General features: G+C 41.6%; 2 protein-coding genes and 1 pseudogene across 3 annotated transcripts; 2 read left to right on the top strand and 1 right to left on the bottom strand.

Moving 5' to 3' along the window:
- Window positions 1-1,741: 1,741 nt before the first annotated feature.
- On the top strand, window positions 1,742-20,554 carry MSH6 (mutS homolog 6). Of its 2 annotated transcripts, XM_040993693.1 has the most exons (10): window positions 1,771-2,094; window positions 11,347-11,543; window positions 13,431-13,600; window positions 14,580-17,118; window positions 18,390-18,655; window positions 19,203-19,320; window positions 19,519-19,608; window positions 19,840-19,994; window positions 20,090-20,289; window positions 20,388-20,554. In XM_040993693.1, the coding sequence occupies exons 1-10, from the start codon at window positions 1,835-1,837 to the stop codon at window positions 20,467-20,469; spliced, it is 4,077 nt and encodes a 1,358-aa protein (XP_040849627.1). In that variant the 5' UTR covers window positions 1,771-1,834; the 3' UTR covers window positions 20,470-20,554. The 2 variants fall into 2 exon arrangements, with proteins under 2 accessions (XP_040849629.1, XP_040849627.1); XM_040993695.1 differs by lacking the exons at window positions 11,347-11,543; window positions 13,431-13,600 and having other exon boundaries at window positions 1,742-2,065.
- FBXO11 (F-box protein 11) lies at window positions 20,521-114,693 on the bottom strand. Its single transcript, XM_040993696.1, has 23 exons — window positions 114,346-114,693; window positions 38,920-39,047; window positions 38,698-38,779; window positions 38,142-38,286; window positions 36,733-36,862; window positions 36,042-36,125; window positions 35,830-35,962; window positions 33,777-33,883; window positions 33,583-33,694; window positions 33,400-33,506; window positions 33,180-33,317; window positions 28,521-28,738; window positions 27,773-27,858; window positions 27,123-27,217; window positions 25,923-26,045; window positions 25,753-25,838; window positions 25,115-25,191; window positions 24,679-24,822; window positions 23,104-23,214; window positions 22,623-22,730; window positions 22,250-22,358; window positions 21,938-22,036; window positions 20,521-21,852 (listed from the first exon to the last, which is right to left on the bottom strand). The coding sequence occupies exons 1-23, from the start codon at window positions 114,566-114,568 to the stop codon at window positions 21,723-21,725; spliced, it is 2,775 nt and encodes a 924-aa protein (XP_040849630.1). The 5' UTR covers window positions 114,569-114,693; the 3' UTR covers window positions 20,521-21,722.
- LOC121165332 lies at window positions 39,479-57,541 on the top strand (annotated as a pseudogene).
- Window positions 114,694-144,179: the final 29,486 nt, after the last annotated feature.

Genomic DNA, 144,179 nt, shown 5'->3' on the forward strand with positions numbered 1-144,179 from the left:
TCTGTAGAGCTAAACCAACACTATCATATTGTGCTAAACCAAAAAGAATCACTTCTTTAAACTTGAAAAACTTTGGCTGCTTCATACAGTTCCACACACCACAGGTGGCTGTCAGGATTAAGATCAATGAAAGTCTAGTTGAAGGTTGTCAAGCATTTCTGCTAACTGGACTAGGCCCAGCTTGCGTATAGTATTTAAATCCCTACTCCACCACTTCCTTGCCATGTGTACTTGGCCAAGTTACCTGACTTCCTGTACCTCAATTTCTTCATCTAAGTGGTGGGGGTATCTTCCATTCTGGAAGGTAAAGACTCTGGGTGAATTCACTTGCTATCAAGTTTGGACCCGAGACTGTGTGCAACTTTTATGAGCCCCACTTAGTGTAAACAGCATGGGAATTTTTGCTTTTTTTTTTTTTTAAAGATGTATTCGTTTTTATTTGAATGGTAGGTTTTACAGTGACAGAAGGTGAGACAGAGAGAGGTCTTCTACCTGCTAGTTACTGATGCCCCAACGGCTGGAGCTGAGCTGATCCAGAGCTGGGAACCAGGAGCTTCTTTCCGGTCTCCCACATGAGTGCAGGGGCCCAAGCACTTAACCTGTCCTCTGCTGCTTTCCCAGGGAGCTGAATCAGAAGCGCAGCAGCTGGGACTGGAACTGGCACCCATATGGGATGTCAACCCCACAGGTAGAGAATCAGCCTAAGCCACCAGTCATATCAAGACTTCCCTAGAATGGGAGGGGGGGTCACTTAACATTACCTGGGAGGGATGAGACCACCCCTCTGTGGCAGAATACAGTCCCCAAAGCACTGAACTACCTGTATCTTGCATAGGGTCTTTTCATAAGCGCAGCCGTTCAGTTCTGGTAGGTTTCCCAGGTGCTGTATTCTAAATTTACGCTCTGGGAGGAGGGGCCAAGGCATTGGCAGTCTCCCATAATCTTTCAAGAATCTGAATAGGAACTTAGTAATCACACTCTTTTATCTTGCTAAAATGTGTCTCCTGTGAATGGGGCTTCAGACCCGCCTCCCGGCTAAGGGCCTGGCAAAACTGAAGAAGACGGCCCAGGTACTTGGCTACCTGCCACCACGTGGTAGGCTTCTGACTCCGGAGTTTTGGCCATTTGGGGAATGAAAAGCACACGCAGGATCTCTCAATTTCGCGGGAGAAAAAAAACCCCTAAACCCACTATCGGACACACCTGGGCTATACCTGAGAGGTTATTGAGAATGAAATCACTTAATCCGGCATGTAAAAACGCTTGACAAAGAAAAGCTTCGCATAGCTGCAGGTTTTTAAAAATAATTATGCAAAGGGCCTCGCCCTCAGCGTTCCGCAAGTGTTTACAAAGTGCTAACCGCCGTTTCCCCCGCCCCGTCCCTAGGCGACCGCCCCTCGAACGCTAGGGCTTTCCGCCAGGACCCCTTCCGGGCCGAGTGCGGGTGCCCCGCAGGGCGCGCAGGCCACCGTGCCCACGCGGGCAGCGCCCCGGTGCCCGCCCGCTTCCGTTCCGGAGAGGGAGGGCTTTCCGGGGCCCAGAGCCCGGCCGGCGCGAGCGCCTCGGGGCCGCCGCGGGGGCCGAGCAGGCAGCGCGAGGGAAGCTGCGGGCTCCGCGGGCCGCCGGACGCAGCTGTGCGCGCCCCGGGGCGGGGCCTGGCGCGCCGGCCGCCCGCGCGCGCCGAGCCGCCTGCTGATTGGGCCCCGGAGCCCGGGGCTTCCGGCGGCGCGCGCCTCCCCCCAGGTTTCCCGCCAGCAGGAGCCGCGCGCTGGACGCGGTGCTCGCAGGCAGGCTCTCCCTCCGAGCGGACGGTTGGGCCTCGCCGAGCGCCGCTATGTCGCGGCAGAGCACCCTGTTCAGCTTCTTCCCCAAGTCTCCGGGGCTGAGCAAGCCCCCGGCCAGGGCCTCACGCGAAGGCGGCGATGCCCGGCCAGGCGCGGGGGCCTCCGCTTCTCCCGGCGGCGACGCGGCCTCGAGCGAGGCTGGAGGGCCCGGGCGCAGGCCCGCGGCGGACTCTGCCGCGCCACCGAGGACGAGAAGCTTCAACGGAGGACTCCGGAGGGCGGCTGCGGCGCCCGCGGCTGCGCCTGTCAGGTAGCAGCTGGGGTCAGGCCCGGGGCTGGGAGGAAGCGGGAGTTGAGAGAGAGCTTTTGTATTTCTCTGGTGGCGGAGGCTGTAGAGGAGAGCGGGCTGTGCAGGGGGAGAGCTCGGGCTCTCGGGGCCGCGTCGCGTTGTGGCGCCGTGGGGGCTGAGGAGACGCGTCCCGCCAGGTGCGGGGCCGGGCGGGGGAAGGGCAGGTGCGCGCCGCGGGGTGCTGGGGGTCCCCGGGGGCCACTTCCTGTCCCGAGCGTGGCTGCCCACCTGGGCCGCCGCAGTTTCCCCGCGGACTGGTGCGGGTTCGGCGGGGGTCCCTGGGCTGGGGGAGGGAAACGTTCGAGAAGCCATGGAGAGGGGGTGGGGATGGGGGTGTGTCGCGGGGCCGATGGGGCGGGGCGGGGTGTAGGCTTTGTTGTTGTGCGTCCGGGGAGGAGCGGAAAGTTCTGGGGGTCCGCTTGAGTTGGCCCGAGTGTGCGCCGCCCCAGTCTGAAACTAGAATCCTGGCTTTAGTGCGCGCGTGTCGCTGGGGGTGGGATGGGGGGGACGTTGGTGGCGGGGTCGTGTCACTGCCGTGAGTGAGTCCGCGGGCAAGGAGGGCACCATAGTTGGTTGTTTCCCCGGGCGCTGAGAGAAACTCCTACAAGGTCCTGAAGCGGCCGGTGTGGACGTGACGCCGGGACGCCTGGGACGCCTGGGGCGCAGGGCTCCTCTCGGTTCTGGGCACTTTGGACGCTCTTTGGGAGCTTGGCTGGTCTTTGGGCAGCGGCGACATTTTGAAAAATTCATTTTCACGGCATTCATCGGCTAGTTTGAGACACAAAGTGTTAATGGTGGACGGTTGAATGGTTGAGGTGAAAATGCATTCGAGATCAGAGAGCTAGGTTAGTGGTTTTGAGTAATCGATTTTGTGTGTATGGAGTGTAAGGTGTCCCGCGGGAATTCTCAGATAATTTTTTTTTTTTAAGAAGTGTGAGACTAGTAACAGGGTGGCTGTCATTTAAGAGAATCTTATAGTTGTGATTTAGTAGAACTCGTTTATGGGCAACAGCCAGTTTCGCAGTAACACCCTGGGGTAATGCCAAACGCAGGCTGTGTTAATGAATGGATTTTCCTTGCACTCAAAGTAGATGGTGCATTTGTGGTAAGGTTACACTTCACATGCATACTGAATAGCATTGTTTTTTGAAGTCTGAGTCTATGAGAGTTGGAAACAAAAGAAAACAAAACAAAACATGATCTCCAGTGAGAAGCTGGATACTAGGTTTTTAAAGGTAGGTCATTGAACTGATGTTCATGGTCCCTGCTCTGCTGGACACAGTCCGGGTCACTGTGGGTGCAGCAGTGACAAGAGGCAGTGCTGCAGCTAAGGTGAGCAGGCGCCGGGCTTTGTGCCGTACAAGATGCCAGTCTGCTGAGCTCTCAGTTCTTGTATCCCACTGAGAACAAAAGTCTGCACCCAGGGAGCCAAATCCTGCTGTGGGAATGAGGAAAGCCAGGGGCTTCTCACTCCCCCCCCCCGCTGCTGCAATACTCAGACAGTTGAACTTGCTTGGAAGTCTTTAAAAGGCTTTTAAAAGGCTGGGCCAGGCACGGCAGCTTAGCAGCTAAAGCCCTCCCTTTGCATGTGCTGCGATCCCATACGGGTTCCTGGCAGCTCCACTTCCATCCGGCTCTCTGCTTGTGGCCCGGAAAAGCAGTTGAAGACGGCACAAAGCCTTGGGACTCTGCACCCGTGTGGGGGACCTGGAGGGATTCCTGGCTCAGCTCAGCTTTGCCCTTTGCAGGCACTTGGGGAGTGAATCATCAGACAGAAGATCTTCCTCTCTGTTTCTCCTCCTCTCTGTGTATCTGACTTTCTAATAAAAGTAAATTAAAAAAAAGTGTTCAGCGTTTGATGAACAGTCATCTTCTGGTGAACAGGAGTTACTGGTTGGAGTCTAGTCTGTCCATCTTTTTATTTATGTTTCTTGGACAGACTTACAGAGGGAAGGAGTGACAAAGATCTCTGCTGATTCACTCCCCAGCTGGCTGTAATGGCCAGAGTGGAGCAGTTCCGAAGCCAGGAAACAGCTGCTGCTTCTGGGTCTCCCACGCAGGTATAGGGTCCTAGGACTTAGGCAGTTGGGACCTGGAGCAGCCAGGACATGAACCGGTGTCGGGATGATATGCTGGTGTTTGGAGGTGGAAGATTAGCCAGTTGAACAGCTGTGCTGGCCCCTAGCCTTTCCATTCTTATAATGTGTTTACAAATGTTTGTTTATACTTACTTGAAAGGCAAAATGACAGAGAAGTCCTCTATCTGCTGGTTCACTCCTCAGCGCTTCCCGGGAGCCTGGGTCTCTGCATGGCTGGTGGCGGCCCACAGGTACCCCCTGTACCACAGCGCCCTCTTTAGTTTGGCCATCTTTATGGTTAATGGTTTTGTAGGTTTCATCAGGAAGTCCACTGTGGAATTTCTGTTTTGGAAACATCTCTGGCTGAAGTGCTTGTGGAGGAGACTGCTTGGGGCGATTTGGTAATGGCAGGAAAGCTTGGGAAGGTGTTGCAGTAATGAGGAGGCTCCAGAGGCATTTGAGGGGGGGCACACAGTAAGCCGATTTGGTGGTGTGTAGAATGGTCAGGTGAGGGCAGGGAAAGGAGCCAGAATGATATGAGCTTCAAGTCAATGGCTCAGAAAAGTAGAGGCCATCCAGAGAGGGTACTTCAGAAGGCAGTGGGACATGTGTACTCTGTAGAAAGAGACTTGGGTGGGGATTGCAGACCTGGTTTTCGCCTAAATAGAGTGACAGTAGCTCCGTGTTTTCGTAAACACTTGATTTATTGGAATGGCAGAGAGCTCCCCGCTGCTGGTGCCTGCAGTGGATTTGAGGAGGGGTGAAAGTGGACGCTTGGAGGCAGGTTCCCCTCGGGGTGGGCATCTAGGGGGAGCTGAGGGTGGGGCTTGGGTGCTCTGATGGAGCTGCCACACAGGCTCCCCGTGGTTAAATGCACCCTGTGTGGTAGCCCGGGTCAGCTGCTCGGCTGTTAGCAGGCCTGCGAGCTGTGGGCGAGACTTCTGATCATCTCACTGTGACTGTGCACAAACCTTGGCTGCTGTCCCATATCTGTCCCATGTCAGTGAGGTCACTCTTACCTCTGTTGATGACAGGTGCTAGAGAAGTCTCTTGTGACAAATGTCTTAGACTCTCAATAAAAGATTTATTTACTTATTTGAAACTCAACTTTAGAGACACAGGGAGAGACAGAGAACCTCTATCCGCTTTTTCACTTTCCAAAATGGCCCCAGCAGCCAGATCTGGGCCCATCCGAAACCAGGAGGTCTGATCCTCTTATGTGTCTCCCTTATGGGCGCAGGGGCCCAAGCACTCAGACCGTGCTTGACTGCTTTCCCAGCACAGGAAGGAACTGGATCAGAAGTGGAGCAGCCAGGGCTCTGAGCAGCAGCCATATGGGTTGTTAGTGCTTCTGCCTGCCACATCACCAGCCCTTACTGGTATACTTAAATTGTGTATACACATGCACATACACTCATATATATATTTTTTTAAGGCAGTTATGGAGAAGAGGGAGAGTGAAATCTTCTGGTTTACTCCCCGGTGGCCAGGGCTGGAGCCACGAGTCTGGTGCTCCTCCTGTGACTGGCAGGAACCCAAGGTCTTGGGCTGATCTGCTGCCTTCCCAGGAGCATTAGCAGGGCACTGGATTTGAAAGCTAAGGCCGACCTGGTCCCAGGCTTACTACACACCAAACTATAGTATCGCCCCTGGGATATTCTTTTTTTTTTTAAAGATTTTATTTTTATTATTTTTTTATTGGAAAGGTGGATATATAGAGAGGAGAGACAGAGAGGAAGATCTTCCGTCCGATGATTCACTCCCCAAGTGAGCCGCAACGGGCCGATACTATGCCGATCCGAAGCCAGGAGCCTCTTCCGGGCCTCCCACGCGGGTGCAGGGTCCCAAAGCTTTGGGCCGTCCTCGACTGCTTTCCCAGGCCACAGGCAGGGAGCTGGAAGGGAAGCGGGGCTGCCGGGATTAGAACCAGTGCCCATATGGGATCCCGGGCGTGCAAGGCGAGGACTTAACCACTTGCGCCACCGCGCCGGGCCCGGGATATTCTTTTTTATTCACCATTTTTTTAAAGCTTTACTTCTTCCACGTGTATTGGATGACACAGAGATATCTTCCATCGCTGCTGATAATGCTTCCCAAATAGATGGCTTCAGTGCTCAGGGCTGGGCCTGGCCAAACAGGAACCTGGCACTCCATCCAGTTCTCTGACATGGGTGTGTCAGGGACCATCTTCCACTGCTATCCCAGGCATCTTAACTCTAGCAGGGAACTGGATGGCTTCACAAGCCACAGCTTAACTCACTGTGCCACAGTGCTGGCACACAGATTTTTGTGGAGCAAATCTAAATCTCTTCACATCTGTGACTGTTAAGCCTTATTTGAGAAAGCAAACATGATGTAATTTAAAACAACAATTAAAAGAAAGAAGGGAGATAGCCCTATCTTCCATCCAGTGATTGGCTCCCCAAGTGGCTGCAACAGCCCTGCTGGGGGTCGGTCTGGAGCTTCATCTGTGTCTCCCGTGTGGGTTCAGGAGCCTAAGCACTTGATTGGTGTCTTATGCTTTCCCAGGTGATCAGCAGGGAACTGGTTCCACAGTGGGGTAGCTGGGACTCAAACCAGTGCTGATGGCTTAACACAGTACACCATTATGCCAGCCCCTGACTTACTCTAGTTAAATGGAAGCTTTTACGTCGTTTTGACTGTCAGCTTTTCCTCTTACCCTTTTTCCCACTGGTTTTAAAAATCCCAAGAATACCATATATTTGAGATGGATTGTTTAGAACTTTGTAATTACTTGCAAAGCATGATTAAATTTCATTTCTTTCTATAAAAAAATTCCAATATTTTGGTATTCCAGCTTGGTTTATTTGCTAGATGGAGCAACGAGGAGCTGGGGAGAGTTCTTCCATCTGCTGGTTGACTCCCTAGTTGGCCACAACAGTCAGCTCTGGTCCAGGCCAATGCTGGGTGCCGTGAATGCCATTCTGTCCCACAGCAGGGCGGCAGGGGTGGGAGGCAAGCTCCTTCTACCTTTGCAGGTGTGTGGGTAGGAAGCTTGATGGGAAGTGCAGTAGCTGCATTTCCAAGAGCATCCGTGTTGTAGGAAAATGCAAATATTTGCATAGGTTAAAATGTTACTTTTATTAACATTTTTGAAAATGTCACAAGTGTTGGATGCATTTTTTCTAAAAAACCCTTAAAAATGAAAGTTGACACTTTAAAAATATTAGATGTGAAAATTTTCCTTAAATGGAGTTAAGAAAAACTTTATTGAGGAATATGAAAAATATCTAGCTTTATTACATACTACAGTTGATAACCTGCTGAAATCTCTTTCTGGCTCAGAAGCCACTATTTCTTGGGCTAGGATTTTTAAAGAGCGCGTTTTTTTTCTGTTCTTTTTATTTTTGAAATTTATCATACAGTTTGTATAGTCTGGGAATCCCTTAAAGAGCACATTTTATCTTCAAGCTCTTTACCGTTGAGGGAGCTGTGTGTTACTAATCCTTCCAGTTGGCATTTAGAGCCTGCTTGCCCTTTCTCCTCTCCTGTTCCCCACTCAATTCTCCTGCCAGTGTTGGGCCACTCCTAGAATGGCCACAGCTGCCAGGCCTGGCCCAGTCCTGAACTCCAGCCAGCTCTCACATGTGGGTGGCAGGATCAGAAACCAGAATAACCAGGACCTAAACTGACATGTTGACATGGGATGTGGACATTCTGAGCAGCAGCTTAACCTCCTGGACCACAAAGGCTGCCCCAACCAGCTATTTTTTAGTGGCATTTTATTTTATTTTTTAAAGATTTATTTTTATTGCAAAATCAGATATATAGAAAGGAAGAGAGATAGAAATATCTTCCATCCGATGATTCACTCCCCAAGTGAGCGCAACGGCTGGTGCTGTGCCGGTTGGAAGACAGGAGCCCAGATCCTCCTCCAGGTCTCCCACGCGGGTGCAAGATCCCAAGGCTTTGGGCCTTCCTCGACTGTTTTCCTAAGCCACAGGCAGGGAGCTAGATGGGAGTGGAGCTGCCAGGATTGGAACTGGCACCCATATGGGATCCTGGCGTGTTCAAGGCGAGGACTTTAGCTGCTAGGCCACTCCGCTGGCCCTCCCTCCCCCTTTTTTTAATATTTGAATGGCAATCTAATGGATTCCCCATGTTCCCACAACCACCAGGCCTGGTCCAGGATGAAGCCAGCACCAGCCTAGAGCTTGTTGGCAGGGACTCAGGTACCTGAGCTACCGCCTGCATCTTCCTAAGATGGACATTGGCAGGAAGTTGGGTTCTAAAGCTGAGCCCAGGTCCGCTGACTGGAGTTTTGTGTGTCCTAAGCCACATCTTAACCACTGCACAAAATGGCCACCCCCATTTTTGAGGTCCTGAGACTCTGAATACTATGTAAAGCCTTTTCTACTATATTGGTATGAGTTTTGAGATAACCTTGGAAGTCTCAAAGTTTTTCCTCTGGGATAAAACTGGGATAACATATATGCCAAAATCAGTGGGAGGAGGGAAAGTCCTAGAGCCTTTGAACTGTACCATAAATAAAGAAACAAAACTACTCTCAAAGATTAAAAATGTTTTATACCAAAAATATATACCAGAGTATTGCTGTCATACTAAGATTATAAGCTGAAATTAAAAATGTTTTCCCTTACCTGTTTTTTTTTTTTTTTTAAGATTTATTTACTTTTGGGCCCAACTCAGTGGCCTAGCTGTTAAAAGTCCTTGCCTTGAATGCGCCAGGATTCCATATGGGTGCCAGTTCTAATCCCAGCAGCCCCACTTCCCATCCAACTCCCTGCTTGTGGCCTGGGAAAGCAGTCAAGGACAGTCCAGTGCTTTGAGATCCTGCATCAGTGTGGGAGATTTGGAGGAGGTTCCTGGCTCCTGGCTCTGGCTTGGCACAGCACTGGCCGTTGTGCTCACTTGGAGTGTAAGTCATCAGACGGAAGATCTTTATATCTCTCTTCCTCTTTATATATCTGACTTTTCGATCAAAATAAATAAATCTTTAAAGCATTTTTATTTACTTTTATTGGTTCACTCCCCAAGTGATTGCAACGGCTGGAGCTGAGCCAATCCAAAGCAGGAGAGAGAAGTTTTTTTGAGTAGCTGAGGGCTCTAGTGAAGGGGCAAGCCTGCAGATGCTTTGTGGAGATGTTTGAGGTTTGACTCTTGGTTGATTTAGCATGAACCTGAGGCAGTGTTTGTCACCTGTGTAGGTCATCATCAACTTCTGTTGAGAGAATGTAGGGAGCTGTGAAGGCCCTTAAAACAGCACAGTCAGAAATCATGATGCTGCTTGCGTTTCCCTATCTTAAGATTTCTATAATCAATGTTTTAAGTTTTTATTTATTTTTTTAAAGATTTGTTTATTTTTATTGTAAAGGTAGAGAGAGGAGAGACAGAGAAGATAATCTTCCACCTAATGATTTACTCCCCAAGTGGCTGCAATGGCCGGTGCTACGCCAATCCGAAGCCAGGATCCAGGAACTCTTCCATATCTCCCACACGGGTGCAAGGTCCCAAGGCATTGGGCCGTCCCGGGCTGCCTTCCTAGGCCACAAGCAGGGAGCTGGATGGGAAGTAGAGCTGCCGGGATTAGAACAGGCACCCATATGGAATCCCGGGCGCATTCAAGGCAAGGATTATAGCCACTAGGCCACCGCACTGGATCCTTAAGTTTTATTTTTCCTTTGAAAAATGAAATTCATTTGAGAGCAGAGTGAGCAAGCTCCTACATAATGGTTAACTCCCCTAAAGCGTACAGTGACACGAGGCCTGAGCCTGGGTGGAAGCTGAGGCACGGGAGATCTCAGATGGTGTTAAACATAATTTGTAGTAACCAGTCTCTTTGGAGCTTGAGCCAGGAGCCCAAGGCACTATGGAATGTGGTTAAGTGAGTTTTAATTCCTAAGCCAAACACCCTGCTAAGCGCTCCTGTCTTATGGTTTGTGATTCAGGCTAAATCAGGTGACTTTCATTAACTAAATGCTGTTCAAAAATATAACCAAAAAGATTTTGTGATGTGCTGAATTTTGTAGTGGTTCCACAGAAACATAAAGGAGGGCCCAGTGTGGTAGCTAGTGTCTAAATCTTCACCTTGCATGTGCCAGGATCCCGTATGGGTGCTGGTTGTATCCTAGCTACTCCTCCTCCCATCTAGCTCCCTGACTTAGGTGGTGGATCTGGAAGAGGTTCCTGGCTTTGGATCGGCTCAGCTCCAGCCGTTGCAATCCTTTGGGGAGTGAACCAACAAGTGAGAGATCTTTGTCTCTCTTCTCTGTAAAATTGTTTTTCCAATAAAAAATTTTTTAAGGACAAGAAAATCTTGGTTTTTATTTTTAAAACCAAGGATCTGGGCACATACAAAGCGAGGACCTCAGCCACAAGATACTGGCTCCAGGACTGAAATCTTGGTACTTAATACTTGGCCAGGATTATCAGCTCTCTGGCTTTTCCATCCCGAGGGGTGTGCTGTTAGCTAGCTTCTCCCCCGTGGGGCTGAGTGAGTGAAGACAGAATTGTTGTTTTGATTTTGGTCATGCATATACTGCCCATGCACTCATTTGTGCCTTGAGCTTTCTCGTAAAACTCGCTTGGGAGCAAAGAGGATAGCAGGGTTCTATGTAGTTTTGTAGTGCTTGCCACACATCATGGTTTAACAGGAAGCAAGTTCCAGGCACAGGCTAATGGGTTAGCTAATTAGTGTAATTATGTAATCAGGATATTTTAATGCCACAGGTTAGCCTGCTTCAGAAAATCTAGAAAATTCAGAAAAGTTGAAATCATGAAAAAGCCATGATTTCAGCTTTTCACACTAAAAAAACCAAACTTTTTAGTGTACTACCATCTGTAGTTACAGGCACAGCTCCCTGTGATTCGGAGAGTACGTACTACTAGCGTGTGCCTTTCTCCTGGCACCAGAGGCCTACTGCAGTGCCAAGTCTTGGAGATTCAGAGACATGGTTTTTCACTTTACTTCCATCTGTGTCTTGCGAGTTAAGTATTGTATTAGCTGGCTTAATTTTAGAATTTGTGTTTGAATAGTTGCTCTAGATTTTGCAGGTAAGTGGTACCTTCCTTGGAATTGGATTTGCAGGTAATGGCCTTTAAAATAACCTTATACCAAATATTAACCAAATTATGTATTTCTTTTTGACAATAGTTGTGACTTTTCACCTGGTGACTTGGTTTGGGCCAAGATGGAGGGCTACCCCTGGTGGCCTTGTCTGGTGTACAACCACCCCTTTGATGGAACATTCATCCGCCAGAAGGGGAAATCGGTTCGTATCCATGTACAGTTTTTTGATGACACCCCAACAAGAGGCTGGGTTACCAAGAGGCTATTAAAGCCGTACACAGGTAAGAGGGTTATGGGTGGCATGATTGCAGTGGACGGGGTGATGGGTGATAGATCCCAAACAGTGAGTTGGAATGTATTTTGCCACAATAAATGACAAGAGTGGAAAGTGTGAAAGATTTTTGGGCATGGGAATAAAGCATAGCTTAGGAGAAGCGTGTAGCTGGTCTTCAATTTATTTTGTGGGATGGAGTTTTTCTGTTTGATTTCTTTTGAGTGGCTTAGAGTGAAATTATGTCTTTATGGGGAGAAAAGTCATCTCATGACTGGCATTAATTACCAGAGTACGAAGTTCAGGATTAGAAGGCTGGAGTTTTAAACTGTCTCCATGTTGAAGGAACCAAATGATAGTGTAAACAATAGTGTTCAGGATACTCAGCGTGCAGATGAGCGACAGTGTCTGGGAGTTGGAGACCGCATTGCCTGGCCTCCAAACTCCTCCATCACAGCCCTCAGCAGTTCCTTAGAATAGTCTCTTCAGTGACCTGAGACAGTAGCGCTAACAGGGGCAACATCTCTTCAATGAGGCAGGAGCTGTAAAAAAGGGTTTGTGTTGAGACCCTTTCTTAACATTATGCTTCCAAGAAAAACTGACTACACCTTTACATGAAACTAGTTTCCTCCTAAAGATAAGTGCAAGTGAAGTGAGAAACAGAGCGCAATAATCAGGTTCAGACTTTGTGTTCAAAATATTTCTTTCAGAATCCAGTTTTAAGGGGCTCATGCTGTAGTGTAATAGGCTAAGCCTCTGCCGGCAGTACCAGCATCCCATATAGGTGTGTGTCAGTTTGCTGGGGCTGCTCCATTTCCAGTCCAGCTCCCGGCCTGGGACAGTAGCAGGTGGCAGCCCAAGTCCTTGATCCCTGCACCAAGTGGAAGACCCTGGAAAAGCTCCTGACTTCAGGTTGGCTCAGCTCTGACCACTGCAAACACTGGGGAGTGAATCAGTGGAATAAAAATGTGTCTTGGTGATTAGCCTTTAATAAAAACAGTAAAATACAGTTTTAAAGTGTCTCTGTGTTCAAGTTAGAGCTCAAATTTCATTAAAATAAGCGACAGTTCAACACACTAAGCAAGAAGATAAGGAACAGAGCTCTCCCAGTCTAATGGGGTATGACTGAACTCTTTGCCATGTGCGTAATTGGCCTATTTCTCCCCAGACACAAATATGGAAACCATATTTGGAAAAGAACTTGAATTGGTCGAAAAGCAAAAGATTAAAAACATTGCCGTGTTTATATTCCAAAAAAATGGAATGGCCTACATATCTATGCTGTAATCACAGCTTAATGTGTCTTACAGCTGCATCCCCTGCACCAGCTAGCCAGTGGTAAAATTGTTCTGGATATATTTGATCCAATCTCTGCTTTACAAGTAAATCTAAAACAAGAATGCAACAAAAAGGCCTTCTTTTTTCACCCATGCCTCTCTGCTTATTTGTTGCAAGATTTATTTGGAAGGCAGAATTAAGGGAAGTGGCGGGGTGGGTGGGGATGGGAGGAAGAATCTCCTAGCTCGCTCCCAGTTACTTGCACTGGGCCAGGCAGGAACCAGGAAACTCCCATCTTGGTGTCCCACATGGATGGCAGGGCCCAAAGATGGGCCATTATTTGTTGCTTTCCTATGTGCTTTAGCAGAGAGCTGGATCAGAAGTGGAGTAACTGGAACTAATTGGGATGCTGGCATCAGCAAATAGTGGTTCTGTGCACTTAGCCACAACTCTGGTCTGTGTGTACTGGTTTGGGTAACCCAACAGGTAACCATGGGAGTTAAACTTGGTAATTTCAGGTTCATTGGTAGCCTCTCCTTGATTGTTGTCATTCTTTTGGGCAAGTGCTACAGGTTGAGCCAAAGATCCAACAAGATCTTGTTTATGAATCTATTTCTAGGTTCAAAATCAAAGGACGCCCAGAAGGGAGGTCATTTTTATAGTTCAAAGCCTGAAATATTAAGAGCAATGCAACACGCAGATGAAGCCCTGAATAAAGACAAAAATAAGAGGCTTGAGTTGGCTGTGTGTGATGAGCCCTCAGAGCCGGAAGAGGAAGAAGAGATGGAGGTGGGACACTGCTGTTTTTGCCATTAGGACTGGGGGAAGGGAAGGGAGAGACTGGTATTTTCTTGTTACATATCTGTTAGGTGTAAGACGCACACATGTACGCACCTGCATTCCAGGGATTGTCGTTTATTTAAAAGATACACAGCTAGCACCTCCCCACTTGTTCACAAGCCTGCTTGGAGGACGAGGCTCTGCAGGTAGCAGTGCCATTTTGGAAAGCAGCAGTCAGCCAGGAACAGTCTGGTTGTGGTCATGGAATCAGGTAGTAGTCCTTCATAGAAGGGTGGACCCAGGTCCTGGGTGGCAAGTATCTAGGTTGATGCTTTTCATTTTAATAATTTTTGTTGCATCCTGCATTAATAAAAAGTAAATAACTACAAAATACAACTTGGACTTCAGATGGCAACCATCGTTGATAATTAGTTCACTTAAAGTAGATAAGAGGTTAAGAGGTATGGTCTCTAGTTCAGGAAATTAAAGTACCCTATCCCACAAGAGATTGTTTAGCTAAAGCTTGATGTTTTATTCCTTATACATGAAATAAGGAATAAGATAAGTTAAATATGATGGGTGTTTTCATCTTAATATTTAGGGTTGTGGTTAGGGGCTGTGGCATTAATTGGAGGTTGAAAACTTGCTGTTAACTATGAACAACATTTAGCTTGCTACTTAAACACTTCAGCTATAGCTGGTCTTTAGAGAAGCGAGCACTAGCACCATTATAGATGGCTTATTTTTTTTTACCCTAAGTGTATAAAATGGTAAATCTCAAAGTATGTCCACTCTTGTACTTGTGACCTGGTGACAGTACTGAACTCACTTGAACAGCAATCTCTGAACCTGTGTGACACTTCTTGATTGTTAGGCAAATCTGAAATTGGTTTCTTGTGGAAGCTTATGAAGTTGGAGGTGGAGAGTCCCAGCACAATTTTCCAAAATGTGCCAGCCATTTTCCAAATATATTTTCCTTGCCTGGCAGGTAGCTGCAGCTAACACATCAGAGAAGAGTGAAGAAGATAATGTAATTGAGAGTGAAGAGGAAATGCAGCCTAAGGTGCAAGGATCTAGGCGAAGCAGCCGCCAAATAAAGAAACGAAGGGTCATTTCAGACTCTGAGAGTGATGCTGGTGGCTCTGATGTGGAATTCAAGCCAGACGCTAAGGAGGAAGGGAGCAGTGATGAAATCAGCAGCGGGGGGTGTGACAGTGAAAGTGAAGGCCTGGACGGTCCCATCAAAGCTGCACCCAAGCGAAAGAGAATGGCGACGGGCAATGGGTCTCTTAAAAGGAAAAGTTCAAAGAAAGAAGTATTGTCAACCACCAAGCGAGCATCTGGCATTGCAGCAGAAACCAAGAGCACTCTTAGTGCTTTTTCTGCTCAGAATTGCGAATCCCAGTCCCAGGCTAGCGGAGCAGCTGATGACAGTGGTCGGCCTGCTACCTGGTACCATGAAACTTTAGAATGGCTTAAAAAGGAGAAGAGACGAGACGCGTACAGGAGACGGCCTGACCACCCTGACTTTGATGCATCCACACTTCATGTGCCTGAAGATTTCCTTAATTCCTGTACTCCTGGCATGAGGAAGTGGTGGCAGATTAAGGCTCAGAACTTTGATCTTGTCATCTTTTATAAGGTGGGGAAGTTTTATGAACTGTATCATATGGATGCTCTTATTGGTGTGAATGAACTTGGGCTGGTATTCATGAAAGGCAACTGGGCCCATTCTGGCTTTCCCGAAATTGCATTTGGCCGTTATTCAGATTCCCTGGTGCAGAAGGGATATAAAGTAGCACGAGTTGAACAGACTGAAACCCCAGAAATGATGGAAGCAAGATGCCGAAAGATGGCACACATATCTAAGCATGATAAAGTGGTCAGGAGGGAGATCTGTAGAATCATCACCAAGGGTACACAGACGTACAGTGTGCTGGAAGGTGATCCTTCTGAAAACTACAGTAAGTATCTTCTTAGTCTGAAGGAAAAAGAAGCAGATTCTTCTGGCCACACTCGTGTGTTCGGTGTGTGCTTCGTTGATGCTTCATTGGGAAAGTTTTTCCTAGGTCAGTTTTCAGATGATCGCCATTGTTCCAGACTGAGGACTCTAGTGGCACACTATCCTCCAGTACAGGTCTTGTTTGAGAAAGGAAATCTCTCCATGGAAACTAAGTCAGTCCTGAAGGGTTCATTATCCTCTTCTCTTCAGGAAGCTCTCATCCCAGGCTCCCAATTTTGGGATGCAGGCAAAACCCTGAGGACTCTCCTTGAAGAAGGGTATTTTACAGAAAAGGTAAACGCGGACAGCGGGGTGATGCTACCCCAGGTGCTTAAGGGCATGACCTCAGAGTCTGATTCCATTGGGCTCACACCAGGAGAGAACAGTGAGTTGGCCCTCTCCGCTCTTGGTGGTTGTGTCTTTTACCTCAAAAAATGCCTTATTGATCAGGAGCTCTTATCAATGTGTAATTTTGAAGAATATATTCCTTTAGACTCTAATGTGGTCAGTACTGCCAGACCTGGTGCTATCTTTCAGCCCAGTCAGCGGATGGTGCTAGACGCAGTGACCTTAAACAACTTGGAGATTTTTCTGAACGGGACAAATGGCTCTACTGAAGGGACCCTGTTAGAGAGGATCGATTCTTGCTGTACTCCCTTTGGTAAGCGGCTCCTCAAGCACTGGCTTTGTGCCCCACTCTGTAACCCTAACGCTATCAGTGATCGTCTAGATGCCATAGAAGACCTCATGGCTGTGCCTGAGAAAGTCTCCGAAGTTGTAGACCTTTTGAAAAAGCTCCCAGATCTTGAAAGGCTGCTGAGTAAAATCCATAATGTCGGCTCTCCTCTGAAGAGCCAGAACCACCCAGACAGCAGGGCCATAATGTATGAAGAAACGACTTACAGCAAAAAGAAGATCATTGATTTCCTTTCTGCTCTGGAAGGATTTAAAGTCATGTGTAAAATCATAGAGATTATGGAAGATGCTGTCAGTGACTTTAAGTCTAACCTCCTGAAGCAGGTCATTACTCTGCAGACCAAAAATCCTGCAGCCCGCTTTCCTGATTTGACTGCAGAGCTGCACCGATGGGACACAGCTTTTGACCACGACAAAGCACGCAAGACTGGGCTGATTACTCCTAAAGCAGGCTTTGACAGTGACTATGACCAAGCTCTTGCGGACATAAAAGAAAATGAACAGAGCCTCCTGGAATACTTGGAGAAGCAGCGCAGTCGAATTGGTTGTAGGACTATAGTGTACTGGGGGATCGGCAGGAATCGTTATCAGCTGGAAATCCCAGAGAACTTCACTACACGTAACCTGCCAGAAGAATATGAATTGAAATCTACCAAGAAGGGCTGTAAACGATACTGGACCAAAACTATTGAGAAGAAGTTGGCCAGTCTGATCAATGCTGAAGAACGGAGAGATGTATCCTTAAAGGACTGCATGCGGCGACTCTTCCATAACTTTGATAAAAACTACAAGGACTGGCATTCTGCCGTAGAGTGCATCGCAGTGTTGGGTAAGACTTTGTTGATTCCTAAGTGACAAGTTGCACTAAGGGGGCTTTCAAAATAGTCCATGGATTAATGCACATTCATGCATATTTCCTGCCACTCAGCAGAATGGCTAAATGCTTAAAATTACGAGTAGCCCTCCTGCCTTCAGGTTTGGGTAACTGAACAGAAAAGACTGATAGAGGGTCTTGAGGGAAACTTTCCCCCCCCTTTATTTTTGACAGTCTTTACATAGATGATTAGGACACAAAGGGTTAAGGGCTACAGGAAAATGGGTAAAGTGAAAGCTTTATTTTTAGATCCAATTTCCTTTTTAATTGAACTTAGTGATTTAAAAAAACAGTTTGAAAACCAGAGAGGAGAGCGGTGACCGTGGTCTTCCAGCCTCTGGTTCATTCCCCAAATGGCCACAATGACCAGAGCTGAGACCTTAATCTGGGTCTGCCTGGGGGGCGCAAGGGCCCAAGGAGTCGGGACCATCTTCCATCGTTATCCCAAACATGTTAGCAGGGAGCTGGAACCTGAACCAGTGCCCATATAGGATGCCACTATGGCAAGTGGAATCCTAGCCCAGTGGCCCCAGATTTACTTTTTATTCTGTGTGTGTGTGCGCACTGTAAAAGATGGATCTTCCTCATGTTAGGCAAAGTTATTATACTTTGTTCCCCTGAGTTATTTTAAATGCCCTGATTTATGCATATAGATGATGCTAACCTTTTCAAAAAGCTCCCTTGCTGTTTTGCACTTGTTTATGTCCCATGAATAATTTCTTTGATGAATACTGCCATCTAGATTGGGTTTTCAAAATGGTTATTAGCTTTTTAATATACCGTGACAGAATCACAGGGTTTCATCCAGAGACAGGTAGTTTAGCTCTGTGTTGTATGTTGTTGTGGGTTGTCATACATTGGTTCAATGTCTAGATTTCTCATGTGGTCACAACAGCCTGATTTCTTGACCGCTTACTGCATCCTCCCAGGGTCTGCCGTAGCGGGGAGCTGGGAGCTGGTGTTGAACCTAGTCATATCTGCACTGTCAGGCCTGTTTCCTCCCAGTAGTCTTCCAGTCCTGATATTGGAGGCTCTATGACCTTTGAGGGGAGAGAGATCTTTGGGTCAAAATCAAAGTCACTTAAGTAAGTTTTTATGTGTTGGGCATTTTTGGATGAATGTTAACCATGGTGTCAACTGTTAGGTGACAATATGTGGTACTACGTTGACTATAGCATACTGCCTGTGAAGGAACAGCAAATTAACTCTTGTTGCCTCTCTAACAGATGTCTTAGTGTGCCTGGCTAACTATAGTCGAGGGGGTGATGGCCCCATGTGCCGCCCAGTAATTCTGTTGCCAGGAGAAGACACTCTTCCCTTCTTAGAGCTCAAAGGATCACGCCACCCCTGCATTACCAAGACATTTTTTGGAGACGACTTTATTCCTAATAACATTCTGATAGGCTGTGAGGAAGATGAGGAAAATCACAAAGCCTATTGTGTGCTTGTTACTGGACCAAATATGGGCGGCAAGTCTACCCTCATGAGACAGGTAACTGATTCTCACTTTGTAAACACTGCAATGTTACATAAAATGAAGTCTCTGGTGTACTAGAAGAAGTGCCTTGTGTTATAAAAGTGGTAGCTCTTGATGAGTGTCAAGCCAGGAGGTACTTTGACTTGACAATTCAGGAGTATAACAATAAGAGCTGTATGAAATCATGTTTGTGGGAATCTTTTTAGGCTGATGGCCAACTTCCTCAGATGAAACTTGGGAAGTGCTTTTAGGGGGAACATGATGTGGCTTTTTGATTTATCTGGGGCTGGTTGCTTGCCCTGCTCTCCTGCACTGTTTGCCACTCATTTGCCACTGAGAACACATCAAAAAAATTCAGTGGATGTATCCTTTGAAATGAATTAATTTGATCCAAAAAGTGAAGGAGAAAGCAGTTTTGAAGAGCTCCCAGGTTAATTCCACTCTGTGGCTTGGGTTAGAAAGCAGGCTCGAGTGCTGTATCTCTCAAGGGTTTTTTAAGTTTGTTGTCTATAGGTATTTTTAATACCAATCATAAAAAGACCTTTTCCTCCCTCATTCACAGGCTGGCCTATTAGCTGTAATGGCCCAGATGGGTTGTTATGTACCTGCTGAAGTGTGTAGGCTCACACCAATTGATAGAGTGTTTACTAGACTTGGTGCCTCAGATAGAATAATGTCAGGTGAGTTTACTTTTTCCACCAAGGGATTTAATGATCTGCCTCTTAAATTTGACTTTAGTGCTTCAGCTGCAGTTTAAGAATCTCAGATTCTTGTCACTTATGTAGCTTGTGCTAAAACTCAAACCTGAAATTGGGATCTTGCTAGGTTTATTATTAACATGACCATGTATTTGATTTTTGTGACTTTTTTTTTAAAAGGTGAAAGCACATTTTTTGTTGAACTGAGTGAGACGGCCAGCATACTTAAGCATGCAACAGCACATTCTCTGGTTCTTGTAGACGAATTAGGTAAGACATTTAAAACATTATGTGAAGCACAAGAGGGCCTTTACTCTTACCTGAGTGAGATCAGAAGGGATCACTTTTTAAAATAACTTTAACTCCACTTTACACCCCAAGGACTGCTTGGATGGATCTGTTCATAGAATCCTGATTCTCTAAGCTTGTTTTGAACCTCCTGCACAGCCTTTTTGATGTTACAAGGCAGATCGTATAACATGCAATGTTCAACTTTCACAGGAAGAGGTACTGCAACCTTTGATGGGACAGCAATAGCAAATGCAGTTGTTAAAGAACTTGCTGAAACTATTAAGTGTCGGACTTTGTTTTCTACTCACTATCATTCATTAGTAGAAGATTATTCTCAAAATGACGCTGTGCGTCTAGGACATATGGTATGTAGAAATAGTTTGTAATCAAAAATTTGGTTTTTGAGACAAAATGGGCACATGAATAGAATAGCTAATTAAGCTTTGTTTTTGTTTTTAAGGCATGCATGGTAGAAAATGAGTGTGAAGACCCCAGTCAGGAGACTATTACCTTTCTCTATAAATTCATTAAGGGAGCTTGTCCTAAGAGTTATGGCTTTAATGCAGCAAGGCTTGCAAATCTTCCAGAGGAGGTCATTCAAAAGGGACATAGAAAAGCAAGAGAATTTGAGAAAATGACTCAGTCACTACGGTTATTTAGGTAATTATGCATTCAGCAGACTGCTAATGGTTGGGAGGAAGTAAAGGGGTGGGGGATGGCCAAAAGTATAAACTAAAAAAATTTTTTTTTAATTTAAGGGAAATTTACCTGGCTACTGAGAGGCCAACTGTAGATGCTGAATCTCTCCGTAAGTTGCTGACTTTGACTAAAGAATTATAGGCTACAACTGGAAACTTTGACTTTTGACGAAGTTGGTAAATTCACACAACATTATGATCTAATAAACTTTATTTTTTAAAAATGACCATTTTTCCATTTTCTTTCTAGGAAATTAAACCCTTTTAATTCTTATCTACCTTCTACATAATGGTTATTGAATACTCCACAATATATTAAGTCTAGATGTTATGGTACATGCATACACTTTCAGGCTGTTTATACCCACTGTCACCAATACACATAAATGGGGGGAGGGGTTATGAAACTGTATAGGGCTGTATATATATACTTGTCTCAGCTTAATGCAGGAAATTGTGAATTTCCAGCAGTTTTGTCTAAACTGTTCAAAAAAAAACTATGAACAGAGCTCCAATACAGGACTGTTTTGAGGAGACTTTCTAAAGTGTACTTTAAAACATAGTAGTTTTTTACCTTTCACAAAACTGAGTTACAAGAATACTTTTGTTTTACAGTGCATCCCTTCCTAGGAAGTCTCATTAAAACACTCACTTTTTCTAAAGGGCAGGGTGATTTTGAATGCTGCACAGGGTAGGAAAGGAAATAATAGTCTTAACTTTTTCTTAAAGGATACCAGAAACATTGCTGGATATAATTTAAGATTAGTGTTTTCTCTTTCATAGAAAGAACGTACATACTGGGACATGAGTACAGTTACAGCAAGTCTAGGTGTGCTAACAAAACAGGGCACATTCAAGTACAATAAGATTTTGCTTGAAATTAAAAACAAACTACATGAGATTAAAGCATTAAAATCATATTTCTCAATCTGAATACATGTTTTTAAAAAATTCAAAAGAAACGCCAGAAGTGCTAGCTCACATTTTTACCATATTACAAAAGCAATTGGTACCCATGTCCATAAAGGCAGCAACAAAGCTGCTTGTCTATTGGAGATTACTACTGCAAATTGGACTGCATTCAATGCTAGTTGTAAAAACACCAGCTTTTCAGAAGTTGGTATCTGTACAAAATTGCAGCTTATTTTCTTCACTTCTGTCCCTTCAAAAGTCTTTACACCGTAATGCTAAAACACCCAGCTTTGAGATCCTGAGTCAATATATTGCCACTTTCTTTTTGGTAGCTTGAGCTTCATAGTGTCAACTGACCTTGTGTATCCATTTTTTTTAATACAGTCTGTTCCTGTAGCATGGGCAAATATTTTAAATCTTCTTCCAAAAATGTTTTAAGTTATGATGTTAGAATGGCAGGACTTTTTTCTTTAGGGAAGGAATTCAGTTGTGCTGCAATGTATTAGATTCTATAGGTGGAGCAGAGTCATATAGTGTATCTGTATCATGTGTAGGCTCACCAGCTAATGTACAAGGGTTAGACAGTGTTCCAGCACCACAGTCACAGAAAAACCTAAAGCAAAAATGAAAACCCAAAAATTAGGATAAAGCGAAGGGGAAAATAGTTGAGTAACATAGCAAGCAAGTGTGCTACATACCTATCATGTCTAATAAATTCTACATCATGTCCCTGATGGCACTTCTTAATGCAGTTCACACATATGGCATTTCGATCTGTGGTGTTACACGTATGACATCTGAAAAGCAAAACCTTAGGTTACTTTTCTCAAACACGTCATTAATTAAATATTGTTTAAAATCCCATTGTTTGGTATCTAATTTCTGGGCTTGACTTAGAGGGGAGCTGTTACACCCTATCAAACAATGAGTACACAGATCCTAGCGTGGCTCATTTTAGTTTATGCTTGCACCCTTCCCCTTCTCAAGACTCAAATAATTTAGAAAAATACCTGTAGAAATCATGCATGGGATAGCTGGTGTAACTTGATATTTTATATAAACATTGGCCTCTACTAACAGCCTTTTCTATGGCATCTTGATTGTTCATTATTTTGTTATCTGCAATAAAAGAAAAATGAATAAATGATCCATGACAACACAAAACTGAAGATTATTTTCAAGAGCTTTTAAATGATGCTAACCAATGAGGTAATTTTTAAAGGTCAGCTAATAGATGCAGCAACAGTTCAGAGAAACTTTACATCTTGGATTCTTTCCAAATCTCTAACTGCTGCTAGCTTGCAGTGTGACAGAAGGAATCCAGCAGTAGCTCCTGATTGTTTTCATGGTATATTGCATGTATCTATAGGCAGAATAACATACCTTTCATTGTCACATTAACACCAGATGCTAAAAATAAGCCTCCAAACCGGTTGTTAAAAATCTGATTGCCTTCTAGTGTTGCAGTTGCATGATTTGTAATTTCAATACCTGAAGTGAAATTTTACAAGTAAGTACAAGCATCACTTTATACATACATACTGTTCACTGAAAGACTAAAAAATAACTCCTCTGCAGCTGCTTTCTACATTCACTCACAGCACTACACAGCTAATTTTTATTAATGGCATCTTTAAATCTATGCCGACTTACTTGAAGTATGTATATATTTGGTTATAACCATCGTTTGTGTGTGTGCATATGTGCTCCTAGTAGCAATACAACTTATTCCAATTAAGAGTTCTTGGGTTTGGCTCAGGGTGGATAAATCCAGAAGCTGGCTTCTATTAATGAATGGGGTCATAGCAAAAAGCAAACTGCACATGTATAAACAAGCCACAGGCAAGGAAAGGAAAGTACAAACCTGCAGCAAATCCATCAAATATTCTGTTTTTCCTTAAGACTGGATGACTATTAGTGCTGATGAGAACGCCTGCTTGAGCATTCCTGAAAATATCATTTTCTTCAAGGAGACCTATAATAAAATATTTCCTTAGATTAAGCCTAATGCATGTGACAAATATTAGCCTTTCTTGGTTCATATTTAATACATTTTCTTTTTGAGATGTACAATAGTTAGAATGTTAAAAGATATTTTCTCCAAAATAACCTGTAAGAATGTACTAACCCATAAACGAAGCTTACTAGCAGGGTCGAAATCCAAGGTAACTTATTCCTAGTACCCAGTACCCAGTACCCAGTACATGGCTCATTCTCAATGAATATCAATGTCCCTTTGCTTAATATCAACTGTTTCTGGAAGATATTCAGTTAGCCTTCATCTTCTGTTATATTAACCTGGACTAAAGTTGACTTTGTCTTTTATACAGTTTCCTAGTTCTGTTTGGCTGAACACCAACTATGGATATCCTATATTCCTTTTTCTGGTAAAAAGTGCAAGCTAATCCAGAATGTTTAATACTGGATTTAACTTTCCCCTTCAACCCTCCTGCTTAATCAGTGACCTAGTCCCGATCTATACCTTTCCTAACATATGTGTCCCCACCTTTTTCCACCTGCATGCTATTTATTTCAGGCACTATTGGTTGCCTCTCAAACTCCGTACTGCATGTAGAGAAACCCCATTTCCCAGCTTCAACTGCGTATCTCCTTACCTTACTGAGTCACTCTGAGTTTATAGGCATACTGCTTTTTTGATTCACCTTTTAGCACATTAGTAGAAGAAATAAAAGAGTACAAAACTTAAGCTAGGAACAGCCTGCTCACTCACCATCTTCTGTTTACCATGAATGCCCACATGAAGTCCAGCCCAACGATGATTTTATTACACAAACCTCTTACATACAACCATTCTGTGTTGTACAGTGTCATATGTGGCCCAAACTCCTATCAGATGCCACTTTAGAAATAGTCTTTCATTGATGGGATCATCACTGCTCACTGAATTTTAGACAGTGCTGGGTAATTTACTTGGGAAGTGATGGGTTTGCATTTACCATTCTCCAGTCCATAAACAGCATGGATTTGTAAGGGTACTGTGGAACTTTTGCCTCAATGCCAGAGTTGACCTGGATTAGATACCTATCCAGGCACACCTTGTCTTCATTAATTTCAGTGTCCAATGAACAGTTGTAAGCAGTTACGAAAGCAATACTCACTGGTATGACAAGCATTTACAAACCAATTAATTTGCACACCTAGTTCTATGAAGTTTATTGTAAACATGTCACTATTCTGAAAAAAAGGTCAAGAGAGGATATGAACAAATTTGCTATCTTAAAGGCCTCAACTAGCAAAGTCAAGATGGCTACAAAACAACTACTGTGAACATTCATCTCCTTTTAAGCACTTAGCTGTTGAACCATGAAAATTAATCTGTAATGTAATTTCTATTAGTTGACAGTGTCACTGATCATTAAAGATATGGAAGAATAACGGAGAACTGGGTTTTTCACTAATGCAAAATTAACAACAATACCTCGACCCCCATTAAATATACAGATGCCACCATCTCTTCCATCATGGATTTTGTTTCTTCTTAGTGTAGGATTACTATCTGTTTTAATCCAGACTCCAGCCATTGCATTGTCAAATATTTCATTGTCTTCTATACAGCCTAGACCTATAAGTGCAAAAATTTAGGATTATTTTTTGAAAAACAGATAGATTAGCTGCTGGTTCATTCCCAAGAGGCCAGAATTCCATCCAGGGCGCCCTCCCAGGTAGCAGGGGCACAAGAATTTGGCATCTCCTGCTGCCTCCCAGGATGCATTAGCTGAATCAAGAGCAGCTGGGCCTTTGTGGCCTGGGAGTCACAAAGGATAGCCTAATCCACAGTGCCACTGTGCCCTCCCCTCACGGTAACTACAGGACAAATCTATTCATAGAGGGGGATGATAAAAACCCTGACTTACCAGAATTATAAACTAGAATTCCACCGTTCTGTCCTCCCCAGATTTTGTTGCGCCTAATTTTGGGGTTACTTCCAGTCCTATGGAAAATGGAAATCCACATTACAGTACTCACACTACCCAATACAATAAAGTTCAGAGAAATTCAGTTGCTTCACCATGCATGCGCTTTCCCCCAAAGTACACTTCACTACAGATGATGCTGTTACAGTCACCAAATACATTAAGTAAGCTGGGGGGGGGGGATTAAATGCTTATTTTGATAGAAACTCCCTATTAAATAGAAAATGAAGATTGACGTATATGATAATTAGGACTAATTTCAAAAGGGATATAAAAACTACAAATTACATAGAACCAGCACAAAGACAGATGCTTTGATTTTACTCTGCACCAACTACACATGCAATATTTTTAAATAGACTCGCCAGTTGAGTTCAAAGGGGTGGACTGGCAGCCAATAATGCTCAATGGGTTGCACAACAGTAGAGCTGAATTCTTATACTTCTTTGCTCACCTATACCAACAAAAGCTACACTCTGACAACTGAAGCCCAGAGTGTGCTGGAAGCAATATGGCAATTTCTTCCCTCTACTCTACATTTCCCTTCCCCCAAAGAAAGCCTAATGTGGAAACTTTACCTTATCTGAACACCAGAATACATATGATTATAGATGTCATTGTCCTCTAGCACTCCATGTCCATTATCATAAAAATAAACACCAACCTAAAATTTAAAGAAGATTGATTTTTTTGGGTGACAAGTGTTAAACAGTAATATTGCCCATGCTAGAGTCCACGCTAATCCTACCTGCTTGCCACTGTGTATACGGTTTCTTCTCAGTACTGGAGTGCTTCCAGTTGTCACCCAGACTCCAGCCAAAGTATTACTATAAACTTCATTCTCTTCTATCACACCTTGTCCTTTTTCATGCTAAATAAGAAGTTACATTGGTTATGATACAGCCATATCTTGCATAAGTAAAACCAAATAATTTAGTTACTCTCCCTTAAAGATTTACTTATTCCAAAGAGAATAGATCCACCCCAGATACCTGTAACTGAGTTTAGCCAGCTAAGAGCTTGACCTAGGTCTCACATGTGGGCTAATCTCACCCAGGCCCAGGAGGGAGCTGGCCTGGAAGTAGAGCAGCCTGGACTCAAATCTGCCCCCAAAAAGATTGCCAGCTTTACCTGCTACACTATGGTCCCTTGTCTTACTGTCTTAAGTTTTAAAACGGTCTTAATCTTGTTTTCTACTTTGCAATCTGCCAGAGTGCAAGCATTGTTTTCTGTAGGAAAATCTATTTCATCCTAAGATGTATAACAAACTGAAAATCTCTCATTTAATCTTTCCTGGAATAATCACTTCAAAATTAGTATGCTCTTTAAAAATAAAAATTAGTACTTTCTATCAATATTCTTCATAAGATTTTTATGTAAAAATTTTATTATTTTATTATATTTATTATTTTATTATTTATTTTATTATTTTATTATTATTTTTATTATTTTGAATCAGTTCTACAGTTTCAGATACCACCATGCTAACTACACAGTGCTAATTCACAGGTTTCAATTATAAATATAACTGTTTAAACAAGAATTGCAATTAGAAATTCCCTTTTTCAGAAGAAAAATATTAGTACTTTCAGTGACAAGATTTGATTTAATGCTTTTATAGAATTTCAGAGATTCAGAAACCACATTAACAGAAATCTAACAAATATAACATTTCAATCGGTTCTGAGAAATTATATCGCCTATGTTTTCAATTTAATCAACTCCTGATGAAATGTTACAGATATATACCATCGCTATAAAATTGGAAGTCATATAAATCTAGGCAGGGAGAATAAGAGTCTTATTTTACAGTTTAAATATATAAACAGTTAACAAAAAATTCATATTCAAAAGTTGAGTATATCGTATCAAAAGTTAGATGTGCTTCCCCAAATTCTTTCCCACAATTTTGATGCATGAGTTTCCCAAACTATGCTCATGAACTTACCACATAAATCCCACCATGTTGGCCATCATGAATTTTGTTATGCCGAACAATGGGACAACTGTTTGTCCTAATCTGAATTCCTGCTAATGCATTACCTATTTAAAAATAAAAGTTAACAATGTCAACACTTAGAGCCTAGTTGAATTTGATAAGAGTTCTGCATTAGTTAGTGGAATCCTATTCCGTGACTTCTTGTAAGCTCTTCATGCTTGACCAGTAAGTAGGGGGAGTTGCAGTCTCTCACAGGGTTGTTGTGAACATACAGACTTAATTCAGGTACAGTGATGTGCAAAGTACATGGCTCTCAGGTTTAGTCAGAAGAGAAAGCCCAGGAACATCAGTATGTAGCACACAGACACTAAAAAATTGTCACTAAATTAATTCATTTACACATAGTGGAAAATGAGTGCGACCCCAAACTTTCACACAAATTCTATGCAATGAATTTATAATACACTTTATGTATTATTTGAGACTAAGATATTGTTTTATCCCCGGTACCTGATATTACATACAGTATCTAGAGTACAGTTGATACTCAGTGAATTTAAGTACTAGAGAATACTCATTGAGATAGTTTCACAATGGCCATTTTGCTAATATAATGAAAACAGGCCAATCTGTTCTATAAAACAAAATCAGACACTTACCATAAATGTCATTTCCTTCAATAAGGCCTCGTCCATCTCCAAAGATGTAAACTCCTCCTTGATTTCCATTAAATATAGAATTTCCCCTAAATGATGTGAAATGACAGGAAGTGTATAACCATCTATCCAGTAGTTGTTTTATAGAAGCAATCGCTTCCTGCAACTTTGACATTGCTTATGATCACATGACAAATTTTAATTTCTACTGGTTCAGCTAATTTCTCAACTGCAAATTCTCTTTTAGCTCTAACACCTAAAGCTTAGGAGTGAAACAGATTCCTTAAAAATTATTTTCAAAACAGTCAATGTTTTTTTAATGCCCCTAAGAAATATTTGAGTATTAGCAAGGCAAATCCCACAATTATTTGATAAAATTGGTGAAAAAAACTTTGACAAGTAACTCATGCTTTCTGATTAAATAACAGTTCTGTCCAAAGATCTTTAAGAGTACTTTGTTGCTAAAACTAAGCAAAACAACAACAACAAAAAAGAACACTCAGGTTCCAAAGGAAACTCACACCATTTGCAGCTGCTAATAAAATACGGTGACTGGCTTAAAAAAAAAAAAGTAATAAAGAACAAACCAAAACCAGGAAATAAGTGTGTAGTGATACCACTAGAAAAACTTGTTTCAGAATATTAAGATGCCTAGGAAAAACTTTTATGTCAATGCTACCTCAGCTTCTTGACTTTTCTTATTAAACAAATCCTTAAGAACAAATTACCAGCAATACTTTTATGAAAATACCTTATTGTTGGGTCACTATTTGAGGTAATCCATACACCTGCAAAGTTGTTTGCATAGATTTTATTCTCTATAAATTGCCCTCTTCCTTTTTCATGGACATATATCCCTCCAGTCTGCCCATGGTGAATTTCACATCGAACCACAGTGGGATTAGCATAGGCTTTTACTTCAAAGCCTGCTATCCTATTCCTGTGTATGTTGCAACTTTCAAAGTAACCCTGTAAAATACAGAAATTATTCTGTAAATGAGTAAGAATGCAAAACAGATACACACTAAATGCCAAGTGATAAATATGCAAAGAAACATTTCAATGTTCAATTGAAAACTATACAAACCTTCTCAATTAGTCTCATGAGTATAATCAAAAGTAGGAAGGGAAAAAGGGAAAATATATTCAATGACTGAAATTAAAAGATAGCATTTAACACAAATTTAGAGTGATGGTACTATGGTGTCATGGGTTAAGACCCTGTGTGCACCAAATGGTCAATGACTCAAGTCCAGATTTCTTTATTTCTGATCTAGCACCTCCCTGTCAAAGTGCTTGAAAACTCACAGAAAAATATCTCAAAATGCTTGAGCCACTGCCACCCATGTGGGAGACTGGAAAAAAGTTTCTGACATCTAGCTTGGCCTGCCCCAGCCTGGCCATTACGGCCATTTGAGGAGTGAATGAGCAGATGGGAGATCCTTTTCTCTGTAAGAAAGTGAGCTGAAAGTTCCAACAGGGGCCAGCATTGTGGCACAGCAAGTGAAGCTGCTATCTTGGACACCAGCATCCCAATATGGGTACTGGTTCCTGTCCCAGCTGCTCCACTTCTGATCCATTCAGCTTTCTGCTAATGTATCTGGAAAAGCACTGAAAGATGGCCCAAGCACTTGGTCTCAGGCCACTCACCTAGGACACCCAGATGGGAGTTCCAGGCTCCTGGCTTCAGATAGCCCCAGTATGGCCATTGTGACCATTTAGAGAATGAAACAGTGGACAGATTTCTCTCTCCCCAACTCAGTAGCTCTATCTTTTAGGCAATTAAATAAACTCTTTATCTTGAAAAGTTTCAACAAATCAACTTATAAAAAATGTTGTAACAACATATTCAGAAACTGACAGAGCAACTTAAAAATATTCATCATAGGGGCCTGGTGTGACAGCCCAGTGGCTAAAGTCCTCGCCTTGAACGCGCCGGGATCTCAAATGGGGGCCATTTTATACCTCAGCGGTTCCACTTTCCATCCAGCTTCCTGCCTGTGGCCTGAGAAGGCAGTTGAGGATGGCCCAAAGCCTTGGGACCATGCATCTACATGGGAGGCCAGGAGGAAGTTCTGGGCTCCTGGCTTCGGATCAGCTCAGCTCTGGCCGATGCGGCCACTTGGGGAGTGAATCAGAAGACAAAAGAGCTTCCTGTCTCTCCTCCTGTACAATAAAAATAAATCTTTATACTCCCTAACTATAATCTAGTAAACACTTGCCAAACACTGAAATATGGAAGAGGAACAGGAAAATGCATGGAGTTAGCACAGGCTGCTTTTCAACTTCAGTGAAGTATCCTTTTTCCAACACCTTGTAAGCCTACTCAACTATCTCCTATTTAATGTGATAAGTTCTAGTGGCATGGATGAACCACAGGGAGGAATGCAGACCCTGTCTTCCACAATGACATTATTATTAATTTTTGTTTATAGCTTTTTAAAAAAGATTTTTAAAAAAATTGTAAGATATAGATAGAGGAGGACCTATCTCCTAGCTCCTGGCTCCTGGCTTTGGTGTGGCCCAGCTTCAGCCAGTGTGAACATTTGGGGAATAAATGAGCATACTGCAGATCTCTCTCTCCTACTTCTCTCTTCAAACCTGCCTTTCAAATAAAATGGTAAGAAGAGGGCCCAGGTCCTTGGGCCCCTGCACCTGCATGGGAGACCTCGAAGAAGCGGCTGGCTCCTGCCTCTGGACAGGCCCAGCTCTGGTCATTGTGGCCATTTGGGGAGTGAAAATACAAGATGGAAGATCTTTCCTTCTTTGTCTAAACCTGCCTTTGAAATAAATAAATCTTAAAAAATTTGAAGCCATAATACCCATAAAGCTTTTTCTTTTTAAAAGTGTTGGAAAAAAAAGTTGAGATGACAAAATCTACTGAGATTGGGTCAAAATTTAAATACTTACAGTACAACTGAAGAAATGACTAATGGTGTGTAAATATATACCCATCTCTGTAGGGATGGTAGTGCTTTGATCTTTTTCAAAAGACTATGAAAAGTAAGGTGGGGATAGGTTGAAATATAAAATACATTCCTCATTTTCCACAGGTAGAGTTCATGCTTTATTCTAAAGTTCAAATATCCAGTGAACAATGAAAACTCTACGAAGAATGTTTAGACATAATTTTCAACATTTTAAAAAATGAACTAGAGTAGAAAATCCTTTATAATTCTTATGAATAAAGGCATGTAAATTCTTACTATGCTCTAGATAAGGAAAAGGAGAATTCCAGAAAAGTCTTGAATATAATTAAGCTGAAGAGCTGTACAGAAGATAGTTCAAATATTTACATTATTCATCGAAGCTCTACAGAAAACAAAACCTCAGGACAGACGCTATCCTACCAAATATGAGCTCCAAGACAAAGTCAAGTCAGAGGAAAACTTGGAATGGAGGACTATTCTAAGTTTTTAAGAACTGTGTCCTAATACTAAATAACAGTCTGGTAGGCCCAAGATACACTTCATTTCTATCCTTTCCTTACAAATTCGTAATATCTTACAAATGCTCAGTTGTGGCACAGTAGGTATAGCTTCTGTGAGGCCAGCATTCCAATGCATGTGCTGATTTGACCCTGAGCTGCTCCACTTCCGGTCCAGTTCCCTGCAAATGCACCTGAGAAAGCAGTGGAAGATGGCTCAAGTGCTAGGGTCCCTGCTACTACATGGGAGACCTGGGAAAAGCTCCGGGCACTTGGTTTTAGCCTGACATAGCTCCAGCTATTGTGGCAATTTGGTGAGTGAAGAAGCAGTGGAGAAAAGTCTCTCTGCTTTTCACATAAATGAATAAATCTTTTAAAAAATGAAACTGAAGAACACTCTGGCTAATATTATCTTGGTACTTCAAATAATTTCTGAGTTAAAATATGTATAAACATGAAGTTTCAACTACATTTAGCTCTGTGAGAGGCTGGCAAAAATAGGTAATGAAATACAACATAGTAGAGTTTCATTACAAAATAGGAGTTCCATTTAGGAACGACAGCTAGGGTGGCTGTTGTGGCACTCCCTAGAGCCAGGACTGTGCCAGTTTGAGTCAGGAGCTTCTTTCAGGTCTCCCATGTGGGCATATAGGTCATTTTCTGTCCTCTCCCCGTCTTCCCCTCCCTGCCACCTGCAGGAAAAAAACAATCCAGGAAGCTGGGTTTCAATTGAAGCAGTCAGGACCTGAATCAGAGTCCATTTGTGATGCTGGCATCATAGGCAGCAGCTTTACCTATTACACAACACTGGTCCCAGAACTCCCAGAACTGATATTTTATTATCACCGTTTTCCATTAAAATTCTACCACTTGGGCCCGGTGCAGTGGCGCAGTGGTTAAGGTCCTCGCCTTGCACGCCCGGGATCCCATATGGGCGCCGGTTCTAATCCCGGCAACCCCACTTCCCGTCCAGCTCCCTGCCTGTGGCCCGGGAAAGCAGTTGAGGACGGCCCAGGGCTTTGGGACCCTGCACCTGCATGGGAGACCCGGGAGAGGCTCCTGGCTTTGGATTGGCATAGCATCGGCCGTTGCACTCACTTGGGCAGTGAATCATTGGACGGAAGATCTTCCTCTCTGTCTCTCCTCTCTGTATATCCGCCTTTCCAATAAAAAAATAATAAAAATAAATCTTTAAAAAAATAATAGATCTTAAAAAAAAAAATTCTACCACTTGAAGAAATTGAAGAGGAATAAAATGGTGGCCTACTTAATAATGAGACTACTGCCTCTCAAAGTGATTTCTACAACTGGCACTAGAGTCACTCACAGTAACCTAGGTCCTGTGCTTGGAAATTCTCATTTATTGTATCTGGGATGGAAACAAGATTTTTGTAATAGAAATTACATCTTATTCCCAAAGATCACATCAATTCTCCAAGGACTCTAGCATCTCTACCAAGATATTTGTCATGCACAAATTAAAAAAATTTTTTTTTACATTATTTAACTTGAAAGAGTTACAGCAATGGAGGAAGGAAAGGTGAGACAGATATCTTCCATCCACCGGTTCACTCAGCAAATGGTCATTAGCAGCCAGAGCTGGGCTAATTCAAAGCTAGGACCTAGGAGCTTCCTCCCGGTCTACCTTGTGGGTGCAGGGGCCGAAGGCTTTTGTGCTATTCTTTACTGCTTTCCCAGGCCATTAGTAGGAAGCTAGATAGGAAGCAGAGCAGCCAGGCCTTGAACTAGTACCACATAGGATACCAGTGCTAGAGACAGAAGATTAGCTTGCTATGCCATTGTGCCAGCCCTTCATTCATGCTTTTAAAATGAATATTGCCTGTTGACTCCAAAATATAGTATCTAAATTGCTTTTAAACCCACATTCTTCAATTCAGATAATACAGTGATAAGAAGATGCTGAAACACATGTGCACCTGAACTGATATAAAGTCAACTTTACTATGAATACAGTGTTCTTACCATGCCATGATCAAATGTGAACACACCAACATCACGTCCATGATGAATATGATTTCGTCTAATGATTGGGTTTCCATGATTTTTAACCCAAATCCCTGCTAACGCATTGTTGGAAATTTCATTATCTTCATATATTCCCTACAATAATCAATCAAGAAATAAACATTTGTAGATCTTTTAAAAAATACTTAACAAAAAGAGAAACAAAATTTAACAGTACCTGTGCATGATCTGTTATGTAAAGTCCAACATTTTCACAGTCACTGATATTGCAGTGCTTGATAGTGGGACATGCTCCTTGACCACTAACACATACGGCGGAACCAACTGAAAAGAAAAATATTTGTTAAAAATCCTTTTAAACAACACAGTGACTCAATTCTATTACAAAAGTGCAACTAACCTGTACATGTACTTCGAATGATACAGTGATCAATAATAGGGCTACAATTTACTGTAATCTCTAAGCAGTGATGGGCATTGTGGTGTTGAGCAGATTTGTCATCAGGGTTAAACTGAAACACAGAAATTTTATTTGCAATAACCATTGCCTTAATCATTTTCAAACTGCAAATTTTAAATTTTAAAATTTCTTACCCTTATTGTCATATATCCAACATAAGCATCTTCAGAGCCTTCCATAAAAACAAAGGTTGAATCTCTAGTGTTTTCAATTATAACTTTGTCTGCTACTTTTCCTGGTGCTGTTGAAAAGATGTTTTAAAGTCCATTATTTTAATTCCACTTCAATAAACACTTTCATAAGAGGGAAACTTTTTAAAAACTTAAGTACACATGAGTTGTAAAGCTATTATTCATTTTATTGGTCATCGATGTTTAAATTAGCTCACAGTAGCAATCCTTTAATGAGGATACAATGTGATTATTAATATATTCAAATCTATACTTTTATGCAGAGTTCAACTGTAAGCAGTTTCTTGTATAAACAAAATCACCATCATGAGTAGCTCCAGAAAAAGCAATTTAGTTCCAACAGTGGTCTCAATCAATTTACCTAGTAAAATCACTAGAGTAAAAAGTTTCTTCAACTCTCTCCCCTTCCCTTTTACTTTACCAACTCTACTTTCAATTGGAGCTAAAGCTTTAGATTGACATATAATATAGACATAAGATTTGATCCTAAGATGATGATGGTTCAGATTTGAAAACCTTCAGGCTGAAAAGTCATCAACATCAATTTGTCTCCCACTCTTATTTGAGGGATAAGCAAGGGACACAGAAGAGGCAGTAAGCACAAATTTCATGTAAATATTAATCACTAGCTATCTTATAACGGTCTATGTAGTGTATGAACAAAAAACCAGAGTCTAAATAATAAAAAGCAGCTTTGAAAAACAAAGTATCCAAAACATTTTAATTCTTTTAAAATAGAAACTTATCACCTTTAGTTTCAAATAAAGGATAAAATAAGCAACTTTTAACATTTTTTTAAAGGATTTATTTTTTATTTCTATTTGAAAGCTAGAGTTACAGAGAGGAGAGACACAGAAAGATCTTCCATCCACTGGTTCACTCTCAAATGGTCATTAATAACCAAAGCTGAGTTGATCCGAAGCTAAGAGCCAGCAGCAGGGGGCCTAAAGACTTGAGCCATCCTCTTCTGATTTCCCAGGTCATCAGGCAGGTCATAATCAGAGTTGAATTGGAAGTAGAACAGCCAGGACATGAACCTGTGCTTATATGGGATGCTGGCAACACGGGAGGAGGCTTAGCTTACTATACCACGACACTGGCCCCAGCAATTTTCTTTTCAATCTTTTTTTTTTTTTAATGGAAAGGCAGATATACAGAGGGGAGGAGACACAGGAAGATCTTCCCTCCCCAAGTGGCCACAATGGCTGGAACTGAGCCAATCTGAAGCCAGGAGTCTGGAGCCTCTTCCGGTCTTCCACATACATGGGTGCAGAGTCCCAAGGCTTTGGGCTGTCCTCGACTGCTTTCCCAGGCCACAACCGGGGAACTGGATGGGAAGCAGGGCCACCAGGATTAGAACCAGCATCCATATGGGATCCTGGCATGTTTAAGGTGAGGACTTTAGCCGCTAGGCTACCATGCCCGGCCTACAATTTTTAGTATCTTCAACGCAACGGAAGGAAAGTAATGCTTCCAAGAAATATATACATGGGGCCAGTGCTGCAGCATATCATATTAGGCATATCATATCACATCCGATGCAGACATGCCAAATGAGTACTAGTTTGAGTTCTAACTACATAATTTCTGATCCAGCTCCCCGCTAATTCACTTGGATAAGTAGTAGAAGATGGCCCACGTACTCAGGTCTCTGTCACTCACATGGGAGACCCAGATGGAATGGCTCCTGGATCCAGCCTGGCAAAAAGCCTGGCCACTGCAGTGATTTGGGAGTGAACCAGCAGATGGAAGCTATCTCCTCCCTCTCTCTGTCTGCCTTTCAAATAAACAAGTAACCCTAAAATACATACATATATAAATAAGCTTCCATTTCCTTCATACAAAATATGTACAACAGTTTCATTCCCAGTCTTTCCTATGATATTTAGACACTATAATTCAACTGGATTTTATGCTACAAGCACTTTAAGAAACCATTATGTAATTCAAATAATATAGAGTGCTAAAATTTTAATGATAGTGCATTTCCAAATACCTGCACCGATCATGGTGATTGGAGATTCAATATATATCCATTCATCAGTATATATTCCAGAATGAACAAAGATAAGTCCATCAAAATGAGCTTCTTGTACCCCACCAAGGGCATCTTCAATTGTATCATAGTACTGTGGGGAGGGAAAAAAGTGTCAGTACAGAACTGAAAAATTATCATTTCTAAGTCATAAAAATACAAATAAAACATACCAACATATTCTCTCTTCCTTTATATCTTGCAGGGTTACTGTAGAAATGTTCAGCAAATCCTGGCTTTACATGTGCACCTTTATACTACAATGTTAAAAGAAAATGGAATTATTAATGTAAACAAAACAGCACTAAATGAGCAATGTTTATTAGGTATGAAGCATAATTCTCAACTACTCCAAGTAATTCTCTATCACAGACCATAAAATGTAAACATCTAGAAAAAGCTGTGACTCAGTCACTATCCAGGAAAAAGTCAGGCTTCTGAATCTCAGGATTGCCCTGTGCAGTGTACATGTACTGTAGGGCTGGATCCCTGCCTGCAGCCCACCACACAGAACAAGGGGCCTCACCTTCCCACATGATCATCAAATTTATTTCCAGATGTTGCCAAAAATCATCCCCAGGTGAGAACAACTCATATGGAACAACATGAACATTAACTAAACGTGGAATTTTAAAACAATTACTGAAAAATAAGTTAAGTAGAAGTTCAGAGAGACCCATTAATATCACAGTTGCTCACAGACGACTGACATCTCCTGGAGTGAGTAAGTTAACATTATCAGTAGTGAAAAGAACATTTACCAGTGGGAAAAAATATATTAGTACCCTTTAATATCTAATTTTGAGATTAAAAAGACATTTAGCCACAAATATATAAATCACTACTTTGTATTACACTTCATACCAATTGCTGGAAACTTTCTTTCCAAGGATTTGGGTGTTCATATTCCTCTGGATTAATTTGGTAGAATTTACCAGGTTCAGGATGCATCATAGGGCGAGTATATTCAAATACTTCCATGTATAATCGTTTCCTGAAGGGAAAAACAGGGATTAGTTCCTCTGTAAAAAAATTCCTTCGGATTAGTTAAATTTTAATAAACTGTAACAATCTGAGGGCACCAAAACACTAGTAACAATGAGCAAAAATCTTAACAAAACACAGTTTTTGGCTAGGACAATGTAACTGCATGTGAAAATTACTCCACCCCAAAAATCAGTCAACTAAGTCATCCCTACTGCTACAGGGTACTTCAAAAAGTTCTTGAAAAAAATTAATTTTCTGAGGATTCCTCATATACATTACACACATTTTAAAATTTAAATTTTAAATGGTTTCAATAAAATACTTGGACCTTAATTTTTCCTACATCTCCTCTTTATTCCCCTGGCATCCTAGCAGGAACCATCAAATTCTAGAACTGGAGTAACAGTAAATATTTCACACACTGAAAAATGCTTTCATAATATTTTTATTCTTCATCGTCAATGTATACTTTTTCTTTTTAATTAAGGCATATAATTTTTCCTTCATAAAAGTAATGTATATACCTTGCAAAATACAAAAAGGCACACAAGGCCTGCATTGTGGCATAGTGACTGGTGTGCCATATAAAAGTCTTTGTTCAAGTCCTGTCTGCTCTGTGTCCAGTCCAGCTTTCAAATAATGTACATGGGAAGGCAGTGATGACAATCCAAGGGCTTGGTCCTCACCACTCACCCCTGGTTGCTAGTGGCTCTCTGGAGAGTGACCCAGAAGAGGAAAGATATTTATCTCTGTCTCTTTGAAATGAATGAATAAATAAATCTATTGTTGCTCTTACAAACAAATCTTAAAATAGCTCCACTTTCATTCCTGCTTATGGCCTAGGAAAGCTACAGAGGATGGCTCAAGTCCTTGGGGGTTTCCCATAATCAGCTGCTACTTACCAATAAATACCCAAAAAGTACTTTCACTCCCCAAATGGCTGCAATGGCCGGAGCAGAGCCGATCCAAAGCCAGGAGTCAGAAGTCTCCCTTGGGTCTCCCACACAGGTGCAGGGTTCTAAGGCTTTGAGCCATCTTCGACTGCTTTCCCAGGGCCCAAGCAGGGAGCTCGATGGGAAGTGGGGCTGCCAGGACAAGAACCGGTGGCCATATAGGATCCCAGCGTGTGCCAGGTGAGGATCTAAGCCTCTAGGCTATCGTGCTTGGCCCTTGTTTCAACTATTTAACTGTAACTATCAGTGCACACTTCAGGTCCCTTCTATATTTGCCTTTTTGGGTAAGCACATAACATATCTCAAGACAATAGGAAATAAGTTACCACTCACCACAAAATTGGATCATTAGCAAGTTCACTGAAACGTTTACATACACAAGCTGCTCTACAAAGATCCTGTTCCAGCAAATAAGAGAAGATTTTTAGAACCACTTCATCTGGTAATTTCTCCTGAAGATACTGTTCAGCAGGTGCTGCTACAAAGAGATCAATAAAAAGAATATAAGGAATCTACCCATCACACTAGCCACAACATTCTCAGTATTCCAAGCAGTTTTCATTTTCTCTAACAAACTGTTTTCTTTAATGACAACCATTTATTAAGCATTTGGCTTTCACAGATGGTATACATTTATTTGCATTCATCCTAACTAAAGTATTCTTTCTTTTAGACACAAACCATCTCAAAAACTGGTTATAACAAGTAGATAAGTATCTTTATATAACAATAGGTCAATGAGGTAAACGTTAAGCTTAATAGTGTGTGTTCCTTAATAATCACACTTTCTCAATTGAAATATAATGTTCATTTAGCTTTCTTGGTATTTAAAAAACAACAAACAATTACATCATGTTACTCTATCCCTCAGTTTCCCCATAGGAAATACCTGACAGATCTTGGGATTTTCCAGACACTCTGGCACGTTTTGCTCGATGGCCAAAGTTCTCGGTAGCTGAAGTTGAGGCACCCTTAAAAAACAAAAACAAAGTGAAAATTAATTAAACAAGTAATTTTATCACACATTCATTAGTTCTAAAAAAATAACACTCCCTTCTTTGTTACTATTTGAAAATTCACTACAAAAGAAATGCAATTATATTTAACTTACTTCCATACTGTTCTTTGTAGGACACGCTGTTCTTTTCGGCAAAAGAGTTTTTCTACGAAGTTGGTATGGACTATTTTGTGCACCAGGACCTGATTCTTCTGCAACCATATCTGCAGGCACATCATCATCTGTTATAAACAAAAGTAATAAAAGAAATGACATCCATTTTTTTAAAAAGGCCCTATGGTTAGTCAATTTATTTTACAAGTTCAAATTTGAAAGAAGTAGGTATAACTTTTATATGAAATTCTAGTAAACTAGATAATCACCAAGTAAATTTGGAAGATATTTTTAAAAACGAGGAAGATGTCCATTTGATTAGTGGATTGAGAAGGAAACTGGCACCATTACATGCTTAAAATCAAAATGAACTGGGGAACACAATCTGGGAAGCAGTGTCTTAGGTCAAAGGTCCGGTAGTGTTTACAAAGAGGGACTGCTCAGAGTCCAGGGCATTGAGACACCAACCAGGACAAAAAGGGTTGTCCACGAAGAGTCTTCATGGCCTTTAATGGGCATTCAGAGAGCAGAGAGGAAAGAGGATGGCACGGGAGTAGGAATGGCTGATAGGCAAGACTATATACGACAGAGGAAAAGGTAAGTAGAGCAATGGAAAACAGATGTCTAGCAGAGAGAAAAAGCCAGACTAGATCTTTCCTTAGGGTTTAGGAGATACTAGTGTGAAGTCTTGGTTCCCACACAAATACAGAGGTACATGTTTGATACCGCATATGATCCATAGCTCTACCCTCTACCATAGTCTAGGAACAGTCATATTTGAAAACCAGTGAAAGTTGTCCATGATAGATATTAAGGTCCCTCCAAAAACAACAACAACAACAACAAAAAGGGTCAATTTTTAGGGCAACACAAGATGAGCCTGAAATATCTTGTGACAGAAAACAAGAAAGTGCTCAAAGGTTTAGTGATAGCAAGTCAAAAGCATATAAGAAGTTAAATGTGAAGGGGTTAACACAACAAAAAATTATACTGGTGCATGAAAATTAATACTAAAGGGAAAAATTAATATTAAAGCAACTATAACCCAGAGATTGGCACCCCATATAAAAAAACATCAAAATAAGAAATAAAAGGGTAGAGGAGGGAGGAATTCCTGTATCTACAAAACTATATCATGGTAAACAATAATAATAAAAGAAACTAAGAAATAAAAACAAAGTTGCCACCCTGCTTCCCATCCTGTTCCCTCTTTGCTTGTGGCCAGGGAAAGCAGTTGAGGATGGCCTAAAACCTGGGGACCCTGTGCCCGTGTGGGAGACTCGGAGGAGGCTCCTGGTTCCTGGTTTTGGACTGGTGCAGCTCCGGCTGTTGCGGCCTTTTGGGGAGTGAATCATCAAATGGAAGATCTTCTGCTCTGTCTCTCCTCCTCTCTGTATAGCTGACTTTACAATATAAATAAATATTTTTAAATGAGATTAAAGTAACTCCTTACAAAATATACCAAAGCAGAAGGAATGGAACAACTCTATATTGAAAATAACATCACTACAAAGTGAACATCACCAACAGGACAAAGTGAAACTGTGTGCCACCTGATGGCATAAAATAGCACAGTGCTTCCTGAACAAAGAGGCAAAAACCTGAATTAAGAATTTAAAAAATAATCAACATTTAAACTGGTTTTAAAAAAATAAATGATCTACAAATGTCATAATTGTCAAAATCACAAGTCAAGACAAGTATTCTAGACTCAAGGCTGCTATTTCTGACTGAAAGAGACTGAAACAACTAAATGTAAGAGTAAAGAATGTGATTTGGAATTAGATCATATTACAAAAAGTATGCTCGCAGGACAATGACTGAAAACTTGGATGGAATATAAAGATTGGGAGATCATAATCTATCGCTGTTAACTTCATGATTTTTTTTTAAACTTCTTTTAGCTCTTCATTAAAAAAAAAAAACCTTTATTTTATTTTAATGCAAAGTCAGATATACAGAGAAGATCTCTCCAAGTGACTACAATGGCTGGTGTTGCGCCAATCTGAAGCCAGGAACCAGGAACTTCCTCCAGGTCTCCCACGTGGGTGCAGGGTCCCAAAGCTTTGTGCCATCCTTGACTGCTTTCCCAGGCAACAAACAGGGAGCTGGATGGGAAGTGGAGCTGCCAGGACTAGAACTGACGTCTATATGGGATCCCGGCGCGTTCAAGACGAGGACTTTAGCTGCTAGGCCACCACGCTGGGCACAACTTTATGATTTTAACAGTTACACAATATGGATATACAGAATCTTCTTGCTTACAGGAAAAAAATTATTAAGTATACCACAGCAAGAGGCTGGCTACTTAATTCTTGCAGTCAGCAGGGTGGGGAGTGGTGGTGGTGGGAGTCAGTGTGGGTACTGGAGCACAACAAGAGCCAAGTTACCCTCTTGGGATGAGCCAGTCAGTTTCCAGCTAATGTGCTGGGAAGTAAGCAATGGTTCAAGTACTTGAGTCATATAAGAGACCAGGATGAGGGTCCTGATTCCTGGCTTCAGCTTGGCCTAGCCCCAGCTGTTGCAAGCATTTAGACAGTGAACCAGTAGTTGAAGATGATTCTGTTCTTTTCTTTTTCTCACATTCTCAACCCCCATCTCCCTTTTCCAATAAATAATCTTTTAAAAATTATTTTATTGATTTGAAAAGGAGAGTCCACAGAAAGAAAAAACCAGAGACACTCAGAGAGATCTTCTATCTGCTGGCTTACTTTCCAGGTGGCTGCAATGGCTGGAGCTGGGCCAAGTGAAAGTCAGGAGCTTCACCTGGATTTTACATGTAGGTGGCAGGGGCCCAACCAATATGGAAAAGATCAAGAATCAACAGAAAATTGGATTAAGAACATAGACAGCTCATAACTAATAAGGAAAGAATATTTATCTTATTTATCCATTTTCAAAAACAATGGGCTAGTTATCATTATCATGTCTCGATGTAACTTCCACAGGGGCCAGCCCTGAGGTATATTAGGATAAGCTCTTGCCTTTGGCACTGGCATCTCCACTGGCTGCTCCATTTTGATCCAGCCGCTTGCTCCTTTGTTCACAGACTGGGAAAATAATGGAGGGATGGCCCGAGTCCTTGGGCCCCTGCATCCACGCGGGAGACCTGGAGGAAATCCCTGGCTCCTGGATTAATATTGACAAATACACTGTTTTACTCTTCAGATGGCCAGACATTTGCAACTGGCTCAGGCTGTAGCTAGAAGCCAGGAGCCTCATTTGAATCTCACACATGGGTGGCAGGGACCCAAACACTTAAGGAATCTTTTCTTGCTTTTCCCAGGCTGTTACCAGCAAGCTGAACTAGGAACCATCACATCAACTTTTGGAGAATTTTTTTTAGGGTGGGGGTGTGTGTCACATTTACTTTGAAGGCAGAGTTTCTCTAACAAAATCTTCCATCAGCTAGCTCACTCCTCAAAGGAACGAGCTAGGACTGGGCCAGCTGAAGCTACAAGTTTCACCTAAATATTCCATGTAGGTGCATGTTCCCAAGCCCTTGCACCACCTTCTGCTGCTTCCCCAGATGCACTGTCAGGGAGCTTGATGGGAGCAGAAGAGTGTGACCGAAACTAGAACCTTTAACTACTGAAGTCAAAGTGAACTATGATGATCTTACATCCTACTTTACCTACTTCACAGAAAAAATAATTACACCGGAATTGCTTCAACTTCTTCCTATTTCCAAATCCACACACTTATTTCATGCACATCAATTACTTTTGTTCCCTGTTGAAATTACAGAGAATTCCTAAGACATTTTTGGCTCACATGCAGCACACAGCAAAACTATTTGTTACATAAGCAAATGAACAATGAAGAAAGCCAAAAATCCATGGTAGCTGTCAAACTGGCTCCAATTCAAGAACCATGAAATTAGGTTACAGCTAATAATTTTATGCCAGCAAATGCAAAAACAAGATCTCAAAATAATTTCTTACAAAGTTTAATCATACAGCTTTCACCTTAATTTTAGAATATACCAACAATTCAATGCCAAACGATAACCTACAAAAGTAATAACACTAAAATTCTCCATTTTTACCACAACTTGGAGAAATTTAATTAGAAAAACTTTCTAGATCAAATAGATCCAACAAAAGAAAATGAGATTCATATATGCACTTTTAAGTTTTCCACATAAGATGGTGAAATTAACTGAATACTTTATCCCATTCTAAAAAATTAAGTCATGGCAAAAAATTGGCACAGTAGTTAAGGCATTTTAAAAAAAATTTCTAAAATTTTTATTTAAAAGAGTTGCAGAGAGAGAAGGAAAGATAAAAAGGGTTTCCCATATGGGTGCAGTGCCAAAGATTTTGGGCCATCCTCTGCTGCATTCCCAGACCATTAGTAGGGAGCTGGATGGGAAGTATTGTGGCCTAGCATGCTACACAACACTACTTAAGGCTGCCCCCATGAGTTTGGAGTCTAGCCCCAGTTGTTATAGGCCATCTGGATAATGAACCAATAATGGGAGATTTTTGTCTATTTTAAATAAGTAAAAACAAAAACTTTTGAAAATAGATTGCTTCAATATACTAATATAAAATTATGGCCAAGATATTTACATTCTTTTTTCAGATCAAATCTTTAAAACCAGTATGTATTTTAACACAACATGCCTTGATACTAGCCGTATTTCAAATGCTCAACAACCACAGGGCACCAAACATTAGCCTAATTATATAGTGCAGATGTGCACATATCCTATTCATTAAGCTTTTAAAATTTCTTTTAAAAGATAAAAATTTAGTACCACAGCATTTAAAAGGATGCAATATACACAGAAATGAAATATCAAACTTTATAATTTCTAGATTTTACTGCAGATCATACAAATATAGTAGAAATGTTCATTACTAACAGGAACCACAGAAATAAAGGCTTTAATAAAATAAACACGCTACTTTGAACAAGTACCTTTTAATTCTTAGATATTAAACAGTACTGAAAATTTCTATTATGATTCCATTCTAACAACAGCAGAATAACACACATTTTACACACCTTTATAGCTACCTAGTAGATTTGCAAAGACTGACTGGCTGAGGTTTAGAGTCCACATCCATTAGGTTATAAACTAACCTAAAGTTAGAGTAGTTAATGAAATCTAGTCTATAGAATTGCTCCCCCACAAATATCACACATATTCTAAACTACTTACCCATAGTCACAGATCAGATTGGAAACTTAGGCCAATCTGTGCTACTAACAACTGTGTGTTTAGAAACAGCTCGCGGCTTCACAGTGTAAAGAACCACACTTGACAACTGTTTCTAACACAGTTGGGAACTACCACAACTTTTCTGCAACTACTAAAAAAACAAAACAAAAACCAGAAAAACAGCAAAAAACAAACCATGCAAATAAACTGACGAAGACAAAACCTTAAACACTTTCTAATGTAAAGAGCTGTTTTTTTAGAAACTTTACTTGGTAAAATAAGATTGATACAAGAAATTTTAAAGTTTGTTGGAAACAGATTTACCAAAGATTTCAGTGCAAAAATTTTTTGAAATCCATAGTTTTCATAATATATATTTCTGTCAATTTGTTGAAAAGGTGAACTTCTTAGATTCTTCACAGAGGGTTCACATGGTAGCCTAGTGGCTAAAGTTCTTGCCTTGCATGCGCCAGGATCCCATATGGGCACTGGTTCATGTTCAGGCTGCTCCACTTCCCATCCAGCTTCCTGCTTGTGTTTGGTTGAGGATGGCCCAAAGCCCCGGGACCCTAAGTTCATGTGAGAGAGAGGGAAGAAGCTCCTGGCTTCAGATCAGCTCAGCGTTGGCTGTTGTGGCCATTGGGGAGTGAAGCAACGGAGGGAAGATCTTTTTGTCTCTCCTTCTCTCTGTGGATCTACCTTTCCAACAACAACAAAAAATACATCTTAAATTTTAAAACTTTGTTTGGCAGGTATTAATACTTTCGTCTACCCAGTTATTATAAACACACACTTCTGTTGCATTTTTACTGCCACATAAATTACTATTAAAGATTACCAAAGAAAATACATATATTCAGTTTGACTATATAAAGAAAATTTTCAGAAACTAAATTTTTGAACCTACAGTAACTAATGAAAACTCTTATTTATTCTATTTTATTTTTTTAAATCTTAGGACACTCATAGACAAGCTACCAAAATAAAGCGATATATGACACTGTTTTAACAGGGGCAAGCAGAAAGAACCATGGGAACATACAAGAGCAGCAAATTTTTTTTAAAGATTTATTTATTTTTACTGGAAAGGCAGATCAGATTACAGAGAGAAGAGATCTTGCATCCTCAGGTTCACTTTCTAAATGATCACAACAGCCAGAGCTGAGATGATCCAAAGCCAGGAGCCAGGAGATTCTTTCAGGTCTCCCACATGGGTGCAGGGGTCCAAGGACTTGAGAGATGGTGGAGCAAAGAAGTAATCCCTATACCTACAAAACTGTATCATGGAAAATAATAACAAAGACTGCTGGAAATTGTAAGTACTAGTGGTGGGAAACTACTGAGAAAACAGTGACTGAACTGAAAGATGAAGATGGTCATAAAATAATGGTAATAAAAATGGAAGTGACAAATGGATTTGAAATAATTTACAAGGTACAATTCTTTCTTTTTTATTTTAATTTTTGAAGTTTTTTTTATTGGAAAGTCAGATATACACAAAGAGAGACATAGAGGAAAGATCTTCTGCCTGATGGTTCACTCCCCAAGTGGCCACAACGGCCAGAGCTGAGCCGATCTGAAGCCAGGGACTGCTAGGATTAGAACCGGCATCCATATAGCATCCTGGAGCATTCAAGGTGAGGACTTTAGCTGTTAGGCCATTGTGCCAGCCCACAAGGTACAATTCTTCTTCTTTTTTTAAATTAATTACATTATGTGACACAGCTTCATAGGCTCTGTGATTTCCCCACAACCCCTCCCTTTCCCCTCCCCCCATGGTGGATTCCTCCACCTTTCTGTAGTATTACAGATCAAATTCAATCGAGTCTTTCATTGCAATCATATACCAAGCAAAGCATCTCATTGACCAGATACATTCAACAGTTTCTTGGGGAGACCATCTCTGGTCAATAAAAAGCCCAAACTTAACATCATCAACAATTTACAACATTATGGAATTAACTGTCATGGTATTGAGTAAACAATATGCTAAAAAAAAAATGCAAGTTCTTAACCACATCCTGTGACTACTTGACATTTTGATTTTAGATTATATATAACCAGCTTCTATACACCTTAAAATGGCTATAGGGTATTATTCAGCTGTCTCATGTCTACTTTCATTCTAGTATTTAGCAGTCCATAGCGCTGAGGCTTAAGTCTGCTGAATCTGGCTGATTACTAAAACTGGCTTATAACTCAAGCAAGGCTTATATCAACAGTTGAGGTGTAGAACTATTTTAGGAGGGCTGTGCAGAGAATTCTTCCATTCTCCAGTGAGGAGTATCTAACCTCTGTGTCCTACCTAGTAAGGTATATGTGAATCCACGCTGTTTCCTGTCTGGTTCTAAGCTTTCCTTATAGTTCTCTGTGTATTCTGTGTTTGCTTGTTTGTTTTTGGGGAGGGGGGTCTGGAGCGACCCTGATGGTCATTGCCAGAGAGGATGGGGATCCAAAGTTGGAACTAAGTAAGGACCAGAGAAAGTTCCTCTCCTAAGTCCCGAAGGAAGTTTGCTGTTCTTCTGCGTCTATGGACCGCTCAGGGCTCCTAGCTGTTGTTCCGATGACCTTGGGTCCTGTGAGGAAGGATTTGGGCTTCTTCCATCCCATGTGGTAGATCCCAACGGCGGTGGGTGACTTCAGAGTCCTTGGCCTCCAAAGGCACTCCAATTCCCAGTGGTCTCTTTGACAGTTGGAATTTAGTCCTTGGTGCCTGTACTGTTAGTCCTTCCTGGAGATCCAGGGGTCTTTAGAGTTGGGATACAAGCCCCTTCCTGTCCACCTGCTCCACTCTGCGGTCCCCCCACTCTGCCCATATGACCTCCTGTTAAGAGGTTGTCAGGATAGCTCTTGACTCTCCCTATATGTCTTTGTAGTTTTATTATTGTCTAATGCTGATTCGAGTCTGTTGTCTATGAGTTACCTGTTTTGTTCCTGATAGGTTATACTTCATGTCATCCTCACATACTCTAAGGAGATGGAAGACTTCTCTGCCCTTCCGCCCCCATTACCAAGTAGCATAGGGTCCTAAAATTATAACATGCTCTACAATTCTTTGATGTAGGTCATACAGTCTGACTCACATTGGCTGTTGGTTCATTGGTTACATCACAATATCACTGCATTTGATACAGGCTATCTGGGGTTGAAATAATATTACAAGGTACATTTTTTTAAAAAAGATTTATTTATTTATTGGAAAGTCAGATATACAGAGAGGAGAGACAGAGAGGAAGATCATCTGTCCAATGATTCACTCCCCAAGTAAGCGCAATGGTCGATGCTATGCTGGTCCTATTTGAAGCCAGGATCCAGGAACGTCTTCCGGGTCTCCCACATGGGTGCAGGATCCCAAGGCTTTGGGCCGTCCTGGACTGCTTTCCCAGGCCACAAGCAGGGAGCTGGATGGGAAGTGGAGCTGCCGGGATTAGAACCGGCGCCCATATGGGATCCCGGGCGCGTTCAAGACAAGGACTTTAGCCGCTAAGCCACGCCTCTGGGCCCACAAGGTGCAATTCTTAACACCTCATGATGACTGAAAATGGATTTAGGTAAAGAGACTGGAGGGCCCAGCGCACTAGCCCAGCAGCTCACAACCTCACTTTGGGCCCAGCACGACTGTGTAGTGGTTAAAATCCTCCCCTTGAACACCAGGGATGCCATATGGGCGCTGGTTCTTATCCCGGGGGCCCTGCTTCCCATCGGCTTTCTGCCTGTGGCTGGGAAAGCAGTCGAGGATGGCCCAAAGCTTTGGGACTCTGCACCCATGCGCGAGACCTGGAAAAAGCTCCTGGCTCCTGGCTTTGGATCAGCTCAGCTCCAGCCATTACGGTAACTCAGGGAGTGAATCCTCGGACAGAAGATCTTCCTCTCCGTCTCTCCTCCTCTCTGTATATCTATCTGCCTTTCCAATAAAAACAAAACTTAAAAAAGAGAGAGAGAGAGACTGGAGCTCAATACTTCAATCTGGTAATACTAATCTGGGTAAACTAAAAAATGGTCGTGTCGTACCAAAGTAGACTTTTGGAGGCTGAGAGAGAAAAAGAGGGAAAAAAAATAAAATGAGCTAAAGTTTAAATTTTGAGTTTGGAAGCACCTATAGGATATTCAAATGAAGATGCTCAGCATCAACCAAAACATATTGATCTCAGATTCCAGATAATCACTTGTGTTGAAAATCAAGAATTAGAATTTTATCACTCTGAAAACATACCATAGCAGAGTCAGGAAGCATAGATTAGCTATTATCACATATTCAACTCTTCTACTTCAAAAACTTTTTTTTAAAAAGATTTATTTACTTTTATTACAAAGTCAGATACACAGAGAGGAGGAGAGACAGAAAGGAAGATCTTCTGTCTGATGATTCACTCCCCAAGCAGCCACAATGCTGGAGGTGAGCCGATCCGAAGTCAGGAGCCAAGAGCTCTTCTGGGTCTTCCACGTGGGTGCAGGGTCCCAAGGCTTTGGGCCGTCCTGGACTGCCTTCCCAGGCCACAAGCAGAGCTGGATGGGAAGCGGAGCTGCCGGGATTAGAACCGGCGCCCAAATGGGATCCCGGTGTGTTCAAGGCGAGGACTTTAGCCACTAGGCCACTGTGCTGGGCCCAAAACTTTTTTTTTTTGAAAAGCAGAAATCAGAAACAAAGACAGAGTCAAAGAGAGAGCTATCTTTTACTCAATAATTCACTCCCAAATGACTACAACAACCAAGAACTGGGCCAGATGGAAACCAGAGGCTTCATGTGGGTATCCCACATGGGACAGGGTTCCAGGCACTAGGGTCATCTTCAGCTGCTTTCAGGACACAACAAATGAAATAGCCAGGACTTGAACCTGGGTCCACATAGCATGCTGGTAACACAGATCTTCTATAATGCCAACTTGGCTATCCAACTCATTCTGGACCAGTCAAGCTCTGGCTGTTGTGGCCATTTGGGGACTGAACCAATGATTGGCAGACTTCCAGCTCTGCCTTTCAAAAAGTCATATAATGTAAAGTGGACTGTCTTTTTCAAAATTAAAGCAAGTGAGAGAAAGTGAACACCCCCACATACATCAGTTCATCACTCACATGTCAGCAATGACTAGGACTGGGCAAGGCTATCACATAGGGCGAGTAACTCTCTCATGAGGGTGGCAGGAACTCGATTATCCAAGCCACCAACTGCTGCTTCCCATTCTTGCATTAGTAGAAATCCAAAGCAGGATCCAGGGATGAGCACAAAATCCAAGTACTGTTATGACACACTAATGTTTAAAGCTTATCTTATTTGAAAGGATGAGATTAAAGGAGGTAAGGAGAGGTAAAGGAGGTAAAGGGAAAGTGGAAGAGACAGGATATCTTCCACCTACGGTTCACTCGCCAAATCCCCAGAACAGCTGGGGTTGGGTCAGCTTAAGCCAGAACTCCACCTTGGTCCTCCACATGGGAGGCAGAGGCCCAGGTACTTGAGCCAAGACCTGCCGACTCCCACAGCACACAGTATCAGGAAGCTGTAGCGAGAAGCAGAGCCAGGACCTGCATCCAGATGCTCCTGGATGTGGGTACGCCAGGAAGCAACTTAATACCTTGCACCACAATGCTTGCCCTACAACACAGGTGTCTTATTAAGTCATACTATCTTTTCATGCCAATATTATCGGCCTTACATGTACAATAGGCTTGAGGGTTCCAAAACTTTGAAATTCCTTAACCTTAGTTCGATGAAAATTAAAGAGGGAGCAGATGTTTAATCTACCAGTTAAGACATATTCCCACATGAAAGTTACTGGGCTACAGCTGTGGATGTGTGAAGAGTGGAGTGGGAGCATGTGAGTGCTTTCTGAATCTCTCTGCTTTTCAAATAAATAAATGAAAAATATTTGCAAAGAATCAATGTCCTCCAGGAAATAGCTTAGTTTCACTTTCATGTTTCCAGTTTCACTTCTTCCAAGATACTCTCTCAAAATGCTTCCAAAAAAGTATAGAACTGATACAGGCACATACCTAGCAAGGACAGGGTTTAGATCACCAGCCCCTCCCTTCAGTCCTACCTGTATTACACACAACTCCCCATGTTGGTGCTGTAATGGTTGCTGCCTGTGTCCTTGTGATGAAATGTAACTAATTACAACAATAACAAAATTACCACTACTGACACTACTAATCAAGCACCTGATGCTGACACTTCCAAAACTTCTAAAAAGCAGCGAAACAAGTGGCACTCAAATCCCAATCCCTATGACTAATCAATTAAATCATGTTCCAAACACCCCCATACAAAGGGATAATGCTGGACTCTGCTGGGTACAGCTCATTTTCCATTCCTTCAAGAGGTTACTTTCGTTTTGCCAACAATACCTCTTACTCCTCTGTTAGCTTTTACCTACACTTTGTCCTCAAATAATTTCCTAGGCTGGAGACAAGAACCTAGACTTGGCCACTGGATATCACAATAGCTACCTGTTAAATGGAATGTTAAAAAAAACCCTCTATTTTAGGGCCTAGCACAGTAGTCTAGTGGGTAAAGTCCTCGCCCTGCATGTGCCAGGATCCCATAATGGCACTGGTTTTAATCCAGTGGCCCCACTTCCCATCCAGCTCCCTGCTTGTGGCCTGGGAAAGCAGTGGAGGATGGCCCAAAGCCTTGGGACCCTGCATCCATGTGGGAGACCTGGAAGAGGCTCCTAGCTCCTGGTCTTGGACTGGTGCATCTCCGGCCATTGCAGCCTCTTGGGGAGTGAAACAAAGGATAGATGATCTCTCTTTTTCTCTGTGTATGTGACTTTCCAATAAAAAATTTTTTAAAAATCTTAAAAAAAAGCCTCCTTTCATATTTCTTCCTCCAGTTTTATATTTTCTCAATTTCTGAGGGGTGATAATTTAAAAAATATATTTCACTTCCACTTTGTGAAATACGAAAAAAAGTCATATATATACATATGAAATAGGAGATCAGATTGGAAAAAAATTTATAGAAATACATTTTAAATATTGTAAAGTTCAAGCCAAATTTAACTGGAAAACAATCAACTCAAAAGTAGCATTACACTTGGGGCTGGCACTGGTTCATATCCCAGTTGCTCCAATTTCAACCCATCTCCCTAATATGCCTGAGAAACACAGTGGAGGACGGCTCAAGTCCCTGCACTCCTGCACACATGCGGAAGGCCTGGAAGATGATCCTGGCTCTTAGCGTCAGATTGGCTCAACCTTGGTTGTTGCAGCCATTTGGAGAGTGAACCAACAGACAGATCTCTCTTTCGCTCCTTCTCTCTAAAACTCTATCTTCAAATAAAATAAATCTTAAAAAGAAATCTAGTGTTACACTTACGCAGATGTAAGTATGACAATAGTATCAAATGCATTATTAAAGATTACAGTAACCTTGGCCCCGTATTAGCAATGTCATTTAACTGAAGGGTAAACTAAGAGATAAATCATCAACTAAATTGTTATTGTCCATCTATTTGCTAGTCATTCAGAATATAAAGATCAGCTACTCAGAGTGTAAGGGAGTAAGACATATAAAGTAAGCAACACAAGTAAGCGTACTAAGGAAGCAAAGTATTACAGAAGGATAAGAAATGACACGTCACAAGGACAGACACAAACCACAATTTATCCTGTCGCATGAAAAAATTTTCTTAAAGATTTATTTTTATTTGAAAGTCAGATATACAGAGAGGAGGAGAGACAGAGGAAGATCTTCCATCTATCAATCTATATCCCAAGTGGCCGCAACAGCTGGAGCTGAGCCAATCAGAAGCCAGGAACAATTTCTGGTCTCCCAGGTGGATGCAGGGTCCCAAGGCCTTGAGCCATCCTAACTGCCTCCCCAGGCCACAAGCAGGACGCTGGATGGGAAGTGGGGCCACTGGGATTAGAACTGGCACCCATATGCAAGGTGAGGTCCCTAGCTACTAGGCTATTGCACCAAGACCTGTCACACGAAATTTAGAGTTTCAGAAATGATTTTCACTGGCTCAGCTTTTTGAAGAAGGAATAGTCAAGATCAGAAAAGTATGTCAAAATGAGAATAACGCTGCCTTTTCAGGCACAAGCAGGGAGCTAGAAGGGACGTGGAGCCTTGGGGATTAGAAATGGCAACCAATGGGATCCTGGTGTGTGCGAGGACCCTTAGCTGCTAGGCTACCGCACTGGGCCCTGGTAAAGACTTCTTAGAAAACTTGCCAAAAGCATAGGCAATCAAAGCCAAAATAAACAAACGGGTCTACATCAAGCTAAGAAGCTTCTGTACAGCAAAGGAAACAATCAACAAAGGGAGCAGCAATCCACAAAATGGGAGAAAATCTTTGCACAGTACACAATGTAAAGGAGACTAATATTCAGGATTTACAAAGAGCTTCAAAAACTCAATAACAAAGCAAACAACCCTGTTAAGAAATGAACAAAATGAGCAGGCACTTTTCTTTTCTTTTTTTTTTATTGAAAAGGCGGATACACAGAGAGGAGGAGAGATGCCGAGGAAGATCTTCCGTCCAATGATTCACTCCCCAAGTGACCGCCATGGTCGGTGCTGTGCCGATCTGAAGCCAGGAGCTTCTTCTGGGTCTCCCACATAGGTGCAGGATCCCAGGACTTTGGGCTGTCCTTGACTGCTTTCCCAGGCCACATACAGGGAGCTGGATGGGAAGCAGGGCTGCTGAGATTAGAATTGGCGCCCATATGGCATCCCTTGCATGTTCAAGGTGAGGACTTAACCATTACGCTATTGTGCCGGGCCCAGCAGGCATTTTTCAAAAGAACAAATTCAAATAGCTAACAGAAATATGAAAAAAAAAATGCTCAGGCTTCTTAGCTATTAGAAAAATACAAATAAACACCACACTGAAATTTTATCTAACTCGAGGGTGACTGGTCTACATTCACAAATCTATTTACAACACCTGCTGGCGTGGATGTGGGGGAAAAGGTACCCTACTCTTTCACTGTTAGTGGGAGTGTACACTAGTACAACCACTATGCAAGTCAGTAAAGAGAGCTCTAAGACAATTAAAAATTGATACACAGTATGACCCAGCTAATCCACTCCTTGGAATATATCCAAATGCAGTGAAATCTATATGTGAGAAAGTGACGACAGTTCAAGACATGGAACAAAATGGCTCCAACTGGAGAGCATTATGCTCAGTTAAATAAACCAATCCGTAAAGGACAAAATCATGTTCTTTCATGATCATGCAAAGTACAGAACAAATAAATACATAGGTGAGCACCTACACACATATATTCTTATAATGGAGGCTAACATACCTATAAGTGAAGATACTTTGCAGAATCCATTTCTACTCCGGAGTAAAGGAAAGACTTCCAGTGAAACAGTTAAACAGACCTCAATAATCTGATGCTAGATTTTCTGCTTTTGTCTATTCCTACAATACCATGGTGCATGTGGGTAGCAGAATGTTGAACTTGAGACTGTTGCTTTACGACTACAATGCTGTAATTAATATGAGTGGTAGGGCAACAATGGGAAGGAAGGGAGGAAAATCCTCATACCTACAAAACTGTACCATGGAAATAAATTAACTTTAAGAAAAGAGTAACTAATCTATAAAAGAATGCCATGGAATGGGACACATACTTCTCGAAAATATTTAATATTAGAAAACGTAAAATCAAAGTCACACTTCCTTGCTTTTTTAAGATTAAAAAAAAAAGATTTATTTTTATTGGAACTGGAGATGTGATACAGAGAGAACAATCTTCAATCTGCTGCTTCACTCCCTAAGGGGCTGAGCCAATGTGAAGTCAGGAGCCTCCTGCGGGTCTCCCACATGCGGCACGGTCCCAAGGCCGTGAGCTGTCCTCTGCGTCCCTTGGCCACAAGTGGGGAGCAGGATGCAAAGTAGAACAGCCATGACACAAACACACTCTTATGGGATCCTGGCACATGCCAGGTGAGAATTTAGCTACTTGACTACTGCACTGGGCCCAAGATTTATTCATTTTTAAAATCAGAGTTATAGAGACATGAGAGTCACAAATTGTGCACCTGCTGGTCACTCATCACATGGATGCAAATGCCAGCACTTGGTCAGGCCACAAGCAGGGGATAGGACTTTCAACCAAGTGTTCCACATGGATGTCAAGAACTAAACACCTGGACCATCTTCCATTACTTTTCCCAAACCATTATAAGGAAGCTGAATTGAAGTAGAACCAAGATACAAGCCAGTGCCCATATGAAATGCAGGCAGCAGAGTGTTGGCTTCATCATAGGTGGCAGCTTTACCTACACCATGGTGCCATTCCCAAAGTCACACTTTTCACATGGTATCTTGTTCAAAGTATGCACAAATCAACTGGGTTTTCTGTTTTGAGGTGAAAAGCAAGTGAGTGAGCTTCCATCCACTAGTTACTCTCCAATTTTATGTGATGGCCAAGGCTGGGACAGGTCAAACATTGGGAACTAGGAACTGAGCAAGTCTTCTGTGGGTGGGAACAGTCCTAACCACTTGAGCCTTCACCTGGTACCTCCAAGCGCCTGCATTAATCAAAACTAAGACTCCTATCCAGATATGTGGGAGTTCTTAACCAATCTGTTAAACACCTGCCCCATGAGTTAACATTTTATACAAAAACACCACAGCCTGTACAGGAGAGAAAGGTTTTCCATCCACTGGTTCACTCCCCAAATGGCTGTAGAGGACAGAGCCGAGCCCACCTGAAGCTGGGAGTCAGGAGATCGTTTCAAATCTCCCACATGGATATAGAAGCCCAATCACTGGGACTATCTTCTTTTCCAGGCCATCAACAGCGAGCTGTATCCATAGTGAAGCAGCTGGGACTCATGCTTATGCTGTAGGTGGAGTCCTAGCCAGTGCCAGCCCCATCACCAACAATGTTTAAGAAGATTCTGGACCTGGCGCAGTAGCCTAGAGGCTAAAGTCCTGCCTTAAGTGTGCCAGGATCATATCCTAAGCTGGCCCACTTTCCTTCCAGTTCCTGCTTGTGGCCTGGGAAAACAATCAAGGAAGGTCCACTGCATTGGGACCCTGTACCTGTGTGGGAGACCCAGAAGAAGCTCTTGGCTCCTGGCTTCAGATCAGCTCAGTTCTGGCTGTTGTAGTTGCTTAGGAAGTGAACCAGCAGATAGAAGGCCTTTCTCTGTCTCTCCTTCTTTCTCTCTGTAAATGACTTTCCAATAATATAAAAAAACAAACAAATAAACAAAACTTTAAAAAAAGGAATATTCTGAGTCAATGCTGTGGTGCAGAAGGTTAAGCTGCTTGTCTGGTTGGCACCCCATATAGGCACCAGTTAGTTCTATGCTCCTGCCTGGTCCAGCTCCCTGCTAATGTGCCTAGTGAAGCAGTAGCAGATGACCCCAGTCACTGAACTCCTGTTTCCTCATCGGGATCAGAAAAAAGCTCCTGGCTTCCGCCTAATTGCTGCAGACATTTGATGAATGGAACAATGAAAGGAAGATTTCTTCTCTTTTTCATGCTAACTTTGGCTTTCACGTAAGCAACTGAATGAAAATACTTTTTTCTGGTTCTTTTTCCCCCATATAAATTATATAATTCGAAACTTTGTGTATTGCTTTCTATCTTGCTTTTTGATTTTCACTATGTCATGAATATGAAATGACAACACACATTCAGAAATTTTCTAATGAAACATGGTTTACACAATGGCTACAGCCATACAAATGTACCTTGATTTATTTAAATGGCCCTTTGTCACTAAACTTCATTTAAGGTTTTTGAAGTTGGCTTTCCTTGTGAACTCTTTCAATCATGACAAATTTACCTTTAAGAACAGACATGGGGCAGGTGTTATGATATAGGGTGTTGACCTATACATGACCTGCAACTTGTATTGGGGTATTTTGAAGTGGTCCTGCCTCTGCTAATACACCTGGGAGTCAGAAGACAACAGGCCAAGCACTTGAGTCCATGCCATCACAGCGCAAGATGGAGATGGCTTCAACCTGGCTTGATCCTGGCTAAAATAAGCTTTGAGGAGCAAAACAATGCAAGACATTTATCTCTTTCTGTTCTTCTGCCTTTCAAGGTAAGTAAAATGGTTTTGGCCCATGCCATTCAGAATTAAATAACATGATTTATCAAGATAGGACATATAACAACAACTGACATGTATTACAGAACTTGCTATTAAGCAAGAATGATATCATTATGCATTACTTTTAGTGTTAATACTGACCTATACAGCTGATACTGTATTTTACAACTGTGCATATAGAGATTTAGGAGAAACTAATTTTTTAGCAGCCAGCCAGTAAGTGTTAGGGCTAAGAACTGATTCTGGAACTCACAGTGGTGACTTTCGTGCTACATAACAACTCCTACCACCAAGAACAATGACAAAAACATCAGCCACCTAATCAATAACATCCATCTATAGAAATGACAAAACATACCATTTTTATCAATGTAACCATCATTTTACACATTTATCTTTCTACTCATAAAGGAAGATCTAGTTATTACTCTGTTTTGTTACCAAGATTTTTTTTTTTACATATGTGCTTTTATTGCAAAGGACAATTTACAGAAAGGACAGAAAGAGCTTCCAATCACTGGTTCACTTCCTAAGTGACCACAACGGATGGATCTGAGACAATCTGAAACAAGGAGTCAGGAACTTTTCCTGGATCTCCCACATGGGTGCAGGGTCCTAAGGCTTTGGGCCATCCTCCACTGCTTTCCTAGGCTGTAAGCAAGGAGCTGGATGAAGTGGAGCAGCAGGACTCCAATTGACACCCATATAGGATTCCGGCACATACAAGGCCACTGGGCCACCGTACTGGAACCTACTAAGATATGTTTACATAAAGGCTACCTACTTATTAGAACACCCATCTCTCTACTTCACGTTACCATTCAGTATTCTATGTGCTGTCTTTAAATAAAACTTTTGACAACTTTTCCATCTCTAACTCGGTGGCCCCATTGGCCTCCTCTCAGGCCTGATCTTCCCTACAGTCAGCACCCAGTGTCCCATATTCTTAAAGACATGTGACCAAAATCAAAGACAGTCATGAAGTGAAATGGTGCAAAGCAGCAGATAAAATGGGCAGCATCACTATTTCTGTGTGGCATGAGATCAGGGGTCTTATACAACCAAGGGAATATCATTTGGTTAACCAGAAGGAATGCATCCATGTGGAAAAGATGTCTGACACATTATATTGGAAGAGGTGGGGACAAGAAACTGGAAAGCTTTGTAGTTTATTCTGAAGTGTTACATTTCAATGAGGCCAATCCAGATTATTAAGGACAGCAGAACAAAGTAACAGAGTAATTCCATGAAAAATAACAGGGTACAGGTACATTATAACCAGTGGGAAATGGTCTTCAATCTGGTTCTGAGTCCTGAGGATACCATTTTTCATATACTGGTGAATGAACCACCAGTAACCAAATGGTCCTGTCCACAATAAGTAATGGCAGGGACCCTTGGAGAGCCTAGAAGAGATGACTTATGCCAATACTCATGTATGTAGTTTTTTTTTTTTAAATTTAGTTTTGTTGGAAAGGCAGATTTACAGAGAGAAGCAAAAATCTTCCACCTGCCAGTGGTTCACTCCCTAAGTGGCTGTAACAGCCAGAGCAGAACTCAGCCCATCCGAATCCAGGAGCCAGAAGCTTCTGTCTAGTCCCCCACACAGGTGCAGGGTTTTAAGGCTTTGGACCATCCTTTCTTAGGCCACAAAGTAGAGAGCTGGATGGCATGTGGGGCAGTCAGGACATGAACTGTCACCCCTAAGGGTGACAGTCCTGGCACGTGAATGGGTAAGATTAGACAACTGAACCACTCTGTCAGGCCCCTCACATGTAGTTATTAAGCTACATGTTTTACATAAATACTTACTGCACTTTTATTTAACTGTCAAAACTGTTTTTATTGGTTTATTCTTCCATTTTTGGTTTAAGATGTGTGATTTGTTTTTATAGCAAAACTATTAAGCTGCTCAACTACTTTGTAGAATGAAAACAGAAAAGTAGGAATATTCATTTTTAGAGCAAAACCCCATACTCGCTTCATGGGTAAGTTACTTAAGACATCAGTTTTATAGCCTTTGAGTCTATCTTCAGTATAAATTTTGTAATAAAAATAAAGCCAGCCAATGGGCCCAGAGCATGGTAGCTATAGTGGCCAGAGTCCTTGCATTGCATGTACCAGAATCCCATATGGGTGTTAGTTTGTATCCTGGCTGCTCCACTTCCCCTCTAGCTCCCTGCTTGTGGCCTGGGGAAGCAGTCCAGTACAGCCCAAAGCCTTTCCTGTACCTGCATGGGAGACCAGGAAGGGATCCTGACTCCTGTCTTTGGTCATCTCTGGCCATTAACAGCAACTTGGGAAGTGAACCAGCGGATGGAAGATCTTTCTGTCTTTCCTTCTCTCTGTAAATCTGACTTTACAATAAAAAAAAAAAACTTAAATCTGATTCTGAAAGGTGAACACAGAGCATTTCCATTGCTAAGAAGTTTCTAGGGGTTTGTTGGGCTAGGATCACATGTAGAATCACCTCTGGGGCCAAAGCTCCTAAATGCCAAATAATGGACTTAGTCTTTATTCTGTTTTTGCTTTTTCCTGAAGAGGATTCCTTTTGACTATTGTGGCAACATTTTTCAAACAATTTATGAGAAATCATTTTCTGATATAGTGAGATCACTGAACTATTTCTTGCTACATTTAAATTTCTCTCTTTTAAAGATTTATTTATTTTTATTACAAAGTCAGATATACAGAGAGGAGGAGAAACAGAGAAGATCTTCCGTCCAATGATTCACTCCCCAAGTGAGCGCAACCACTTGGTTGCTATGCCAATCTGAAGCCAGGAGCCAGGAACTTCTTCCGGGTCTCCCACATGGGTGCAGGGCCCCAAGGCTTTGGGCCATCCTTGACTGCTTTCCCAGGCCACAAGCACAGAGCTGGATGGGAAGTGGAGCTGCTGGGATTAGAACCAGCACCCATATGGGATCCTGGTGTGTTCAAGACAAGGACTTTAGCTGCTAGGCCACTGAGCCGGGCCCAAAACATGTAAGTTTTAAACTTGAACAGAAAAAAACGTGGGGAAAAGTGACAGATGAGATACATTATCTCCCATCCTCTTTAACATTGCCACTAAGCAAACAAGATATAAATGCCTAAAAAGACAACAGGATGTGGCAGGGAACCAACAATGCATGAGAAATTAACAAATTTCTGGAATTCAGAAAAATAAGGCAATGCTGACTGGTAAAGCAAAGCCAGAGTACTTGCTGCCTAGTAAAGGATAGAAGAGTAGACAGACGAGGGACCTGACAATTTCCCTCCCAACCTGAAAACACTGAGTATAACACAGGACATAAATGATCATGTGGGTCTCAAAAATGACAACATTCATTGTAGGCCAACAAAAGGAAGTCAAGTCTCCACCACTCAACAAATGTGAAGACTGAAGAGCGAAATTTCTAGATATTCAGAGATGTAGTTTATAATCTTTCCTAGAAAACCATTTCAAAATACAGTTCAGTAGAACTACAGACTAAACACACACACAAAAAACAGGTATTTAGCAATTAATGGAGTCATCTCACAAGAGCAACAAAGCAAAGAAATCCCAAGATAACGGGCAAGAAAGTTCAAAGAGTAGCTTGCACTGTGGTGTAGTGGACTAAGCCTCTCCCATACAAGCACCAGTTCTAAGTCCTCACTGCTCCACTTCTAATCCAAACCCCGCTAACGCACCTGGGAAAACAGCATTAAAATGGCTGTGGTGCTTGGGTTCCTGCAGCCACGTGGAAGACCTAGAACAAACTCCTGGTTCCTGGTTTCAGATCAGCCCAACTCTGGCTGTTGTGACCATCTGGAAAGTGACCCAGAGGATGGAAGCTCACTCACACGCTCTCCTTCTCTGTAATTCTGCATTCTCAATAAAAATAAATGTAAAGACAAAAACAAAAACAAAGTCCAAAGAAGCCAGAAAACACTGGAAAAAGACTCCAGAAATGAAGTTCTTGCAGAACGGGATGACAAGGTAGGGGTGACATAAACGACCTTGAAAAAAAACTTAAGAATGATAAAAATAATTTCAAAAATACAGAAAGAATCCATCAGAATAGCAGTTATTTTCAGTGACTTAGAAGAAAGAAATGTAATTCTAGTTCACAGCACCATAGTGGTAGCATCTCTGCATAATTAGGTGAAGGCTTACTATTTTTCAACTTCTACACAACCTACACAAATTACTGAAAAAAAATTTCACTGTTATTAATCATAATGAAAATATAGAACTAAACCATCATAGGGATGAAAAGAAACAAACTGCAATACCCCTGTCATATTACTCAAGGAGAGGAAATTTAAAAATTAAGCATGAAGTGTGTAAAGTAAACATGAAGTAATTAAAATTACATTGCGATTGGGGGGGCAGCACTGAGGTGCAACATACTGGAACACCACTTGTGATGCCAGTATGCCATACTGCAATGCCAGTTCAGGTCCTAGCTGTTCCACTTCACATCTAAACTTCCTGCTAATGTGCACTGGAAAGGCAACAGATGGCAGGCCAAGTGCTTGGCTGCCTGACACTCATTGTGAGACAGCCAGTTCTGGCAATTAATTAAGTTTCTGGGTGTTGCAGCCATTTGATGAGTGAGCTCTCTGTGAGGTCCTTTCAAATAAAACTTCAAAAAACAAAATTTAAAGATACATTGGGATGAGAGGAGTGAAGAAATTGCTGCAAGTAGGTCATCAAAAAAGAAATCGACAATGTTCACTTACAATACAAATACAGTGGGATAAGTTAGGAGGAGCCATAATAGATAATATGTGTAAAAAAATTCATTCACCATACTCAAAAGTTAACCAATCAGGGAACATAAATCTTCACACACAATTCTTGTTATTAGAGAGCGCATTATTTACATTCTTTTATGTCTATTTTTATATATTGCTATACCAAACAGAATCATATCATATAAAGGCAATGGGATCTAATCACTGTATTTGCAGAACGTATTATTTATATAGGAGACAATATGTAACAGTGATAAATATGTAATTACAGGGAGGGCTTTACAGCACAGAGGTGGGGTTTAAGAGTATGACACGGACAGACTCTGACGGGTAAGAAATTGTGCTACATAAAAAGGGGCACACTCTAAGACAGGAGTAAAGTAATAACCAGTCTGATGAAGCTGCTTTACTCACACGCCTTTGTCTTGCGAGTGCACGGAGAAGACAATCTTCAGAATATAAATGTGCAAAAGTGGCAGAGGAAATAGTACACAAATATTCTTTAGACAAGCCTATTTCTTAGCAAAATTACAAGATAGCCATGACAGATGGGAACATATGTACACTTAAAAAAGTCTGTGGTGGGCTGGGTGCAGCAGCCTAGCAGCTAAACCCTCGCCCTGCATGTGCCAGGATCTCATCTTTTTTTAAAAAAAGATTTATTTATTTTTATTGGAAATTCAGATATATAGAGAGAAGATAGAGGAAGATCTTCCACACACTGGACTCGTTGGCTGCAATGGCCAGAGCTGAGCTGAGCTGATCTGAAGCCAAGAGCCAGGAGAAGTCTCCTCCAGGTTTCCCACGCGGGTGCAGGGTCCCAAGGCCTTGGGCTGTCCTCGACTACTGCTTCCCGGGCCACAGGCAGGGAGCTGGATGGGAAATGAGGCTGCCAGGATTAGAAATGGAGTTCATATAGGATCCCAGCAAGTGTCACGGCAAGGGCTTTAGCCACTAGGCCACCATGTTGGGCCTCAAAATAAATAAATAAATCTCTCACACACACACAGTCTGTGGAGAAATGGGTATGAAAGTACAAAACAAAACAAAAACCCCACACACAACAAACAAAAAACCCGCCAAAAACCCACCCTCCCTACTTTTTGATAATACAATTTTTTCGTGAATTTTAAGACCCTAGGAATCATTAACACAGGTACAGACTTTTCTAATTTTTTAACAAAATTATTAAGATTTATTTTACAGACAGAGACGGAAGAGACAAGACAATGAGATTTTCTATCTGGTACTTCACTCCCCAGACAGCTACAATAGCTGGGGATGGGTAGACCAGGAATCTTCACGGATCACCCCCACATAGGTGCCAGGAGCTCAAATATTTCTAGGATAGTAATTCCTTTGTAAGAAGAGCTAAGTTTTGGGCCCGGCGCGGTGGCGCAAGTGGTTAAGTCCTCACCTTGCACGCCCGGGATCCCATATGGGCGCTGGTTCTAATCCCAGCAGCCCCGCTTCCCTTCCAGCCCCCTGCCTGTGGCCCGGGAAAGCAGTTGAGGACGGCCCAAGGCTTTGGGACCCTGCACCTGTGTGGGAGACCCCGAAGAGGCTCCTGGCTTCGGATCGGCATAGCATCGGCCGTTGCGGCTCACTTGGGGAGTGAATCATCGGACGGAAGATCTTCCTCTCTGTTTCTCCTCTCTCTATATCCGCCTTTCCAATAAAAAAATAATAAAAATAAATCTTTAAAATAAAAAAAAGAAGAGCTAAGTTTTTTGTGAAACCTAAAATACTTGGGTCATTTTCCACTGCTTTCCCAGTGCATCAGTAGACTAGATCAGAAGCAGAGCTAACTCTGGCAGTCTGATAAGGGATGCGAGCTGCAGGTGGAAGCTTAAGCTGTTACACCACAATGGTGCCCCAAGGCGGGCACAAATTTTTCAAATTACCATTTTTTTAAAAAAAAATGTGTAAACAGTAAAAAAGGATATATACTGTCCAATGAACTATGGATACAATTTTATTGAATAAACTAAAGAACAGCAGATGGCGCCAAAATATCATTTTAAACATGTTACTGTCTTGGGCCACCAGCAATGATTTATTCAAACTCCAGGGAGAACCTTTTACACCAGAGGAGTGAAACCTAGGAAATTATTACAAATTACCCAAGTTTTCATGTAATACACCCTTAGAATGATGTCAATAACAATGTTCAAAAGCATGACTATGGAATAACATGGGAACATAGTTACATCAGGTGCAAAAACTGCAACAGCTTGCAAGTACTTCAGATGTTTACTAAAAACTTTGCAAAGTTACTATCCTAGAAATAGTACTACCTAACATAACATTAAAGTGACATATTATTTACTTAATAAGTAATGGCATTAATGGTACTGATCAGCAACTGGATAGCAAAGCTAATCCTCACAGAAATTGTCTCCTTTCTTGATTCTAAGATGTGTAAAAGAAATATTATCATAGACATATCCACTGTTCTTAAAATCAAATTTTAGAATAATAAAATGTACAAGTATTAAAACCTGGGGGTTGGGCCCGGCGCGGTGGCGCAGTGGTTAAGGTCCTTGCCTTGCACGCCTGGGATCCCATATGGGCTCCGGTTCTAATCCCGGCAGCCCCTCTTCCCATCCAGCTCCCTGCCTGTGGCCCGGGAAAGCAGTCGAGGACAGCCCAAGGCTTTGGGACCCTGCACCCGTGTGGGAGACCTGGAGGAGGTTCCTGGCTCCTGGCCTCGGACTGGCATAGCATCGGCCATTGCGCTCACTTGGGGAGTGAATCATCGGATGGAAGATCTTCCTCTCTGTCTCTCCTCTCTGTATATCCGCCTTTCCAATAAAAATAAAATAAATCTTTAAAAAAAACACCTGGGGGTTTGGGGAACAATGTATATTGAAGTCAATGGTCCAATTTTATGGTGACATGTGGGCTGACATTAAACTATTTTGCAGTGATTATGGTTAGGGCATAGAGAGGGAAAAGTTTGCAAGATTTAGAAGTAACATGTTTGAGGTATAATACACAAAAGTACACTTTCATGAATTTATAAATGGATGAGATTTGAAAAACTTCCATCCTAATCTCTCATATACATTTTTTAAAGAATTATTTATTTTTATTACAAAGTCAGATATATAGAGAGAAGGAGAGACAGAGAAGATATTCGGTCTGATGATTCACTCCCCAAGTGACCGCAACAGCTGGTGCTGTGCCAAACCAAAGCCAGGATCCAGGAACTTTCAGGTCTCCCACATGGGTGCAGGGTCCCAGGCCACTGGGCTGTCCTGACTGCTTTCCCAGGCCACAAGCAGGGAACTGGATGGGAAGTGGAGCTGCGGGGATTAGAACTGGTGCCCATATGGGATCCTGGAGTGTTCAAGGTGAGGACTTTAGCTGCTAGGCCACCACACAGGGCCCAATCCTTCATATACCTCTAAACAGCTAGAGTTGTAAAACATGATTTATTTGCAGTCTTCAAAGACAGCTGTTTCAGTATAGCTGAGGGTTTATATCCTTCAAGTACCAAAAAGAATGTTAGTTTTAATCACTGACTTACAGTATTTTCAAACTAAATTATTTTCGTTTTAAATGAATATCCTTAAAATGTTAATGTTTTGCATTGTCCTAAGATGATTGTTATAATCATTACTATTTTGCAATATGATGAAACATGAAACTCCATATTTATTAGTAAAAACCTGTTTTCTAGAATAAGTGGCCTATACATTATAATCCTAGAGAGAAGAACAGAGGGGAGGGGAGGGAATTTGTGGGAGGGGGAGAGCCCATCACCAACTAAATTGTATATATATATATATATATATATATATACAAAAAAGAATAAATGTCCTAAACATCCATCTTTAGTTTCTTCCATAGTTTATATAGATTGCGTCTCCATTCTTGCTATCATGTTGTTGTTATCACTGTTTAAGTCTCACGGAGTATCTTTTCTTCCAAGACTCAAATTTGTAAAATATATCTATTTTGTAAAGTAAATGAAAACAGTACTAAACAGGAACTAAAGATATGTTTATAGAACAACATGGGTTTTAAAACTGTTATGCTGCTGTTTTTGTTGCTACTGTTGATTAGTGTTGTTTAAGGTGAATGAGACTTCTGGGCACTTTATTTCAAATAAGGGTGTGTGTGTGTGTGTGTGTGTGTTTAAATCACTGTGCCCTAAATGCTTACTTAACTCATTTGCAAGAAAGCATACAACCAAAGGCTCACCATTATAAACTGGCTTTATTTCAAATGGCTGGCTAATAAATTTAAATGACAATTATGAATACAAGATTTCAATTCTTATCCTTAATTAAGCCCAAGTTTTACACTGGAGACTTAAGGAAGGTTAATAAAAACATCAAACACTTCAAGAGAAATAAGTTAAATCATAAAGTCACACAAGGAGCTGTCACTGTGATGCTAAAAGCCACTGCCTATGATCCCAGCATTTCATGTGAGCACTCTTCAGCCCTGGCTGCTTTACTTCCAATCCAGCTCTGTGCTAATAAACCTAGGAAAGCAGCAGCAGATGATCCAAGTGCAAAGACCGCTGCACCCACATGAGAACCAGAGTTCCTGACTCATGGCTCTGGCCTGGCACAGAGGTCATCATGTTGATTTGGGAACCAAACCAGCAGATGGAAGACGTATGTTTTGAGCACAAGCTCTCTCCTAACCCCCACCAACTTTCTCTCTTTTAAAGATTTACTTATTTTTATTACAAAGTCAGATATACAGAGAGGAGGACAGACAGAGAGGAAGATCTTCCGTCTGATGATTCACTCCCCAAGTGAGCGCAACGGCCAGTGCTGTGCCAATCCGAAGCCAGGAGCCAGGAACCATGTCTCCCACACAGGTGCAGGGTCCCAAAGCACTGGGCCATCCTTGACTGCTTTCCCAGGCCACAAGCAGGGAGCTGGATGGAAAGTGGAGCTGCCGGGATTAGAACTGGCGCCCATATGGGATCCTGGAGTGTTCAAGGTGAGGACTTTAGTTGCTAGGCCATGCTGGTGGGCCCAACTCTCTTTCAAGTAAAGAAGTATTTTTTTCTTTTTTTTTTTTAAAAAGGGAAAGGTCTCTTAGTAACTATGTTCTATTGGAGTAAGGGGGAAACGGCTTATTTAGAGTGTTAAATTGGGAAGACTCTCACCCGTAGGCCTTATAGAGACATCCATCTATCCATCCATACTTTACCTGCCATGGAGCATATACTTTATGTAACTGACTTCACAATATCCGTCCCACCCCATATGAACAGTCTCACCATTGCTAATTCCATATCCCTCAAGGATAAGCAGATACTAGCTCATGTGGCCTAGTTAGAGGGGGCAGCAAAAGAGATCTTTCTTTTCTCTGGGTGGACAACTAGGATAAATAATTGTTGCCTCATTTATGGTAAGCAGTCCATCCTAGTTTCTTAAGGAGATTTAATTTAGTGCCCATGCTGAAAAATTGAAGACAAAGCTACAACTACAGAATGTAAGACAAAATCTCTTGTCATGTCAGATTAGTTTTCTTAATATTTAATGCAGGCTGAGTAAGATTTTTAAGTTATTCCCATTCAAAAGCATCTTACAATCTGGGACAGCTCCACTGCTTGTGATGCAAAACCAGGACGGAAAGTCACTGGGCTACAGAAATAATAACGTAAAATTAAAAAAAAAAATTAGTGAACAAAGTGGACTTTGGTGAACAACTGGCAAGAACAAGTGAAAATTATAATCAGAACACTTGTTGCTGCTGCCACTGCTATAGTCTCATGGAGTATCTTCTTTTCTCTGCCAAATCTGTGAAATAAGTTTGCAAGATATATCTGGCTTTTGAAAGTACAGATAAACTCTAAAGCATAAATTGCCAAGACACATTTTAAATATGCACAATATAATTTTTTTCACTGGACTCTTCTTCAATAGCAATTACCACAGTACCAAGCATATAATCTCTATTTAATAGTTATAATAAACCTAAAACAATTAGCTCAAATCCCAATAATTTCCCCTGTCTTCAAATCGATTCTAATTTAGAAATTTTTGAAAAATTTTCAAATTAGCTCAATATGAAGCAGTCTAAAATTGTGCTTCAAGCTTGGGGGTATCATAGGAAAGCTTAATGAAACTGAACACTACAAACATTTGTAAGGAATAATACTTGGTTCATCTGAGATGTTCCACTTTAAGAACAATACAGAACAGGATTAAATGAAAATATATTTTAATTTCCCAGTGTTTTTAAATAGTTCATTTATATGGCTCTCAAATAACCCAGTTACAGAAAACTTAGGTAAAACCAATCATCATAAAGGTACTAATTTAATATTTTCTAAATCAAGGGTCTATAAATAGCTCCCAATTTGTGAAGTATCTGAGTAAAAGCTCTGAATTCATTTCAAAAGTTTCCACTTCAGTTTTTATTATCTAGTTTTTAGGGCTGTGGTATAAAAATTTTCAAAGGGAGCTGACACAGTAGTTTATCAGGCTAATCCTCCGCCTGAAGCACCAAATCAGTGTTGTTTCATGTCCTGGCTGCCCCACTTCTGCTCCAGCATCCTGATTATGATTCCAAGGAACCAGAGGATACTCCAAGTCCCTGGGCCTCTGCTTCCATGTGGGATTCTTGGAAAAAAGTTCCTGGCCTCCCTTGGCTCAGCCCCAATTGTTGCACCCATTTGGGGTGTGAACTAGGATATCGAAAACCTCTCAGTCTCTCCTTCTCTTTCCAATCTGCCTTTCAAATACAAGGAAATAAATCTTCAAAAGTATTTGTTTTTCAAAGATATTGGAGAATTCTGAAGAAACATGGTATCCTCCATTAGAAAACAGAAACAAATCCCAGGTTTTGCTTGAAATTCCAAAAATGTTAACTTAGAAAGTGAAATCCTTGTTGAAATTTCTAATTCGACTCAAAAGCAGGCAATTAAGTCACATTTACACAGGTATGTAACTTCACTAAAACAGAGAATTGTACTTCCCAAGAAACCCATAAAAACAATGCATAAATATCTCTAATAAACCAATAAAATAGTAATAATAAAAAAATGAGCATTGTGAATTTAATAACAAATAGGAACTTGTCAAGATAAATGAAACGTCAACAGAGATTAGGTAAATTAATTTATTCATTGGGGCAACTGCATGCATATGAATTAGGGTGGACTAACAAGTGATGGACATGAGAACCAAAAATAACTTTAAAGATTCATTATAGGACCTGGTGACATGGCCTAGCAACTAAAAGTCCTCGCCTTGAACAAGCCGGTTCTAATCCCCGCAGCTCCACTTCCCATCCAGCTCTCTGCCTGTGGCCCGGGAAAGCAGTCAAGGACAGCCCAAAGCCTTGGGACCAAAAACCCACACGGGAGACCTGGAGGAGGTTCCTGGTTCCTGGCTTCAGATCGGCATAGCATCGGCCGTTGCGCTCTCTTGGGGAGTGAATCATCGGATGGAAGATATTCTCTGTTTCTCCTCCTCTCTGTATATCTGACTTTTCAATCAAAATAAAATATTTTTTTTTAAAAAAGAGGTTCTTTATAATGTGTTATTTTAATCAACCAGATTCTACTCTCTATGTTAAGATTTCTGTTTTGCCAACAATTTCTTTCTAATATTAATTTATTTTCATCAGAAAGGCAAATTTTATAGAGAAGAGTGAGGTCTTCCATCCACTTGTTCACTTCCCAAGTGGTCGCAACAGCCACAGCAGTGCTGACCTTCTTCCTGAAGCCAGTAACAATGGTGCTTCTTTTGGGTTTCCCATGTGGGTGTAGGGTCTCAAGGCTTTGAGCCATTCTCTACTTCTTTCTCAGGCCACAAGCTAGATCAGAAGCAGAGAAACTGGGGCACAAACGTGCCCATACAGAATGCTGGCATTTGAAGATAGAGAATTAGCCAATGAGCCATTGCACCAGCCCCATGAATAATAATTTTAAAGTCAAATAATAATAATCAAATACTCATCCCAGAGCCTATGGAACTGTGCCATAATACAGATGTTTTAAAAAATCAAATACTTGGGCCCAGTGCAGTGGCTTAAATGCGCCGGGATCCCATACGCACACTGGTTCTAACCCTGGCAGCTCTACTTCCTATCCGGCTCCCGCTCCCTGCTTGTGGCCTGGGAAAGCAGTCGAAGAAGGCCCAAAGCATTGGGACCCTGCACCTGTGTGGGATACCCGGAAGAGCTCCTGGCTACTGGCTTTGGATCGGCCATTGCAGTAACTTGAGGAGTGAATCATCAGATGGAAGATCTTGCTCTCTCTCTCTTCCTCTCTATATCTGACTTTGCAATTAAAAAAAATATATCAAATACTTAATCAGACTTTTCTTCTGTCTATATAAACAAAATGCCTGGGTCCTCTTTAACCTATTTAGAATAAACTTTTCATTTACTGTAAATGAACAAAGTAATCTACAGTTTATCATATTGTATGTGTGTGTATATACATGCTTAGTTGACATGTAGAATCAAGTTGTCATTTCTCAGCCTCTCTCACTATTAAAATGACTATCAGATTACAATTTGTCCAATAGGATTTAAGTAGATGTGTTGGGTCTGATGTCATGGCTCAATTGGCTAATAATATTCCCCCTTCAAGAGCCAGGATCCCGTATGTTTCTGCCAGTTAGTACTCCAGTTTCTCCATTTCCCATCCAACTCCATGCCTGTGGCCTGCGAAAATAGAGTAGGACAATGGCCCAAAGCCTGGGGATCCTGCACCTGTGTGGAAGACCCAGAAGAAGCTCCTGAGAAGTGAACCAGAAAATGGAAGACTGTTCTGTCTCTCCTCCTCTCTGTAAATCTGACCTTCCAAGGCCTGGCACAGTAGCCTAGTTGGTAAACTCACCTTGCATCCACTAGGATCCCATATGGGTGCCAGTTCATATTGTGGCTGCTCTACTTCCCATCCAACAAGAATGGTCCAAAGCTTTGGAACCGTGCACCCATGTGGGAGACACAAAATAAATTCCTGGGTCCTGACTTCGGATCAGCCTGGTTCCAGCCATTATGGCCACCTGGGGAAGTGAACCAATGGACAAAATATCTTCTTTGAAAATCTGTCTCTCCAATAAATATAAAACTTTTTTTAAAGTCTGATTTTCTAATGAAAATAAATAAATCCTAAAAGAAAAACCACAAATGTCTCATTTGATTTTTGGAATATGTTCTAAAATAAGCAAAGATCTTGCTTCATTCTTTCTGCTTCCACTCTGAGCCTTATTAAAGCCCTATGTTTAAGGATAGTGATCTAATAAAACAAAAACCTAGGTCACTAATGACATGGTGGAACATCAGAATTAATCCTAGATGTTCACCATTAATTTTAATACAACCACTGTTGGGGGTTTCTGTTACTCTGACAAATCTAATTTTAATAATCACACAAAATATTCTGTGCATTGGGTAAAAATATTTAAGACGTGTGGAGACTAAGCAGTTATTGGAGACAAAAATCCTTCAAACACCAGTTCTGCTCCTTAGCTAAATGATCCTGGGCAGATGACTTAGCCTCACTGAGCCTCAACTCAAATGTAAAAGGGCAGTGAAAAAACAACTTTTTACAATTAGTATGAGGATTAAACAAAAGGGAAAGGGGAAAAGGAAGTAAAAAGGGAAACAAGTATGAACAATGAGAAGTAAAAAATATCAGCTGGAGTGCTGGTGTGGTAGCTTATTTGGTAAAGTCCGCACCTTGCATGTGCTGGGATCCCATTTGAGAGCGGGCTTATATACCAGCTACTTTATTTCCCCACCAGCTCCCTGCTTGTGCCCTGGGAAAGCAGCATAGGACAGGCCCAAAGCCTTGGGACTCTGCACTCCCATGGAATACCCAGAGGTGGCTCCTGGCTCCTAATCAGCTTATCTCTGGCCACTGCTGCCACTTGGGAAATGAACCAGTGGATGGAAGATCTTTCTGTCTCTTCTTCTCTGTAAATCTGCTTTTCCAACAAAAATAAATAAGCCTTTTAAAAAAGGTTAACAGAATTAGCTGGGAAAGGAAAATCAAAATGTCATTTTAAAAATTCAAATATAGGGTCCACTGTGGTAGCCTAGCAATTGAAGTCCTCGTTTTTTGGCCAGGATCCCCTAAGGGCACTGGTTCTAATCCCAGCAGACCTGCTTCCCATTAGCTCCCTGCTTGTGGCCTGGGAAAGCAGTGGAGGACAGCCCAAAGCCTTGGTTCCCTGCACCTGCATGGGAGACCTGGAAAACACTCAAAGCTCCTGGCTTCAGATCAGCACAACTCTGGCCATTGGGGCTGCTTGGGGAGTGAACTAACACACAGGAGATATTCCTCGCTGTCTCTCCTCCTCTCTCTATATATCTGACTTTCCAATAAAAGTAAATAAATCTTTAAAAATTTCAAATAATGTAAAAAGTGAGATTATTCAAATATGTTTCATCATTACATATGACAAATACCTCTAAATCTACCAAGTTCTCCTCAAAATGTTTAGCTCCATCTCTTACAGGAAAATCTGCCCCTCCACCAAACATACTTTGACAACACAATAAGCTTTAATCATCTTCAACCTACTTTTAAGTGTAAAATGGTATGTTAATTCAAATGTTCTCTGGTATCTGGCATCTTCTGTATACATTCTCAGTTGTGATTTTGAATCACCAAAAAAACAAAACAAAACAAAACAAAACAAAAAAAGCCCCTCAGATGAGGCTTATAACTTAAAACTAAGAATTACCCTAAAATATTTCTAATTGCTCACAGGTTCCAGATTTTGCTTAACACAACCAACTTCCTTTAATTAATTGTTTTAATCTACTGATTTCATTATTTTTTCCTCACTTCATTGGTACAGTGTGGTACTACTCAAGTTAGGCTAAGATACAATATAAGACAGTATTTAATGGTTATTTTCTGTATCAAGATTGGTGAAGGATTCTGCTCTGTAGGAATCATCTTCCTCTGAAGTTAGGTTTATGAGCAACCTCTCTGAAACACAGCTAGTTGAAACAGCAGAAAGAATTCTGAAAGGCCTCATACTAGCAATTCAATCATTTGCCTAAAAACAACAAATTCACTTCCATTCATAACTGTTGGTCAGATATTCATGCTCCATGTTATTAACATTCAGCAAAGAATGTTATTAACATTCAGCAGAAGTCTTTAATGATCAAATGGATAGACCGGTCCACTCTGTGGATACCTGTCAATATTTTCCCGTTGCCACACCTCACAGGTAAAAGATAGCAGTAATAGGTCCATGCTTACAAAAATCATTGACCTTACCATATTCCTCACCTTCCTAAAGCAGCTGTCTCCCCACAGATTTAGTGACAGTGTAAGATATGTGGTAATAGGTTGTAGGGTATTATGGCAAGGTTCTCCAGACTATACACACTCTGAATGATATCCAACTTAGAATGCTGTTTCTTTCACAGCCAAGGATGCACAGGTCCAAAAGTCAAGAGGTGAATGTGAGTGACAGCACTTATCATTTACTGTTAGTCACCCATGACAAACTTTCTACATTTTGTTCTTATAAACTTATGGTCTGCTGGCCCAGACATTTCGTTCCAGAGAAAGGCACAATAACAATTCCACTAAACTTAAAATCAGGAATGTGACTTGGTCATTATTGACTCCTCAGGCCTGTGAATCAAAAGGCAAATAAAGTAGTCACTTTGTTGGCTGGAGTGACTGATCCTCACTAACAAGGAGAAATTCAACTGCTATTCTACAATGGAGGAAAGGAAGATTATTTCTGGAACATGAGATCCTTTAGGGCATGGGTGGGGAATGCCCAGCCCATGAAATCATTTAGTCTGACCCTGCCAAGGCAGCCACAGGTGGGGCACGAAATTCAGTAAATCTATAACAAGTTCAAGCTAACTTTTAAGTTAATATTTTGTTGGTCCACAAATGGTGTTATAAATATCCGAATGGCCCTTGGCAGAAAATAAGTTTCCCAACCTCACTCTTAAAGAGTATCACTTCATTCTGAAAGGTAGAGAAAGGATTAATATGCACACAAAAGCTTTCCCATCTACTGCTGGTTCATTCACTAAATGCCCACAATGGCTGGAGCTGGATGTGGACTGGATACAGAGAAGGGAATTCAACACAGGGCTCCCATGCAAGTAGCTTGAATCCAACTACTAGAGCCACCTCTTAATATCAGACCTGTGATGAAAGCAGAAAACTAAACCTGACACAAAAGCAAGACTAGTAACAATAAGACCCTTCAGGAATAAAGACCCTTGGTTACCCCATAAGGTAAAGAACCAAACTAATGGAGATACATGCTGAAGGCTAAGATAACACAAAATCATGTGATCTGTTACAAAAATGAAAACTGAACTGAATATTTTGGTTGTTAAGAATAAGTGTAGGGCCTAAGCGTGGTGGCCTAGTGCCTAAAGCCCTCATCTTGCATGTGCCAGGATCCCATATGGGCACTGGATTCCAATCCGGGCAGCCCCACTTTCCATTCATCTCCCTGCTTGTGGCCTGGGAAAGCAGTCGCGGACGGCCCAAAGTCCTGAGATGGACCCTGTACCCATGTGGGAGACTCAGAAGAGCTCCTGGTTTCGTATTGGCACAGCTCCGGCCGCTGCGGTCATTTGGGGGGTGGGGTGAATTATCGGACAGAAGATCCTCTCTTTCTCACCTCCTTTCTATATATCCAACTTTCCAATTAAAAATAAGCAAGTCTTAAAAAAAAATATGTGTACATAACAAAAACAAGTGCCTCATTCTTTCTTCTTATGTAACACAAGATAGATTCATATCAAATATTATTTCAGGGCCTGGTCTGGTGGCTTAGTGGCTAAATTGTCTTGCAAGTGCTGGGATCCCAAATGCGTGCCAGTTCGTGCCTCGGTGGCTCCGCTTTGTATTTAGCTCCCTGTTTGTGACCCAAAAAGCCTTAGAACCCTGCACCCACATGGGAGACCCAAGAAGAAGCTCCTGGCTCCAACCACTGCAGCCACCTGGAAAGTAAACCAGCAGGTCAATCTTTTTCTCCATATCTCCTTCTCTCTGTAAACCTGCCTTTCCAAGAAAAATGAACAAATCTTTAAAAGATACTTCAGTATTGCCTACTTCGTATCATAGTACTTCAGCTGTAAGTTATGAAGAAGAGCAAATATCACTCCAGATTTTGCATCCTCTTGTGGCTTTGCGAAAAGGGCCAGTGCATTTTTGGTTTCCAGAACAGCTGTATTGTGTTAGATCGATGCATAACCTTGTCTTTATTTGTGGGCTAAGTATGGTTTTTAAAGGAGAGGCATAAGGGGGTTCAATGCCTTGATTGTTAAATTTTATCTGTTGGGCCCAGCATGGTAGCCTAGTGGCTAATGTCCTCGCCCTGAAAGTGCCAGGATTCCATATGGGTGCCAGTTCTAATCCCAGCAGCCCCACTTCCCATCCAGCTCCCTGCTTGTGGCTGGGAAAGCAGATGAGATAGGCTCAAAGCCTTGGGACCCGGTACCCATGTGGGGGACCTGAAAGTTCCTGGCTCTTGGCTTCAGATTGGCGCAGCACTGCCATTGTGGTCAGTTGGGGCGTGAATCATCAGACGCAAGATCTTCCTCTCTATATATCTGACTTTGCAATAAAAATAAATCTTTTAAAAGATTTTACATCAGTCAACTTCAGCATTTTCCAGATCGGATTAAAATTTAAATTAATGAACTACTGCTTAAACAGATTGCCGTCCATAATACATATCTCATCCAATGAGCTGACTGGCCTTCTATATTTCTCTAGGTGACTTCAGAGTAGATGCATGCCATTTGCCTTCCTGGACCTCAAGCTTGCGGGCCTGCACTGACGATTTTGGACTTTCTAATCTCCATTACTGCGTAACATCAACTCCTTAAATATATAAACTACATATTATAAAAATATACTCACTATTGCTTCTGTTTCTCTGAATTTTTTTTTTTAAAGATTTATTTTTGTTGGAAAGGCAGATATACAAAGAGGGGAGACAGAGAGCAAGATCTTCCATATGATGGCTCACTCCTCAAACAGTCACAACGGCTGGAGCTGAGCTAATCAGAAGCCAGCAGCCAGGAGCTCTTCCTCTTCTCCCACATGGGTGCAGGGTCCCAAAGCATTGGGCTGTCCTCAACTGCTTTCCCAGGCCACAAGCAGGGAGCTGGATGGGAAATGGGGCTGCTCGGATTAGAACCGGAGCCCATATGGGTTCCTGGTGCGTTCAAGGCAAGGACTTTAGCCGCTACACTACTGCGCTGGATTCCAATTTCTCTGAATTCTTATACCATTTTAAATGTATGCTATTGTTGCTACCTTACTCTGTTTCTTTAGACTGTATACTATGTGCACATCTAGAGTTGCTTCTGATTGCTCCCTGACAGTCCATGTGAGTACAAACTATGTCCCTAAAAAAGTAACACTGAGGTTCTAACACCTGATACCCGCAAACACAACCTTTATTTGGACTCAGAGTCTTTGCAGATGAAAGTGAGGTCTTTGGAGGTGGGCCCCAATCCAAAGGATTGGTATTAGGAGAAAAAAGCCATGTGAAGACAGACACATACAGGAAGAATGCATGAGGCAGAGTGAAGTGATGCAGCAGCTAATCAAAATCTAGGTTTAGGTAATGAAGGATTCTATTCACATTCTCAAGGGAACAGGATGCTGTAGCTACCTTGATTTTTCTTGAGAGAAGAATTAGAGGGTAAACTTCTCTCACATACCTGAGAGAGAATTGAGAGAATAAGTCACTGTTGTTTTAAGCTTCCAGTGTGGTACTTTTTTAATGGAAACTCTCAGTAAACTAATTAAATGTGCAGTCACAGGCCTGGAGCGATAGCCTAGTGGCTAAAGTCTTCGCCTTCAATGCGCCAGGATCCCATATGCATGTCAGCTCTAAACCTGGCAGCCCCACTTCCCATTCCCCCAAAGCAGTTGAGGATGGCCCAACAAAGCCTTGGGACCCTACAGTTGTGTGGGAGATCCAGAGGAGGCTTCGGATTGGCTCAGCTCCAGCCGTTGTGGCCGCTTGAGGAGTGAATCAGATAGAAGATCTTCCTCTGTCTCTCCTCCTCTATCTACCTTTCCAATAAAAATAATAAAATCTAAAAACAAAGAAACAAACAAAAAAAAACCCCCAAGTATTCACAAAGTTTACTTGTTTACATTCAGAACATGTAGAACAACTAAAATGCTTTCAACTTTCTGAAACTACAAATAACATTATAATGAATATCCTAAGTTTAAAAAAAAATCCTCTTGGCATCTCTTACAAATACCTTAAAATATATCTAAAAATACAATTACTCCAGAATGGCTAGAGACTATACCTATTACTTGTTGGCACTACCTAGTATAGGGATTTTACAAAGTCCACCAAAAAAAATTTTTTTGCTACGAGGTAAAACCATGGTCCCTCCCCATTAAGTACTGGCTGTTCTTGTTGAATTATTCTTTAGGAACAGGAAGTGACAGCATGCAATTTAGGAGAGAACATGATAAAAAAAAGTACAATAATTTCCTGTTTGCTCTATCAGATCACTTGCTCTATGAGAGGCTAGATGTCAAATGGTCAGAAACCTTACAGATCCACTAAGCCCTCTGGAAAGAGCTGAGCCGATCTGTACATGTTATCCAGCTCCCTGCCAAGGCACCAAGGTGGCAAGAGATGACCCCATTTCCTGGATTTCTGCTGCTCATGTGACTCAGATGGTATACAAGGGCCTTAGCTTCCATCTTGTGGTCTTAGCCACAACCATTGCAGGCACTTGGGGAGTAAACCAGTGGGTGAAAATGTCCCTTTCTTTGACTTTCCTCCTCTGTCATTTTGTTTTTATTTATTTTACATTTTTTAAATTGGAAAGGCAGATATACAGAGAAAAGGAGAGACAGAAAGATCTTCTATGCACAGGTTCACCCCACCAAGTGGCCCCAACAGTAGGACCTGAGTCAATACAAAGCCAGGAGCTTGTATTGGGTCTCCCATACCTGCACAGGGATCCAAAGCCACGGGTCATCTCCACTGCTTTCCCAGGCCACAAGGAGCGAAATGGATGGGAAATGGAGCAGCCAGAACACAAACTGGAACCCTTATGGGATCCTAGCAGATGTAATAAGGATTTAGGCACTAAGCCATCACAATAGGTCGTGTCATTCTGTTTTTTCAAATAAATCTTGAAGGAAAGCAGGATGAAAGAACACCCATAAGACTTTTTGGTATAATTTGGGCTCATGTTGTAAAATATTCCTTCTAATCACTGACTGGACAAAAATATGAATTTTCTTTTTACAACTGCAAATATCTTGTACATTCAATAATTCTTATGTTTGACAAAATTCACATAGGATATGTTCACTTCATATCACCGAAATTTTACTTTACGTAACCAATTTATCACTGAAAAGTAGAGCTACAACATACAACTTTTTGCAATGACGCAATATTTTTGTGCATAGTTCAACACTGTGATGAGTAACTGACTGTCACAATCTCCCTACCTAGCAAGCAGATATATTATAGTTAGTGGTACAAGTGAATGGAATTTTTAAAAAGCAATAATTTTTATTATCTTAATTATATGTGGTGGACCATGATATTAGCTAAGCTATAGAACTAATTTTCTCTCTGCATTTATTTTGATTTGTACATCTCCCAAACACTTTTGTACTTCTTTTGAAAAGAGAAGGCAATATTTGAGCACACTGCATCCTTCTCCAAAGAGATTCTATCATTCTTTCTTTGTTCATCTTTTTTTTTTTTTTTTAGCACAATGTAACTCTAAAGTGAATATAAAATTTCTGGTATTGAGGAACAAAATGTTTCAATACATTGAAAAAGTAGGACCACTAAGATTCCATGATGTACCTCAGAATTAAAAAATGTTTAATGATTTCACAGTGATTGCAAGGTAGAAATTTCTTATTAAATCTTCCTTATTAAATGTTCCCTCTGTTCACTGGAAAAGCTCTAAGAAAGAATAAAAGTACTAAGGTATCTATCATTTTAAGTGGTTAGAAGTGCTTAAAAAATTAAAAATTAAAAACTATTGGAATTGGGCCGATATAATGGTTCAAAGAGCTAATCCTATGCCTGTGTGTCAGTGTCAGTTCCTGTCCTAGCTGCCCCCACCTTCCCATCTAGCTCCCTGCTTGTGGTCTGGAAGAGCAATGGAGGATGGCCCAAAGTCTTAGGACCCTGCACCTGTGTGAGAGACCTGTAAGAAGCTTCTGGATTAGATCGGCTCAGCTCCAGCCACTGCAGCCATTTGGCAAGTGAACCAGTGGACTGAAGATCTTTGTAAATATGTCTTTCCAATTAAAAAAAAAAAATCTTAAAGGTATTCCAACTGACCAGAAGGTATACCAATGGGTTAAGTTTGCTTCATTCTTTTATTTTCTTCTGCTGGGCTGAAAGACATAGATGCTATTCTTTTCGTGGGTGTTCTTAAAAACAAAAGCAGCAGCAACAAAGGCAATGTATCAAACATCTAAATGTTCTAAGAATTTTAATTTTTTTTAAAGATGTTAATTTTTGTTGGAAAGGCCTATACACAGAGAGGAGAGACAGAGAGGAAGATCTTTCACAGGATGGTTCACTCCTCAAATGGCCACAATGCTGGAACTGAGCCAATCTGAAGCCAGGAGCCAGGAGCTCTTCCAGGTCTCCCACACGGGTGCAGGGTCCCAAAGCATTGGGCTGTTCTCGACTGCTTTCCCAGGCCACAAGCAGGGAGCTGGATGGGAAGCGGGGGTGCCAGGATTAGAACTGGCACCCATATGGGATCCCGGCACATTCAAGGCTGCTAGGCTATTGCGCTGGGCCCTCTAAAAATTTTTTTTATTGGCTGTATATGTATTCACTTAACTCCTCCTTACAACACTGTATGAATTATCCATTTCCATTTACAGAAAAAGAAATTTGGGCATGGTAAAGTAAGGTAATTCCTTAATGATACACAGCTAATAAAGAAGCTTGTTGTAAAACCACAAAAAAATCTATTTTTAAAATATACATTGTGACAGAGTGTCTGTGCTCTCCTACTATTGACAAGGCAGGAACACAGCAACTTCCTTGGGGAGACATTCAAAGTGTTATGGTTATGTCACTTTTAAAAGAATTCATGTTAGATTCACGGGAAAATTCTTAGTTGAAACTTGATAGGTCAGGAAAAAAAGGTAATGAAATATTCAAGGTCCAGACAAAAATTGCCAGACAATACTGTATTCACCAAAACTATCCTTCAGAAATAAAGAGAAATGCTTTCCTTGATAAGCAAAACCTGAAGGAATTCACAAACACCAGATCAACCATACATGAAATGCCTAATAGAATCCTTATTAGAAGTGAATTAACTAGGGCTGGCCCTGTGGCTCAACAGGCTAATTCTCTATCTTCAAGTACCCCATATGCCATTGGTTTCTGTTCTAGCTGTTCCATTTCTGATCCAGTTCCCTGCTTACGGTGTGGGAAGGAAATGCAGGCTGGCCCAAGTCCATGGGAGACTCAGAAGAGGTTCCTGGCTCCTAGCTTCAGACTGGCTCATTTTTGGCTGTTGCTGCTATTTGGAGACTGAACCAGCAAATGAAAAATCTTTCCCTCTCTGTCTTTTCTGTGAACTCTGCTTTTCCAATAAATATAGGTAAATCTTAATTTTTAAAAAAAGTGAGGTAACTGCTGTCATGAAAATATAAATTTTAATAGAATACTTAATATGTAATTCATATTTCTGTGTTCTCTAGAATTTGCTGTATATCCAATTAATCAGTACCTATATTAATCAGGACATTAATTCTATAACTTTCTTGTGATCACTAGGTTTTGATATCAGAATTTCATTGCTCTCTTAAAATAAGATGGAAAGTACTTGAATCTTTTCTCCTTTCTCGAAGAGCATATTGCTGAACAATTTCTTCTTAGGTTTTGCGGTAACTTTCACCAGAGAAATTATTTAGCCCTTTAGTTATCTCTGAAGGGATATTTTTAAAATGAGTTTAATTTCTTAAATACATGACAGCATTCAAGATTTTTATTCCCATGTCAGTTTTTAATCTTTCATATAAAACTGCCAGATATTCTTTATGAAAATAATCTCTATTTTAGTGCCACCCGCCCCCCCCCAAAAGAAAGGCAGAATGACACAGAGTCACACAAAGACAGAAAAGATCTTCTAAGTAATGGTTTCCTCCCCAAATGTCTGTAACAGCCAGGGTTGGGCCGGGAAAGAGCTCCAGCCAGACCTTATACACAGGTGGCAAGGATCCAGGCACTTGTGCACAATTATCTGTTGTGGTCCCAAGAAACATTACTAGGAAGCTGTATAAGAAGTGAAATAGTTAAGCTAGAACCAGTACTCCAACATGGAATGTGGGCATTGCAAGTAGAGGCTTAACTCACTGCATCACAGCACCTGCCTTAAAATTGTGAAAGGGAGGGTAAAGCAGTCAGTCAGAGATATATCTGCACTCCCATGTCTACTGCATTACTATTCAAAACAGAATACTTTTCACAAGATAGGAAATTTTTCCAAATGCCTATCAATATTATATTGCTTCTACACAAATAAAATGGGTCCCTCTATCTGCTGAAAGTTTTTGTTCTGATAAATATGCTATCAGCTGAACTGATGCATTGGTGTTGATACTACAACTTTTTTTAAAAAAGAACACTACTGTTACGTTTTGCTATTTCACTACTGAGTGGCTGGAAATAGATTTGATAATTACTCAGCAATGTGTAATTTCAACATGAAAACAAATCAGAGTGGGTATATAGTTATAACTGGTCAGGCACTCACTGACATGTTTTCATCCCAATTAGGAATTCCTGGGTTTTGACCCCAATTCTGTTCTAATTCCAGCTTCCTGCTAATGCACATGTTGAGAGGCAAAAGGGAATGGCACAAGATTTAAGGTCCCTGCCAGGTGATTAGTACTGAGTTCACAGTTTCTGACTTCAACCTGGGCCATCTCCACCTGTTGTAGGCATTTGGGGAGCGAATCAGTGGACAGGAATGATCTGTCTTTCCCGGCCTTTCAAGCAAGTGAAAAAAATTTTTAAAAAGAAAAGTTTAGAGAGAACCAAGATGACAGAAAAGGGTAAGGACACATTTAAACAGACGGAGAATATATTAGCCAGTGTGAAGCAGAGAGGGCACATTCCAGGAAACAGGAGTGGACAGAACAACAGCAGAAGGGTACCTGGATTCTGACAGACACAGGAAAGCAGCAGACACAACGTGTGATGTTGCAGTGACTGCTACCCCAACAGCATTCAGCGAGTTCTGGCACCAGTAGCCAGATTTCCACTAACAACCAGGTGGGAAGGGACTTTCACCGGGAGCTCAGGAGGTGAACCCAAAGAACTGCTCGTCCTGCTGGTCTGTTTGATTTGACCAGTAGCACAGAGCAGCAGGTCCCGTTGCGGTCACTTGGGGAGTGAACCATCAGATGGAAGATGTTCCTTTGTGTCTCCTCCTCTCTCTGTATCTACCTTTCCAACAAAAATAAATCTTTAAAAAAAATAAATAAATAAAGACTGCAGGGACAACAGTGAGCTGTGCATGCGCTGGTCCCACAGGAAAAAAATTCTGACTATGACATTGTACAGGTCAAAATAGGATCGTGTGGCCCTCAGACCTAATGGCCAACAGGGACCGGAAAGATCAGCACTACCAACAACCCAGCTATAAAAGACACCTGGTGTCTCACTAACCCTGGGACTTGCTCTAACTGAAGTGGGAAAAAGGTTGTACAAACACAGGTGCATCTTTAGTTTAGCATGGTATCACAGGAGGTAGAGACTGGTGAGCCAAGAGCTGGGGCTACAGAAAACATGGTGGAAATCTAACATAAGAATCCAGACCTGGAACTTGCTGGAGAGCATGGTACAAGTGACTGCAAAGGGTCCGTGTACCAACTGCAAATAAGTGAAATTGAACCACAGACCTGTGGGTCACAGAGCTTAGAAACCTGCCCCAAGGAGAAGAATCTGATAACCAGAAGTACAATCATCAAGAGCAAAAGAAAAGACAGAGGCACAATGAATATTACTGAAAACTCCCCTGCAAAAAAGCAAAAACCTTTGCCAACTTTAGAGTTAACTGAGGAAGACATTGAGAAAATGGAAGATGCAGAATTCAAAACACTTGTTATAAACACTTGTGATAAAGTTTCTTATCAACAATGAGAAGCAAGCACACAAAAGCAGGAATTCAAGGAATATGTCATACTGGAAATGCATCAAATGAAAGCTGATATATCAGAAATGAAAACTATAGTGGAGCAAACAAAAAGTTCAGTGGAGAGTCTCCAAAATAAAATGAAGGAGGTAGAAGAAAGAATCTCAGAATTGGAAGATACTTGCTGTCACCAGGGGGAAATAAACAAAAAGCTGGAAGCAGAGCTGGATCTGGCCAAAAAAAGTACTCAAGAATTGAAAGACACTATTAAGAGGCCAAGCATAAGAGTTATGGGAGTCCCAGAAGGTGCAGAAAGAGAAGCTGGGTTTTTAAAAATGTATTTAATGAAATAATCAAGGAAAATTTCCCTAATCTGGAGAAAGAATTGGGAAACAAGATCCAGGAGGGACACAGAACTCCCAACAGGCTTGACCAAAAACGATCTTCACCACAACACATGATAATCAAGCTCTCTTCAATCGAACATAGAGAAAAGATGCTTAAATGTGCACGTGAAAAAAATCAATTGACATATAAAGGAATGCCAATTAAACTCACAGGAGACCTCTCATAGGAGACTCTACAGGCAAGAAGAGAATGGAGTGACACATTCCAGATTCTAAAAGAAAAAAATTGTCAGCACAGGGTAACATACCCAGCAAAGCTTTCTTTTGTCTTTGAAAACGAAATAAAATTCTTCCAGAATAAAGAAAACTTAAAAGAATAAGCCTCTTCCAAACCTGCCCTATATAGGATGCTTAAAGATGTTCTCTTGACAGAGAAGAGGAATAGCATCCACCAAAATCAAAGGCAAGCATGAAGAACATCCCAGTAAAATAACAGAAAATTAAATCAATGAACCAGGGCTAAAATGACAGGACCAAATAACCACCTATTTGTATTAATCCTGAATGTAAAGAGCTTAAACTCATCAAACATAATTAGTAAACCACATTAAAAAACAAAATCCACCTATTTGTTACAGGAGACATAGCTCACCAACAAAGATCAGTGGACACTGTATCTCATGGATATTGTTTTTTTTTTTGTTAGGCTCATTTTTTCAAAACACTTTCTTCTAATTAAGTTCTTCAATGATTCATAGATCATACAGTAGCATAATTTTCTACAAGAAGGGTCTTCGTTTTCTTTTTCATTTCTTCAGCAACACATCAGTCATTCAATAGCACGTTATTTAACTTCATGGTGTTGTTAATTTCTTTTTTTCCTTCCTGTTGATTTTGTATTGTGGCTTTTCATTTAAGGGGATGTATAGTAACTGTGCAATGAAGACTATCATATCTAGATGTGAGGATACACTGCAGTATGCATCTCTACTTCCAAAGATGGACTCCCAATGACACTGTTTACTGTATCTTAACAAAAGGATGCTGGACTCTCTGACATTGTCCATGCCGCAATGATGGACATATGACTGTGTATGAAGAACTATATTATAGTAATGATACAGGGAACTCAGTGAGGGGGTATAGTAATTGTGGAGAGGATGAGGGAAATCTCAGGGCCTATGGAACTATATCATGAAATAATAATAATAAAAAGTAAAAAAGTTGAAAAATAAAGTTTAGTTCAGTATGAAAAACTTAACTATATCACTAAATATTATTTCATTACTATTCTGCAATCTTCTAAATTTCTTTTGAATATTTGTATTTGAATCTTTATGCAATTTAAAAAAATGTGTCTTGCTGAATAGATGAGTATCACCAATTCTTTCATTCACTAGGTTCCATGTGCATACCATGTGGGTAATGGATTTCTAGTATTTTCTTTTTATATATATTATTGGCATCTACCTGATTTGCATTCTTGTTAGCTTGGGTGTAAGTTATACACCTTAAAACTATTATTGTTTATATTGCTTAGACTGACACCAATTTCCCCTCTCCTACACAAAATAAACACAGTACAAACAATGCACTATATCCCTGCCCTCTCTACTGTGTAACCAATCATTTCATTCTTAATAAAGGTTTTAAGTCTACTAAGAATAGAGTTAACATGGCACACACACACATTTGTGTGTATACTTGTGTGTTAACCTCACCCTAACAATGATCAATTTGCTACTACTTCTCATTCCAGAAGAAGTTTTAACAATGACGTTGAATGTTTCTTCAAGCCTTTACTGTTTTCTTCCAACTCTGTGAACATGAAATCTATTTAAGATGTATCTTTAACACTCTGATCCACATCCTTTTTCAGTTACTTCCAGACTCAGCCATATTTTCTGGATTCTAAGTATGAATTCTGCACCTTATACCCCAACTGTCTATTAACTGGTCTCTATCCTGCAGGAGATGACCTACCAGCCATATCTGTTTGCTTCCAAAGCAGATTCTAGTACTTCATACTGAATGTTGTGAGATTTTAAATTTTTTATAGATGGCATTTTTCTTTTCTGAATAAAAACTCAGTACTTCTATTTGCTCATTTTCTTATTTTTGTACATCTTTCCAAGTTTATGAGTGCACAAAAACATAAGAAAGTAAGCTATTCAGCCTCAGAAACTTTCTCATTTTTCCCCTCTTGTGGATTCCTAGTTTTCCATTCACGGCATTTTCTATCATTTTTAAAATCAATTCCCTCCTGATAGACCTTTGGGTTTTTCTAACCTTCTTCTATTACAAACCTTGTTACCAAATAATCTGACCATACGTGCAAGTAAGACAAATTTTAGGAAATACAACCTGCTGTGTTAAACAGTAAATACACTTTTACTGTCAAAGATTTGGCCCAACTGCCTTCTACAGTTTATTTCAATTTGTATTCTCAACAGCAATGTATCAGTCCGCTTCTCCCCCAACAGTTCTACAACCAGCAGTGTTGCCCAGCTTTTTCACTTTTGCTTAAGAGTCTTCCTGATCATTTCTCTTTAAAGTGTAATTCATCATAGAAAAAAAACTACAAGTAACCTACATGCCTAACAACAAAGGTTAAATAAATTCATATGGTAGGGATTAAACATATTCAAGAGGAAATAGCAAATTATACATTGTAAATATATTATGCAGTCCTCAAGAACCATTTTCAAAGAGTTTACATGTACATATTAAATATGTTTACAGTGGGAGAAAAAAACGATACATTAAGTAGCATGGGGCAGTATAAAAATGCACATAGAAGATGACTCCTGTAAAACACATAATTTTACATATTTACATATTCCTACATACTATATTATTTCTCTGGCTTGTTGGCTTGTTACTGATTTTTAATTTTTTGTTTTTCTGTATATTAAAAATTTCCTCTACACCTATAATTGATCACGCTTTAGTTTTTTCAAAAGCAGGTAATTACAGTAAACTCAGCAATAATTTCATGTAATAATTTACTCTTCCAAGGAATCTGATTTTTTAAAAAAAGATTATATAGGACTAATTATTGATATAATATAGTATAGCAATTAAAATTTTTCTCAGGTTTAAATCAGACATGGAAATAGTTGTGCAGCTGCTTTTGATAGCTTCTGAAATGAAATTATTTAACCTTCTGTTTACTTATATGATAAATGGGTAAGATACTATTTACTTCATAGAGCTGTGCGAACAGAAAAAATCCTTGTATTTTTAATTGATCTATCAATGTAACTAACAGTACACACTTAAATGCTCTAGAAAATACTTCCTTGTTATTTATAATACATATACAACATTCTACTGTTTACTATAATTACATACACTGATACTAGGTACCTACTAACAATTACAAAGCATCTGAAATGCTCAGGAAATGAAGTGTTTCAGATTTCAAGTTTTTGGATTCTGGATTATTTACATAGACCTTACTGACTTATTATGCCTAACATGAAAATGTGAAACCCTCCAAAACCTAAAACATGATGATACTCAATCTAAATAAAGGAAGCATTTAAGACAGTAAACAAGATGTTTACTATGCAAAATACTATCAAATATTTACAGCTAATTCTTCACTCATTAACATAAATGGGTTTAGCAATAACTGTAAATGACAGCAAGCATCTGAAGCACGAAGACATGAGAACACTTAAAGTGATCACATACTAAACTGTACCAACTCAGGAGTTCAAAACTTTACAACAGAATAAAAAAATCTTAAAAAGCAATGTAAAAGAACAGATGTGGTTCATAATAGTACAGTGAGTAAATGAATCTGTTTAAAAGAAAAATCAAGTGAAAGAGAAACAGCTAGTCAAAGTGCAGAAGGCTTCAAATTCTCAGTTAAAGAATTCAGATTATTTCCCAGGTGGTACAACAAAGCCATGGACATGAAAGAATCTTATTGTAACTGATTGTAATTTGATGTCCTTTTGGCAAAAGATAAACCAATATAAAGGCGAAGAGATGAACAGAGGACAATTACAAAGCAAAAACAACGTTGTCCCAGTAACTCTTCCATGACTCTTCCACGCCCTTTGTCTGCCCTCTTTCTTCCCATTAAGAGGATCCCTCTCCCTGACCCTGACACACACTGATCTCTCCCTTTTCTTCATCTAGGGCACACTCAATTTTCAAGATTCAGTTTAAGTACTCTCTATCTGGGAAGTGTTTCCAAATCCTCTCAGCGCAAAAGTTCAATCTGCTTTCTAAACTATTTCATGTAAAAATATTCATTGTATCTCATAAATTAATGGTAAAATTATAAACTACAGAGCTCTTTAAAATGACAGATTTGACAACCTTTACCAGACACTAAAGTACATATGCTCCCTTCGGGTCCGGCAGCGTGGCCTAGCGGCTAAAGTCCTTGCCTTGAATACGCCGGGATCCCAAATGGGCGCCGGTTCTAATCCCGGCAGCTCCACTTCCCACCCAGCTCCCTGCTTGTGGCCTGGGAAAGCAGTGGAGGACAGCCCAGTGCTTTGGGACCCTGCACCCGTGTGGGAGACCTGGAGGAGGTTCCTGGCTCCTGGCCTCGGACTGGCATAGCATCAGCCATTGCTGTCACTTGGGGAGTGAATCATTGGACGGAAGATCTTCCTCCCTGTCTCTCCTCCTCTCTGTATATCTGACTTTCCAATAAATAAATAAATCTTTTAAAAAAATGCTCCCTTCAAATTCATCAAAATGTAAACATCAAATAATGTTTTGTGAAACTGTGACTGAAACATGTAAAGGTATTTTCGTAAGACTGCTGCAGTTTCATAACAGCAAAAATAGCTTAAATATCAACAGAAGTATATTTAATAAAATATGGTACAGTCATGTGATGGATTATCTACAACTCTCAAAAAGAACAAGGCATACTGATACCTATGTATACTGATGTTCAGGGCACTATAAGTAAAAATAAAACTTAAAACTGACAGATTGATAAATGCAGTGGCTTTAAAAAAATATTTTATTGTTTACTTTAAAGGCAGTTACAGGGTCGGAAAGCAGTGAGGGGACAGACACAGACACAGAGATCTTTAATCTGCTGATTTACTCCCCAAAGTGAGCTGAAATTCTTCCTGGACTCCCACATGGAAGGACCTGGGCAACGCTCTGCTGCTTTCCCAGGTGCACTAGGCAAGCAGCTGGATCGGAAGTGGAACATATGGGTCTCAAACCAGCGCCCACAGAGAATGCCAGCACCATATAGCACCAACCTTCATTATGGTTTCGTTTAATGAAAAACAGTACGTTACATATACATACATTAAAAAACTCAAAAATAACAACTCAACAGGAACGGACTCTGTAGACAGCAAAGTATGATAAAATAGTTGTTTTCCCTCTAAATTTTATCTATCTTGTGTTCTTTCATTCACTTAACAATCAAAGAATTTTCTAGGGTGCCAGGTACTCAATAGCTCTGTCACTGACTTTGTACTTATTATCTCTTTTCCAAGAATAGTCCATATATCATCTACACCCAGGCACAGCAGTATGGTGTTGCAGTGACTGATACTCCAGCATCGCGATCTGAACTCCACCAGCAGCCAGAACTCCACCAGCAACCAGGTGGGAAGGGACTTTCCTTCATGGGCGCTTGGGAAGTGAATCCAAACAAAGAACTGCTCGTCCTGCTGGTCCGTTTGATTTGACCAGGAGCAGAGACAGAGCAGTAAATCTCAGACGGGCAGTGTGAAAACAGAGTGGATTTCATAACCCAGTCGGCCCCCTAGAGCTGAATTGGGCGCCATTTTGCCTAAGGAGGAAAGGGCAAGGGAAAAGACGGAGCATGCTCTGAGCTGGGAGTGAGCTAATTTCTGACTCAGTGATCTGCAATGACATGGCATTCTACGGTTCCACCAGGGGTAGGTCTGGGTAGCCCTCGGATCTGACGGCAAGCAGATCAAGAACTGTAGTGGTGGTACGTCAGGTGCCATTCTGCACACTGCGGCAATAGCTTTGGGACTGCAGGGGGCAACAGTGAACTGCACATGTGCAGAGCTCGCAAGAACTCGCTGAGGTCCCACAGGAAAATAATGCCGACTTTGGCATCATACAGGTCAAAATAGGTCCGTGTGGCACCCAGACCTAACGTCCAACAGGTTCCGACAAGATCAGCACGACCAACAACCTAACTAGATAGGACACCTTGTGTCTCTCTAATCCTGGGACCTGCTCCAACTGGAAGTGGGAGAAAGGTTGTAGAGACAATGGTGCAGCCTCAGCACAGGATCACAGGAGGTGGAGAGCGGTGAGCCAAGAGCTGAGGCTGTGGAGACCACAGTGGATATCTGACATAAGAAGCCAGGCCTGGAACTTGCTGGAGGTTGTGGCACAAGTGCCTGCAAGCAAAAAGTTGTGTACCAACTGCAGTAAGTAAAATCGCATTGTAGAACTGTGGGTGACACAGTTTAGAAACCTGACCCAAGAAGGCTCTGCTAACCAGAAGTACAATGATCAAGAGCAAAAGAAGAGACAAAGGCAAAATGAATATTACTGAAAATTCCCCTGCAAAGAAGCAAAAACCTATGCAAACCTCAGAGTTCACAGAGGAAGACACTGAGAAAATGGGGGACATAGAATCCATAAGACTCATTTTAAAGATTTTGGTCAAAAATAAGCCATGCAAGAGTTCAAAGAATTTAAGGAAGCAGTAAAGCAAATCAAGGCTGATATATCAGAAATTAAGAACACAGTAGAGTAAATTAAAAGTTCAGTGGAGAGTCTCCAAAATAAAATGAAGGAGGTAGAAGAAAGAATCTCAGAATTGGAAGATACTTGCTGTCACCAGGGGGAAATAAACAAAAAGCTGGAAGCAGAGCTGGATCTGGCCAAAAAAAGTACTCAAGAATTGAAAGACACTATTAAGAGGCCAAGCATAAGAGTTATGGGAGTCCCAGAAGGTGCAGAAAGAGAAGCTGGGTTTTTAAAAATGTATTTAATGAAATAATCAAGGAAAATTTCCCTAATCTGGAGAAAGAATTGGGAAACAAGATCCAGGAGGGACACAGAACTCCCAACAGGCTTGACCAAAAACGATCTTCACCACAACACATGATAATCAAGCTCTCTTCAATCGAACATAGAGAAAAGATGCTTAAATGTGCACGTGAAAAAAATCAATTGACATATAAAGGAATGCCAATTAAACTCACAGGAGACCTCTCACAGAAGACTCTACAGGCAAGAAGAGAATGGAGTGACACATTCCAGATTCTAAAAGAAAAAAATTGTCAGCACAGGGTAACATACCCAGCAAAGCTTTCTTTTGTCTTTGAAAACGAAATAAAATTCTTCCAGAATAAAGAAAACTTAAAAGAATAAGCCTCTTCCAAACCTGCCCTACAAATTATACTTCAAGATGTTCTCTTGACAGAGAAGAGGAATAGCGTCCACCAAAATCAAAGGCAAGCATGAAGAACATCCCAGTAAAATAACAGAAAATTAAATCAATGAACAACCCATTCCTAAAATGACAGGACCAAAGTACCACCCATGTATATTTAACTCCAAATGCAAATGGCTTAAGCTCAATCAAACATCATAGATTAGTAGACTGGATTAAAAAATAAAACCCATCTTTTTATTGTCTGTAGGAAACACACTCCTCCAACAAAGATCAGCGGAAACTATATATATCACATGGGTTTTGTTGTTTTCTGTTGGGTTTCATCTCTTCAAAACACTTTCCTTTGATTAAATCCTTCATGGACTCGCATTATTTTCTTCAAGAAGGTTCTTGATTTTCATTTCTTCAGCTACACATTAGTCATTTAATAGCATGTTTTTTAACATTAACTTCATGGTGTTGTTAGTTTCTTTTTTCTCCCTGATGTTGATTTTGTTTTGTGGCTTTTCATCTAAGGTGATGTATAGTAGCTGTGTAATGGAGACTGTCATATCTAGTAACATGTCATTTAACTTCATGGCATTGTAAATTTCTATTTTTCTTTCTATTGTTAATTTATATCATGACTTTCCATTTAAGGGAATGTACAGTAGTTGTGTAATGGACACTAACATCCAGATGTGAAGATGCAGTGTGGTATGCATTTCTGTTTCCAGACAAAGATGGACTTACAATGAAATTGTTTATTATATTTTGACAATAGGATCCTGGACTCTTTGCCATTGTCCATGCCCGCAATGTTGGACATATGACTGAGTATGAGCAACTATATGTTAGTAATGATATAAAGGAACTAGGTGGGGGGGGGAGAATTGGGGATGGGATAAGGGAATATGGAACTGTATCATGAAATGATAGCAATAATAATAAAATGTAAAAAAAGAAAGAAAAAAAAGATAATACTAGAACAGGAATCAAAAACACCATTATCACTGAGAATGGAGAATTTAGAGATGTCACTGAGACTGAGAATTTAGAGATGTCAGGTCTAAGTCCATATTACTTTGAAAAAGCTAATGAACTTTTAGAACTGCGACTATGGATCTTCCTATGTTAAATACTCCAGAATTTTAATTGTTTCTGATTTACTGTCTCTACAAAAGTGAAAAATCTAATATTGATAGTTTCCATCAAAGAAGTATACACTTTTCTCTATATTATATTCTTGTATCAGTCTAAGACAATCCAATAATAAATTTTTCTAGCTATCTTTTGAGGATACAGAAAACAAGTGAGCAACATTTTTTGTTGGATAATTACTTTGAATCATATTAAAGGTTAATTTGTTATCCTTAGGGATTGGCATAGTGATGCAGTGACTAGTGTGACTCCTCTGCAATGCCAGCAGCCCATATGGGCACTGGTTTGATTCTCAGACACTCCACTTCAGACCCAACTCCCTGCTAATGGCCTGTCAAAGCAGAGGAGGATGGCTCAAGTGCTTAGGCCCCTGTACCCATGTGGAAGACTGGGAAGAAGCTCCTGGCTCCTGGCTTTATCCTGGCCCAGCCCTGGCTGCTGCAGGCACCTAAGGGGTGAACCAGTGGATGAGAGATCGATCTCTCTCTCTTATTCTGATTCCTAAATAGATGCGTGCATCCTCTCTGTAGATTTGCCTTTCCAATAAAAATAAAGCTTATAAAAGCACATTTTTTGGGCCAGGCATGGTAGTCTAGTGGCTAAAGTCCTTGCCATGCATTACACCAGGGTACCATACGGGCACTGGTTTTGATCCTGCTGTTCCACTTCCCTTCCAGCTCCCTGCCTGTGAAAGCATAGGAGCATGGCCCAAAGCCTTAGGACGGGAGGCCGTACCATGTGTGACGCCCAGAAGAGGATGCTGGCTCTAGACTGGCTCAGCTCTGGCCATTACAGCCATTTGGGGAGTGAACCAGTAGATGGAAGATCTTTCTCTATGTCTCTCCTCAGCAATTAAAAAAAAAAAAAAGTACCAAAAAGCACATTTCCTTCTTTTAAAAATGACTCAACTGTATGTATTCTTGATTTACCAAGTATTTGAAGCCCTGGATTTTTAAAAAAATATTATTTCTATTATCTTTTTTTAAAGATTTATTTTTATTATTATTAATATTTTTTTAATTGGAAAGGTGGATATACAGAGAGGAGAAACAGAGAGGAAGATCTTCCGTCCGATGATTCACTCCCCAAGCAGCCGCAATGCTGGAGCTGAGCCAATCCGAAGCCAGGAGCCAAGAGCTCTTCTGGGTCTCCCACACGGGTGCAGGGTCCCAAGGCTTTGGGCTGTCCTCGACTATTTTCCCAGGCCACAAGCAGGGAGCTGGATGGAAAGCAGGTTGGCCAGGATTAGACCAGCGCCCATATGGGATCCTGGCGTGTTCAAGGCAAGGACTTTAATCAATAGGCTTTGGTGCCGGGTCCGACCCACTGGATTTTTATATAATCTGTGATTATTTTTTTTAAGATTTTTAAAATTTATTTATTGGAAAAGCAGAGATACAGGGAGAAGGAGAGATAAAGACCTTCTGTCCAAGAGTTTATTTCCCAAGTAGACATTATGGTCGGAGCAAAGCTGACCCAAAACTAGAAGCCAGGAACCTCCTCGGGGTTCATTTATTTTAAACATTCTAAAATTTAATGGCTTTGGGCCATCCTCCACTGCTTTCCTAGGCCACAGGCAAGGGGCTGGATGGGAAGTGGAGCAGCTAAGACACAAAGCGGCACCTATATGGGACCCTGGTGGATAAGACAAGGATCAAGCCATTGAGCCCATCATACTGGGTGATATAAACCTATTTACTGCAATGCAGTTAATATAACATGAATATTTTTAACTTAATGACAACCAGTAGCTCTTAAGACCTGAAATCAGAAGGAAGTTGGAGACAATTTCACTTAGTAAGTGCCTATTCGTAAATGGTGAGTGCTATTTTTAAATAACAGCTTCCATAACATATCTTTTAAAAATCTTTAACAAAGTGGGGGGGGGGGGGCGGGAGGGGCCTGGCAAGGTAGCCTAGCAGCTGAAGTCCTCGCCTTGAACATGCCGGGATTCCTTATGGGCACCAGTTCTAATCCCGGCAGTTCCACTTCCCACCCAGCTCCCTGCTTGTGGCCTGGGAAAGCAATCAAGGATGGCCCAAAGCCTTGGGACCCTGCATCCACGTGGGAGACGAGGAAGATGATCTGGGTTCCTGGCTTCGGATCAGCACAGCACCAGCTGTTGCGCTCACTTGGGGAGTCAATCACCGGACAGAAGATCTTCCTCTCTATCTCTCCTTCTCTCTGTATATCTGACTTTGTAATAAAAATATAAAAATCTTTAAAAAATATATTTTAGGGCCCGGCGCGGTGGCGCAGTGGTTGAGGTCCTCGCCTTGCACGCCCGGGATCCCATATGGGCGCCGGTTCTATCCTGGCAGCCCCGCTTCCCTTCCAGCTCCCTGCCTGTGGCCCAGGAAAGCAGTCGAGGACGGCCCAAAGCTTTGGGACCCTGCACCCACATGGGAGACCCGGAAGAGGCTCTTGGCTTCAGATCGGCATAGCATCGGCCGTTGCGCTCACTTGGGGAGTGAATCATCAGACGGAAGATCTTCCTCTCTGTCTCTCCTCTCTGTATATCTGTCTTTCCAATAAAAAAATAATAAGAATAAATCTTTTAAAAATATATATATATTTTAAAGATCTTCCAAATGACAAAATATCAATATGACTACTCCACCAAAGAACAAAAGCTTTATAAAAATATGGGTATGTTTTTATCCCTTTTCCAACTTCTGTTAGGTAAAAATTTCACTTGATTAATCATCTGACCATCTTATAGGTTCCTTATAATAATAAGGTGTTAGTACTGTGTTGTAGCCAGTTAACACATGGGTACAGTTCCTATCCTGGCTGTTCCACTTCTGGTCCAGTTCCCCGATAATGCACCAGGAAAAACAGCAGAAGATGGCTCCCTCAAGTGCTTGGGCTCCCACACCTATTTGGAAGACCTTGCTGGCTCCTGGCTTCACACCAGCCCAGTTCTAGCAGTTATAGCCATTGTGGAAGTGAAGTGGAAGATGGAAGAGCCCTGTCTCTCCACTCTCTGAAACCCTACCTTATTTATTAATAAACAAATCCTTAATTTATTAAAAACAAACAAACAATCAAAGGAGGGCCCAGTGTGATGGTTCAATGGCTAAATCCTCATCTTTTATGCGATGTCATCTCATAAGGGCACCAGTTCCCAGAGGCACTGCAGCTTTCCATCCAGCTCCCTGCTTGTGGCCTGGGAAAGCAGTCGAGGACGCTCCAAAGTCCTGGGATAGATCCTGCACCCATGTGAGAGACCCAGAAAATTCCTGGCTCCTTGCTTTGGATCTGGCTTTTGTGGCCACTCAGGGAGTGAACCACCAGATGAAGGATCATTCTATCTTTTCTTCTCTCTGTAACTCTGCCATTCTAATAAAAATAAGCAAATCTTTACAAAAAAATGGAGTTTTTCCCTTTGGAATGGCTATTTTTAACTCAAAGAAGAGGACAACAAACCAATATTCTGGTGTCTTTCAGTATAGTTGCTAAAATATAGACTATAAAGAAAAGAAGAAATAAAAGGGATGCTCACATGTACCCACCCGTCCCAGCCCACTGGACAGTGATCCATAGAGATCTCACTCAGGGTTGGCAAGGACCCAAGCACTTGGGCCATCCTGCACTGCTTTCCCAGGCATGTCAGCAGAGAACCAGATCAGAAATAGAGCAGTCAGGACAGGAACCAGTGCCTACACAGGGTTCCATCACTACAGGTCGTGATGTGATTTAGTCAAATGACTTGAACCAAAAAAGTATATGCTGAAGTTACAAACTTTACCTAGGCAAACCAGAATCACTGGCTTAAAGTCCCAAATAACATGTTGTTTTTAATTATGAAATAATTTTTCCTGATCATTGTTATCTATTCCCTAGAAATGATATGGCCAACGTTTACCATAAAAGTTGCCATGAATACAAACACTAAAAACATTCATAAATAAACACTTAACATTGTAGCATTGAAAAATATAAAGCTAAAGCTTTGATTCAAATTTAAAATGACCAATATAGGACCGCATATGTTACCAAGCAAACAGTGGGAGTTCACATCACAATTATTACTATTAAAGCATTATTTTTAAAAAGATCTATTTATTTTCCTTGAAAGGCAGATCTATAGAGATAGACAGAAAGATCTTCCATCCACCAGTTCACTTTCAAAACGGCCACAATGGCTGGAGCTAGGAGCTTCTTCTGGGTCTCCCACATGGTTATAGGATCCCAAGGAATTGGGCCATCCTCTACTGCTTTCCTAGGCCAGCAGGGAGCTGAAAGGACATGAACCAGCACCCATATAGGATGTCAGCACTTTGATGTGGAGCCTACTATACTACTGCACTGGCCTCAAAGTATTATTTTTAATAGATATTATATTTGAAAAGCAAAGATGGTATGAGTGGGAGATATTACTCATCTGCTGGTTGACCGCACAGTGTTGGGGCTAGATCTAAGCCAGGAGCCAGGCAATCAATGTGGGTCTCCTCTAGGGGTGCCAGAGACCCAACTTAGGTCAGTTGATATCTGCAGAGCTGTATTAACTAGCAGTTAGATTTAAAGTAGAGAAGTCAGGACTCAAATCGGCACTCATATATGGCATGTTATACCCAAGAGGCAGTTTAACACTACAATACAATGCCACCCCTTATCAAAATTTCTAAGTATACCATGCAGTACTGTTCACAACAGGTACAGTGTTGCACAGCAGATCCTGAATCCTTATTTCATCTTCCCTAAGTGAAATTTCATACTCAACCATAACTCATTTCCCTCTTCCACTCCTTTTTCCTCTGTGACTAGCAAATTAGCCTAACAAACTTCAAGGTATATAATTATGTTCCATTTGTAAAATTCCTTCCTTTAAAAAAAACAGGGGGATGTGATCATCTCCCATTGTATGAATATACATTTTATTTAACCATTCACGTCAATAGACGGGTTATTTCCATTTGACTGTTGTAAACAGTGTTGCGATAAAATATTTCTTCAAGAACTGATTTCATTACTTTTAAGAACTGAATTAAATTCTGAAATGGATTGCTGGAACACATAGTACCTTTACTTTTGATTTCTTAAGGAATTCTAACTTTTTGTTAGCAACTATACTTTTCTATGCTCCCAGGTGTGTATAATCTTCAGTATCCTAACACTTCTCCTGATTGTTTCATTGTTGCTGTCATCCTAACATGGGTAAGAAAATATTTCATCACCAGTTTTGATCTACATTTCCTTGATGCTTTTTTTCAATATTTATTTATTTATATTGGAAAGTCAGATACAGAGAGAGGAAGAGAGACAGAGAGAAAGATCTTCCATCCAATCATTCACTCCCCAAGCAGTCACAATGGCAGGAGCTGGGCCAATCCGAAGCTAGGGACCAAGGAACCTCCTCTGGGTCTCCCATGCAAGCACAGGGTCCTAAGGCTTTGGGCCATCCTCGACTTCTTTCCCAGGCCACAAGCAGGGAGCTGGATGGGAAGCAGACTGCTGGGATTAGAACTGGTGCCCATATGGGATCCTGGCGCACTCAAGGTGGATCCTGCACTTGGCCCACCTTGATGATTTCTAAGAGTGTTTTACACATCTGCTTACCATGTATGTTTCTTCAGAGAAATGCCTTTCAAATCCTTAACAGGATTATTTATCTTCTACTGAATTATAGGAGTTCCTTATGCATTTTTTGAAATTACAAACAGAAAGATGGTTTATAGACATTTTCTTCCACCCTATAGGCTGTTCTTTCAGTTGGTTTACCGCTTCCTTGGCTGTGCAGAGCACTTTATTTTGTTGTTTCACTTTATTTTTTACTTTCTTGCCCATTTTCTAGTATCAAATTCATGGAGTCATTACCAAAACTAATGCTATGTAGCCTTTCTCCCTCTAAGTTGCATATAAAGCATTTGAAAACCAGAGGGGCTAACACTGTGTTACAGCAAGTAAAACCACTACCTGTGATGCTGGCATCTGTATAGACATTGACTCAACTCCTAACTGCTCCACTTCAATCCAGCTTATTACTATTGGCCTGAGACAAGCAAAGGAAAATAGCTCCTACCATCCACATGGGAGACCTGTAAGAAGCTCCTGACCCAGCCTTGGCTGTTGCAGTAAACTGGGGAAATGAATCAGCAGATGGAAAGATTTCTCCCCACCTCCCTACCTCTTTCTGATAAAAAAAAAAAAAGAATAAAAACAAACAAATAAAAAGAAAGGAAGGAGAGAATAAAGAAATATCTAAGAGCAAAATCACCTCAACCTCCACCATCCTAAGACAGAATTTCACCAAAATTTTCCAGAAATTTTACCAAATGAAGCATGTTCCCATTTTTCACCAAGTATGTGCTACGTTTCTAGCCCCTAAAGGCAGAGAGTTAATTTTACAGACCATGTCATGTCATGCTCCCTACATCTAGATCTCCCTTAGTTTTTCGGCTCTAGAGAGTTCAGCTAAGAGGCTCTCAAATCAAGTGATGCAGAAATAATGTACAGGCTCCCTGTGAAACGTCGCAGCGGAGATACCCATAAAGGCACCTGGGGAGTTCAAACAACTACTAGCAATTACAGATGCTATGAGGAATGTTAGAGTTGTCTAATTCTCTACATTTGAGGTGCTTAGATTCTAGCAACACATAATTTAGACTTGTCCTACCTTCAATTTTTAGATGCAAGGGAAACCAGTGAATATAATGAAAAGCAATACCACAAAACCAAGTTTAATGACCCCAACTCTGCAGGTAATTTCCTCAAGCTAGCTATATGTTTCTTTGGCTGCAAGAACTTTAGAAGTGTGGCAAAAAGGTAATTCAATAAATGACTGAATGGCAGAATACAGACCACAAAGTAGGGGGCAGAACATGCTATCTTCCAGCATTTCATACAAATGCTCTTCCCTTACAAAAATCCTAGTGATAGTTACATTCATATGTAACTAGAAATGTAACTTTACATCTATCTTTATCCTCAAAAATAAATGCATCTGGCAAAGGCAGAAAATGCTGATTGGCTCAGGAGACAAAGCATTAAAATGATCAGCAGAAATGTTGGCATCTACATGTTAGGGGGAAAAAAAAAGTTATAAAAAAGAAAAACAATGCCAGTTAAGTTCATATGCAACTCATCCTTCATCCTGATCTCAAATTTTCCTTCACTTTCTTAACAAATTCCATAGAGGAACTGAGACCAGAGTTGTAGTATAGCAGGTTAACAGCTACTTACTACACCAGCATCACATGTGAGGGGACCAGTTCCAGTCCTGGCTATTCTGACTCAGATTCAGTTCCCTGAAAATGTGCCTGGGAAGGCAACAAGGAAATGGCCCAGATATATGGGCCTCTGCCATCTACACATGAGACTCCATATACTATGAAGTTCCTGGCTCCCAGCTTCACCCTGGATCAGCCCTAGCCACTGCAGCCATCTGTGGGAATGAACCACCACACAGAAGATATTTCTGTCTCTCCCTATCACCCTGCCTTTCAAAATAAATAATTTTAAGGTGCTAATTATGTCTACATACAGTGATATAAAATAAAAACAAAGAATTTTAGATATTTCAGAAGTGATCTTACTGAAAAGTCTCCTAATTTAGAAATGGAGATTTAACAAACAACTTTAGAAAAAAAGTCACTCTGGACCAGCTTAGGCTCCTTATTCTCAAATTTAGTAGTAAAGCTTAAAAACATGGCTATGTACTTTACCTTAAAAAAAATAATAAAATAAAAAAGACAACTGCAGTCTCCTCAATGCCACTTGAAAAAAAAATTTTTTTAAAGATTTCTTTTAACTTTTTATTGGATAGTCAGCTATACAGAGAAGGAGAGACAAAGGTCTTCCACCCACCACTGGTTCACTTCCCAAGTGGCTGCAATGGCCGGAGCTGAGCTAATCAGCTCCTCCAGGTCTTCCATGTGGATGCAAGGTCACAAGGCCTTGGACCATATTCCACTGCTTTCCCAGGCCACAAGCAGGGAGCTGGATGGGAAGTAAAGCAGCTGCGACATGAACCAGTGACTCTAAAGCTACTACATCAATTTCATGCAACTAGCTCTTTAAGAACACAGCCCTATCTGTCAACTCAGGGAATATCTGTGTTACAGGGAACAGAAGTTCGTATGCCTTTTACTCTTTAGCACAAGCTCTAACTCTTAAGAAGTCAGCAAGGATGCTGGCAGAAGCACTTTTTCACCCTCTTCCTTCCTATATATCAGGTATAGGTAAATCTTGTCAGGATTGGATATATTGTTGTAAACACAATGTGGCCCATTTTTTGTTTCTCCTCTTTTAAAAAATAAACTGACAGATAACAGAAGGCAATTAAAGACATGCAAAAAAAAAAAAAACAGATCAAGTAACAATAAAACAGTATTACTTTTACTTATAGAAGTAAAAAGAATAAGCTTAGATAGATGTTTGGCCTAGTCGCTGAGACCCATATTCCACATACAATTGGCCTGAGTTGAATTCTGGGCTCAGAATTCTGGCTTCCTGCCAATGCAAAGAATCAGCAGATAATGGCCTGAGAACTTGGGCTCCTGTCACTCATGTGGGACACCCAAATGGAGTTATTAGCTTCTGGCTTAAGCCTGGTCCAGCCCTGGATGTTGCAGACAGGTGATTTGGGCAGAGAACCAGCACCTGAAAATTCTTTCTGCTTCTTGTTTGCCTCTCAAATATATTTTTAAAATATTTGCAATGCTCCAACAAAAAAACAAAACAGACAAAAAAATACAGGCTTCAAACACAAAAGGGCCATCAAAAATAATTACAACCACTTTAGTAACAAAATGAGACAATGGTTTGGGGAAAACAAAGCAAAGACAGTTCTCCTCACAACCCAATCTACAATTTTCAGGGAAATTAAAAAGGAGGGGCCATCAATGTGGAGTAGCTAAACCCCTTCCTGTTGGCCCCTCCTATTTCCCTAAAAATTGTAGATTGGGTTGTGAGGAGGACTGTCTTTGGGTGCCAGTGCTTGTCCCAGATGCTCTACTTATGATCCAGCTCCCCGCTTATGATCTAGCACAGCAGCTGAAGATAGGATGGTCCAGGTCCTTGGGTCCCTGGCTTTAGATCATTTTAGGCTCCAGCTCTTGTGGCCATTTGAGGAGTAAACTCATGGATGGAAGATCTCTCTGCCTCTTCCCGCTGCCCCCTCCCTCTTCCTCATCCTGCCATTACCTCTGTCTTTCAAACAGAAAAAGCTCCTTGAATTTTCAAACTGCATATTTGCAAAAAGTTTGAATGCTAAAAAATTTTTACTGAAATACTAATTTCCAAAGTTTTTAAAAAATCAAACATGCAGGGGCAGGCATTTGGTACAGTGGTTAAGCTCTTGGGACACCGGTATCTGCTTTCAGAGTGCCTGGGTTCAAGTCTGATTCCCTTCCAATTCCAATTTTGCCAGTGCACACCTGGAAAGCACCAGGCACTTGGGTCCCTGCCATCCACAGTGGAAAATCTGGATTGAATTCCTAGTTTCTAATCCAGCCCAAATTTTGCAGTCATTTGAGGAGTGAATTCTTTGGGGTGTAGGGGGCGAGTGTTGTGGCAATCTGCCTTTCAAATAAATAAAAGTAAAAAGAACAATACCATTCTGGACAGCCAAACACAAAAACAACTCTGTCCATCAACTGTATAATGTAAAATATACTATAATATATTCATTCAATCTAACATTAAACAGTTACCAGAGGCTGAACTAAAGTTAAAAGCAACAAAGATGGAATGCACAGACTTTATGGAACAAAGCAAGAAACAGGAATGCACATTGGGTGATTACCTGAAAACATGGATGTAATTAAAAGAACCAATTAAAAATGGGTTAGGAGCCCGGGTACAGGAAGGAAGGGCGCAGTTTCCCAGGGCCCAGGGACTGGAGGAACCATAAAGATAAGGGAGCCAGGATGGGATGAGCCGTGGGACTGGAGTAGACTGCTTGCACTTGGGAGCCATAAAAGTCTAAAGTTGTTAATTTTAAATTGACGTTGATGCACGTTATAGCCAAAAGGGCCTATATAATCTCGAGCCTTATGTTGGGGGCGTCCAATCCGCTTGGCTAGCATGTATGCCCCAAGTACGATCTAACCCCAGCATGCTAGCACAATAAACTACTTTTTGAAAAAAAAAAGGGGGGGGGGGGCGGGTGGTTAGGAAGTAATGATTGGGAGAACCAGTATTTTCCCAGTAGAGAAACAGTTTTCTACTGGCTTACCTGCCAGTAGCACTTTATTTCTCCACCTAGATAGCATCCATTATACAGTTCTGGGTATCATTATCTACATGTTCATTTTATGAAAAGTAATTAAGCTATACACTGATTATTCGTGTACTTTTAAGTAAAAATATATCTGAAAGGCATAGCAACATAAAAATGGAGAGAGGGAGGGAGACAGACAGACAGACACACACACACACACACTCCTTCTACCTGCTGGCTCACTTCTCCAAATGGCAGCAAGAACCAGGGCTGGGCCAGGCTGAAACTAGAGGCCCTTAATTCCTCTGGTGTCTTATACAGGTAACAGGGGTCCAAGTACTTGGGCCATCTTCTGAAGCCCTTCCAGGTACTTAGGTTGGATTGGAAACAGAGCAGCTGGGAATCAAACTGGCGTTTAAATCCAGGAAGTCTATCTTGCAAGTGGAATCCTAACCCACTGAATCCTAACACCAATCCACATATTTACATATGTCAGTTCAGAGCTTGGTTTAAAAGGTTTAATCGAGGGCCAGGTGTGGCAGCACTTGAATGAGATCCCATATGGGCACTGCTTCATATCCCAAAACTGCTCCACTTCCCATCCAGCTCCCTGCTTGTGGCCTGCAAAAGCAGTTGAGGACAGCCCAAAGCCTTGGGACACTGTGCCCTGAGTGGGAGACCCAGGTGAAGCTCCTGGCTTCAGATTGGCTCAGCTCTGGCTGGTGCATCCATTTGGGAAGTGAACCAGTGGGTGGAAGACCTTTATCTTTGCCTCTCTTTCTGTAAATCTGCCTTTCCAATAAAAATAAATCTTTAAAAAATTTAATCAAGGGTCAGTGTTAAGGTGCAGTGTGGCTAAGCACCACTTGCAGCACCAGCATCCCATACTGCAACAGAAGTTTAGTCCCAGCTATTCTGCTTCTGATCTAGTTCCCTGACAATGTGCTGGGAGGGCATTGGAAGAATGCCCGGCCAACCTCACGGAAACCAGCATGAAGTTCCTGATTTCAGGCTTCAGCCTGGTCCAGTCCAAGTCACTACGGATATCTGGGGTGTAAACCAGCAGGTGGAAGATCTCTCTCTCCCCCCTGCCACTCTGTCAATTTTTAAAAAAAATTTTTAAGATTAAAAATTATTTCCAGTTTAAATAACTACATAGCTTTATACATATACAGCCTATTTATTTCTCTAATCCAAATTGCCACTGCTGATTCAATAATCCACACACTCTACCACTCCCAAATTGTTCTAACTCTACTCTTTCATAACCCAATGCTCATCCAAAATTAGTCTTTCAGGAGAGAAATGAAACATTGTAATGTTGAAGTCAGAAGCAGATCATGAAAAGTGATAAAGGGCCAGTATTATGAAGCAGATGATTACGGCTGATGCTAAAATGACGATATGCCATGCTGGTGCCAATTATCATCCTGGCTGCTCTGCTTCTCATCAAGTTCCCTGCTGCCGGTGAGGTAAAAGCAGGGGAAACGAGCTTGGGCCTGTGCATGCATGTGGGAGAACAAGATGAAGTTCCCACTTCTCAGCTCCAGTCTGGCCACTGTTACCTAGGGAGTAAACCAAGGGACAGAAGGTATCTCTCACCCTACCACTCTTTCAAACCAAGGGGGTGAAAAGGCGGGGGGGGGGGGGGGAGCTGGCACAATGATTCAGCTAGCTAATCCTTTGCCTTACAGAGCAGGCATCCCACATTGGCACCAGTTTGTGTCCCTGATACTCCATGTCTTATACAGCCCTCTGCTTATGGCCTGGGAAAGCAGTTGGGGATGACTCAAAGCCTTGGTCCCTGTACATGGGAGACCCAGAAACCCTGGCTTTGGATCAGCTCAGCTCTCTCCTCTCGGTAAATGTGCCTAGTAAAAATTGATGAATCTAAAAAATACATACAATGCGATTCTTCAGAGAATTCGCTACTCTTTCTAACCCAGGAAGTACTTATCTAAACTTCTATAGCAGATCTTCTACTCATCTTTCTCCAAATGACTTAATTTATCTTGTATCTATTACTGGGCATAAAAATATATGGCTCAATTGGCTAATCTTACCCTTAAAAGAACCAGGATCCCATACTGGATGCCAGTTCATGATTCCAGCTGCTCCACTTCCCATCCAATTCACTGTTTGTGGCCTGCAAAAGCTGTGGAGGACCCAAAGGCTAGGGACCCTGTGCTTGTGTGTGAGACCCAGAGAAAACTCCTGGCTTGGAATTGGCTCAGCTTTGGCCTTTGCAGCCATTTGGGGAATAAACCAGTGGATGGAAGATCTTTCTCTCTGTATCTCCTCTGAAAATCGCCTTTCCAATAAAACTAGATTTTTTAAAAAGGTATCAAATGTCTCTTAACACCTAAGTTTGATACTTTTTTCATAAAATTCTCTTAACATGAATACCTTTCAGAGGATTATGCAAAGCTCATTTACACATAATTGGGAAGACGTTAAGTGACTACTTTTAACATAGCTGACCTTACATGAAAAGAAAAATGAATGAATCCATAATTTCCTTTACTGTAAGATCATTTACTAAAAATACTCAATTTCAAAATGTAATGCACCGCCCCTACTCTCATTTCTTTCAAACAAATTTTTGAACTTCACCTCTCTTTTCTATCACTGATACAAGGATAGAAAGATTCCTACTTTCATTTGCTAAATTCTATTCATCTGTAATTCTCCGTAACACCGGATTGTTTTTTCTTCAAAAGCTTACCAACAATTTTGTGGGGGGAAAAACTGCTAGTGAAATATGTGCCAACCCTGCTCTTATGCTCTTCTTTCCAGAGCCCCTTCCTCCTCATACAACCACACATACTTACATATACCATGCTATAAACTGTAGATGCAATATGTAAAATTAACACTCACGTGAAAATAATGATTCTTTTACCCAGAGTTGAAAAACCAGCAAACACTAAACTGATTAAAGTCAGGGGATATATCATCATACTGAAGAAATCAATGCCAAAGTAGCCAGATTAATTCCACACTAAACAAAAACGAAAACTTTCAATAAAGCTTTTGCCACAACCCAACTAGTCATCTGAAAACATGATGAGCAACCTGATGTTATGTTGCTCATTACAGGAAAATGGTAAAAGCAAGACCATCACTATGACCAGAAATTTAAATAATTTGAAGCACAAGTTAACCTCTACCCTTCAAAGATTGAGAAAATAGAAAAGAGAAGGCTATTTTCCAGGGGGAAAAGAAAAAGACACCTCTTATGAAATGCAAGTACTAATTTTAAAGTTTAGTAACAAAACAGCTTTTAATAATTTTTGCCTTTACTGAACACAGCCCCCACAACCTTTCATTTCTTCAAATTTTTTTAAAATCTGAATTTGAAAAGCAGAATAACAGAGACAAGAAGAGATAGAGATCTATCACCCAGTACATTCCCCAGATGGCCACAATGGCCAGGGTAGAGCAAGACTCAAGCCAGGAACCTGGAATTCCATCTGGATCTCCCACAGAGGCAGAAGGGGGCCCAAGCTTTCTCAGGCACATCAGTTGGGAGCTAGGTTACAAAGCAGAGCAGCCAGGAATTGAACCAATGCTCTAATACAGGATGCCAGTGTTGCAGGAGTGGTTTAAGCCAATAAGCCACATTCTGGTCCCTTCCATTTGTCAAAAGAGTAGATTATTTGACAATTGGATAAGCACAACCAGAAGAACATGCAGTTAATTTGTAGAACTTATATTTACTTTAGCATGTTACTTTATTTTAGGTATTTTAAGCTCATAAAAATGCAACTAATGTATTCATTTTCTAATTCTGATACCTACCTAAAACCAAAATAAATTATGTAAAGGAAGTTCTTTGGTTTCATTTCTCTATTTTCTAAAGATTAAATTTAAACACATTTCTTACATTAACCAAACATAAAAACCTTAAGATACTCATATTATAAACACCAAAATAAAATATTTCATACACAAACCAAAGTTTAATATTGAAGTCTAATACTAATTTAATTCACTTTTTCTCTCCTAAAATAGTCCAGCTATAATCATGAGCTAAAACTGATTTATCATCTTTATTCATAACTGATGAGTAACACAGGAGAAATCTATCCTTTGTACTAGTGCTTGGAGATCTCATCAACACTGGAAAAACACACTGGTCAATCAGTGCATTCTCAGGACAAATCATGGGAACTAAAACTATGATCACAAGTTTATGTGGAAAATGAAAAAAGATAATTAATCAATGGCATCAAACTGATGTATCTATCTCTGATAGGACAGATGGGACTGGGGAGAAAATAGATTTGCTGCAAGGGGGGGTTATTCCTCCCCTAAAAATAAGACTTTGGGCAAATGCATGTTGGTATCTCTCCTTGCTTATGGAAAGACTGGGTGATATAAATCAATTATGCATCTTCACTGCTGGGTATCCATGAGACTGTAAACTCACTTGTTTAAAAAGAAAACGGGGGGAGTTGTGCAGTTGCCTAGTGGCTGAAGTTCTCATCTTGCATGCCCCGGGATCCCATATGAGCACTGTTAGTAAATGGCTACTCCACTTCCCATCCAGCTCTCTGCTTGTGGCCTGGGAAAGCAGTCCAGGACGGCCCAAAGCCTTGGAACCCTGCACCTACGTGGGTTTGGCTCCGCTCTGGTGTTGTGGCCACTTGGGGAGTGAAGAGCAGATGGAAGATCTTTCTCTGTTTTTCCTTCTCTTTGACATTCCAATAAAAATGAATCAATCTTGGGCCCGGCGCGGTGGCGTAGTGGTTAAGGTCCTCGCCTTGCACACCCAGAATCCCATATGGGCGCCAGTTCTAATCCCGGCAGCCCCGCTTCCCATCCAGCTCCCTGCTTATGGCCTGGGAAAGCAGCTGAGGATGGCCCAAAGCTTTGGGTTCCTACACCCACGTGGGAGACCCGGAAGAGGCTCATGGCTTCGTATGGGCAAAGCATCGGCCCGTTGCGCTCACTTGGGGAGTGAATCATTGGATGGGAGATCTTCCTCTCTGTCTCTCCTCTCTGTATATCCGCCTTTCCAATAAAAATAAATCTTTAAAAAAAAAAAAAAAAGAATCAATCTTTAAAAACAAAACACAAGGGTCCAGCATGATAGCATAGTGGCTAAAGTCCTAGCATTGAATGCGCTGGGGACCTATACAGGCATCAGTTATAATTCCAGCAGCCACACTTCCCACCTAGCTCCCTGCCTGTGGCCTGCCATGTGGGAGACCCAGAGGAAGTTCCTGGCTCCTGGCTTCGAGCTGGCTCAGTTCCAGCCGTTGCGGTCACTTGGGGAGTGAATCATTGGATGGAGGATCTTCCTCTCTGTCTCTCCTCCTCTCTTTATATCTGCCTTTCCAATAAAAAAATAATAATAAAATAAAACACACAAAAGAAAAATAGGGTGGAGATAAAATCTACTTTACTTAAATCATTTCTACAATCATTAAGAAAAAAAGTGCCTCCCAACATGCCAGCACACAGCAGAAACAAAGTTAATGTTTAAGAATCCATATACCTGCTTCTTCTATTTTCCTTTTCTTTACTTAAAGACTATTTCAGTTCAATGCAAGATTAACTTATTTACAATCACAAACCAATCTTTCTGATGTCATAGCAAATTATCTATGGTGTATTTTAGGGTGTACCAGAAAATAACTGACACACACATTTATTTCTTGCATTTAATTTTTCTAATCCAATTATTTTTCTATGCTTAAAAAAGCCTGACATTTATTGATAATATCATATACAAGGTACTTTATCATTACTTACCTTTACAAATATTCAATAAGGCAAATGTTAGCTCAATTTTTAAAGATTATGAATTAAGGCTCACAGAAGTTACACTGCTTGCTCAATCTCAAAAAATTAACTAGGGGGACCATTGTTGTGCTGTAGCAGGTAAAGCAACAACTTGCTACATGCTACACATGGGTTCAAGTCTTGGCTGCTCCACTTTCTTCTATCCGATAGTTCACTTCCAAAGTGGCTGCAACAGCCAAAGCTGTGCTGATCTGAAACCAGGAGCCTGGAGCCTCTTCCAGGTCTCCCATGCGGGTGCAGGGTCCAAAAGCTTTTTGGGCCATTCTTGAATGCTTTCCCAGGCCACAAGGGAGCTGAATGGGAAGCGGTGTTGCTGGGACTAAAACCAGAACCCATGTGGGATCCCAGTATGTGCAAGGTGAGGACATTAGCCATTAGGCTACCAAGTCGGTCCCACAGATTTATTAATTTTTATTGGAAAGTCAGATTCACAGAGGGGAGACACAGAGTAACATCTTTTTTCTGCTGGTTCGCTCCCAAAATGGCAGCAACAACTGGAACTTGAGTCCAACTGAACCCAGGATGGGAAGTGGGGCCACCGAGATTAGAACTGGCGCTCATAAGCAATCCCAGCATGTGCAATGTGAGGACTTTAGCCACTAGGCTACTGCGCCGAGCCCTGCTCCACTTTCAAATCAGCTTCCTACCAAGACACCTTTGAAAGCAACAGATGACCCAAGCACATGGCCCGCTGTACCCACCTGGGAGATCCTGAAGCAGCTCCTGGATCCTGGCTTCAGCCTATACCACCCCTAGGCGGTTTTTGTAGCCATTTCATCAGTGAGCCAGTGGGTAGAAAACTTGTTTTTCCTTTCTCTGTGTAATTCTGTCTCTCAAATAAATTAAAAATTTTAAAAACAAAACAGGGGCTGGTACAATTACACAGCAAGGTGTTTCCACCAGCAGTACGGCATCCCATACTGGCACCAGGTCACATCCCAGCTGCTCCACTTCCCATCCAGCACCCTGCTTATGGCCTGGGAAAGCAGTAGAGAAGATGGCTCAGGTCCTTGGGCCCCTGCACTCTTGTGGGAGACCCACAAGAAGTTCCTGGCTCCTGATGTTGGAGCAGCCCAGTTCCAGCCACTGCAGCCATTTGGGGAAGGAAGCAGCAGACGGAAGATACCTCTCCCTGCGTCTCTTGTAACTGTTTTAAGTAAAATAAATATATCTTTAAAAACAAAAATCAGAGGCTACAATGTGAAATAGAAATTAAAGCTGCTACCTGCAACACAAGCATCCAGTTCATGTCCTAGCTCCTCCACTTTCAATCCAGCTCCCTGCTAATGTCCTCAGAGAGCAGAGGAAGATGGCAAAAGTGCTAGAATCTCTGCTACCCACGCAGAATACCTGGCTCCTTGCTTCAATCTGGCCCAGTATTGACTATTCTGGCCATTTGGAGAGTAAACAAGCAGATGGAAGATCTCTCCAACTCTTCCAAATAAATTAAATCAAGAATATAACCAAGATTGTAACCCACTTACGTAGATTTAACTCTATACCTTTTATATCATACTTTTCAACAGTCTCATAGCTTGTATTTTCTGATAGAAAACAATCTCAAACCAACCATAGATTTTTGAAAGAATGCAATTCCAAAAGTGGCTAAATTAGTAAAATGGAAAGTCTAAAACAGAGTAATATTTCAAAGATACATGTAACCATACAGAGCAACTTACTAATAGTTAGGGATAAAAAGTGAGACAAGACAGGAGATCTCATGTTCAAATAGCTTATTAATGTATATCAATTATGTTAACATTAAGACAAATTTTAAAGAAAGTTGAAAAAATACAGTTGGTCTTTGTTACCTGCAGGTTCTACACCCATATATTCAATCAACTACAGACCAAAAATATCTGGAAAAACACTGCATCTGTAGTAAATACACATACACTTTTTTCCTTGTTGTTATTCTCTAAACAATGAGTAACTATGCACATGGCATTTACACCGTACTAAATATATGCTTAGGTCACATGAAAATAGTACATGACATTTCATGAATGTTACAATGGACAGATTTTTTTTGCGCACCATCCTGAAACCAAATGTCCATATACTGAGGAATGAATATACTCTCTAGCCGTTGACCTCTGCCAAATCTAAGTCCTAAGAGGTCAGGAACTACTTGGTGGTTCTCACCTTCCTGGTAGGTTTCCAAGCTGTGGGCTTTTCCTTGGAGTTATCAGGATTTCCAATAAAGAAACAGAAAAAGCACTATACGGACAATCCTAGACCTCATCAGAAGACTTCAAACTAACACTACTCAATTTCTACCCCTGAAATAGTCTGTCTTTATGATTTATTTATTCACTTATTTAAAAAGAAGTGACAGGTCCCAGTGGCGTGGCCTAGCGGCTAAAGTCCTCGCCTTGAATGTGCTGGGATGCCATATGGTCGCCGGTTCTAATCCCAGCAGCTCCACTTCCATTCCAGCTCCCTGCTTGTGGCCTGGGAAAGCAGTTGAGGACGGACCAAAGCTTTGGGACTCTGCTCCCACATGGGAGACCTGGAGGAGGTTCCTGGCTTCTGGCTCTGGATCAGCACAGGACCAGCCGTTGCACTTACCTGGGGAGTGAATCATCAGATGGAAGATCTTCTTCTCTGTCTTTCCTCCTCTCTGTATATCTGACTTTTCAATAAAAATAAATAAATCTTAAAAAAAAAAAAGTGACAAAGAGAAAGAGATCTCCCATCTGTCTGCCAGTTTGCCATTATCCACTGCTTTCCCAGATGGATTAGCAGGAAGCAAAACTGGAAGCAGAATTGGGACTCCAATTAGCACTCCAGTAAGGGATGAGGGTGCCAAAAATGGAGCCTCAACCCACTGTGTTCACAACACTAAACACCCTCAAATTTTAAGCTTGAGAAAACAGGTTGTCTGAGACAGTGAGAGAATAAACCAAGCAATCAAGAGTGAGCTGGATGGCACTTGTCTCATGGTAATGTGGGACAGTGGTACCCCTCAAATGTCCATCTATTCAGGCTGCAGATGTCCTTTATTCTACAAGAAGCAGGAAGAACCTGGCAGTATCGTTTGCTACAACAAAGAAGGCCTAAGATGCATGATCACAAACCAAAGAATGCTCTGACTGCTACATAGTTATCAAAATTCAACTCCATCAGAAACAGCTTGCACAATACTGTATATATTGAATTATTCCAATTTGTTCAAGAAAGCCCTAGGATTTCAAGGTCAAAGGTGAGACTTTTACCACACAAAAGTAGGATTAAACAGATTATGTTTTTGTCCTATATAACTATAAATAGCAAAATTATTAATATCACATTCATTAAATTTCTTGATTTATAAACATAACACAATTTTTAGCACTATGGGGCTAGCATTATGGCATAGTAATTAAAACCACTATCTCCAAAATGGCATCCTACATGGAATGTAAGGTGAATTTCATTTCTTTTTAACTCCACTTCCCATCCATTCTCTGCTAATGCACGTGAAAAAGCAGCATCAAGTGCTATGGCCCCTGTCACCCACGTGGAAGACTTCTAAGAGGCCGTTAGGGGGGAGAAGCAGTGGATGTAAGATCTATCTAATTCTGCCTTTACAATTAACAACAACAACAAAAAAATACTTTAAAACAGTTCTATGCTTTTCCAATAATTACAGAAACTTACACATAATTTCTGGAACTTTCATGATATTTCCAGAATCTAAATTTCATCTTTTCTTAAAATACAACAAGAGGCCCGGCACAATGGCCCAGCAACTAAAGCTCTCACCTTAGAAGGCGCTGGGATGCCATATGGGCACCAGTTCTAATTCTAGCAGCCCCGCTTCCCATCCAGTTCCCTGCCTGTGGTCTGGGAAAGCAGTCAACGACGGCCCAAAGTCTTGGGAACCCCGCACTTGTGTGGGAGACCGGGAAGAGGCTCTGGGCTCCTGGCTTCGGATCAGCTAAGCTCTGGCTGTTGTGCTCACTTAGGGAATGAATAATCGGACAGAAGATATTTCTCTCTGTGTCTTTTCCTCTCTATATAATTGACTTTGCAATAAAAATAAATCTTAAAAAATAAACCACAACAAGAAACTAGTAACAATCATTATTCCAGGTGGAATTTAGCAACTAGAGGCAGGTGTGTAGGAACATGACTTTTTAAATTCAGTGCATTTGTTACCCATTCAAAGTATTAACAACTAAAAACAACTGATCTGAATATATCACATCTCCATTTCACTGGAAATTTTTTCACTCCAAAATTTCACTGGAAATTTTTCCTTGTACTTTTAGAAAACAAGACTACAAACAGAATCCAAGAATAAAGAAATTCAGCAGTAGAAATCACAAAAGCTAAACTTAGAATTATATATATATATGTACATATACTTATATAAAATGAAACCTCATGGGATAAATCATGGAATTGTTACTATATAGAACATCTATAATTTTCTAGGAATTTAAAGTAGTTTGTAAAATAAACTCAGAAAGTCAAAACTTAAAAAAACAAAACAAAAAGCTAATGACTAGTATTAGTCTCACAATGAACCATTTTAAAAAACACAAACGAAGACATTTCATGAAACATCCAGGCCAGCGCTTCCCAATTTGGAGTGCAAAAAATTCTCCATGGAGGGTTTAACAATTCTCACTAGATTTCACTCTGTAAAATTCCATTTCTCCTTCAAATACAGGCCATTACAAATAAAACTCTACATATACACATGTACATGTGGGGATGTGGGGGTGTACACATACATGCGTTGTAAACAAAGTTTTTATTCCATTTGACCTGTGGGTGAATGCAAAAGAGAAAATGACAAAATTTTGCTTGGAAAAAAACCAAAACAAAACATTATTTTGTAATGATTCTACTACCACTAGAAAACTTAAAGTACATCTTCATATGAAGTTATTTTATATATAAACTAACCTAAGCTGCTTCCATCACAATGAATCTCACCTTTAATTCCCTACCTGGAAAACTATCCAATACACCATTATATAACTCTATCCAAAACTCTTCATGCAAGGTACATATGCATGAAGTTAGTACAAGTTTCTAAGGAGGAGAAAAATCACAAGTACTTTTTAAACCTTCGTTCCTTAAGAACTTTAGGAATATGCTGGGTTTAATTTTGATAAACAATAACAAAACCTCTCCTTTCCAAACTAGAAACAGTGAGACAATGCACGCGCTCCATGAAACTTTATTCAACATATTCTTCTTAGCTACCTTAGTGCATTGAACATTTAAAAATGTAACAAAAATAACAATTTTTAAAAGTGATATTTGTTATATAAAGTTAAATCTTTCAATTCCTCTTAGTACTTTCTTCATTTTGAGACCACTTATGTGTCCTCTGAAAAGACACTATTTTTCCTGAAGGCTCATCAGCAAGTTCTTTCCTTTCTGTGCCAAACACAGAACTTCCCGAACAGATTTCTACTAGCTACAGCAAGGCAACAGTTTTACAGTGAATTTCATTTACCATTTGGTTAGGTACATCCTGACTGAAATTTTGATTCATCAACATCTTTGTCAGAGTATGAGCACCAACGAAAAGAAATTGAAACTGGCATGTGACTGCCAACAAAGGAGGAATTTTACCTCAAATTAAGTGGAAATAAATTTCAGTAGTTAATATTTGTAAACAAATGAAGTAAAGTGTCCAAAAAGATTATTTCAACAAAGTCTGAAATTACACACAAATCGTGTACTGGAGATTCAGAATATTTAGAAGCATACAATGGGACTAAATTAAGTCAGGCTGACACTGCTCGATTCAGTGCTATTATGAACAAATCACTACATCTTGAAGACCTTTACTGTGGCACTTAACTCCTTAACATTAAATGCTAAGATTTCAACTGAGTGCTTCCCTCTTAATTAAATATATATTTAATTTTGTGAATCTCATCACACATGGTGCCAATTCTGAAAGGAGACCTGGGTACTAATTGACCAGAACACCAGAACTCCGATATACACATAAGGAACTGATGGGACCACAGGTTTTTTTAATTTACAAAAAAACCAGCTACATCAGAGAATCATTAGGCATTTATACTATGTTGCACAAACCCTCTAACTGGCTTCAAGCATCACATTCTTGGAAGCAAAATACAGCAAAGTGCTTTCTCAAAGACTAACTGTAACAGCGTCCAGTGACAAACCTTTAAGCTATCGCTCACATTACCATCTCCTTCCCTCGTTTATCAAATTCTGACCAAGCACAACAATGAAACAATTGTAAAGAATGTATAAATTTTAAAGACGTTTAATCGCAGTGCCCTGGATTAAAGGAGGTGTGACAAAACGCATGTAAATTTAACCTTAATCCACCAAGTAAAACACACAGATGTATCCTTACAATTCTTAAAACAACCACGGTACACAAACACACGGTACTGACCTCCACCCCCCACTTCGAGCTGCTGATTAATAAAGAGAATAGTTACATTTGCAGATTAAGATGCAACACCCCCACCTCCTCCCCTTCCCCCAAATAACCACACCACCCAAGTACAAACGAAGACATTATTATTATGATTATTACTATTACTACTATTATTATTTGCTAAAGCAGGACTCCAACCGCGGGGAGCCTCAGCCCTTAGACAATGGTGGTTACCAGACAGTGCTGCACAGTTGGGTCCAAATGACACATTTCACTAGGCCTTGGACACAACACACACGCGCGCGCGCGCACACGATCCCAAGGGGCCGGGTCTCAGCAAGGGGCGTTCAGACCCCACTCGGAAACGGAGGGTCGCACCGCGGCGTGCAGGGGTCGCCAAGGGAGAACAGGCCCAGAGAACGGAAGGGTAACTGCACTGCACACGAGGGAGGGGGGCTGGAAATGGCTGATGGGGGGGTACTATATTTATTTATCTCAAGGTCTTGATTAAACGGGTCCTCACCAGGGTCTCTGCAACTAAAGGCAAACTGCGCAGCAAACACCGCGGGCTTGGGAGAGGAGTCGCGGCTCCCCCTACCCCGTGACCGAGGGCGGGTGGCGGGGGAAACAAGTTCCCCGGCCAACACCACAGCCCACTCGGATTCCCCCAGCGCCCCTCCTCTCCGCGGGAAGGGGGCGGCTTGTACCAAAGAAAGCGGGATGGGGGGAACAAGTTCCCCGGCCGGCCCCACCGCCCCATCCCGGCGAGGCGTTCCCCCACCTACCATCCGAAAGGGCAGCCCGGAGCGTGGAAGGCGACACAGGAGGGGGGAAGTTCCCCTCCCCCTCGCCCGCCCCCAGCCGCCAACAGACTCCCGCGGGGTCCGCGAGCGGGCGGAGAAGCCGAGGGGATGGGTGTGTGGAGGGTGCCGAGCCCCCAAACCAAACAAAGCCGCGGCCTGGGCGAGGAGCCCAGGCGAAGCGGGGGGTGGGGGGGAAGGAAAGCCGTGGCTTTCTGCTGCCGGCCCGGGGCCCGGCCCCGGCTGACACTGCGGCACCGAGGGGACCCGCCTCCGCTCGGCCCCGCTCGCCCACCCCCACCCCGCCGCCGGCGCCCCGGCCGCCCGCCCGCCCGCCCGGCCTTCCTCCCCGCAGTGAGCGCGGCCTTACCCCGCTCGCCGGCGTTGTTCCGCTCCTGAGGCAGCGGCGGAGGCGGCGGTGGTGGCGGCGGAGGCTGCTGCTGCGGCGGCGGCGGAGGCTGCTGCTGCGGCGGCGGCTGCTGTTGGGGCGGCTGCGGCGGCGGCTGCTGCGGGGGCTGCTGCTGCTGGGGCTGCACCGGGCGCGGCCGCGACACTCGCCTGGGTCTCCGGTTGGCGGCTCGGACGGAGTTCATTTGCCGGGCTGAGGTGGCGGCGTTGGCGGAGGGACACACACACACGCGCACACTCACACACACTCACACACAGAGTCTCACACGCACCGCCGAGCTCCGGGGCAGGAGAAGGGGGTGGGGAGAAGGGGAAGGGAGGGAAGGAGGGAGGAGAAGGGGGCGAGGGGAAGGGGAGAGCCGCGGAGGGGAGGGCGGGTGGGTGGCTGAGGTGGGGGGGGGGGACGAGCGGGACCCCGAGTCGAGAGAAAGGGCCGAGGGAGCAGACGGACGGCAGAGCGAGCTAGGCCAGCCGGCCGGGCGGGCCCGACGCGCGGGGAAGGCCGAGGCCGCCGGGCGGGGCGGCCGCGAGGGACGGAGACAGAAAGACGGGCAGAGCGGGCGAGAGAGAGAAGAAAGAAAGGGCGTCCGCCCGCCCGGGGCTCCCGAGGCGAAGCGCGGCGGGCGGCCGAGGGGAGACAGAGCCCGGGCCCGCCGACTCCCGAGCGGCGTCGCGAGCGGCGGGGGGAGTGGGCGGGAGAGGAAGGGAGCAGGCGAGGGAGAGGAGGGAGGGAGCGCGGGGCGCCCGGCTCCTTTTTTTTTTTTTTCTTCCCCTCTTCCTCCCCCCCACACCCCCTGAAAGAGATTTCGGAGACGAATTTTTTTCTCTTTCTTCGGCCTCTTCTCTCTCCTCCCCCCCCCTCCTGCGCGAAGGGGAAATGAGTGTGAAGGGAGGAGATAGGGGGGAAAAGAGGCGTCGTCGTTCCTCCTCCTTAAAGGAACCCTTCCTCCTCCACCACCACCGCCTCCTCCTCCTCCTCAGCCCCGTCGCCGCTGCTTCTGCTGCTGCTCCGTGGCAGGAGGAGCCATTGACACCGCCGGAGACTCCCCTCTCGCCCAGTCGGTCCCTCCCCGCCGCGGGGCTGGCCAGGGGCGCGGGGGAGGGCCGCGGGGCGGCGGGCAGGGGGGAGGGGAGGAGGGGCGGGGAAGGAGAGGGGCGGGGAGTCCGGCCGGGCGGCCAATGGGAACTGCCCACACATCCTTCGGGCCAATGCGGCCTCCGCTCTTATCGCGGAGCCCCCTTCCTTCAACGCCCTGTTTCCTCTCTTGGGTTTCCTCCCTCCTCCGCCGCGGAGGGGGAAAGAGGAAAGGGGGAGTGTGTGGCGGGGCGGGTGATAATGGGGAGGTATCAGGGCATATAATAGAGCCGAAGGGGTGGGCGAAGGGAGCGCCTGTGCGTGGCGACAGTTCTAGGAGAGGAGGTTCTCGGAGGAAAGGGCGGGGGCTGCTGATGTAATGGGGAGAAGTGATTAATCCTTCCTGGGCTCGCCGTTTCTGCCGTCCCTTCCACCCCAACCTTCACCCGAATTTTTGAGCGGAAAGAAAGTGGAGCGAGGGAGCAGATCTTGGGTAACTGGGGTTTCCTGGGGTGGGTAAGTTCAAGTGTGAGCTGTAGGGCGCGCTAGAGAGCCTGTGCCCTTTAGCCCAGCTGAGGGTATTTGTAAACCTTGGAGAGCCACATTACCGAGCTTTGAGCTCAGCAACCAAAGTTTGGAGTCTGTTCCTAATCATTGCCTTCCAAGCCTCTGACCTTTTTGTCCATTGGCTTTGCTTTTTGGAGAATTAGTCTATAGGGTGTTCGGGAAAAATGATATGTAAGACAAGTAAACGTGTTGAGGTCGGTTGTTTATATGATTTACAATTATTATTTTAGATTTCACAAGCTCAAAGGAAAAGAAAAACCCCAGGAGGAATGATCTTTTCTCTCTGTATCTACTCAGCTCCGCATAATCTCTCCCCAAGGAGAATGTTTTACTCCCTCGCTGCTGTTGTGATGGCTGAGAAATCTACTCTCCTCAGTTCTTCGCTCCCTGTCTTTTGTTTATCTGATTTTTTTTATCTGCATGTGGCGAAACTGGCAGTTTACTCGATCCCTGATTTTCAGACCTTTGAGTGATTTACCTCTCATTTGAGTTTGATCGATAGTTGCCTAGGTTTGAGATACACAATTAAGCCATTACAAAGCACGAGGAAGGGAGAGAGACTGAGAGGAAGCAGAGTTGTGGCCAAGGGAAGGCTCCAGCCGAGGTGAGTGTTGCTTTGTCCCAGACTGAGTATGTCAATCTAGACAGAATCCTTTTCTAAATACCACGGCTCTCCACGCCCTAAAAATCAAAACTCGTTTGGAACTACATAATCCTATGCAGTCTTCAAAAATTCTGAAAGTTTGAGAACTGAAAAATAGGAAAACTTAGATAATAAGTTTCTTTGTCGACAAATTGAGGACGGCAGCTATTTGAAAACAACCAGAGCCCTGCACCAGGGGTTCAGTTGGCTAAATTCTTGTCTTGCAAGTACAGGGATCCCATATGGGGGCTGGTTCATGTCCGGGCTGCTCCTTCCCATCCCAGCTCCGTGTTTGTGGCCTGGGAAAGCAGTAGAGGATGGCCCAAAGCCTTGGGACTCTGCACCCACGTGGGAGACCAGGAAGAAGCTCCTGGCTTCAAATCAGCTCAGCCCTGGCCGTTGTAGCCACTTGGGGAGTGAACCAGCTGATGGAAGATGTTTCTGTCTCTCCTCTCTATAAATCTGCCTTTCCAATTAAAAATAAATAAATCTTTATAAAAAATCAGTTAACTGCAAATTTTTGTGTTGGTCATCTTGGTATAAATGAGTAAACTTTTAGATGTGATTCAGATAAACATCGGGCAGGAAAAATAAGGGAATATGACATGATACTTTTTTGTGTGCCCATAATTCTGATATTTTTAATGGTTCTTATTCAACAAGTACATATTCCTTCTATGTATCATTAATATATAAATTGCTATGGGAAATACCAGTTAAATACAAAATCTTAGGCTTAAAGATTTACATTACCTCAGGTATACAAAGCAGCTTATTTAACTTTTATCCTCAAGTCCCTACATTATCTGTTTTTTTCCCATAAATGCTTTTTTCAAATTTTATTTCGCTACCTGCCTTTCAATCCAAAATATAATTATGCATCTATCTATCTATATATTAAAGGCTTATTGTATAAATTTAGCAGTGATGATACATAACCTAAACCTACTAAAACCACTCTAGCATATGGTAGTAAAATCCCTCGTTGTAATAAGATCAATAACTTTTGACCATTTCCTGATGGAACTGAAGAGTCTTGAGAAACACCTTTCTCTAATTCACCCGGTGATTCTGTGCTGGTAGTGGCTCTGAGGGACGAAGTGCCAGCCATGGTGTTGTCCTCCATTATGGAGCAATTGGTGTGGTCTGACTTATAGCAGAACTTATAGCCCCGGAGATAAAACTGGCCATTTTTGTCATTGGGAGCTATCATATCAAAATCCATACCTGAGCCATTAGTTCCAGCTCCTGTAGCTCAGCCTGTTTGACTGTGGTGTCAGTTGATCCTCACTGCATCACCGTAGCACTTCCAGAAGACATAGGGGTATCTCAGCATCGAGGCCTACCCCGTGCAGGCCTTGATGAACCAGGAGCCTTGCTGTGGGCCCATCCTTTGAGCCTCCCCCCACCATTGTTGTGCTACTCTCTTTATGTCATACTGAATGGGCTGGTCAGCTGAAAGCAGAGCTCTCGGCCATGCGGGGAGAAGCAAACTACCAGCCCCAACTCTCTTGGATTTCCCTATATTAATGCTACTACATCCACAGTGTACGTCAGAGCCAGGATAACCATGTGGGAGGGAATGGAAAGCAAGGATCCTGGGTCTGGTTACAACTCCTGTTTGTTGCGTCTCCCCCCCCCCCCCCCCCGGAGTTGTGAAGAATGTATTTTTCTCCTTCTTGTACGTCTGGCATTTTCCTTAAGTTCTGGATCCTCTTCGTGCTACTCTGTTCCCAAGATGGCTGATAAAGCACCCAAGATAAACAGTTTAACAATACTGGAACATCTAAGAGAAGATAATAAAATATTATCTCCATTGTCACTAGTTTCTATGTATTTTTTAGTTTCTTTCATAGGATTAGATGTGGGAGACTTCCTTGTATCAAAGTGTTCAAAGCCATCTCAAAATTGTGAAGCATGGGAATTTTGACAGGCCTTAGAGATCATTTCATTTCTGTGTTTGACAGACTGGGAAACTAAAGCACAAGGTGACAGAACCAAATCCCCAAACTGCTTAGCAGCAAAGCCACTGCCTGCCAATGTAAGGCTTTTCCCATTCACAGGTGAAAAGATCCTGAATCATGCTGATGAAAACCCAAAATATTCCAGAGGATTTTATCCACTCTCAGGTCCTATTATAATAAATACTCCTGCCCATTAGTTTTCACAGAAGCTGTGTATGATTGAAAGCTGTGTATGAGTGAAAAAATGCAAAGGGGTTTCTGATTTGGGGTAGGAGTCTCCTGGAATTATTTCACTAACACTTAGCATAATTTCAGAGGACCAGATTCCCTCAGGGTTGCTCTCTATTCAAGAATATTTGTGTTTGTTTTTCTCAATTAATTGCTGGTGCTTAACAGGTTAGTGTACTCAAAATTATTTGTTTATAAGCTCCATCACAATGGCAGTGTAGAAAAAATAAGCTCTTTAATTATTTCTAATATCTGGCAGGTGATATTTACTGTGATTTTTAAATTATAATTTTTGCCATTTAAAGATTCCGCTTTTCTTTCCTCTGTCATCCCATTATCCAGTCCCAAGCCATCAGCACTCACTCAGTTACATAAGACACCTCAAAGCTGCTCACTCCTTTTATGTCATTTAAGAAATAAGTTTGATCTGAATATGGTTTCCCTGCAGAAATAACGAGCTCTGTTTAAAAGTCTTTGTTAGAGTATGCATGACTTATCTCACTAAGCGGGAAAAATTCTTTCTCTAATACATGCTCAGATAATATTTTATCAGCTAGGTAGTGAAAATTAACTTGGAACTAAGGATTTAAATTTAATGTATATGTGGAAAAACCTGGTAAGCACACAATTCAGTGATACTCATAATACAGGTTATCTTTAAAGAATTATAGAATGTAACTTTAATACACTTCCCTATGGACTAATACAGACATAGCACTATTAAAAGAAATTAATTATGTTCAAAATTTAGGATGTGCTATACTAGATGGCTGTACATCTTTAATTGTGCTTTTTAAATGGAGAGCCCAGTAGCTAGGTGTTGAGGGAAGCCTAGGCTGAAACAATAAACGTGATGTATTTTGGAAGGACTGGTAGGTCTGTGACACAAGTGTGGGCAGGTGTGAGATTAACACTTGTAAAGTGAGGTCTGCAACAAGTAGGTTCTCTGACCTTGGGCCAATTCCCCCACCTCTCTGGGCTTGTTTCTGCATCTGTAAAATGGGGGCGATTGTGGGATTGTCATGAGGTTTCCTATACAGATCCTAGAGCAGTGCCTGGTGTGTGGCAGAAGTTTGGGAAATAATTGTTGCTAGCATTGTTGCTGCTGATGGTCTCAGTGTTACTTTAAACTTTTATGAACTCCAAGATTGCATGGATGTTGTATGTAGAGAAACTATGTTCTTGTAAGGGGGAAATCTGACTAGAAAATGGGTAGCATTAGGGGAAAAAAAAGTTTTTTTAAAGATAGAGGAAACAACACCAAGGGAAAGAGGTAGAAAAACAATAAAATGAAGGGGTGGAGGATGGGTAGAACATGTTAAACCTCAGCCTGTGACACCTATATCCCTTACTGGTACCAGTTAGTCCCAGCTGCTCCACTTTCAATCCAACACCTTGCTAAAGTGCTGGGAAAGCAACAGAGGATGTATTTGGGCCCCTGCACCAGGGCAGAGGAGGGGCAAGCAAGTTAACCTAGAGGAAAGACTAGGCTACTAGCTTTGACCTGGCCCAGCCCCAGCCATTGCAGCATTTGGGGAGCGAACCAGTGGATGAAAGATTCTAGTTCTCCTCTATCCCATAAGGGCTCTGGTTCTACCCCATGGGGCACCATTTTCCATTCAGCTCCCTGCTTGTGGCCTGGGAAAGCAGTGGAGAACAGCCCAACAAAGCCTTGGGACCCTACACCCATGTGGGAGACCCAGAGGAGGCTCTTGGCTCCTGGCTTTGGATAGGCTCAGCTCGAGCCACTTGGGGAGTGAATCAATGGACCAAATACCTTCCTCTCTGTCTCTCTTCCTCTATATATCTGACTATCCAATAAAAATAAATCTTTTTGAAAAATTAGACATGGGTTGAAATTGGTGGGAGGAGACCTCCTTTGCAGGATTTCTTCATTTAAGCAATGCTGGAAGCAAGAATCCTGGGATGGATGCACAATGCCTTGAGTTTTTGTTTTGTTTTACTATCTGAGCTCTCAAGAATCAAAGGATGAGATCAGGAAACAAATACATAGGCATGGAAAGACAAGGCAGTAGTTGAAGGTTTGCCTAGATTGGAGGAAGAATTGGATCCATTTGTTAAAAATGTAAAAAACCCGGGAGGAATAATATCCTAGTGGCCAAATCTTCACCTTACATGTGCCAGTATCCCATATGGGCAGCGGTTTGTGTCCCAGCTCCTCCACTTTCCCTCCAGTTCCCTGCTTGTGGCCTGGGAAAGCAGTAGAGGATGAATCAAAGCCTTGGAACCCTGAACCCACCTGGGAGACCTGGAAGAAGCTCCTGGTTTTGGATCAGCTCAGCTCTGGCTGTTGTAGCCACTTGGGATGTGAACCAGTGGACAGATCTTTCTCTCTGTCCTTCCTTCTCTGTAAATCTGCCTTTCCAATAAAAATAAAATAAACCATATATAAAATATGTGTAAGAGAGAGAGAGAGAGACCCCTATCCAGGCCTCCTTGAAAGTAGCTTTTGATAGAAAAGAGTAACATGGGTGAGAATGAAATGAAAAGTGTAACATGGGTGAGAGTGATACAAAAAGTGGCAAGTTGGTCAAGGCTGAGGAAATTTGAAAGCCTGGGAAGAAGAGCAAGCTGCAAGGCAAGCACGATCCTAATCTGGCCTTTGAAACAGCATAGCAGCATCACGTTCAGGAATCAGCATAAGGTGCTGGTTGGTTACACAGCTAACATACTTTTCAGTATTGAACATCTTTTTTGTTTGGTTTTTGTGATTGTGTTTAATAATTTATTTAGCAAGGTTAATAGACTGAAAGAATTGTAGATCAGAAAAAAACTGCTGTCAGTAAAGTTTTTAAATTCTTGAGTTCCTGCTGGTAGTAGACATATCCTGAAAGAAAAAAAAAAATCAGCTGGAAGGCCATAAGCATTGAAAAATTTGCAAAATTTATTTGAATGCAAAATGTGTGAGAGATCTTCCATCTGCTGATTCACTCCCCAGATAGCTACAACTATCAGAACTGGGCCAGACAGTAGCCAGCAGCCTGTTACTCTGTCTGGGTCTCGCATGTGGGTGACAGAGGCCCAAGCACCTGAGACATCTTCTGCTGTATTTCCAGGCTATTGCTATCCCCTTAGCAAGGAGCTGGATCAGATGTGGCGCAAGGGCTGAAATGGGTACCTGTATGGGAAACAGCATTGTATGTAGCAGCTTAACCCACTGTGTCACAATACCAGTTCCAGAGTTGCTTACTTTTTTAAGCAATACAATACTGTGGTTATTTGGGGGTGGGGGGTAGGCAGGGGAAGCAGTGTCACTCAGTGAAAGTCAACCTTAATTCAACATTGTGCTTCCAAGTCAGAACAGAGTAAAAAGGGAAATGGAAGTATTCAAAATGTGGAAAGAATACCAAGAGAAAGAAGGAAGATTTGGATATAATCTAGATATTGCAGATGCTACTCCTGAAAACCTCCTCATGTCTTTTAACTAACTGGGCCTGGTGCCCATTCTGGAATTAATCCCTGGCAAGGGTAAGGGATTATTCTTACACCAATCAGACTTGTTCTTGTCACTTCAGATGCGATGAGTGAGAAGCAGCAAATGAAGGTCCCTAGAAAACACTGAAATTTTGGAGAGATTTGGGAGAAGAAGATATATAGTGTAATGCCACAATTAATCTCTTGATGAGAAATTTATCCTAACTGAATTTTAATTCACAAGTAGTAGTTAGCAAACTGGAGTGTTTTAATAGGCCTCCTAGCAAGGCAGCAACCAAGGGACATTATGTATTCATCTTTTGTTTCCTTTGAGTTATTCCCCTTGCCCCCAGAAAACTGTGTCTGCCTTTTGTTGTTGGGGGAGGAGGGGAGGTGGGAGGGGGTGTGAGGAAGCCAGATTTACAGAGAGGAGAGACAGACAAAGATCTTCTGTTTGCTGGTTCACTCCCCAAATGACCACAACAGCAAAAGATGAGCTTATCCTTGGGCCTGGTGGCGTGGCCTAGCAGCTAAAGTCCTCGCCTTGAACGCGCCAGGATCCCATATGGGAACCGGTTCTAATGCCGGCTGCTCCACTTCCCATCCAGCTCTCTGCTTATGGCCTGGGAAAGCAGTCGAGGACGGCCCAAAGCTTTGGGACCCTGCACCCATGTGGGAGACCCAGAAGAAGTTCCTGGATCCTGGCTTCAGATCAGCATAGCATCGGCCGTTGTGCTCACTTGGGGAGTGAATCGTCGGACAGAAGATCTTCCTCTCTGTCTCTCCTCCTCTTTGTATATCTGACTTTCCAATAAATAAATAAGTCTTTAAAAAAAAATGATGAGCTTATCCAAAACCAGTAGCCAGGAGCTTCCTCCACGTCTCCCACGTGGGTACAGGGTTTTAAGGCTTTGGGCCATCCTCCACTGCCTTCCCAGGCCATAAGCAGGGAGCTGAAAGGGAAGTGGAGCACCCAAGACATAAACCAGTCAGTGAGTGAGTGTGCCAGGCCCTAATCCCAGTTATTAAAGAGAATAGTCCTGGGGGCCAGGGACTGGGAGCTGGGGTTGATGGGAGATAGTTTCCCACTTCTCTCCCTGCTTTGCTGTTAGAGCTCTTGAAGCTTCCAACCAAGCCCCAGTCCCTCCACAGAGCGACAAGGCCTAAAGGGAGAATTCATGACTTTAAAAGGCATTTACTTCAACCTCTTTGGGGCCTCAAAGCCTGTATTTTTTCATGTTCTTCCCCAAGGAACAGCTTTTTGGCATACTTTTCCCCCAAGGTGGTAAGCAAAACTGGCAGGTTGGGGCTAAGGGTTTATCTCTCTTTGTTCCAAACTGCCTGATTCTAGAATCCAGTCTCATTCATGTAGGTGGACTCATGCTATACTATGAATACTTCTCTGTTTGACCCTTGTTCCTATCCTCACTCTCATCCTTTCTCTATCAAGCTTAAGAGGGGATCCCAGGATTTAGAATTGGAAAAGCAAAGGCCCCACTTGAGCTTCCTGGCCTTCTACTCAGCCATAGGCCAAAATTTACTTTATTTATTTACTTGTTTATTCTTAAAGAATTATTTACTTATTTGAAAGACACAATTAGAAGAGGAGAAAGTACAAGCTTTTCTTTCTGGGAGTCCACTCTCCAAATGGCCACAAAGGCCAGAGCTGGGTCAGGCAAAACTCAATAGCCTGGAACTCTAGCTGAGTTTCCCACAGGGTGGGAGGAACCCAACTACTTGGGGTATGTACTGCTTTTCCAAGTACTTTAGCAGGGAGCTGGATCAGAAGTTGAACAGCAAGACACTAATTTATGTCCATATGTGATGCTAGCTTTGCAGGATTAACTTGCCAATGTTGCAACACTGGCAAATATATATATATATATATTTATTTATTTATTTATTTATATTTATTATTATTATTTTTGGAAAGGCATATATACAGAAAAGAGAAACAGGGAGGAAGATCTTCTGTCTGATGATTTACTCCCCAAGTGGCCATAACGGCTAGAGCTGAGCCAATTTGAAGCCAATCTGAAGCTAGGAGCCTCTTTTGGATCTCCCACACGGGTGCAGGGTTCCAAGGCCTTGGGCTGTCCTCAACTGCTTTCCCAGGGCATAAACAGGAAAATGGGTGGGAAGTGGGGCTGCCTGGATTAGAACCGACACTCGCATAGGATCCCAGTGCATGCAAGGCGAGGACCCCAGCCACCAGGCTACTGTGCTGGGCACCCCCTCCCTTTTTTTTTTTTTTTTTTTAATTTGTGGAGCCCAGTACAGTTGCCTAGTGGCTAAAGTCCTCATTTTGCATGTTCTAGGATCCCATATGGGTGCTGGCAAGTGAATCTAAAAGAAAAAAATAAAAAAGGGCAGAGGAACATAGTGAGAGACTTGGCACTTAGCCTACTTACCAGTAAAACGGTTGCAGGGATGGATGCCTTGGTACAGCAGGCTAATCCTCCACCTGTCTCATAGACATCTCATATAGATGTCAGTTTCAGTTCCACTTGCTTCATTTCAGATCCAGGTCCCTGCTAATAACCTAATTAATCAGCAGAGGATGTCCCAAGTTCTTGGGTCCCTGTACCCACATGGGAGATCCAGAGAAAGTTCCTGCCTCCTGGCTTTGGACCAGCCCAGCTCTGACTGTCATGTCCACCTAGGGAGTGAACCAGCAGATAGAATATCTCTTGCTGTCTCAGTCTCTCCTTTGTCTATCGCTCTGTCTTTCAAATAAAAATAAATGAATATTAAAAAAAATATTCGGGCTGGCATATTGACTCAGCTGGCTAATTCTCTTCCTGAAAGCACTGGCAACCTATATGGGCCCTTGTTCATGTCCCAGCTGCTCTATTTAAAATCCAACTCCCTGCTTGAAGCTGGGAAAGCAGTAGAAGATGGTGCAAAGCCTTGGGAGCTGCACCCACATGGGAGATCCACAAGAAGCTCCTGGCTCCCAATTTCAGGTCAGCTCAACTCCAGCAACTGAGGTCATTTGGGGAGTGAATCAGAAAATGGAAGATCATTCTCTCTGTCTATCCTTCTCTCTGTAAATCTATCTTTCCAAGGAAGATAAATATACTTTTTTAAAAAAAATGCCCAAGCTGTAGACAATGGCCTAGGGTTCCTTGTATCTTGGTGTTACACAGCTAGCAGAAAAGCAGCCAATAGCTGGCAGGCATCCTGGGGCTTCGTTAATGCCACATTTGTGTTAACTATACTAGTGTGCCAGCATAGTTGCCTATTCTATTATTTTATATCTTTTTTAAAGCTATGTGGGGTATTTGGAGTCATGGTCACCAGCCTGGCTTGGGCCAGCCTATGTGAGTGCAATTCGGTAATAGGTGCTCCATGTACCCTGAGATGCAGGGACTGTGGATTGACCAGAGAAAGGGACAAGGGAATGTGTGGGAGGGAGGACCACTGAGGGAATATGTTGCAGATGAGGAATGACTTTTGAGGGACTTCCATCAACAAGGCCACCGTACTTGCTGACCATGGGATGCATGTATCAGAACTAGGCCTCCTCAGTGGAAAAGACAGAGCAGTGGACGGCATACCCAGATGCACATGGAGGATACAACAGTCCATTGAGGCCTGTGAGGACATCGGGTACCACAGTAGAGGATGGAGGGCAGAACAAATTGTTCAAATACCCCAACCAAGTGATAACAGCAAATATCTGGGTGAATGGAGACTCTAAGGTGTACTATGTCAGCCAATGAACAGTGGAAGGATTTCCTTGTCCTTGGAGTGGTGAGATTGATGGCATTTCAGATCTATTGAAGCCACTTGAGCAGAACCCTCGGAGCATGCTCCACATCTGGGACCCTGGAGTGATCTGGTGGCTGTTCCCCATCTCTGGGTACTAAGGTGGTTGGGAGGCTGGTTCTGGCTTCTCCTCTTCTCTCCCCTTTCCTCCAGATACAGGAAGAAGAAAAAGAAAATTTGAAAATAACATTCTCATCTACTTTCCCTAACCCTCTGCCCTTCCCACCCTAACCAACTATGTAAGCATCATCAAAAATAAAATTAAATAGTATTTTAAAAAACTGGTCCTGGGGTTCTCCTTGGAGCATAAGTACTGGTAAGCATATTCCCCAAGGGAACTAAGTTGGGAAAAGAGAAGTTGGGTTTGGAATTCTACCCCAAGCTCCTAGCGCTATTGTTACAGACAGATGGTTATTTTCTCCATAAGCTGTGAACACAACCTACAACAAGTTATCTAGTTCTGAAATTCCCAAAAGAAAATGAAGAAAGGAAAAGAATTTTGAAAAAGTTAGGACTTTTTCTATGAAATAAAAAAAAAATGGGGGGGGTCCCCAGCGCGGTGGCGCAAGTGGTTAAGGTCCTCGCCTTGCACGTCCGGGATCCCATATGGGCACCAGTTCTAATCCCGGCAGCCCCTCTTCCCATCCAGCTCCCTGCCTGTGGCCCGGGAAAGCAGTGGAGAACCACCCAAAGCTGTGGGACCCTGCACCCACGTGGGAGACCCGGAAGAGGCTCCTGGCTTCAGATCGGCATAGCATCGGCCGTTGTGCTCACTTGGGGAGTGAATCATCGGACGGACGATCTTCCTCTCTGTCTCTCCTCTCTGTATATCCACCTTCCCAATAAAAATAAAATAAATCTTTAATTAAAAAAAAACAATGGGAGAAAAAATAACTTGTAAATATGTTTTGAGCAAGATTTTGCAACTGTAATTTATCTCTGTGCTTGTTAACAATTGCAACTCGAGTTTAAGTGACAAGAGCAGTGTGAAATGAAAGACAATGCCAAATGGAAATATTATTATATTCTATGTTTGTAATAAATTCTTTACTTTGATCATAAAGAGACACACAACTTATAATAATAGAAAATGAATTTCTCTCTGTTGTCAGCTATTTAAAGAATATTGGTTTGAAGGGATGCCAGATAGCTCCCTTTCCCAGGGCTCCCACGTGACTGGAGCCAGTGGTTCCTCAGCCTTACTTCCGCCCTGCAGCGTGTCCACTGCTGCTCAGTTTGTGCTCCTACAGCACAGGGTGGCACAGCCATCACTCACGTTCCGTGCTCCTTCTGCAGACAAGCTGTTGAAAATGGTGAGATTGAAGGCAATACAAGACTAAAAACTGGAAAAAAAAATAAGAAAAATAAGTTTTCTGTATTTTGATTCTCTCTTCCTGCATGCACACACCAAAAACAAACAAAACCAAAAACTGTTTAGAAAACAGACTATTCACATAATCTGGTGGACAGCCACTGCCCAAGTGCTGCTCCCTGTGTGTCCACTAGGTCAAATGACACTGACTTCGTGAGAGCCCTGCTCCTGTCATCCATTTCTATCCAGTGGCTCCGGTCTGAATCACCAAGGTTAGCATATAAATGCAAATGAGAAAAGAGGTTTTTTTTTTTGAGAAAATGTTAATAATTCTGTTCAGATAAGGGGGGCCTGGATGAGAAATTTCAGGTCTTGGAGTATGAACGCATCAGCGAGTCTTCCCTTATCCCTTCTTACAACTTTCCCTGCCCCCGCTCCAAGACAGCCTCTCACACCTCAGAAATGTATACTTGCGGAAATTGAAAATTAGGGAACTGATCTTCTCATATAAGTAAACCCCTTCAAGCTACTACTTACCTAGGATCACAAATGAAAGGAGTCAGACTTTTGAAAACAAACCGACCAGGAGATTAAACACCTTCTAACGTTCTAATAGCCTTAGTTAAAAACCCTTAGTTAAAAAGTAAACAATCTAGAGATACTCATCAAAGGTGTATGGCTTTTAGCACAGCAGCCTGTGATTTGGGGAGTGGAAGGGGGAGCACTACTTAGAACCTATCTTGTTCTAACAAGAAGGAAATAAGAGCTTTCCAGTCATTACAGACCTCATTTAAAGGATGTGTCTCCCTCTTGATACAGATCAGCTTTATTGTGTGACTTATTTTAATGAATGCTTAACATTAAAATTGAAGGTATTTTTGTTTTAAAACATAGTTTGTTACTCTTCGGGTCAATCCTTTGGAGAGGTAAGTGGGCAGAGTAAAGATGTTTCACCTACAAACTGGAGTTGGGGAACGAGTACAACCAGGTCTCCTTGCTGCCCATGCTGAAGAGCCCCCTTTGAGCCCTACTGCACTAACCTGAACGGTTCCCCTTATTCTCCTCCCTGCAAATGCTGCTGTCCTTCCTCTGAAGGCCTGTGCTCTGCCTCTCTGCTCCCCCAGATCCTCCCAAGATTCCAAATCTCTGCATTGTAGACCCCAAGCTTATAATCGAATCAGGATTTCTTGTTTCCTTGCCTGAACATTTTGTTTGGCACTATAATGAAGTCAGGCTGGCTTGGATTTAAATTTGGACTATACCACTAATTGGTGGTCTGCCTTAGGGAATGTACTTCTCGGAGGAATAGTTTCCTTCTCAGTAAAATAAGGATAGTAATACCAACCACAAAATATGATTGTGATTGGAAATAGTGGTGATTGTTCCACAACATTGTACTTAATGCCACAAAATTGCACACCTAAGAATGGTTAACATGGGAAATTTTACATTGTATATATTTAGCACATTAAAAAAAATTAAGAAAGAAAAAGTTATGGTTGTGAGAATTAGTCTCCGTAGAGCTTTAATTGCAATGCCTGGTATGTGTAGTATGCCCTAAGAAAAAGTAGTTAAATAGCATAAAGCATTTTATGTCATAACTCTCTCACACTCACACACACACACGCACACATACACACAAAACTAACATGACACAACTGGCTGAAACTATAAGAGAATGCATAGATTCATGAAATTGAAAAGTCTAGGAATATGGCAGACTTTTGGGATCATTTACGTCACTAAGAATTCAGATTCTGTAAGTCTTCAGTCACTGCAGAGTGTCACTAAGGACTGGGGCATATCATTAAGGACTTCATTCCTTTCCACCTTTCCTACAATGTCGGCCTTTTCCTATTGCCAAAAACCCTTATAACACACAAGCTGATTGGTAACCACTCCAAAGGAGTCCATGTTTCCTCATCTAGAAAGAGTGAGTCAGTCTCAGCAGTCCAGCAAAGCATCCTGACATTTATTTGCTTAAGCAACATGGCTGTCCTGGAACCAAAAACTATGTGCATAGGGAGAAAGAATATGATGGTGTCAACCAGACAGTGGTCAGTACCTCTGGAAGGAAGGGAGCTGCACAGGGAGCAGCAGAGTTCCCAGAAGAGAAGGTTCTGTTCAGGAGATAAGGCAGGATTAATGTCCCAAGGAGGCAAATAACAAATGTCTGTGATATTAGCTATTATCATTGTTACCTGATTTCTTGGCCCTTAGCCCTTGGCTCTTACTATTTATAGTCCCAAGGCTTTGGGCCGTCCTCTACTGCTTTTCTAGCTACAGGCAGAGAGCTGGAAGAGAAGTGGAGCAGCTGGGACATGATACTGGTGCTGATATGGGATCCCAGCACCTGCAAAGATGAGGATTTAGCCACTCAGCCATTGCACTGGGCCCTAAAACCTTTTTAAAAAGACAAAAATATAGAGAATTTGTATTTTGACTAGCTGCATTTTTTCTAGCCAAAAAAAAAAAAGTCAACGTGTATAAAAACAAGTTTGTGGCCCAGCATGGTGGCCTAGCAGCTAAGGTCCTCACCTTGAACACAGTGGCATCCCATATGGGCGTCGGTTCTTCTTCTTCTTTTTTTTTTAATGAGTGCCAGTTCTAATCCTGGCAGCCAGGCTACCCATCCAGTTCCCTGCTTGTGGCCTGGGAAAGCAGTCGAGGACGGCTCAAAGCCTTGGGACCCTGCACTTTTGTGGGAGACCTGGAAGAAGCTCCTGGCTTCAGATCAGCTTAGCTCCAGCTGTTGCAGTCACTTGGGGGGTGAATCATAGGATGGAAGATTTTTCTCTCTGTCTCTCCTCCTCTCTGTATATCTGCCTTTCCAATAAAAATAAATAAATAAAAAGTAAGTTTGACTTGATTCACTTTTACATATTTGGAGCTTCAAACATCCAAATGCACCAAATGAGGGAATTTAATGAGAATGAATGGCAGAAAAAGAGAACAAGGAAGAAGCAAAAAATCATGAGTTTCCAAATCCAGAAAGGTGAAATTTTTGGCTATTGTTTACTGGAGCCAGCCTGGATGCCTAGACATGAGTAAGACAAAGGAACCAATAAATAAAGAGGAAGATCCCTTCTCAAAGCAGAGTCAACAGAAGGAAGACCTGACTAATCTCATTTGACTTCTCTGTGCACTCCCATTGTAGCTTCTACCTGGGCATCTATAATAGTCTTTTTTTTGTGGGGGTGGGGGGGTCCCCAGTTCCTAACTTTCTTGATCTGGCTAATTCCTATCTTTTGGTTAAGAATAAATCTGGTCTTAGTTTCTCTAGGAGGGCATTCTTATACAGCACTGTCACCCATCTCCTACTTCCAAGACACAAACCACATGCTGACTTAAAGTGATCCTATTTGATAATTCTCATCTGTAATCAATATCCAGTAACCGACTGGATTGTTAACTTGTCAGACCCCAACCTTGACCCCCCCTTCCCCTTCCCCATACTACAGCTCCTCAAGGACTTCACTTTCTTCAGCTTTAGTTCCATGATGACCAGCACACCACTTAGCTCAATGAATCATGGAGGCAATTCCTTTGGTGAGTATCTGAGATCCTCTATCCAACTCTTGCAAAAATAGAATGGCATGAAACATCCAGTGTTTCTCAACCCAAGGACAGTCTGTCCCCTCCACCTATGATGAACAAGAAGTCAGGGACAGGGATGAAGAACACCAAGGCATGTTGAGCTTATTTTGTAGCAGTTTGTATTCATTTAGACATTGGAACTGATAAAGGTTGCATCAAAAACTCCCTAAAAGATCCAAGATGCCTTTGTTCCTTTTTTACTCTCTATCTTTGAACATGTTCCTATTAAAAGATACTTATTTCCCCTATTTCATCACCAAGTGCTCACAACTTTTATGTTCTTAATTCTTCAGAGAATAAAGATGCAATTATTACATGAAAGTGACCATTTTGGTAGTTCAGACTTACAAACACTAGTTACTGGCATTTACAGAATGAAGCAAGCTACCCAACTAAATACCAGGTGCTCTGCACACTTGCTGTAACACCTCATTCCTGGATACAAACAACTCATATGACCTTTACATAAAGAATTTGTTTTCTGTTTAATTTATTTTTCCATTCTGAAATAGAGACTCATCCGTTATAGAAAAGAAGTCAAGTACTGTGTAAACACCTAGTGACTAAATCCTCTGGTATTTAGTCTTAAAATATCCTACACATCTTGGCACTTTGAACTTAAAATATTTTAACATTATGCTAAAGACTAAGTATAATTTAAAATGTTAAAGGAGTTAGTGTTCTCATCTTCATTTATTATTAATTAATTAATTTGAAAGGCAGAGTGAGAGAGAGATATCTTCCATCTGCTGGCTCATTCCTCAAGTGACTACACTAGCTAGGGCCAGAAGCAGGAGTCTGGAGCTCTTCCAGGTCTTGCACATTGGCGCTCATGCTTAAAGACTTCGGCTATTTTCCACTGCCATTTCAGGTGCATTAGCAGGGTGCTGAATCGAAAGTGCAACGTCCAGACTTGAATCGGAACCCATATAGAATACTGCCACAGCAGGTGACAGTATAACCTGTTATGCCACAGCAACAGCGCCATCAGTCTTACTTCTTAAGTAAACTAGTTGAGAGATTGTGCACTTTCCCTGGTAATTAGGTTTTGACAAGAAGCTAAGGAAAAAGTTTCATAAAGAAAAAGTTTGTGCAGAGCCAATCTGGATGAGGTCTTGTATACGTTTCAGACTAGGATTATTGGAAGTCAGAATAGAATTCCTGATGTGATATGCCTTTATGTCCTACCTCTGCACAAAAGCTACTTTCAAATCTCCTTTCCCCATTTGTGATCCAACTGCTAGGTCCTGAATGCTTGCATGCTTTTTGTTTTCAAGAGCTGAGGGCCACCAGGTTGTGTGCCCATCATAACACTTGTGTATTCCATTCTTTGCCTCCTGTCACTCCATAAGGCCTTCTATAGGAATAATAACATTTACATTCTAAAGCACACTTAAAAAGAATATTTTAGGAGCACACATTGTGGCACAGTGGATTAAAGCACTACTTGAGACACCTGCATCCACACTGGAGTGATGATCGACACACCACTTAAAATCCAGCCCCCTGCTAGATCACATGGGGAAGCCAATGGATGACAGCTCAACAGCTTGTGTCCCATGTGGGAGACCTGAGTGGAGCTCCTAGTTCCTGGCTTTGGCCTGACCTAACCTGACTATTGAGGCCATATGGGGAGTGAACCAGTGGGTAGAAGATTGATTCTCTTTCTCTGCTTTTCAAATAAATAAATCATCAAAAATATTTTAGTGTTTTCTCAATTCTAAAGCATCCAGTATATATTTTTCACCTTTAAATGTTTGCAAAATTGGAATTTTACAATTATTTCATTTTCTTTTTAAAGATTTATTAGTTTGGTTTTTTTATTTAAAAGGCAGATTTTAGAGACAGATAAGGAGAAAGAGAGAGATCTTCCATCTGCTGACTCACCCCTCAAATAGTTACAATGACCAGAAGTGAGTTGATCCAAAGCTGGGAGCTTCTTCTGGGTTTCCTGCATGGTTGCAGGGGCCTAAGGACTAGGGCCATCCTGTGCTGTTTTCCCAGGTGCATTATCAGGGAGTTGGATAGAAAGCAGAGCACCTGGGACTTGAACTGGTGCTCTGAAATGAGGTTATTGCAGGAAAGCCCATTGACTTGCTATGCTGGACCTGACACCATCTATTCTAAGTACAAGTGGACTGCTTTTGGTGACTGGCAGAGTATCATCACCACCATGTACGTATTTGATTCCTCTTGAAGGTAAAATATGAAAAGACAGATAAGCCGGGATGGGTATGTTGGCTCAACTAGCTAATCCCCCACCTGCAAGCACCAGCTTTCCCATATGGCACCAGCTCATGTTCTTGCTGCTCCACTTCCAATCCAGCTCCCTGCTTGTAGTCTAGGAAGGCAGCAAAGGATTGACCGGGTTCTACACCCACGTGGGGGACCCAGAGGAGGCTCCCAGCTCCTGACTTTAGGTCGGCTCAGCTCCAGCCATTGCAGCTGTTTGGGAAATGAACCAATGGATGGAAGATCTTTCTCTATGTCTCTCCTTTTTCTGCCTTTCCCTTCAAAAAAATAAATTAAATCATAAAAAGGAAAAAGATATGAGTCTTATTTCTGTAATAATGAAAGCATTGTAAGATTATACAATATTTTCTTATAATATTTTGGAGAAGACAGCTTTATTCCTATGAAATGTTTATTATGGAAATTGTTATCCAAACATTCCTAATTGCTAAAATTGAGAATAAATGGAAATTCAGAGCACAATATGCTTGCCCTAACATCTGCAATTTCCAGGACAAGAGTATAAGTATAAGGCTACATACAATAAATCTCAATCATTGAATACACTACTAAAATAATAAATATGTTTCAATCACATTTATTGACAACTTCTCAAATATACCACATTATGACACAAGTTTAAAGACATGGAAAACATTGGTTTTTATATGATTGAAAGACAACAGTTAAATAATTAGGTTCTACACTGTGCATTTGGGTGTTCACTGATGGACTGGTGATGTTTGAGTGAGTAATAAATTACTACGTATTTGTTACTTTAAGATATTTTATTTCCCTTTTAGCAAAATAATTGCATTGTTAAAAGTGAGGGATCATGTAATTTGTGTTCTGTTGACAAAAGCAGTTGAGAACTTTTCTTGAATTGGTGTACTTGGAAGTAACCAGAGTAGGCCACTAAAATATACTACTTTACCATGAGGATTATCTTGAACTAAAGGCAGTAAAGAAGCAGGAAACAGAAAGAAAAAGAACTCTTTGTCCTGTCATATACTGAAAAGCAAAACGCAAGTTTCTCTCCGTAGGAGGGAGGACAGCCCTCACCACCCAGACGAATCTGCATGAGCGAACTTCTCTGAAACAACTCCTATCGTCCATTCATCCCAACACACATTTACCTTCCTACAAGTTACTGCTCTAAGAAGCCCTTGTCACTTCACAATGTATTACCTTTCATTAAAATAGCATGCAACATTTTATGTAAGAAACATAAAACAGTTTCTTACCATTTCTTTGAGTCTTCACTTGTTTTCTAGGAAGTCCTTCACATATGTAAAAAGTAAGATAATAACATTAAATGAAATTTACACACCTTTTCTTCTGTTAATCTCTCTTGTTAGTTTTACTTTCAGGCTCAGTTACAGAACCCAGGAGGGTGAAACAAGGTTTTATTTATTTTTTTTGTCCTACACAATTCTTAGATTAGTGTTAAACTTTTTATCACAGAAAACTTAAAATACTCATTTACATAGATAATCCCCCATGTCTCCTTCATCCAGTTTTGGTAATTATCAACTCTTGGTCAACCTTGCTTCAATTATACATGTTAGCAGCTTCTACTCAATTATTTATTTGAAAGGCAGAAGGTCAGAGAGAGAAGACAGAGAAAGATAAAAAGAGGCAGAGTGATAGAGAGAAAGAGAGATTGATCTTGCATCTGCTAATTCATTTCTCAAAGTCCACAACAGCCAGGACTGAGCAGGACTTAAGTCAGGAGCCTGTCACCCACTCTGGCTCTCCCACGTGTGGCAAAAACACATGTACTTGAGCTGTCACTTCTGCCTCCAAGAATGTACATTAATGGGAATCTGGGATTGAAATCCAGAGACTCCAATGTGAAATGTGGGTATCCCAAGCATTATTTTTTAAAAGTTATATTTATGTTATATCTATTGGAAAGTCAGATATACAGAGAAAGGAGAGCAAGATCCTCCATCTGCTGGTCCACTGGCCACAAAGAAACTGAGCTGATCTGAAGCCAGGAGCCAAGAGGCTCCTCCGGAGCTTTGGCTCCATTCAATTATTTTTTTTTTTAAGTGAAGGTATTACATGATTTAACTCATGAATTATTAAAATGCATCTCTAAAAAAAGGACCTAAAATTCACCTTTTTTCCTTTGAATCAAAAATAATAATTTATTGGGCCTGGCGGCATGGCCTAATGGCTAAAGTCCTTGCCTTGAACATGACAGAATCCCATATGGGTGCCGGTTCTAATCCCGGCAGCCCGGCTTCCCATCCAGCCCCCATCCGTCCTCGACGGCCCAAAGCTTTACGATCCTGCACCCACGTGGGTGACCCAGAAGAGCTCCTGGCTCCTGGCTTCAGATTGTTGCAGCACTGGCTGTGCGGTCACTTAGGGAGTGGATCATCGGACAGAAGATCTTCCTCTCTGTTTCTCCTCCTCTCTCTATGTATCTGAATTTCCAATAAAAATAAATAAATCTTAAAAAATAATGCCTTCTCAATATTTAATTTTTTAAAGATTTATTTATTTTTATTGGAAAGTCAGATATACAGAGAGGAGGAGAGAGAAAGTAGAAGATCTTCTGTCTGATAGTTCACTCCCTAAGTGGCTGCAATGGCTGAAGCTGAGCCAATCCAAAGCCAGGAGCCAGGAGCTCTTCCGGGTCTCCCACACGGGTGCAAGGTTCCAAGGCTCTGGGCCATCCTTGACTGCTTTCCCAGGCCATAAGCAGGGAGCTGGATGGGAAGCAGGTTGGCTAGGACACAAACCTGTGCCCATATGGGATCCTGGCGCGTTCAAGGCAAGGACTTTAGTTGCTATGCTATCGCGCCGGGCCCAATATTTGATTTTGAACAAAACTTTCGTAGGATTGGAGAACTCTTAATTTTACCAAGGCATTAAAAATTGACAATGTCAATATAATTTACAAATCAGCATTTATATTTAGAGATGAGCCATTATTTTTACATATCATGGTTATATGTTTTAGTATAACCTGATTCTATATAATTTAGTATAACTTGGTTATAATCTTGATAATAATTACATAAAATATTACTTAAAATAATGTCTATCCATACAGTATTGGCTTTCTCTTTCAATTTTCTTTTCAATACTGATGTCATAAAGAAGACAAAAAAGCACACTACATGAACTGAATTGTTTGAATCTCTCTTCAAGGAGCCCATGCGGCTATCTAGAATGTATAGCAAAGCGTATGTGTATAAATGAGTATAGATACAGATTTATTCAAGAACTTCTTCACATTCCTATAGATTGCTTTTTGTTTTGATTTATATTTTATTTTCTTAGGATATCATTTTGTTGATTCTTCCACATTTTGTATTTTCTACATAAAAATGTACTTTCTCTTATGATTTAAAAAATATTTTAAATTACTTAAAAAGTGAACTAGTCAAACTTAAGCTGGTCTGCTAATGCTTTTTGTAAGCTTCTGCTTGCATCATTAATAGTAAGCAAGAATCCATACCAAACCACTGTGATTAACACAAAATCAACCATTTTTTCCACAGTACACCACAATTTCTTTTTTATTTGATCATCCTTTACTGTTTCATGTAGCCACCCCAGCACAGCTTCCTATCTTGTCCAAATCTAACCACGTGAAAAATATTTACATCTCCATTGTTAATCAAGAATAGCTGTAAGATCAAATTTGATGTATGTTTAATTAAGATGATGCATTTTGGAACACATCCAGTAAATACTGCATATGTCGGAATCAAAAAACATCTTTGGGGGCCCAGTGGCGTGGCCTAACAGCTAAAGTCCTCGCCATATGGGCACCGGTTCTAATCCCGGCAGCTCCACTTCTCATCCAGCTCTCTGCTTGTGGCCTGGGATAGCAGTTGAGGATGGCCCAAAGCCTTGGGACTCTGCACCCACATGGGAGACCTGGAGGAAGTTCCTGGCTCCTGGCTTCGGATGGGCTCAGCACTGGCTATTGTGGTCACTTGGGGAGTGAATTATCAGATGGAAGATCTTTCTCTCTGTCTCTCCTCCTCTTTGTATATCTGACTTTACAATAAAAATAAAATAAATCTTAAGAAAAAAAGAAAGAAACATCTTTGGTCCTGACGCCGTGGCCTAGCAGCTAAACTCCTTGCCTTGAATGCACCAGGAACCCATATGGGCACAGGTTTGTGTCCTGGCAGCCCCGCTCTCCATCCACCTCCCTGCTTGTGGCCTGGGAAAGCAGTGGAGAACCACCCAAAGCTGTGGGACCCTGCACCCTTTGTGGGAGACCCTGGAGAGCATCTGGGCTCCTGGCTTTTGATCAGCACAGCAATGGCTGTTGCGGTCACTTGGGGGGTGAATCATCAGACAGAAGATATTTCTCTCTGTTTCTCCTCCTCTCTCTATATATCTGAATTTCCAATAAAAATAAATAAATCTTTAAAAAAAAGTGTTTGCTGGTATCAGAATGGAGACCATGTCTCTTGGAGACACACTGATGTTGAATAAATGTGAATGCCTGTGTGTTTGTAATAGGAAGGCACAAGGCTTGGGGCAGATGCCCCCCTTGTCTGAGTCTTAGAGTTGCACTGCAGACGAATAACGCATGTAAGTATTAATAATACCTGACCATACTCATGTGTTACATTTTTTGAAGTGCTTCCATATTTATAATTTCTTTTGATCTTTACAATAACCTACAGACTAGATAGGGTAATTAGAGATGAGAAACAGAGGTCTAGAGAGGTTAAGTGATTTATCTAAAATTACACATCTAATTAGTGGTAATGCTAAGAGTGGAATCTAGAATCTCTGCATACACAGGTCTACTAGTTATACTACACTATGCTATGCTGTCTCATAATGTTTGAGACAAAATGACCTGACATTTGAATCGGTTACATCTCAATGTTTTTCATTCCTTAAAACTATAAATTTTACTAGAGAAAGTAAATATAGCACAAGAATGAAAGACAAAAGCCATGTGCTCTTTAACATTTGCTCACGCCATGTGGGACCAATAAATCCCTATTGACCAGGGTTTCAGAAACTGGAGATCTTTCTTCCCAGCAGCAAAGGTTCACTGGAGTGGTACACAGTCAGTCCTCCAGGGCTGGGGAACCGTATTCTGTAACCTACTCCTCCGGCCCTGAGAACAATGCTGGGAACATAAACAACCACTTACAAAAGCCAGGACTTTGCAGAATGATTACCTCTTAGGAGTTCAACCTAGAAGTATAGAACATTGTATGAAAATGAATATGTACTCTTTTTTTTTAAGTGAAAATGAACCTACTCTTAATTTTGCCATCCAAGGTTTTTGATAGTTCTTTTGCATAGTTTGCCTAAGTCTACCTCATGGCCTCTGCCCTCTGCTTACATTGAGCCAAGACCTCAATTGCTTATTAGAATTCTTTTTTTTTCCTGGGCTCAGCATGACAGCCTAGTGGCTAAAGTCCTTGCCTTGCGATGTGATCCCACATGGGTGCCAATACCTGTCCTGGTGCCTGCTGCACTTCCCATCCAGCTCCCTGCTTGTGTCCTGGCAATGCAGTAGAGGATGGCTCAAAGCCTTAGGACCTTGCACTTGTGTAGGAGACCCGGAGGAAACTTCAGGCTCCTGGCTTCAGCTGCGACAGTTGTGGAATTTGGGGAGTTAACCAGGGGATGGACGATCTTTCTCTCCGTTCTAAAAATCCACCTTTCCAATACAAAATAAGTAAATCTTAAAAACACAAAACTTATTCCCTTCATTTTTTAGTGTGCTTGAACTTAGAATGCATCCTCACTTGATGGCATCTTAAGTGAAACAGAATACTGGAAATTGTTCACGACGGTTACCTCGGGAATTCTGTGTTGGTTGCAGTTTTTACAATACCAATGCGTTACTTTTATAATAAAAACAAATTTTTAAAATGTTACACAGAAAATCTCATGTGGTTTATGCAATGTATCTTTTAGCACTGAAAAACTAGTGAGAATGTAATAACTGTAATCAACATTTCATAAGGTTTTATATTCACAGTGCATTTTATAAGCTCTTCCATGCTAGCAATCGGCTTGAAAAGTTCTGAGACATTCCTCACAGCAGTTAGCCGTGAGTTTGCCACTCCTTAAAGCTCCTTGGTAATGGCTATGTTATATTGTATATATAATATATGTATATATAGTATATATAATATACATTACATTGTACTTACTTATTTACTGGATAATTTTATTCCATCAGAATGAGAAACCCTTGAAGGAAGGAGCTATGCTTATTCATTTTTGTGTCTCCAACACTTACATAGAGTCAAGCCTATGACATTTATCAAATATATGAATGAATGACCAGTCTGTAGGAACTTGATTTTTAAAAAAGATGTATTTCAAGGGCCTGGTGCGGTGGTTTAGCAGCTAAAAGTCCTTGCCTTGAATGCACCAGGATCCCATATGGGCACCGGTTCTAATCCCGGCAGCTCCACTTCTCATCCAGCTCTCTGCTTGTGGCCTGGGAAAGCAATAGTCGAGGACGGCCCAAAGCCTTGGGACCCTGCTCCCACATGGGAGACCCAGAAGAGGTTCCTGGATCCTGGCTTCGGATTGGCATAGCATCAGCTGTTGCGCTCACTTGGGGAGTGAATCATTGGACGGAAGATCTTCCTCTCTGTCTCTCCTCCTCTTTGTATATCTGACTTTCCAATAAATAAACAAATCTTTAAAAAAAAAGATGTATTTTATTTTTATATGAAAGATAAAATTAAAAGAAAGATCTTCCATCCACTGGTTCATCCCCCAGTGGCTTCAACAACCAGAACTGCGCCAATCTGAAACCAGGAGTCAGGAGCTTCTTCTGGGTCTCCCACATGGATACAGGGGCCCAAGGCTTTGATCATCCTCAACTCATTTCCTAGACCATAAGCAGGGAGCTGTACCAGGAGCAGAGCAGATAGGACATGAACTATGGCATTCAAATGGGATGCCTGTGCTGCAGGTGGAAAATTAGCTACCTAAACCACAATTCTGCCCCCAGAAACTTGATTTTTTTTTTAAATATTTCATTTTAGTTTTATTGGAAAGGCAGATTTTACAGAAAGGAGATACAGATAAAGATCTTCCATCCACTGGTTCACTCCCTAAAAATGGCCACAATGTCCACAGCTGAGCCCATCCAAAGCCAGGAGCCAGCAGCCTCCTGCAGGCCTCCTTTACAGGTGTAGCATCCCAAGGGTTTTGGGCATCCTCCATTGCTTTCTCAGGTCATGAGCAGGAAACTGGATGGGAAGTAGAGCAACCTGGACATGAACCGGTGCTCATACAGGATTTTGCTACTTGCAAACTAAGGATTATCTGGTTAAGCCTTACACCAGCCTGATTGTGTTTAAAGTATTTATTTTCATTTATTTGAAAGGTTGTACGACTGGGACAGACACACACACACACACACACACACACACACACACACACACACACAATGTGGGGAGAGAGAGATCATTACACGTTCACTCTCCAAATGTTTACAAAAGCCAGGTTTGAGTCAAACTGAAGCCAAGAGCCTGGAACTCCATCTGGATTTCCCATGTGGTGGCAAAGATGCAACCACTTGACCTATCACCTGCCATCCCAGGGTCTTATTAGCAGAAAGCTGAAAGGAGAGCCAGGATTCAAATCCTGGCACTTTGATGTGTGATGAAGGCATCTCAAGCACAATTTCAACTGATGTTCCAAAAGCCCACTTCTCAATTGTTTGAAATGTTATTTCCACCTCTGAAATCTGTTTATCTCTGGAGAGAGGATTTGCTCTCTGGTAATATATGGCCTGCTGGTTTTCCTTTGTCATTAGTGAATGGCAGCCATATGCAAGAAATATTCTTTTAAAAACTTCTCCATGTTCTAAAAGTGTACAACCTTAAGTCTCTGTGTCAGATGTGGTTCATCTATCTAATTTACATCTAATCATTGAGTAAGAAAGTAAAGGAAACCACATTCAGGCTTGTTATTATATTAGATATCTTTGAAAGACATGTTGTGATGAGAAATTGGAAACATTTTTCTCATATTACTCAAATCTAAAGAAAATCATTTTGCCAAAGAGAAGGCCTCTGACCTCTAAACCGTGACATCCTGTGGATAGAGAGGAAGTCTGGGTGTGTAAAGCTCCATGGTGGAGGATTGAGCATATTTTTTAAAGGTTTTGGTACAAGAATAAAAAATAGAAATTCTTGACAACATCTGAAATGTGAGAAAATAAGTATAAATCATAATTTGATAAGCAATTAATACCCAGAATGTATAAAGGACACCTGCAATGCAAAAATCATCTAACAATCCAACTTTAGAATAGGTAAGATTTGATAGACATTTCTCCAAAGAAGAAAGATAAGTGGCCAATAGTACAGAAAAAGAAGCTCAACATCACTAATCAATTTCCCAAATGTGAATCAAAACCACAGCGCATACTACTTAATAAACATGAAGATGCCTATTATTAAAGCCAAAAAATGGAGTGTAACAGGTGTTGGCAAGAACGTGAAGAGATTCGAAATCATGTGCATTGATGGTAGGATTACAAAATGATGTTGTTTCTGTGGAAAACAGCATAACAGTTCTTTAGAACTTTAAACATGGAATTGTCATATACTCTAACAATTCCACTTCTGGATATTTACCCAAAGATTTGGGAGTGGAGACTTGAACAGTTATTTGGACACCAGTGTTCATAGCAGCATTATTCATAAAAGCCAAAAAGCAAAAGCAACCCAAAAGTTCACTGACAGATGAATGGATAAACACAATATATTTAACAGAATATTTTTCCACTATGAAATGAAAGAAAATATGATACTCGCTGCAACATAAATAAACTGTGAAGATATTAAGCTAAGTGAAATAAGACACAAAAGGACAAATACTTTAGGATTCCATTTACTTGAAGTACCTAAAGTAGTCAACATTCACACAGACAGAACACAGGATGGTGGTTGCCAAGGGCTGGGGGATAGCCACCCATTGTTTTATGGATGCAGAATTTCAGTTCGGGAAGATGAAAAGCTCTTAGAGATAGATGGATGGTGAGGCTTATACTATGATGTGACAGTACCTAAAGCCACTGAATTGTAGATCTAAAAATTGCTTTTTAAAGCTCATTTTTATGTATTTTACAATAAAAACATAAAAGTAGATATCCTTGTTAGTTTTTTAGTGCTTTTCAAAGCATTGTTCACTTGCATTATATTATTTCTTCCTCACAACATCTCTGACAGGTAGGTGAGGCAGTTATTACTACCCTCATTTTATAGATAAGGAAATGAAAACACTTACGTGAATCATCAAAGGACATAAAGCAAAAAAAAGGAACTGGATCGCAATTCCCTGCTAATGTGCCTGGGAAAGCAGAAGACAGCCCAAGTTGGGCCACTGCCACCCACATGGGAGAGCTGGATGGAAGCTCCTGGCTTCAGCCTGGCCAACCCTGGCCAATACCACCACTTGGGGAGTGAATCAGCAAGTGGAAGAGTTCTCTCCCTCTATCTCTGTAACTCTCTGCTTTTCAAATAAATAAATAAATCTTATAAAAAGATGAAAAAACCACAAAGGGTCAGAATTAGTACCCAAGATCCTGGGTAGATGCCCTAGAGCAAATGGCCTTGCCCAGAAGGGTTCCTGGGCTCTGATGACTGACATCCAATTTACTAGAAAATGCTCAACTTCTGCTTGGAGAACACACGTAAAGCCTGGTTCCACAGAATGATCCTGAAAAGGCTTTCTGGAGAACGTAAGCAAAACAACAGGCACAGAAATGATTAACTAGGTGTACCTTTTCCCCCTCACAACAGTAATATTGTAAAGGGTAAAACAGAAATAGGAGAACTGAAATAACAGCCAGGAAATACTCAGTCGCCATTTGCTAACTTACTGTTGTAGCTGTAGTTCCTTTTTAACACCTTTTTAAGGAACACTATCTTGCCGCACTGGAATTTTTATTTTGTTAAATAGTCCTTCAAGGTCATTTGTAGGATGTTAGATAATTTTTCAGAATGTTTTTATTGTTATTAAAATGAGATTTTTATAGTTATCACACACTATAATTTGACCTGTATCTGATAGCCTCTTTGAAAAAGTTATAATTTTAAAAATTAGAGAGACACAAAGAACAACAAAACAGACTTTCATCATACAACTCTTCTGCATTGTTAGTGCAGACCTGTAAAATCTTTTCAGTATTTAATTACAGCTAAAAATTGGAGAAGACCAGAGAACACAACTGTGAGGAGTCCCCGCCAGATGTTCTTTAAAAATGGAACACTGGTTTTTATTTTGAAGAATTCAACAGTCCTGAAACATATATGGACTCTGAGGTTTGGTTTTGTGTACTAAAAAAAGAGGGGAAAAAGTCTGTTTTTTAAACACCAATAGGTGATTGTGTTTTCAGGTTATTTTTGTGGCAGGCTAAGAGCTAAAATGTAACAAAGACTTTTGAAATTTAAAATGCAGTATTAATTGCAGAGAAAAAAAATCAAGCACTTCAAAATATTAATAGTGATTTTATTGATGTCTGAGGTGAGTCTTCATTCTACCTGAAGTTTTTTAGTCAGCTTTTGTTACCTTAACTAAAATGCCTAAGAGGACCTTCCTAGGAAGAAAAAGGGCTTTATGTTTGTTGTTTTTCTTGAAAGATATAATTATTGATTTGAGAAACAGTATTTTATAGAGAGACAGATCTTCCACCCAGTGGTTCACACCCCAATGACTGTAACAGCTGGTACTGTACTGGGAGAAGCTAGGGACCTGGAACTCCGTTTGGTCTCTCCACATGGGTGACAGTGGTCTGAACACTTGAGAGCCATCTTCTGCTGTCGCAGGTGCATCAGCAGGAACTGGATTGGAAGTGGAGCAGCTGGGACTTAAATTGGTGCTCATATGGGATGCCGGTGGTGGCTTAAGTCACTGTGCTACCATGCTGGCTCCACGAAGGTATAGGTTTACTTTGTTTTACAATTTGAAGGGTTACAGTTCAAGATTGCACGGC

This window comes from Ochotona curzoniae, unplaced genomic scaffold, assembly GCF_017591425.1.
Source record: "Ochotona curzoniae isolate NIBS_2020 unplaced genomic scaffold, NIBS_Ocur_1.0 contig_883, whole genome shotgun sequence".
NCBI classification, from domain to species: domain Eukaryota; kingdom Metazoa; phylum Chordata; class Mammalia; order Lagomorpha; family Ochotonidae; genus Ochotona; species Ochotona curzoniae.

Coding starts and splice junctions, on each gene's coding strand:
- MSH6 (XM_040993693.1), top strand. CDS start 1,835: ATGTCGCGGCAGAGCACCCTGTTCAGCTTCTTCCCCAAGTCTCCGGGG. Junction 2,095..11,346: donor CCCGCGGCTGCGCCTGTCAG/GTAGCAGCTGGG, acceptor TTTTGACAATAG/TTGTGACTTTTCACCTGGTG. Junction 19,995..20,089: donor CTGTGCGTCTAGGACATATG/GTATGTAGAAAT, acceptor TTTGTTTTTAAG/GCATGCATGGTAGAAAATGA.
- FBXO11 (XM_040993696.1), bottom strand. CDS start 114,568: ATGAACTCCGTCCGAGCCGCCAACCGGAGACCCAGGCGAGTGTCGCGG. Junction 38,780..38,919: donor CTACAAAGAACAGTATGGAA/GTAAGTTAAATA, acceptor TTGTTTTTTAAG/GGTGCCTCAACTTCAGCTAC. Junction 33,507..33,582: donor CATTCGAAGTACATGTACAG/GTTAGTTGCACT, acceptor TTTTCTTTTCAG/TTGGTTCCGCCGTATGTGTT.